At 34.8% G+C, this 144,179-nt stretch overlaps 1 protein-coding gene across 3 annotated transcripts; it reads right to left on the reverse strand.

Annotated features, from left to right (window-relative positions):
- Nucleotides 1-28,851: 28,851 nt before the first annotated feature.
- Nucleotides 28,852-89,517, reverse strand: LOC149533938 (ADP-ribosylation factor GTPase-activating protein AGD5-like). 3 transcript variants are annotated; one of them, XR_016358131.1, is made up of 12 exons: nt 89,333-89,517; nt 73,932-73,990; nt 73,050-73,140; nt 44,522-44,576; nt 44,326-44,416; nt 43,859-44,141; nt 30,542-30,746; nt 30,205-30,431; nt 29,827-30,114; nt 29,640-29,698; nt 29,143-29,480; nt 28,852-29,021 (listed from the first exon to the last, which is right to left on the reverse strand). XR_016358131.1 is itself a non-coding variant. In XM_089807654.1 (11 exons), the coding sequence occupies exons 1-11, from the start codon at nt 89,387-89,389 to the stop codon at nt 29,297-29,299; spliced, it is 1,596 nt and encodes a 531-aa protein (XP_089663780.1). In that variant the 5' UTR covers nt 89,390-89,517; the 3' UTR covers nt 28,852-29,296. The 3 variants fall into 3 exon arrangements, 2 of the variants coding, with proteins under 2 accessions (XP_089663780.1, XP_089663779.1); XM_089807654.1 differs by having other exon boundaries at nt 28,852-29,480; nt 30,542-30,743; XM_089807653.1 differs by having other exon boundaries at nt 28,852-29,480.
- Between the last annotated feature and the right edge of the window lie 54,662 nt (nt 89,518-144,179).

Raw genomic sequence — 144,179 nt, forward strand, 5'->3', positions numbered from 1 at the left:
GATTATTGAGAACTCATCTTTCAATATTTTGTTCTCACATAGCTTTTCATATGCATTATAAATTTCTAGATCTCCTATGGCTCCAATTTTGCAGTTATAACATCTATGAACATCTTGGATCATGACAACTTTATCAGAAATAATAGATAATGCACCTACAGGATCATTCTTGTATGCAACTTCTGAAATGGGCTTGAACTCTAGCTGCTTGACTTCATTAGTAACCAACTGTATTTCATGACTCTCCTTGCCCTTAGTCTTTCTAGACCCAGATGCCATTGTTTGCCAAACTAGGGTTTACAGTTTAAACAAGTTTATAAACACTGCGTAGCTCGGCACACAAGTAAAATACCTCAAATCAATGAAACTCATGTTGAATCGCTGTGGAAATCCTTGCAAATGGATTCTAAGCTACCCTTGATCTTCTGCGCTCTTCTCATCTTTGCTTCACGTTTGAATGGTGAGAAAAGATCAAAAATTGACCTATGTACCCTTCAAAACAGAGCAATTAATGCTTAGTGTGCTGACAACTATCTACTCAGCACCTGAAGGATTTCAACATGACTCAGCACCCATTGTGTTTCACTTCACTCAACTCCCATTGATATTTCACAGCTCAGCATCAACTATCAACTCGGTCACTATTAGTAACTCAGCACCTGAAGACAACTTCGGCAGATTTTGCAAGACTCTCAATTTTGACTTAGCATCTTTTCTTATGCTGATTTCTTCTTTGCAGTTCTTCTATGTCTTGGAACTGATGTATGATATAACTTAGTATATCAATCCCACACACCCATTCTTGCTTAATTAGATGAAGTGTGATCACTTGACCCATTAGGTGAAGTGACCTCTGCACTTGATGTGCTACACTCATCTTTCTTCTTCCATGTCTTATTCATCTTACTTTTGATGTGTTCAACATCTATCTTTGCCTTTCCATTGTTGAACTCAAAACTTGGTGCCTTTGACCTTGTTGGGCAATTCCTGCTGATATGACCAGTTTTCAAGCAACTGAAACATGTGGTTTGACTCAACCATCTTTTATAGTTCCCCTTGAAATGTGTTCTTATGCAATTTTGGGGTATATGTCCATATTCTTGACAATAGTAACAATTGTACCTAGTGTTATAATCCCAATGATAATGACTTTCATTCCCTTTTTTTTTGCTGGCTGATTTGATGTCCACATAGGCTTTGATCTGCATTCAAATGCCCTATGTGCATATTTCTTGCAATTATGACGATGTCCATCAAATCTTTGTGTCCTTGTGACATTGGATCTGCAATCTTGTGTCATATGTCCTTGCATTTTGCACTTGTGACAGTAACTCTTGCTTTTATGTGTGTTTGGTTGATTGATTCTCCTACTCCTACAAACATTAGCAGTATGTCCCTTCTTATTACAGTAATGACAAGTGGGTTTTGAATCCTTACCTTTGTCACTTCTTTGTTTAGCACTCTTTGATGATTCTCCAACATCAATGCTATTTATCCAAGTCCTAATGTATCATGGGTTGATCTTGGGGATTTCAGAAATTGCTCAAAATACTTGATGGCTTCATTGGGTTTGTTGAAGCTCTCTGAAATTTCCTTTTCTCTTCTCAAGTCATTCTGCAATTGTTCATTATGCATCTTCAGTGTAGAGATCTCAATGTCTTTCACATTGAGTTCATGATGAATGTTCATCATTTGGGCAAGTGTATCCATCTACATGTTTGAGATCCTTGTTAATTTAGTACTCTTTTCTTCCAGTCTGTTTGCAAGATTTCTTTTGTCATCTTCCATCATGACTTTGTCTTCAACTGCTCTTTTCTTTTGTTCAGTGATTTCACATAACATTATGGCCTATGATTCATGTTCCATCTTGAGAGATCTTATCTCATCTGCTTGAACTTTGTTTTTCTCCATCAGTTCTGCGATTGTTGCATCAAACTCTTTAGTATCTCCATTCGCAAATATATTTGTGGTATCAATCTCCTTGTAGTTTATCTCATTTTCAGCTATGGCTAAATCCTTTCTTCTTTTCAAGGATTTTCTCAGTTCCTCCCTTGCTTCCTCTACTTTGTGTAGAGCCAGTTGCACATCAATCACTTGATTGTCAATAATCTTCCCAAGTTTGAAGACTTCCATCTTTAGATCTTTTTCTTCAAGTTGTTAGACTTCTTCTTGTGATAACCTTGATGCTCTGATACCAATTGTTGGAATATTCAAATATGGAAAGAATACTTATGAGAGGGGAGGTGAATCAGAAGTATCACACTTTAACCAATTAAACTTTTATCTGAAAGTAAATTGCATGCATGTAAACGCATCAAATAAACATGAAACCAATACATGCATCAACAACACATAACACTGGAATTTGGTAACCCAGAAACCCTCCAAAAATAAGAAAGTAAAATTGGGGTGGGGATGATACCCACAAAATCACTGCAGCAATATTGTTCAACCACTTCTGATGGTCTGCCCTGTTAAAGGCTTTACACTGTGTCAATAGTGACCTGGTTAAAGGATTTACAAACACTTTACATGAAGTGTCACCCTATTAAAGGATTTAATCACCTTTTGATAAGGATCTACAAATAGCTGTTAAGCCAACCTATCTACATAGGGTTTCCTTTCTAATACAATGGTAAGAGAGTATTAGGTATTATAAACCTGATAGTTTGCAATCCTTGATTGTTGAATGCAGGCACTTGTTCTGGCTCTCTCTCTGATTTTGATCCTCTGAGATCTAATTTTTGTTCGTCTCCTTTGCTTTTTTCTGATCAACTAAATATCGAATTGCTGCTCTTACCCTCTATGTCTCCTTTTACTGAATTCCACTATGTTTTCCCCTTTAACACAGTTCTCCTTCTCTCATCCTTGCTAAAGTGAGACTTTTGTCTTCCTTAAAAAAGACTTCGAAGACTTAGGGTTAGGTATGGATCTACGATCCGCATTGAATCTCAATTTCCCGCTCAATACTTTCCTTTTGCTGATTGGTTGCATGCCTTTCCAATTTTCCAATTGGCTGGATGCAGATTGCATAGGAAATGTAAAAGATTTGTTCTTATCTCTAAATCTTTCGAGATTTACCTTGTGTCAGCTACAAAAATGGTTTACATGTTGTTTCCTGGATAGCTTGGCACCTAAACAAAACTATATCACTTAGCACTTGATCATTCTGGATTGCTCGGTACTTGATGAAACTGGATTCCTCGGCATATGACTGTGACTCAACTCCTACTCTTTGCTCGGCATGTATAGTAAAAAAATGGTTAAGTGTATTCACACTCAGCTATCAAAATTATTCTTTAAACCAACAAACCCACACTATGGTTAATCACTAAGTGGAGGTGAGGTGAAGCAACTCATGGTAACCACTTGCAATTTTCGCACAAAGGCAAAAATAGACTTTTTGAGTGACCTCAAAAGTCAACAAAAGGGGTTTAGGGGTTGAAAAAGACCCCCAACCCATACCCATACCCCTTGGGTATAATTATTTCATGTTTAAAAGCCTTAGGAATAGGTTTAGAACCAAACAAAAGCTAGGAAATAATTAGGACCAACTAACAACTCTAACAAAGCAGATTAAGCACTAAATTGCATTAAGGATGACTAACCTCAATTAAGAACCAAATTAGAAAAAAGACACTAACTTAATCTGACTTAGGTCCAAAGGTTACACAGCTAACCCTAACTGGCACGTTGAAGAACATAAACAATTCACGAGTGTCAAGCGAAACTAAAAGAACACAGTTACGAACATTAACATTTACTGATCATAGAAAGATACATACATACATCTCACAATTAAAATACTTGAATTACGAACAACAAGGTTTTCAAAATTAGCACATAGAGATCAGTTCTATTCCTCCATCGATTTTCTCGGCTAAAATATCTGCACACTCATTGCACACATCAATAGTCCCGTAAAATCACATGTACATATATATACGTATCAAAAATTCACATAAATTGAAACATACATCAATTAGGGTTTCTTTCATCCTACTTATATCCTTAATCATAAAGATTCCAAAAATCAATGTGTTAATCCTACATTTTACTTAATTCATCAACATACATATACCTAAAACCTTAAATGACGAACATCAAATATCTGGAAGTAGCATCACACAGCATGAAATAATATAATATGTTCTAAGCATCAAATAATGTCTTGACATCTCGAGTCGTAAGTATCAAAATAATAGTGTAGCTATGAAGGGTCGGGGCAAGGCCTCACAAAGATAATGCTGGAAACCAAGTAAGCACTAGTAGAGAATCCTTTTTTTTTCAATATTTGTTGGTGTGTTTGCTAATAAGAATAAAATAAGGCTAGAGCTAAGAGGAAGGGATGCTATTTTTTGTGGGTTTCTGGCACATACTTGTAGAAGAATAATCTGTTGATAACAAAAATCATTGCTTGATGTGAATCTCTAATTACAAATCTATAACTCATTATTTAAAAAGAAGGGGGTTTACTACAACATATTCATTTTTCTTATGGATTTGTAACAATGCCCACTAAGATCTATGCATTTCATCTTTTTATCAATATTCCATTCCAGCTCCTAGCATTTTAATTTTCCTTTTGCAAGACACCACAATGGTATGGGCTCTGGGGCATGAGGGACAAACTCTCTTCAAATTTGGAGGGGAAACTCTATAAGATCTAAAATAAACCCCAAACTAAGCTAAACAATAAAATTACAGACATGATATATAGATTTGTTGAGTGTACATGATTTTTTGAGGGGTTTTGCATAAACAAAAATGATTATGTGCCTATTTTTTTGCCTTGGATAGATGCAAAAGACCATTAAAAAAAGTAGGGAGAAATGGGATCAGCCCTAAGGAGTTGACTAGGAAGCACTCAGAGGATAAAAACACACAAGCAGTGCCCACAAACAGAAGTTATATTACTGATGCAGTGTAACTGTGTATGTTATGCAATGCACAATATAATTAATGATCAGATTTAACTATGAAAAGAAAATTGTTTAAAATATAATTGTGAAGATGAGAGAGATTTTAGTCTATTATAGGCTAGTCCTGAACAGTAGGATGGCATAGACAAATCAGTGGGCAACCGAAAACTTAGTCTGTAACCTGCAAGAAAATTGAACGAAAATGTAGAAGATACAATGCTAAAACCACGTGCTCCGACGTCCACATTGGGCAAAAAAAAATGAAGTGTGGATGATGTTGAAGATAGAAACCAGTTATAGGAAAATGAAACCATTTTAAATCATGGATAGCGCATAGAACACGTCACAGACAGTCGTGGGTTGTTTTCTATCTTTGATTCTTTTTCCACCTATAAAATGGATCAATATTTGTTGCAGTGGACATTATATGGAACTTGTTTTTGAGACAGTAAAATCGGAAATGTAAATGTAGTGCTCTAGAATTATACTGGGAATCTATATATTGGAATCCAATAACTGGTTTCAAAATCCAAATAGAAACACAATTCGTCTACATATATGATTAGAACAGATAAACAACACCCATTTTTTTTAAGCAAGTGTTAATTTCTAGTCCAATAGATTATAGGTGCTACAAACAGATAGAAGGGAAATGAAATTAAATAAGGCAGTATACAAGCAAGGAAAATTTGACTAAAAATAATGTTTTCTTTAGATAGAAAAATATTAGACTACATGTTTTTTGTTTATGCCTGAATGTAGGATACAAACTTGTAGTCATGCAACATAATTCTACGTAAAGTATCTACAAGATCTTTGCACTAGAACTTGTTGATAGCAAAAGTATTAAACTACATATAATTGCAGGTCATTTAATGTATTGATCGTAATATTGTTGATGAAAGCCTTTCTATATATACCAAAATTTTAGGATAGAAGTCATTCCTATGGAAGTTATAGTTGGCAGCACATCTACAAGGTCTTTAGTGGATTAAATGTGACGATCTAGATTTAAGCCATCCAATGACAAAAAACCTAATTTGTAGTTTATGAGCCTTAATCGATTTGCAATAGAGCCAAAAATTGCTTTGTTAAGTGCAAAGGCTTGGAAGGGAAATAAATATTTGATAAAGCAAAAGGAAAATAAAGATGAATTAGTTTTATCTTACATTTCTAGTTTCTCCTATAATGGATATTATATTGTCATTCATTACAATGGAAAAAGTCCCCTGTATTTCAAATGTTTGCAGCAGATACACGACTATTGACATATTCTTTTTGTAGGACTAGAATGGTATGTTTGTAAGTTATGGCAACCTTTGTTCAAGCATTTTGCCAGCCATGGTACATTCAACAATTTTATTATCAGTTTCTATGGTGCATTGCAAGAAAGGTCCATAGGAAAAGTCTATGTTTTGGTCGCATGCAAGACATTGGCAATTTGTGGTGGATGAGGATGGTGCCAATGAAATCGGCTAGTTGCATTTTGCACACAGTAGCTGGTATGGTTGCAAATAAGCATTCTTTGGTTGAAGGGTAGTAGTGACCTAGGAGATTGAAGGAGATTTTGATATCAGTTTGAGATGTCTTTTGTCTAGAATATGATTCCAGTTTTATTTAAGAAGTGGTATGGTTTTGTTAGTTACCTGGATACTATAGGAGAGTATGTTCAATAGAGCATTGACTGTACTTTCATCATTGAGGTTGTCAACATATGTTGATGGTGTTGTTTTAATTTTATTTTTTCCTCTAGGCCCACTATGCACAACATTCTTCAGGAGCAGGATCTTTGTTGTGGTCGAATGTAGGATTCATTGGAGTGTTGTGTAAGCTTGAGAATGGAATTCAGGCACATTTACCTGCAATAAAAATAAATGAGTCAGTCAGCAGAGTAGGCAATTGTATAATGACTAAGAAAATTCAATGTTAAATATAGAAATGAAATGAGAATATTACAATAGATGTGCCTGATATAGATTCTCCATCTTTGACGTGGAGCTTGTACTTATTTGGTGTTTGTTTGTGAGCTACCACTATAACACCCAATATGCCAATTGAATAGTTGTTAGGCGACTGAATAAGTTGACATATTCTTGTGTCAAACATTAATTTTTGTTGCCTGCAAACTTGGTCAATTGTTTCAATGGATGTTTGTGCAATTAATTGGATGCAATAGTTTGTGTTGCCTCTTTTATACTATGTTTTTTTCTTGAGAGACAAATCTTTGATGCGGACACTTGCACCATGAAAAATCTTTGTCATAAATCTATCTATTAATTGGTTGGCTATGTTTGATATTATGGTCATGTAACCATCACTGTCGACAAGATCAGCATGCACTATAGGAGCCTTTGTTGGGCTTGTCATATTTTTTGCATAAGCAGGACCATAAGTGATAAGGATATCACCTTCAACAATAGTAGTTGATTGTGTTCTACAAAAATCTGCAATGGTGGATACATTTTTTTCTTCTGCGCCTAGTCTGCGAAGAGAAGACATTATTATTATAGAGTCTGGAATGACATGGAAATGAATTAAATAGTTTAATAACTATACAATCATTTATGCCTTTTTGCTAGGTCTCTATCATGAGAGCTATTGTTTTCTTCTGCAAGGTTTTCCTATTGAGGTGAGGATATGAACAAGGTTCTAAAAAATGTATTTAAAAAAGTCAGTAGAATAACTAAATTTGTATATAAATTAAATGGATGCATAAAAAGATATGGAATATTGCATTTATTATTGCAATACCTTTTTGTGAGACTTGAATTTTTCTTTTGTAGCCCATTCGTTTCAAGGCTGCTATCAGCTTCATGTTTGCTTATTTTGGATGGCTCCATCGAATATCTATTCATGAATAAAACTATGACATTGTTTGGATGCAACAACAATATGAAAGTGAGTTTGACAAAGGTCATGTGAATGAACCAAGTCAATATTCTTTTGCAACAAAAATGTAGAAAACTTATATGCATTTCTCTAAAGATATGGTTTGAGGGAGGCGTATAAAGAAAATCAAAAAGTTGTGTCAAATAGTGGTTTTACAATGCATAAGTAAAGAATGTAAGCTCTTCTATTGAGGTTATTTTCTAAGATGAAGACTTTTTAATTTACAAGTGGAGTTGTGAAGATACTGCAAAATGATCCATCCAATATGTTTCCAGAAGAATGAATTTTGTAGATTCTTGGTTAATATTATGTATCCAAAAATGGTCTAGTAAAGTACCTACAAATGTTGTTGCTTTGTCAACCATTAAGGAGAATTTGTGTTATTGCATGAGTTCTACAAGCATTTTTTTTTTTTTACTAAGATGTAACATGTCAACATTGAAGTCTCCAGTAATTATTACTTTTGAATTTGTTGGCAACGAGGTGAAGATAGTAGTAGATTCGATATGTCGATGATGGGTGCACCTGGTCTAATATAAACATTAGTAATTTGTATGGTATGATTGACATGTAATATATCAATGGTAGTTGACTCTAGAGAGTCTGTTGCAAAAGAATTTGTATTTAGTATTGTGGTTGCTTTCATACAACAAGTCAATATACCATGAATAGAAAATGAAGAATGGAAATTGTATATTTCATGTAGCAATGGGAGGTGTGCATCAGTCTTGTATCTTGTTTCTTGGAGGCATAGTACAGTTGCTTTGAGAAAATCATGGTCGTGAACAATTTCCTCTACATGCAATGGAAGGCTTTGAGTATTGAGTGAGCATATGATAAGCTAGAGCGTTGATAGGGAAGTGAAGCTATATTGAAGTTTCCATTCTACTTGATTCTGAAGTTGATTCATTTCCTTGTCTACTTTTTGGGAGACTTTGAAATTTTTATGTTGTAGTTTATGGATCAAATATAATGTCTCAATTATTCTTACGTGAGACAAAGTTGTGTAGGAGAGACCATTCTAGCATACTTTTGTAGGATTAAAAGCAAGTCCATCCATTGTAAGACATTGTTTCCTATGGATAGTTCTTGCAAATGCTAGTTGAATGGGGAATTGTTTTTGTGTGATAAATTTAGCAGGGGTTTTCATTTTTTGCTTATTTTCATAATTGGGGTTCAAGAAGGTGAAATAGAACTGGTGTAAAGGCTTTGCATTTTCCTACGTCGTGATGTGCCAATTGTAGTGTCATTGAATTGAATCCATAGAATGTCTTCATGATTTGTTGGATAAAGTTGGAAGACTCCATTAGTACCATTGACCAGTCCATCTTCTGTGTCAAGGTTCCCAGCTATTAGCTCGACTAGAATTCCTAGCTTTAGATAGATTATAGTAGGAAATGATGATTTTTGAGCTTGGCAATGGAAACTATCAACATGCAAGTCTATTTCATCAAGATCCTCAAATACATGGAGCTTACCAGGAAAGGAATCCAACATTCATTTATTATGGTTAGAAATAGGTGAGTTTCTATGAAACAAGTGATGGAATTTAGGGTTGTTAGGAGGTATCTTGTAACATGTTAAATTTAAGTAGCTAAGGTTTTCATCATTTTTTTGACCGGTTCTTGTATGGTTTAGAATTGAAATGAAGTGTTGGTTTATTTTTCGCATGACGGTGTTCAACTCAAAGCATAAGACGTTGTCAACCCAAAATGTGTATGGAATTTTTTCACTATTTATTTTTGGCTCTTCAAAAATCCAATTATCGCATACAAGTTGCGCTTGATATAAGTCACCACAAAATACGATGTTAAAATTGCCAAATGGTTTTGTTGGCGTATGCTTGATTTGGCAAAGTCTTTTGTAAATATAATATAGCATTCTTGAACCTATTAATGACACCTCGTCAATGAGTAAGACTTGTAGTTGGTCCAATTTCTTGCTTAAGTTAACAAGATTGTTTAAGTCCAATGGCAACATATTTGAAGAGTTACGTGGTAGCTGGAAAATAGAATATGCAGTTATGCCACCTGCATTGAATGCAGCTTTTCTTGTTGAAGTGACAATAATGCCTTTAGGCTTGTAGGGGTCACTTTCTAGTTGCCTTTCATAGATCTGAATTATTGCTTGAAAGAGCACTTTTGCTGTAAAGGTTTTGCCAGTGCCAGCACCTCTTGTCAAGAACAAGTAATGTGATTTGTCAAATGCAAGTCTCTTTTTCATGAGAACATCTTTCACTATTGATTGTTGCTCTTCGTTTAGCTTCCTTTGCAAGCTAAAGTATTCTTCATTTGGAAGAAGAAATGGGTGGGGAATTTTTGAGAATGGTGATCTAGTAGCATGCATGTTTTGTGAGGCTTTTATATGTTTCATGTTAGCCATAATGTTGTATTTCTCGATTTCATTTTAGAGTTCTTTCTGTACATGGTCAATGTCAAGGTCTTTTGTCGATTGGTTGGTTTCACTAGCTTTTGTTGCAACTTTGTCGATGTCACCCCATTTACTGTCTATTGGTGAAGTAAACATTTTTTCATTGTGAGCGATTTCTACTTTGTGTGTTTCAAATGCTACATTCCATGATTCATGCTCGATCAATAGCAAGGTTTCACTGTTTCTAAAAGGGACATAAAGCATGAGTTTTTGACAACAAAAATTTTCATAATCAATATGTGGATTATATCTTACATAATGTATGATGTGTGGTCTTGTTCTTTTGTTGGGCTTCGATGGGTTGTTTGGGTAAAAAGTTGTATATTCTGCAAGTGACATTTGGTCAAAGAGTTTTGGTCTCTGTATATACTTATCTATTGTACATGCATAAATGATATTTTCAAAGTTTTCTTTCTCTTTTGCAATTAACTTAAGACTCTTTAGCATAACAATTCTATTTTCTGGTGGCAAGGTATTGATGAAGATGGTACTTATTGAGCTTCTTTGTAACGATAAAGACAGCGCAATATGAACTGCTTGATGGTTGGACATTTGTTGGTAATTTAGCAATGCATTCCCTAGTTTCTGTATGAAATGCACCTTGTCATTGTAAGCATAGGTGCATTGTTTTCATATTTGGTTGAATGCTCATGACAATGTTCTATCTTCTTTTTTTATGTATGAACCACAATATGATGCAGTAGCATATGCATCCAAGATAAATTGTGTGTCTATATTTGCATACCATAGGACGAGAACTTTTCTAGCAAAAGAATTTATCCATATATCAGTTGGTTTCCTTTTTAGCAATACAATTTTCTGGGACAACGATGCTTGCAACATGGCAATGTAATCAACTTCTTCAAGTTGAAATTCATTCAAGAAATTGTCAAATGTAACTTCATTTGTGTAATGTTTGGTCTCTAATTGTTTGTAGAAAATGTCAGCTCTATCTTTAATTGTAGGATCAGCATTTAACAAGGGCTCCAATATTGTTGTTTGTCTCATTTGAGGTAAGGGAAAGCTAAATCTACACCTAGATGCTTTTTGTTTTTTGCATGTTTGTGTGTAGTGGTGAGTTTGCATTTTGACAAGATATGGATCTAATAGTGTAGAGTCACATGAAATGTACTTGTCAATGAAGTCCTCTATGTTACTATTTTTGCAATGTCCAAAGATGGGTGCATCTTTGATCCATAGCATAGAGTGTACATGTTCATTACCTCGGTTCTGGAATTCAGTGACAAAGAAGTAATCAGATACTTTTCTAAATAAGGTATCATTTTTTAGCATCATCTTCCTAAATGCATTTACCCTATGATTGAAGTAGCAACTGCAAAGAACTAGGTCTTTCCTTATTTCAAAGTCCAATTCTTTATCCTCTAAATATTCATTTTGGCTTGATTGTTGTGTGTTACAAATATGTCGCAATGCATTGCATAGTGGCTGCCAAAAGTGCTCAGCACTTGTCAAGGTAACGAAAAAGGTAAGGGGACCAAGTTGTCGAATCATGGCAAAAATATTTTTCCTCATATTTCATAAATAATCAAGAGATGTATGAATACTCTTTAGAGATCTAAAACTTATTGGAGATTTTAATATGTTTTCTAGGTTTGCATGGTTTCGCACATCCTTTACATATAGTTTTTTACCTTTTGATTCAGCCTTCCTTATACAGACCCATGCTACTGATGATATTTGTTGGATAATTATTTTGATAGCCTTAAAAAAAAATATTTGTTATATGTGTTGAGAAGTTGTTTCTTTATGCATACGTTCCCACTTAACAATTTTTTGGTAAGTGAATTTTTTGGTGATTTCTTTTGCTTGTGGGAATTTGAAAAACAATGTTGGGAAGTTCATTTCCTCTAAGTAAGTATCTTGGAAAATGCCCCAAGAGGTTTGAAGACTTTTGCCAGGGAAATCTCTACAATAGGTGAACCAAGATCATTGATTGAATGTGATTCATTAAACCAATGTATAAGTGATTCAACTTCAAGTTCTTCATCTTAACCTACAGTGTCATAGGCATCTATTTCACCATCTATGTCATTATTTGTTTGTTGTTGCATCTTCTTCTTTGCGAAAAGAAGTTGCCAATCTTTATTGATCGAGATATTTTCCTTTCTATACAATGGTGTGTTAGACAAGATTGTTTTAGCATTCATGACATGAGCAGGTCTTGTGTTTCCTTGTGCATATACATTTTCATATTGCAACTTGCGTTTTAGTCTAACTGCAATAGTGTTTGTCTCATCAATGTCTCTAGGCAATGCATGTTGCACTTTATCAAAATCAATAGGAACATTGATAATTGTACCATTCAAGTTGTATTGTTCTCTTTTGTAACCCAATTACCTTATCTGTGTGAAAGCAATACGCAAGGAGACAAGCCTTTCTTCCAAGGTAGTCAAGGTTTGTACGACAGGGAATTGTTTGTTCCAAGTAATGTTCCATGGAGAAACATGATCAAGGATATTGTCATCTATAATGGCATCTACACAATGTTTGCAAATCAGATTGCCTATTGTAATTATCTGTGTGGCTGGTTGAAGAGAGAGCAAAGAGAAAGCATTGACAAATGCACTAGTGACTTTGTGGATGTGTTTGTTGAAGGATAACATTTTGCAAAGTACATATTTCGTAGGCCACACATGAGACACCAAATATGTGGCCTACGAAATATGTACTTTTCCTTAACAGGTGTAGATGTCCCTTCTTCTTGCGTGGTATTGCTAGTGTCGATTGACTAGTTGCTACCCATGTTTGTTGGCGGTTGTTCTCTACTGCGGATTGTTTCTTTCAAATGTTTAAGTGAACAATGAGTCTTTACAATGGTTCAAGGCATAGTTTTAATAATTGAAGTGCCTAAGCTTTTGACAAGAGGTGAACTTCTTTTCCTTGTTCTAGTTCCAATCTCTTTATCTTTGTACAAATTGTGCCCACCTCTTCTAATTTGATTCAATATTTGTTCCTTTGGTTGGAGTGGTTCATAATGGAAATGACTTATGCTATTCTTGAAAGAAATCAAGTCAATTCTTGTTCTTGGTTGAATACAATTGTAGTAGACATGAACTTTAGATAGCAGCTTTAGTTGCCATACGTTATAGCAATATTGAAGATGTATGAAAGCCATAGAAAGTATGATACACAGCCTTCCAAGTTGCTTTTCACATATTGTATTCCAACCTTGTTGGCTAGTTTGTGTGCTTGCAAGAGGAGTTTGCTATCTAACACGGGTAACTGCCTATCCATATGGAAGTAGCACAATGAAAATTTATTATTTGCTTTTAATGTATTGGCCAATGACTAAGCCATGAACAATCGCACGGAAATTGCATCAAACTGGTTGTCTACCAAATAGGCTATAGCTACAAACATGTTTTCACCATATGGAGAAATAAAGGCAACGGATTGTTCCAGACCAATGCAAGCCAATTCTTCTTTAGTTATGTCTGGAATATTTGGTGTCTAGGACAATAAAAGTGGCATTTGTTATTGCATAGTTTGAATTGTATTGTATGTACTTATTCTTTAGAAGATAGGTTTATAGTGCCCGGCCAACGGATTAACATCATGGAAAAGAATTGATATTGTAGGATGCAGTGCATCTTTTTTGAAATGGAGATATAGTTTTTTCCATGTCAATGACCAAATGCATATGGGTATGTCCAGCCAAAGAGACAACCAATGAAAACAAAACGTGTCACCCCAAAGGCCTAATTCACCTAGCGAGTTGATTTCAGTTGTTGAGAGGCAGATTCTTTGCAAGTATGTCACCTTTTCAGATACTTTATGCAAATCATACAGCAATGAAGGGTGAAGCTCATGTTGAAAAGAGGTTGAAGCTACATCACAACCATGGTGGAGCGAGTGCAACAAATCGTTGACAAGTTCATTTCTAAGTTTAGTAGATTTATACTAAGAATGAAGCAACACTTGTATTGTATCAAACAAACAATCACCAATGTTGAAGTTGAACGAGTTGATTCGAAAGCAGTGGACATCATTTAGAACATCGTCAATTGATATGTTACGAAATATGTTACTTGATTTGTATGTGTCTTGTATTATTGGATTTGGTAATGACTAGCCTGATGTAGTTGGTCCACCTAAAGTTGTGTCTTTCATTTGATGAATGAAATAGAGATGAAGTAGTAGCGAGGTCAAGCCAAATATCGGATATGATAATCCTCCTACGCCAGTGCCTGCAACATAGCAGGAAAAACATATTGTCAACTCTTACACTAGAAAAATAACATGCTTAGCTATCAATCAGAAATATTCATAAAGGTAATAGTCGATGCTAGCATAGATAGCTATGAAAGGAATACAAAAAAGTTCATTTAGCCATCATATAAAATTGACTATGATTATAGATATTCTATATGAACAAAGTATATGAAAATATGCTATGCATATGACTTGCATATGGAAAAGGTTGAAGAAAATGAGCAGAGATGTTTGGTTCCATGTGTACAACCTTACAAAGGGAAATATGAGTGGTGACATATCTAACTCCAACTTCTAAGACAGTAGGATGAGGAGTGCCTACTTTGAAATTTGTAGAAATTTTAATTTTTGAAAAAAAAATGAAATTAGTGGAAAGAATGCATAAAAAAATTTTATTTATATCTATATTGTACATGTACAAATTTCCATGGTGTGCAAGCATCAGATAAAGAAGGCTTATCGATATAGGGATAGTTGCATAGGCTTTGTACGAGCTGCTATTCTTGTCGGCCTACGTCGAAACAACGTAAGAAGATTTGAGAGGGAACACAATTATCTAGACAACCTTAGAAACGAAAAGATGAGTGGTCGCATGGCTAATCAAAACTTCTAAGAGAGTAGAATGAGTAGGACCTACTTTGAAAGGTGTACAAATGTTAATTTTGGACAAAGATTTCAAATGCAGTAAGAAGAATTACATTGAATAGTCATTTACAAATTATTGGTACTATTGTTGGTAGGTTCTAATCTAGGCTGAAGTTGGAGAAGTGGCCTATGTTTAACGCAAAACTCATTGTTAACATGATTGAGGAATTACTTCATTTGATGCTCTTGATGGGAGCTATTCGAGAGATTTGTTTTCAGATATCTCTACTTATTATTAGAACATTATCATGGTACATCCATCTGCTATTCTAGTGTTGACCTCATCTATATTCTACGATCCTGAAAGCAGAAAAGACTAACAAAGAAAAGGCCACAGAAGCTGTTGAGTGCAATTTTAATAGAAAATATGGTAGACATACAATTACTTGAGGGGAAAATGAGAAAGAGATGGTAGATATACTCAAATCCTAAGATGCTAAAAGAGGTTTGGAACCTTGCCAAAAACTTGCAAATTTTCAAACATATTTGATAAATAAATGAGTATACTAAAAAGTATTAAAATAGATGAATTTTATTTCAAATCTTGGATCTTATCCACAATCCATGAAATTCAGAAAAACATACCAACACCTATGTTAAAAATAAATTTTGAAGGAAAAAGATGGTTTCCACAAATGCCTATTCACAAAACATCTAACAAAAAAATATCACAACTAAAAGAAGAATGTTTTACATGTTGAGCATGATAAATAGAAGAAGAAAAAAGTAGCTTAAGAGGGAGAATAATTTTTTTAGAATACTTTTTTTCAATTGTATGATTTTTACATTCAAATTAGAAACTTACTAATCTTACAAGATGATGTTTACATTTGAGTTAGAAACTTATTAGCTAAATGGAGTTGAAAATAAAAAACATAGATATGAAATAAAATCTAAATATATGATTAGGAAATAAAAATAATAGGAAGGTCTTACAACTTTTCCGGTGAAATTTTATTTTTTAGGGAGCAAAACTCCCACAAATAGCCTATTGGCTAAATTATTAGAACAAGTAGTATTTATTTTTTCCATACACGAGTTTATCCACAAATGTATATTGATTTTTGAGTCAAGTATTTTGACGGCATGGGAAGCAATTTGCAACAACTCCTCATTTATACTACACATTCCCCTTGACACTCAAATTATTGTATGGCCTCTCACCTTCTTCGGAATAATGACATAATGTTAGAAATCAAAAGAGAAGTCAAAGATTATTGTTTGAAATCATTCTTTTAATTAAGTAGGTTGATGGAAGTCTTGTCATATCTGTGAATTCAAGGACGTGAACATCTAAACTATTGGAATGGATACATTTCTCTAAACTCAACAATATTACTAATGCAAGGAAGTGCACTTTTGATGAGCATTTAAACTATTGGAATGGATACATTTCTCTAAACTCAAAAGTATTACTAATGCAAGGCAGGGCACTTTTGATAGGCAACAGGGCAGTGTGGTGGAAGTTATGTGAGGTAAATTTTAATTTAGAAAGTGTCAGTAATCACAAGGATTGACTTGGTATGTTAATAAATGGTTTTGTAGTAGGGTGGGTTTAATTATTGAGAAAAATCATAGTTCAATGTGTTATAGTTGAAATAGTACTAGGATGGGTGACTTTTCGAGTGGTCAACTTGTGTGAGCATCACTTAAATGCAATGAGTGTTGAGTGCACCATTCAATTGGATGCATAAATTTCCCTACATGATTTTCCTCTATAACACCTAGCTTTGTACATAGCCATACACTTATTCCCTTTTAGATTTTAGATCTTTGTATCTCGTGTTAAGGTCCATACAAAAAGAGTTTGTTCATGTACTATGTTAAAATGAATTCCAACAACAATTGGAACAATAAAAACAACAAAAAGTAAAAAGACAAATTGAAATTTAGATTAATGTAAGGATATTTGAATTTCTATAAATTTAAAATATTATTTTTATTTATGTTTTTTTTTTAACATTACTCTTAAATATGTTACTAATAATTTATTTTGAATAAAATATCAAATAATTCTTTATATATCATAGTACTTTGTAAGAAGTAGGTTAGAATTATTTTTGACATTTATAAATCATTTCTAGTAAAATTAAAATATAACCATTTTAAATTCTTAGAATGAAAATAAAATATATTGATTCAATGTTATGTGTATTTCCTCCTTATTATAATCAATTAGATAAAAAGATATATAATGACTTTATTTATAAATTTACAACAGATATTGCTAGCAATATAGATAAATTTTATAAAAGTATGATTAATCACTTTACATTGCATGGGCAGATGAGAATAACTTACTCTCAATTTTCTAAATGGTGATGCCTAAATAAGAGGAGTCAGAAAGTTGAATAAGAGTGGGACTTTGTTCATTCATTAGAATGACCTTTGGGATTTTACAAATTGATTCTTCATATTTGATGGGGGAATGGGAGAAGAAGCATTGACAAACAAACCAAGCTAAGGGAGATGATTTTTCAATACAAAACCTTTGCAATGAACTATTTTGACCAGGAATTTGAACTCTTATTTAGTAGACATAGTGTACCACATATCCTTTATCGTTGACTTGGAGAGGGAAACATGTGATTCTAGCTGTGGGAAGCAGTTGCAAGGTTATGAATAAACATAGGAACAGCAAAGGCCTTTTCAATTTTGTGGAAGAAACACCTTATATTTTATGTAGAATTCATGTTTAACATGATTAAGGAATTACTACATTTCATGCTCTTTCATGGGAGGTATTCAAGAGATTTGATTTGAGAAATTGCTATTTATTGTTAGAACAGTGTCATGCTACATGCATCTGCAATTCTAGTGTTAACCTCATTTATATTTGACATTCTTGAAAGTGGAGAAGGCTAACAAAGAAATAGCCATAGAGCCCACTCAATGCAATTTTAATAGAAGACATAGTAGATATACGATTGCAATTTTAGTAGAAAAGATGGTAGATATATGATTGGTTAAGGAGCTTCTATCAGTAGTCACTCCAAGGGAAAATGAGAAAGAATAGACATCAATGAAATGTACATTGAAAAGGCCTATCAACTTCGCAACAACAACAAAACTCTTGAACACTGTAATGTAAATTTCAGTTTTCAGAAAACACCTGTAGGTTCATGTTCATCAACCCAACTAAAGACTATAATTGATATTGCTACCAAATATTAAGACTCTAAATTTCTTACCCAGACTAACATATATCATAATTTCAATAGTTAGAATATAAGGGAATACATGGTAAATATTGAAGGGGTAAAACGATTTCATGGTATTAAAGTTATTAACCTCTCTCTATCTGATATGTCAACATTCATATAACAATATTAAAACAGTATCCACATTTTGATATAAGGGAACAGGTGTCATGGAAGTCTATTTCGGATTAATAAACGAAATGTTGACGACCCCTTATACCTTTCCTTCTTAAATGGCATTATTTGAATCTCAATTGAAGGGTCAAATATTAGGATTGGATTAAAACTCCCTCTTATTTTTGGTCGTGGACTAAGTTTAGAACTACATCCTACAATCAGATCAAATTTATGTTAGTTCAAAGCATATCAAATATAATCATATTTCTTGAGTTATTTCATCTAAAAGGACATTTGCATGGATGTTGGCTAATATCTTATTTCTCCAGAGATCTTTTCTGTGTGAGACTTGAAATAGGTTGAAACCCAGCACATAAAATGAGCCTGGCTGCTAATTAGTAATTTCTAACTATCATGGAAACAGATTGCAGAGTTCAAGTGGTCAGCGTCTTGAATGCCATGAATCACAAGGTTGATATCTTTGTAATGTGTTGCTATATCTTTCTAGATCCTACTGTTGCAAGAACCATATTGAAATAAAATAATGGAGCTGATGTTTAAGGTGTGCCAAGGGTATTTTTTGAAGGGAGCAGTAACTAAAACATCACCTATAGAGATCATAGGAATTTGAGGATTTCCATGACTAGCCACAAGTGTAATGAGCTACAGATGTTTTCTGTGTTATACTTGTCACTGCTATATGAAATTATGGCTGAGATTTTAATGAAATATTTAAATTTAGATTATTACCATTAAATGATTTCACAAGCGAAAGGCAATGGACAGAAAGCATCCCAGACTCACAAAAAACCACATCCTTTGTAAGGAAACTTGGCAACAAAGAATATAACCATTTCCATATAACCCATAATAGATCTGAAATAAACACGGAATTAAAATTCACATGCAAGAGAATAGTTAACATACCCACAAAATTGTGACACAAGATATACCCTGGGAAACCCTCATTGAGGGAAAAACCCAGCCTCCAAAAGCATCCATCATCATGTATTATTCAGCAAAAATATCATTGCCATACAACCATGGAAGCCTTCATGTTCATAGCCACAACCGAGCAAACTATATGAACAAGCATGAATCCACACATCCCATGCCATGCTTTCAACCTTCACAAATGCTCCCTTGGCTAACCTGTCAAGCCTTGTCCCGCTCGACTCTTGCCTTTTGTCTTCTCCTTGTCACTCTTTCTCTCTCTCTATAACAACTACCCTTGTGGCTGCTTATATAGTAGCAAGTCCCACAAAACCACCAAGTGGTATTACATAAACCATGTGCTAAAATCATGTGCTACCTAACCCACTGACCCCCCATTTAATATTGGGCATTTAATTCTTTTCCCCAATATTAAATAATTACATAAAATATTATCACAATGTTACAATACAACTCATCAAAAATATTTCATGGGAATCTTTACATGTTGCACGCCCATCTAGGTACAACATTACATAATAAAATAAAATAATAAAATAACAATATTATGCAATGTGTGCAACACCCATTATCTCAACATCCTTTGTCCTAAAGCCGCCATAACCATCTTGACAGCATTTGAAATTGGCAATCACAAATATAAGGTAAGATATACAAGACCAAAATAATGTCAAACCAAACTCATACAAGATGGTTTAAAATTCAACTCACATAATAAACACCACCTCTAGTATCTCAATGAAATCTGTAATGTCTGTAATTAAAAAAGTAGAATGAATATATCCAAAATAAGGCAATCGAGGCCTACCTTTTCTGAATTTAGACTAGACAGACAGCTTACCTAAAATTCATAGCGTGAGTGCCAAATACCATTAAAACAAATTGCCAAGAAAAATGCTACCAATGCAAAACCCCTGGCTCTACCATTATAGGCGGTAGAGAATACACATCTACAAACCCAACAACTATAAACCAAATTTATGGCAAGACACGTGAAAAATTTTTACTATGTCATATAAATTCATATACCCTGTTCTTTCCATTTAAACAGAATTCATAATTTAGAATGAGAACAAACAGAATGGACAGAAAGCATCGTAGGCTCACAAAAACCAAACCCTTTGTCCTAAAGCTGCCATAACCATCTTGATAGCCTTTGAAATTGGCAATCACAAATATAAGATAAGATGTGTAAGACCAAAATAATGTCAAACCAAACCCATATGAGATGGTTTAAAATTGAACTCACATAAAAAACACCACCCTTAGTATCTCAATGAAAGTTGTAATGTCTGTAATTAAAAAAGTAGAATGAACATATCCAAAATAATGCAATGGAGCCCTAACTTTTATGACTTCAAACCAGATAGACAGCTTACCTAAAATTCATAGCACGAGTGCCAAATATGACTAAAACAAAATTGTGAGGAAAAATGTTACAAATGTCGAAGGCCTGGCTCTACCATTATATTTGGTACAAAATACACATCTAAGAACCCAACTATAAACCAAATTTATGGTAAAGACATTGGATAAATTTTAACTATACCCTATAAATTCATATACCCTATTCTTTCCATAGAAAACAAAATTCATAATCTACAATGAGAACAAACAGAACGTGGAAGACAAAAAAATCGAGACAAGCAAACAGCAGCTGCTGACGACCTCTTTTTTTCCTCTTTTTTCAGTTGACACTAACTCAGTAACTTCGATGAATTTTAAAATGGAATTCATGACTAAGAAGATGAAACCTACGGAAGCCACAGCGAAAGAAAAAGCCCATAAACCATATTGTGGGGATCGACGAATTACAGACAGCAAGATTGGGTCATGTATGCAACAACTCTGTCCTATAAATTCATATATTTTGTTCTTTCCATAAAAAGAGAATTACCTTGAAATCAATATCCCTAGACGGTGGCCCGTTCAAAAATCTTGATGCATTTCTTTTTTATTGTCCAACGCTCCCTCTGCCCTGGTACCAAAGTCTGCAAGTCGAGGGTTTCAACAAAACAAAAGACAACCCAATTATGCACAGGACAAGGAAATTTGCACCCAAAAAAAAAGCTAAAAAGGAAGGCAAGTTAGAAAATGTACACCAAACCAATGTCCTCGCTTCTGACTCCCACAAACATAGATGTCCCAGTTTCCAGAGAAGACAACAACAAAAGCTTCCAAACTCCACAGATCTCTAGCCTCTGCTCTCCAATGTTCAATGCCGACTTAAACTTATTCACACCGTTTTATTGTGACCCTTAAAAATGCATTTGCGTGCAGCTTTCATTGCAACATCCATTAATAACATTAATAAGAAGAATAAATGTCGTCGCTTGTAACTTGCCAACTAGCTCCCTCACAATGTCGTCGCTTGTGTCCCTTTCTTGATTTATCTCTCCCTTTTTTTCAATAATAAAACCATTGGAAAAATGACAACCGACAGATAAGAAAGCACGAAAAAATTATATAAAATAGAAATAAATGTCATTAAAATACTATAAACCATAGCATATCTTTATTTTCTCTATGGTTGGTCAAATCTGAGAGCACAATTAATAGTTTATATTTCACATGAAAACAATGCTCTACCTTTTAAAAAGAAGGGACTAATAATTGATGGAAAATTACCATGCGATCGCCAAATCAAGAATGTTAAATGGGAGCACTTGATCCATTAACAATGCATCCATGTGGTGCAGCACAAATGATATCATCACTTGACTAGATAGAGCTCCTCAAGCATACATATGCTATTGCCCATTTGCAGTTCCAACTTCAGATTCTTCAACTATGAAGATTCAAGACAGCCTGCAAAAATATCCTTCGACTAGGCCCCAAAGTTTGTCAAAATTAAAGGTCAACTTTTTTACTCTACACAAGTCACTACTACAAATGTAGTACCAAATCTCCTCAGCCCAATCATCTCTTCAAGTTCTATCATAAATGATTGAATGAATGAATGAATGAATGAAAGATTTTTAATGACGCCCACGAGGCTATATAAGGGACCCGCATAGAACTCCTAGTCAATTTGATGTGATTTATCCAGCCTGTCTCTTTTGTTGTGAATTTGCATAAGTAAAATGGCCCCCTTGAGGAGTCTTGGTCCTTCGAAAAGGTCTTTTATGTTGTTCACTTTTAACATTTCTTTGTGTTGGCTATGAATGTCTTTGTATGCCATACAATCCTTCAAATAGTACCACTCTATTTCCACCACACCCTCGTTGCAAAATCTACAAATTCTATCCTCCCACTCTTCCTTAGGGACCTTCCATCTATCAATTTCACATCTCAAACGGTGGGAACCAGATCTCAATTAAGCGATTAGGATTCTTGCCTTTCCTTTGATCTCTGCTCCTAAATATTCTCTGTCACCATTTTTGCATGTGGGATTAAATTCTTTGACATAATAGGCTTTTTTTCTACCTAACTGATTTGCCCACATGATAGATCTAAATTTTCTCGCCACCCACTTTTTTATTTCAGAATTGTTTTGCAAGCATTCTTGGTAGTCAATGTTCCACTTATTGAACCATTTATCATTTTGTTTCTTCCATGTCTTCTTCCGACAAGCTAGTTCTTCGTCAACCACCCTACTAGGCCAGCGATGTGCATCCATTTTACTCACCTTCTTTAGATAGCTCAGCAGTCTAACAATCGTTGAGGCCTCCACCGAGAACATGCTCGCCTCCGCTAAAATAATCTCATATGGGACTGTGGATTTGATTCTGAGATTAGTTGTAATGAAATATTTTTGAATTCTTTCAATTTGTCGTCACTTATGATTTGATACGCTGCTCCCCCATACCTCGTTGCCATATAAAATAAGTGGTATCACCAGTGACCCAAAGAGGGTTTTCTTAGTCTTCCAGTCTCATAACTCTGTTGTCCTACACCTATTTTGAAAAAGATAAGATGTCTTTCATCCCCCTTGTATCCTTTTTGATCTACATGTTTCCCAACTGAGCCGGTAATGAAAATCTATCCCCAAATACTTGTATTCTTCTACAATTTCTAGTGCTTTTTCATTAAATATGAAAGTGCTTTGTTGTTTTCTCTTCCTCAAGGAGAAGACCATGATCTTGGTCTTACAAGTGTTGACCTACATCCCTACCTCCGTGCAAAAGGTTTCTAAGTTCTTCAAATGTTCTCTCAGCCCTTGTGTTGTTTTAGCAACGAGAATGAGGTCATCAGCATATAAAAGCAATCTGATCACATAATTAGCCAACTGAATTCCCTCTCCATTGGCTTTGTTCAGCCACTCCTCTAACTTGTCAATATAGAGGCCAAACAAGGTAGGTGACAATGGGCATCCCTGTTTGACCCCTATGTACTGCCAAAGCATTCTAACATGCCCATTTTGGTTCTGATTTTCACTTTAACCTGTTCATAAAGTTTATAGATAGCAACTCTATATTCTGTTGGGACCTCTAATTCTTCCATCCTATTCCATAACTTATCCCTAGGGACAATGTCGAAAGCTTTCTTAAAGTCAACAAAGTAGCAAAAAGTCTCGTCCCCCTGTTTATCCCATGTTTTTTCTATGAGGAACCTTAGAGTAATACAGTGATCAATGGTGGAACGTTTTGGTCTTAAACCCACCTATCCCATAGCTAATTTCCCTTCTTTTTTCGCCCATCCACTAATTCTTTGCTCTACCATACTCCCGTACAGTTTTCTTAATAGTGGGTTTATCACGATGGTGTGGTAGTTGGAAGGGTTGTTGACATCCCCACTTTTATGGAGAGGAATAACAACACTGGTGGTCCACTCCGTGGAAAAGCAGCCTTGCATGACCATGTCAAAAATGCTCCCGATGTGTGGAGTCAACAAATTTGTCCCCCACTTTAGAAATTCAGTCTGCAGCCCATCAATATCTTGAGCTTTTCCACTTGCTAATCTCTTTATCCCTGGAGTAACATCTTCATTAGAAAAAAAGTTCATCCGAATTGGTGGTTGTGGGAAGTGAAACTCCTCTGGTCTCTCATAAAGAGTCTTTGCATACTCTAACCATTGAGAATCCATAATTTTATTTTCAACCTATTTCCTAGCTTGTTGTAACTTCCTCCAAAAAATCTTTAGGGTTGTGTTTTCCTAACATGATTAACTCCTTCCTTTGATTAATAAAATATTTTTCTTTTTTGAATTTGATCAACTGCTTGTACTCTCTTATGATTGTTTTGTTTTCATTTTTCACTTTACATTTCCTTTTTGCAGCCTTGCATTCTTCGTCATATCATGGATTAGCCGGGAAGGTGTTTGAGATGCTCTTCTTTATCCTTGTTCTCTTGCAACCCTTTAGTGCTTACTTAATTAGTAGGATTAGAAAATTGTTATTGATGTGACTTTTCTTATCACTGTTTTCCTTGATATGCATGATGTCATGATACATTTGGAGCTGTTGTTCAAGAGTTTTGCAAAATATCTTTTTATTATCGTTGTTCATAAGAATCTTTCCCTCCGTGTCCTTTTATGCTTGCATCTAGAACCTAATTGCTTTTCAATCTTTTGACCTTCATATTGTATTTAATACAGAGAGGCATATGCTCTGAATTTAGTTCTATGGGACATTGTTTAATTATGAAAACAACTACTTTGGTGATGATTGATTGCAAAGGTAGTCTACCACACTTTGTCCGTTATGCATTTTGCAAGTAAATTTCTTTGATTTAGGCCACATCTTCATACCATTACACACAACTAGCCTGTGGAGGCTACGTAGTCCTAAGAGTTCAACCCCAAAGTGAGACACACCACTTTTTTCAACTTGTGCAATCCGTTTGTTGATATTGTCATCATCTTCTTTTAGCCACAAGGGGTTACTGTCCTCTATTAGATCATTGCCCAGCTGAATAGCCTGATTACTCGTTGTCCTAGCATTAAAATCTCCTAGAAGGTTTGTGTTACCAATTTGATTAAAGGAAAGCACATCTTTTTTTAAAGCTGCAAATAGATCTTTGTTGTCTAGATGTCTCTTTTTGTAGAATTTAAAACTTTTTGGTGCAAAATAGCACGCTGCTAGCCATGTGATCTCCTCATCATCTTCAATCTTCAGCCATATAAATTGTTTATTTGGACCCTTTTTCTCCAATTTTATAATTTTGTTCCACGTATCTTTTATCAAGATAGTAATCTCTCCATGACTTTTACCTGTCTTTGTTTCTTCATTCCACACGGAGATTTTATTGTACCCTTCGAAATCTGGAATCCTACATCCATCATGTCCGTGTGTTTCTATGAGACAAATAATATCTTGTCCCTCTGCTATGGACCCCAACCCCAATCCTCTTCTCCATGGATGCTACAGAGACCAATCCCAAGCAAATGCTTGTGATGGCTTTTGGTTTATATATATGCAAGAATTGGGTGTATTGGATAATCAAATATGCAGATATCAGATCAAAAGATTGATCAAATATCTTCTGCTATTTAACCCACAAAGAATGCTTCTCTGACAGATATCTCCGTCAGTGAGTAATCTTCCCAGATGTTCATCCTTCTATTTTGCCATGTTGGTTTCGATGGAATCCCGATTCTCAACTTGAATCGCAACAAAATGAACAGTGCTCGTCTTCGTTTATACATGATCTCAACCAAGCATACACGCAGCTCCCAATTTGAACCACTGGGAGCATACAAGGAATCAACTCCCGAGATTTAGTAGACTGTCCTGGTGGAACAAGATGTCAATTGTAATATAATATGAAATCAGACACATCGATACCTAAAATGATCGCTAACTACTCTAAAACAAAATCGATAGAATGGTAGTACGAATGAAGGAATTAACAGCGTGATATGGTAGACCAAGGAGAATGTTGCACCTCCAATATCGCAAACCAATACTCCCAATTCCAACTGGAATTGCAGATACAAAACGAAATAGATTATTGATTGATGGTTGACCCCGTTGTCCTACTCTAAAAAGTGTTTAGAAGATTATAAATACATCTAATGAACCAAACCAAATCAACGTTACTTTGTTATTTAAACATTTTATTCCCCTTTTTAATAGTTTAATTAATTAATTTAAAAAGTCCTTCACAATATTAATATTAAATTTTAGAATCATTTTATTCATCGATTATTTTTTAATTAATTTGGGAACATCACATAAAGCCTCAAAATACTATTATTAAAATTCTCACATCCTGCTCCAAAAGGGTGGCCTCCAAAATTCAAATGTAAACCCTCCTTGAGCTCCGTTGACTTCTACCACTCAGGTTGCATATGTAAGTCTATAGCATTCTCCATGAAGCACAACTTTGCAGACCCCTAATAATAATAGATAAATTTTACACGTCCATCATGTACTCTCAAATTAATTTCATTATTACAAACAATATTTCTATGCTATTGGAAAGTAACATATAATGCAAGAGCCTATAACATAATGTTTGAGTTTACTCAAGCTTAACACATAATCATAAATACTCTTAGCAAATAATAATAATAATAAATACTCAAGGCTTGGGCTTATTACCTATTCAAATAGGTCACATCGCATTTTTGTCACTATGTTAACTTTGAAGATTGCATTCATAATCAACTATCTAAATTAGTGTTAGCCATTGAAATATGAACAAATAATCCCACCAACAATTGCTTCACATCTTTGCCTCATTATGTTTGGTGGTTTGATTCTTACAACTTAAAACTAATTTTCTGGATTAGACTACCGCACCAATTTCATTAACTTGAAAAGAAAAAGTATATAACTAATAGTCGAGTCAAAATGATGGTTGAGAGGAATCATCAACTCCGAACCAACTAGGGCTAACTCTAAACCAACTAGGGCTAACCCCAAAACCAAAACCATCAATTGGGCACAGCCCTAGTGAACTTTAAACCAAAAGAAAAACAAAAGGCCCAAGACTCGTGAAAGGAGGAAGCCCTTCCCCCACCAGAGCAGTCCCAGACGGCAACAGAGGATCAGATTTATCATTGAAATCTTCCCAACTGTCGACCTGAGAAGGTTCCAAATCTAGAGTGTCCAGCCATCTGTAGTATCATAGATTGAGGAGTTGCCCTCCCCACCACCATCTCTTGTATTCGTAAAGAGCATAACCCTAATAGCATGTCTACTTAGGACAAACCTCCCACAGTAGCATGTATGTAGCCTCTATGATATTGATTCAAATCTCTGTACTTTTCAATTACTTTGTCTACTTAGGTAAAGAGCATAACCCTAATAGCATGTCTACTTAGGAAAAACCTCCCACAGTAGCATATATGTAGCCTCTATGATATTGATTCAAATCTCTGTACTTTGTAATGGATCAGATTCATCATTGAAATCTCCCCAACTGTCGACCTGAGAAGGTTCCAAATCTAGAGTATCCAGCCATCTGTGGCATCATAGGTTGAAAAGTTGTCCTCCCCACCACCATCTCTTGTATTCGTAAAGAGCATAACCCTAATAGCATGTCTACTTAGGACAAACCTCCCACAGTAGCATGTATGTAGCCTCTATGGTATTGATTCAAATCTCTGTACTTTTCAATTACTTTGTTTCATACAACTCTCGTAAAACTTTTAAGGATTTTAAAGTCTAGAACTTGTGGCCTACACGCCTCCAATATTCTCAGTATGGCCCTATCGTTCAAGCCCTCAACAAACCAGGCATGCAATAACCCTCTGTGAAGCCATTCACAAAAGTCATATCCTGGACCATTTATCTGTCCTACGAACCCAGTGACAACTGTCACCCTATCTGCAATGATAGTTATTGAACAGAATACCAAACCATGTTGAGGTTATAGCTATAAAATACTAAAGCGAACTTACCTGAATTACAAACAAAACAACTCATGATTGAACAAGCTCATCACTATGTTCTCTTTTCTTCATACTTTAGTAAGGTTGCTACAATTTGGTGCTAATTGCAACTAGTCTCAATTATACAAGTACTGTAATTTTGAAACATCATTATGCTAATTATGCTAGTCTCCGGTTCTCAACATAAAGATACATATGGGACCTTGCAAACCTTCTCTTTGGAAGTTTGTTGGACCAACAAGATCAAGAACTATTAATCCAACAGCAAAATGGTAGAAGTATAACATCTTTGGCTTCACAATAAATTAGAAGATTAAATCACAAGAACATAAGATTAAGCAGATGCAACGACTTCAGTTTTATACCCAGTTCATGCTTCTAACTTTCAAGGCCATTAAACAAAACCCCTTGAATACTAATTTTGAAATTGTCAAAGCTCTACAAGATTTTCCTACAAGATAAGAGCACTAGGTAGCATAACCATAAAAGTGTAGATGAATAGATAATATACCATTTGCAAATATATCTGAAAAAGAATTTGAGTTTTGCCCCCCACTTTTCTGGCAGGCCTTGGAAACCAAGTAAAATACTACCAATAACTATTTGTCAAGCAATTAATTAATGGACTAATTAATTGCACGTAGCCTAATCAACTGAACATAAACAAAATAACATTTGTAACATAAACAAATATAACATTTTTAATTTTCTCACATTGCTCTTTGAACAAAACAGCACAGTGTGAGTAAGAAGCAAATACAATCAACAGAACTGGCATGTCACAAGCTTTAGCACTCTTTTCTGCTAAGACATAGCCCATGCTTGTCGTCAGAGATGGTAACTGGGCCTATGCCTGTTATGGGAAGAAAAGATCGCTATTATTATATAATTGAATTGCAGCTTATGAACTCAATGGATAGAATTGATACAAGGCCGACATTGAGCAGTATCTATCCTAAACAATAGACACTTACATAAACCCAATCATTGTAATTGAATAGAAATCCACCTCAACCGAATTACTTCTGCTGCCTGAAAAAAATCTTGGGCCTGATTTCTTGACTGTATCCACATCACAAGGAATATCATTCTTGATTCTTCAAGGATCGCTCAATAAAAGAAATCCAATTACTGTTTTGATAACACCCCAGCCACTAGAGAAGAAAAGTCGTAATTAGCTCCTGAGGAAGAATTCGAAGCCTCTGAGGAAACTGGGTTGGGTCTTCGATTTGCCTGCCCTGACAAGCTTGAAGCCAGGACATTAATGGAAGATTCAGGACTGTACATGCTGGGAATTCCCTCCTTATACAAGCTGTAAGAATGATAGATCTCTGTACGTTAATAACAAGAAGAAATTGTAGCAACAAGAGTTTACCCAAAACCGAGGTATCTTAATTGATAGCACAATTATATAAGCAAACAAGTCCAGGCAAATTCAAAGATGGGGATGAAATGAATCAAACAACTGTACCCTGAAGTTCCTGTAGAGACTTGAGGTGGCAACAAGCTTGATTGTACAAAGCCACCTGCCTGCAATGTAATATCTTAGATTTCAGGTTGCATCAATAAAGCCTTGAGCACTTGGAAATTTCAGAACTCGATTGTTAACCTGAATATAAGAAAATATTATTCAAGCAAGTGGAAGGCTATTTGTTTACCTGAGAAGATGCTTGGAGTCCATTCTGTGTTGCCAAACTATTTGCTATTCCAGGAACAGTCATTCCTGGAAATTGTGAATTGGTATCATTCCAAGCTTGCCCAGTGTTCACTCCTAAACTATTTACTGGTACTGTAGTATTATTATTCAGTAGCTGCTGATGTTGAGTCTGGAACAAAGATGCTTGATTACCAGGCGGTGCATTGGCAGCCATCAGCATGGACTGCTGCTGAACCAGATATGCTGCCATCTGTTGCTGCTGTAATGCATATGGCGAAGACATCGTTGACTGCATGGAAAGGAGAGCAACGAACTTTAAAGCTGTGTCATAGAAACAAGATGATGGTACACCAAAAATTAGCTCAAAGACAAAGATCACCTTTTCGAAAAGGCTCATGATATCTTTCTTCGCATCTGTTGGGAGCTGATGTTGTGACTGCGATTGAGTTTTTGGTTGTGGAAGAGTTTCAGACTGAGGCTGGGTCAGGCTATCATGTACAGGTTGAGATGGTTTGAACAGATCCTCCAATCCTTTCATGACATCATTCTTAGAACCAGAAGCTTTTGTTGCATCACATTTCTTTGTTGCATCTAGAACTTCTGCAGCTGCAAAGGTGGAGGTTCAAATGTATTATATAACATAATGGGCATTACTTTACTGCTTCAAAATCCATCAAGTACAACAAATATAAACAACTACAGAATCAAGTTCTTACACTGAAATGCAGCCCAGGAACTATCATCGTCAACTTGAGAAGGTGAATCATCAACACTTTGCGTAGGTTCTTGAATGGTCAGGAGATCAAAAAGGTCTGTAGCCAATTCAACCTTATGGGACAAAGTCACAGATGTGGACTGCACTGCTGGTGATAATTTCTTAGGAGGTGCAATGGCTGGTATAGCAGTACCTTTTGATGCCTCCTACAAGAACATGAAATCAACTGAAGGAAAGAAACAAATTTTACCAATAGAATTAAAATGAACAGGAAAGCTACCAAACACTGTAAACCAGCTTTGCACCGACCTGTGTAGCCAGGTACATAAGGACCAAAATGTATGTACATGTACCAGTTATGAGAATAGAAGTTTGTAATGTACCAATGACAATATTAAATTTGGGCATTTCTGGAGTATATCTCTAAAGATTGCACATAATAAACTTACAACTATTTTTCCTGAACAGAACGATGGGCTACTGGTGTAATAGAGATGCTTCTATACCAAAAGCAATATAGGTAACGGAACTTTCAAAAGGAAGATTAACATATAAAAAGGCATTATTGAAAGCTTGGAACATCAATTTTAGTACACCTCCATGATTTAGAAATCTATGTTGAAAATTCAAATGTGAAGTGCCTCCTAGACAACCAAATTACAAACATTCACAACATTAATCAAAAGTGAAATTACATGAACCATTAAGTCGGGGAAAATAAAAAGGATTCCTAAGGAGGTGGTAAAAGTAGCCACATGCATCACCTCAGTAAATTGAAAATAAACCTCTCTCTCTCTCTCTCTCTCTCTCTCTCTCTCTCTCTCTCTCTCTCTCTCTCTCTCTCTCTCTCTCTCTCTCTCTCTCTCTCTCTCAGCGAGGTAGCTCAATGTGAAGGTCTCCCAGGCCTTTCAAAATATGGTGCAGATTGCCTGGCCTCAGGTTTGGCAAGGCTTTCAAGAAAGTTAGCTTTGAAACTTCAGTTCAACTCCATGATATAGAAATCTCTGTTGAAGATTTAAACGTGAAGTGCCTCCTAGTCACAACATTAATCAAAAACCATGGATATGTACGACAAAGCCAGTGAAAATAAAAAAGATTTCTAAGGAGGTGGTGAAGATTTAAACGTGAAGTGCCTCCTAGTCACAACATTAATCAAAAACCATGTATATGTACGACAAAGCCAGTGAAAGTAAAAAAGATTTCTAAGGAGGTGGTCAAAGTATGCAAGTACGCATGGAACATGCATCACCTCAGTAAAATTAAACTCTCTCTCTCTCTCTCTCTCTCTCTCTCTCTCATGCCTGGTTTTGGATAGGAATCTAAGGCTGTTGAACTTGTTGAGTGACAGGTATTTGACTACCTGTAGTAGAGGATGAGGCAAGGGCTGTTTGTGATATGTTTTGGCTAGTTAGCAGAGGTCCACAAGTAGGAATAGGTGGGACAACTTGTGAGGATTGGTTTGGCCAGGACGCCAAGGCAGAGTTAGTCTTGATAAACTGAATTTTTCTTCTAGTTTCAGCAGCTTGGGCTTCATTCTCATCTTTCTCAAGTTCTTTAGCTAGATCCTCTTTCCCCTTTCTGGCCCTTTCTAAATCCAAGTCAAGCCTAGACATAGCAAGGTTTGCAGACTTACTAGGAAGAACTTGGGGCTCATTTATTTGTACCCCTACAGCCTTCTGCTTCCCCTTATCAGGGTGTTTTACAGTCAAGTCTACAACCTCAGGTTCAATAGGTCTATAGGGTTGGACTTGTAAGATAACAGGCCCCTCCTCTTTAAGAAGGCACTCTTGCTCTAGGACATTAGATTTTAAAACATCATCTCCAAAAACATCTGAGTGCAGCTTGGAAGATTTCTCTTCTAGTATTTTATTTTGCTCTTGCAAGGACGCCATCCTCCTAAGCAAGTTATCTCTCTCAATGAGTTTGTTCAAGGTAAATTGTTCCTTTTCTTTCTCCAAACGAATGCATTTGGCCTCTTCTTCTGCAACCCTTTTCCTAAGAACTTCTAGTTCTGAAAATAAATCTTCTGGGTCAGCAGAAGTGGCTTCTGAGTCAACTGGGTCATCTAGATCTATGAGATTTCTTTCCTCGTAAGGACCTTGTTTGGGATGAGTCCAGTATCGATATTACCCCTATATCCTCACCTAGGGCTCACTTCATTCATCATATCTGGTCTACAAAGAATGTTCCCTAAGGAAGATACATTTTTGTCACGATAAACTCTCTTTTCTTGAAATGTGGTGGTGAATGTTTCTCCCAATAGTATAGTAGTTTCAGATTCAGAACTCAAGGAAGATGACTCTTTTCTACCATAGGTTGGTATTGTGAATGGGTTGACACACTAGCCCTAGGCTTCCAAGTGGGATTAGGATCTACTTTCTTTTTATTTTGGTTCTTCCTACCTCCAGGAGGTAATTCAGTATATAAGGGTATTTCTGGGTTAGCCTTTGCAAACGCTTGGGTATTTTTCTTCTTATCAGCCATTGGTTAGAAAATTTTGAAAAATATTGCACTAGCTACAAAAACCTTTGACTTGAGTTGCTACCCTATAAAGGGAAAGTACTAAAAATGACCTTTCAGACTAAAAATATCACGGGAAACTTTCTGACAAAAACGGAGCCAACCAGAAAACTAGCAACACTGGGTAATACAACTTTACTCTGCAGACAGGGCACTGGATAAATAATAGTGAAGATTACAACTCATATAACAACACACTTTTTACAATTCCCCAACAAAGTCGCCATTTCGTTGGTGCTTTTGGACTACCAGGTTGCTCTAAACCCAATATCAGGATGCAAAAGATGAAAACAAGCCTAAGGACTAGCTAGGTCCCATAATCAGCAAGATTAATCTCAGCTCTGAACCAACTTCAACAGAGTACATTAGACTCTCTGCACTTTAGGCTCTAAAGGACCAAGGCAGTTGCACCTCAGGGATATGAATGTGACTAGCTATTTTGATTTTTTCTTCAGACACTTGCTCACTAATACTTCTTTAAAACCTATCCCTTACAGCAGATATTGGTCACAAATTCTTCTTAGATTTGCAATAAAATCTTTAATTACAATAGCTAGTTATAACCCAAAGGAAAACTATCACAAATAAGTGTTGACCAGCAACTTTGATTCTTCATTACACAAATGGAAAATTGATTTTTGATTGATATAGATATTTTGCAATCATATGAACCATCAACTTGCAACTGCAATTAATTGATCAGTGCCTTATCCATTGTTATATAGAGTCAAAACCAAAAACTTTAGACCTAATCAATTGACTTGCAATTAAATTTGTCAACAGTGAACTCCAAATCTCATTCTTATCATATCCTCCTCATATACCCAAGACCCTATCACTTACTGAAAGCAATTACTTAATTGAACCAAAAGCAATCAATAAGAAATATATAATTCATCTAAATTGCGTTAAACTGAAAGAACATTGTTCAATTCAATCCCAAGATCACAAATATACAAGGAGACAAAACTCAAATTTACGGATGTGCATAACTTTCTTTTTTTATTAATTTCCTTTAAAAATGAATACAATACCGATATAGACCTGAAATATAACTCAGAACTTGACAACTTGAGCATTCATATTCACTGTATCTTCAAGTTTACAAGACTGAATGCATTCATACAATAAACAAAACTGAATGGACTGTAAATGACCGAACTGAAATTTTTACAAAACTTCCAACCTCTACTCCACATCCTAGAAATCCTTATAAAGGATTGCAACAAGCTACAGATGGGAGGGGTACACATGTCAAAACCCCAATGGAAGAAAAAGGTGGTAAGACGTACAAAAAGTTATATAAAACATTCTTCAGCACTTGGTCCAAAAATAGGAAGTAGTTGAAAAGTCGGCAAGTGGCAATTTACTGTAGGAGCTTAAACTTTAATCTCTTTTGTCTTCTACTATCTTCTTACTTCCTCAAAAGTTTCTAATTTAATACACGTATCTCTAAGAGATTTATTTCCTTGATGGGCTGCTCAGTACATCTTATCCTAATCTCTCGCTGCCTTTAGCCAAATAATTCTTCAACTACTCCCTGCTGGCAGAGCCTTAATCTCTCCACCGCTTCCCATTCATAAATCTCCCTCTTGGTGAGCCACTCAGTAGATTTAACTTCTTCTAAGTCCTTTGTGACTTTAGTCCACCTGGCATCTATTATGGCTTTAGACTCCACTCAAAACTTATTTAAATCTATTTCAGCAATGAACAAGGAGTCAATTAAATTGTTGAATGGGATATCACTGTTGTCTTCAAAAATTGCTGCAATAGTCTCTTGAGTTAATATCGCATTAAATGAATCAGACCACTCCTGCCAATCCCTCAACTTGTTCTTTGTGTCCATAATCAGTGGAATACACGGCTCAGTTCCCTGAGATAAAACTTTCATTTTCTCTTGCATTATTTGTAATTTTCCAGTAAAGAAGCCAATTAATTCCTTTACCATTTCTAGGCCTTCCTTTACTGTAATGATCTTATCAGGCAAATCTGGCTTTTTAGCCATCAGCATAATAAGCCTCTCCAAGAATTGAATATATGGCCCCCAAATATTGAATGTGGGTGGCAGCCATGAAAGTGCTTTATTGCATAGTTGCTCAGCACCTTGTAAAGAAACATAGAGTGTATGGGCCTGTTGACATATGTTCTTTAGAGTTTCAACCCTATGGCCAATCATACCTCTAAGGACAATTGTCCTCACCTCATCACCTTGTTGTGTTGGTGGAGCATCAATGCTCATCCTTCTAGGCTCTATACCCTCTGCCCCCAGCTCATCTATCTATGTAGTTACCTCTACTATGACCTTGGATGGTTGTTCCTAAATTCCCTGTTCCTTGCTTTGTTCTACAGTGGCCTTTTGCTCTATATTTGATAGTTGCTCTCTGAAAGATGCAACTTCAGCTTCCAACCCTTGGACCTTAGCCTCAAGCTCCTCAATTTTATCTTTGTAAACATGGCTCTTCCTGAGCTCATCCTCATATTGCTTCCTGACATCAATGTAGTCATGGAAGGATTTGGCTAACCTTGCTTCAATTTCCTCCACTTTGGCCTCATTCATAGATGAAGAGTGTTTTACAGCCTTGGAGATCATTGTACCTGAGGTACCTTGTAATGTCCATACTATCATGTTGCCCGATCTGTGCTCTACACATCCATTAGTTTGGGCTTGTTTGTTGGAGGAGCCATGCTCCATACTGCTAGAGACTTGGTGTCAATGTTAAAACCATATCCTCTCTGCAATCCACCAACACCATATGCCTCATATGAGATGGCATTCTCTTGTCTTCTGATTTGGTCAAGCATAAATGCTTGTTCCAAATCCCAATCAGGCACTAACAACATCCCACTCCTCTACACTGGATCCCTTGCCTCCTCAAGAGTCATGACTTCACTTTCTGGATCATAGGCATGCAATTTTTGGACCAATTCTTGCTTCTGCTCATCTTACTCACCTGGTTTCATCTTTAACACCTGTTCACTCTGTTTGATCTTATACAAGAAGCTCTTGAACTCAACTGATTTGATGAACTCATCATCTTCTATATGTTGTTGAGCTTGGATGATCCTGTAATCCAACCTTGTTGCTGCTAGCTCCAAGTGAATTAGTGTGTTCTGAGCTCTAATGACTCTATCTTGGACATAACTTTGTCTTGAGTCAGAAAAGTACTGACTTTTACCAGGCAAGATCTGCAATGTTCTCTGTTTAACCTTTTCAGGGATGTGGACAACCTTTTGCCTCTTATTTCCTTTGGTGACCCATATGGTGCCTCAAAGGGCTCATCTTCTTCCATTTCTAAGATCACATCAAGGTCAGGGCTATCAGGATTCACCCTCTCTTCCTCCCCAAGTGGTTCAACTGGCATCTATGCTATAATTTCTGCATGGTCAACCACCATCTTTCTTATCCTTTGTGGGTAGGGGATATCTAGGTAAAATCCTTTGAAATTGGTATCTAATCTCTTCAATTTCCTTTCTACCCTCAGCACATCATCAAACTTTGACAATTTATCAGCTGCCTCCCCTTCAACAACAATATTGGGAATGAGGTCTTCATGGGGCAACTCTTTGGTACTAGGCAGCACATAGTTTTTGATTTCCTTGAGGGTGTTCCTCACCCAATTATCAGGATCATATATCCTATAAGGGCCAGTTGACAGATTGTAGCGGTGGAGGAATGAATGAATTTGGTTGAGGGATTATTTTCCAATTGAAAAGTCCTCCACCTTAAAACACCTACATAGGAATGTACCTCTATGTACCTCAGATCCTAGGTACTCCATGTTTACCATAAACAATTGCCACATGAATTCAATGATGGCTACTCTAGGGGGAATGAATTTTGACAATATATGTGGGAATTCGGGACAACCATAAACCCTCATCAAGGAAAAAGTTGGAAATAGGAAAACATCTCCCCAATTATGATCTAATCTTTTGTTCTCAACCAGCAGGGCTGGTCTTAAAAGACTCTTCAAAACCTCAGGTGCCCTAAAGTAACTCGGGTCTAACATTTTCTTTATGATAGTGCTGAAATTATTGAAAAAAGATACAAAATCAAAGTAATTGTAGGAGCTATCCCATACCCGTGTCCACAGTTGAACTAGCAAATCTCCAGTGGCATCAGAAGTATGATCAATGAAATCTGGGCTTATGTACCCCACATTCTTGTACAGGATCCAATGCATCAGCAATGAGTAATGATGGAATTTGAACTTTTCCATTTCTCCATTCTAGGCCAGTCCAATGTTCTCCTTTATCCTCTCCAGAATATACTCAACATAGTCATATTCCCCACCATGGTATGAGTGTTGCACATCTCTGGCAATGATGAATTCTACTCCATATACCACATCAGTTCCATCTTTACCAACTACCTTGTGGACACCATACACAGTTTTCACAAAATTATTCTTGAACTTGTCCAAAGGCATCACCTTTTCCACCTTCTTGGGGTAATCACCCACCTGCTTTAGGTCCGTGGGAATATGTTGTAGCATTGACTTCTCTCTATAGGCTTTGGTGTTTCTGTCAAATTTTCCTTGTAGGTCAACCAGGTCTACTAGTTCAACATGGCACCATCCAATCCAAATGCTTCAATAAAAGAGGTGTGGTTCAATGTGCACACAATGGTTCCATCTCTCCTATGGAAAGATTTAGTGGCCAGATTATATGATTTGATTAGGGGCCTTACCAAATCAACGTCCACAAAGACCTCTGGAAAGATTAACTTTGCCAAGTTCTTCTTTCATGGATTGCAAACAAATATCGTCTCTGCTCTGTTGTGATAGAAATATCTGAAAAGCTCATAACCAATGACTCCAACGACATGTAGCATCTCTACAAAATATATAGGGGTCCTTGAACTCATGGTCATCTGCAGAAATGGCATTTGAGGATTCCAAGAATAACTTAATCCATTCTTCCACAAACCTATTAGGTTTCTTCTGTTTGGTTTTTCCTCCCTTTGAAGCTGAAGTTTCTACAACTTCCATGTCTGAAGCTTGAATTTCTTCTACTTCCCTGTCAAACATCTTGTGAATAGACTGGAAACACTAAAAAAACTTCTACAAATAGCTCTGAAAATAATAGTCTACTAACACTAAAAACTTTGCAACTCCTTTGAAATCTCTAATCTAGATTACTGGATTATGGAATGTTTTATGCTGAGTATACTTTCATCAACCTTCTTTATGCATTGATATTCTGCATGCTTGAGCCTTAAATTCAATGTTGTCTGTCATCTCAAATGGAGCATCCACATAACTATTCCAGCTCAAGAACTTTTGTACTTTACTCAAATTTCATTGGCCAAGGTTTCTTGTCGTTATTCCAGCTCAGAAAGTAAAGTTCACTTTTTCATGTCAAACTAGGGTTTACGATCTTATGATACATTGAAGGAGTCCTTTGTATCATCTTAGGCAGGGAACTTTGGCTCTACGATCTTACAATCGTTTGAAATCAAAACCTTTATCGTGTTATCGTAAATTTTGAAAATGGCCTTTACAATCTCACAACACATCAGTTACTATGACATCGGAGCTTACCTTTAAGTCTCTTACGATCTCACAAGACACGGTTTAAACACATTGGCATAGCATCTTATCTTGCTTTCCTTTGCCTCACAATCTTACAATCACAGTTTAGCGCACCATTTCGTAACTTCGGCAGTTGTCCTTCAAACCCTTACAATGTTACAAGCACAACATTGTCATAACATCATGTCCTCATTTTTTCTTCATTACGACCTCTCGACAACAATCGGTAAACTGACTTCATAGCATCGGAGGTTATCTTTAGCAGCTATCATTAACCTACAACCACACAACAACAATTATGCTTTCTTCATCGTAGCCTCGGAAGCTTTAATTTTTATCTTTATGATCTCATGATCCCACACTGCTTCGTAGCTTCGTAAAGCTTTAGACTTGCCCTTGAGATCTTATGATCTACTACTTGTTGTAGCATCGGAAGATATGACTTGCCACATGTCTTAAAAACTCATGCAAATGCGCCTGGCCCCACCTTGCTTTATCATCTGATCTTTACAATCTTACAATCATCTCTTTAACATGCCATCGAACACCTCAAAATTTGCTTCCATGATCCTATGATCATGACCTTTTCATATCTTCGGAAGTCTTCATGAAGACCTTCACAATGTCTCGATCACCCATTTGTCGAAAGATCGAAACTTGGCAAATTACCTTTGCAAGTTTATGTCCTTGCGATCTTATGATCACTACTTCATTGCATGGTCAAGAGCCTCCATTCTGCTTTTACAATTCCACGATCACCTGTTTGTCGCAACATTGTACACCTTGGTTTTCAAACCTTTTCCATCATATACTTAAGATGACATGACACAAGGGGAAATCGTAAGATCAGAGACCTCATTTTGAATACTTGCGATGCTACGACCATAACATATCTTAAGATCAAGAGACTCAAACTTTACCCCTACGATCCTCCGCTAATCCTTATATTGTAACATCGGGAGAGCGATATTTGAAGCTCACAACTAGACACCCAACCCTTGATCGTAAGATCGTAACATATGATTTGAATGACATACAATCTTGCGCTAAGAATGAAACCTAGGGTAAGGGTAAAATGATTGCGGATTTAATGAAATTATTCATGACAATGGTGAAGACACATCCTTAGGATATCATATTATTCCACTAGGGCAAGGTTTTCAACATTGAGCTAGGGCAAAAATAAACCAGGTTAGGGTTGCATTCTGGAAATTGATAACAATAAAGCACAAACCCTAACAATGCAACATAATTCAAAGTATTTTCATAATAAATCTTCAAAAAATTTGGCATAGCAAAAATAAGGGCTATCAATTCTTTAATGATACAGGTATGCCATTTGCAAAAATGTGTGATTTTCAAACTTTTTGCGAATGCTCATTTCCTATACAATCACCAGTACCCATCAACTAGTAACTCGGTTACAAACATGCATGTCGTCCAATTCTTAATCCATTTTTATTAATACAACATTTCATACTATAAGTTAAGGCAATAAATGTATAGACATATTTCATATACATAAAAGTTGAAGCATATAAAATATTGCACTTAAACACAAAAGTCTCGTGAAACCCAATGCCCAAACTGTAAGCACTGGGAAGGGTTCAAATCGTTGTTTTGCAATATAAAAAGAATTCAGATTACTGACAGTTGGAATCCCAGAACCACACAAGAAGGAACAGAACTGCAACTCTTGAAAATGAATTGCCACCACTTTAGACCTTGTAACGGATGGATTGCATCATTGAGGTTTTATGGAACAAAAACAAGGTTACACCAGTACGGGGGTACTTCGGGATCTGGGACATGGGGAAAATGGGCCTCATTTTCGGGATGGTGGGGGGACGGCCAGGGGATGGTAGCAAGGGGAGGACGGGCCAGAGAGGGGTGTTGTGTAGTATACATATAGAACTTGAAATGCTAGTCATGAAATGATCTTTCAATAGTTCACTAGAACATACGAAATTAAAATACTTAAACATAGCAAAATTGCAACATAAATTAGAACCATTGACATTCAACATAGTAATGTATTACATACCCAATAGTAACATTCAAAAATCAAAATTCAAATATAAATTCAAGTAAACATCCCAGCGGTAGCATGGTTGCGGAATGGTGGAGGTGGGGGTGCTTGGGTACTCAAGTACCCAGTGTAGGGATGTCTTGGGCATGAGTACTTCAAGGTTTGGGAGGGGGGTGCGAGTCTCCGGGTTACACTGAATAAAAGTCACCCTATGCAATTAAAAATTCTATATTGTTATCAACACACAACAATTTTAAGCTGCCAATTCTATTATCAACCATATGTGCCACTACAACTAAAGATGATCATCTCTCCGAGAAAAGCCACAAGTTCTCAAGATAATATTATATGCAAATTTAACAGATATTTTATCATAGGTTTGATGTATTTATCAACTTGAAGCTCATTTAAGATCTCTGGGTGAGATAGCACCAAGTCTAACTCAAAGATTTTCATCCTCTAATCCTCTGGTGAAAAAGGATTTCATCCTCTAATTCTCAAACTAGAGGGATTTTGTCTTCAAACTAATTGAACCAAAATCCCATGCTCCAACAAGAAGTAGAAATCAGAAATGGAATGGTTGATCAATATGCTTCATCCTATCTTGGCCTCTTTTAAATAGACCTTATCTCCAAAGGATCAAAAGACATAATGATTGATATTTGAGAGGAATCACATAAAATAAACTTTAAGAGACCTTATTTTATATTGTAATTTTACTTAAGGCTCTCTTTATTATAATTTTAATTATATTTCCTTAGTACAAAATTCTCACCAGAAAATTTGTGAAAAAAGCATGCTCCATAAAGGTGTGTGATTTTGAAGGCCTTAATTTGCCCTTGGTTGGGGGTGGGGGGGAGTGTGGAATCCACCCCTTAATCTGTCCTTGTATTCGAATAAGGAACACACAAGGTGTACTGTCCCTGGACCCCGCTAGAGATTCTACCAATACAACTCCAACCACCATTGTGTCCCCCATCTTGAGACTCCATGGAACATAGCTAAAAGATGTAGTTGACAAACAGCTCAAACTTGTTCCCAATAGAAAAAAGAAAACAGTTGCATCTTGAGGAAAAGAAGATCTTTTGTTGAAGAAATCAACTAAATCATGCAGTTTTGGGGTTTTCTATGTTGAGCAATTATATGATATAGCCCACTTGACACAATCCCTGTATATTCAAAAATATCATTTCATCAAAGCTTCAGTATAGATGCAATATCATCTCAGATAAGGCTTCCAACATTCCAAATAATTTATCTTACACATGAGGTATAAGACAGATCCGCATAGAAACTCCATGCCTCCTTTCCATAGAAAGGAAATCCTATTTCAACAAAATATGCACTTAACTCAAATGCATCATCCAGTTCATGTACCTTGATCATTAGGTTTTTGTAGCAAGAAATGATATTATATAACTCAACACATATTTCCATCATATCGCTATGCAGAACCAAAAGAGAGATTTGATCAAGCATGCCCCTAGCATTTCCTGTATAATCTTTTAATTGTAAGGAAGTGTCTAAGACGTCAAATCCTAGTTCCAAATTACCATAGAATATGGTTGTTAAATGCAATGGTCAGAGGATGTGAAAATATAAACATTAAACTGATGTTCTATGTACAAGGAGAAACAGAATAAAAATGCACTGTTTTTCATAGACCTTAACTCAACTCCCAATACCCATTACAATTTCAGGGAATTGTTTGAGAGTGGGATTTAAAACCTAAAATTCACTTGGTTTGTTTTAGCATCTCCCGGAATACTCTCTCTCCTAGACAGCCATGGTAAAGACAGACAGAATGCCACCAAAAATATCAAGGAAATTTAAGAGAATGAATTTCATTAAGTCTACAGATTCAAGGTCAAAGTTCAAATTTATTTTATTCTATTTGAGCAACCTTGCAAAACAAAAAACGAAAAAAAGCACTTTCCATGTGTATCCATTCCATGAAATTGAATAGTGCATTTGCAGTTTCATAAGGCAACAGATTTTTAAAAATACACAATTAAGCAGATTAAAATTAAACTGCTGCTTGTAGATCATGTAAGTTGCTGGCAACAAATTTCCAAAATTATGATTTTCAATTAAATTTTTATTTTACTTTATTTTTATTTGGGCAACCTTACAAAACCAAAAAATCAGGGAAGCATTTTCCATATCTATCTAGTCCATGCAATTTAAAAGTGCACATGCAGTTTCATAAGGCAACCTTATTTAAATAGACATGTTTAACCAGTTTAAAGTTAAACTACTGCTTGCAGATAATGTAAGTTTCTGACAACTAATTTCCAATATTATGGTTTTCAATTGATATTACTCAAAAGAAAACTTCGGATTATTTTAATTGTGCTATAGTTAAACAGTTTCAAATTATAGCTTACTACTGTCCACAATTATGTTCGATTGACTTACTTGAAAAAAAGTACATCTTACTTTAGTCATACTATAGTTAAACTGCATGAAATTGTTTGACTATCATTTAATATATATGGTTGAATAAATTCAACATCCACAATACTAAGAGTACATAAATCCCAATGTCAATTTCGGTCTACAAATAAAATGCACTTTAAATAGTAAGGGTTGGCAGAGGAAAATATATTATGACTATAGGCAAATGATAATGTCATTTTTACATCACAACAAAATGCAAGTCCTGCACATATCATACCCTCCTTGTGGGAAAAAGGCTCATTTTTCCCACTTCATTTTAACATTATATTTATTTATATTTTCTAAATTGAAATTTTTATACCTAATTGATTTTAACCTCATAATAATAATGGATAAAATAAAATCAACTTTTATAAAGAATATATACACCATACACGTGGTTTCCATGCAAAGAAAGTTTGCATATGAGAAGATGAATAGATAAGCAACTTTTTTATTTTTTGTATATCCAACATAGATTAGCATAGACAGAGATAAACAGATGGATGAATAGATGGATATGTTATCTGGCAAGCATTCAGATGTGTATGAAACAGCCAATTAATTGACTGGAGAGCCAAGTCTTGGGGGTCCTTCGTTGACAAAGGAATTGACATATACATATGCGCACAAGCAAACAGAGTACTGCAACCATTTCAGTGGGAATGGTGATCATTAGTTACCAGAGGACAAAGGATATAAAATGCTTTTTTAAATTTTTATGAGATAAAAAATTAAAATGCCCTTGAAATAGTAGGGTGAATATAATGGAATATGTACATTAGAAAAAACTTACTTGATGCAATTTTTTTGCATCTTGCAATGCAGAGCTTTCATGCTTTTGTGCCTGATTTTGCGCAGCTTCATTGTCTGTATGAGAAGGCCCTGTATCGTTCCCTAGTTGATGTTCAACTCTTTGTGAAGTCTCCTGGATTAGTTTTCTGTTCCAGCTATGGTCATTGCCTCTATGATCCTTTCCACCATTTACAGTCCACTGCTTATCTGCAGAGATATGTTTCTCATCTACTATCCTTGGAGGTGATCTGGAGTTACGTGGAACCCATCTCCTCTCCTCATACCTAAAGCATATAAAATGAAGATAGTAAAATTAGATAAAATCCACAATATTAATAAGAAATTATATTATTTTATGAATTACAACAAGAAACACTTTTTATAGAAATGAATGAATGGCATTACAAATTTCTCCAAGAGAGTTAACTGAAATCAGAAAGAACAGTGATGCTCTTCATTGACACATACTTAGCACGAATAAAATTTTCAAGTCCAACACGATCATAATTTGGGGGCAGTTCTGCTTCCCAAAAACTATTTGCCTTTGCATTGCCCATGCCTGCAATCAAATGTAGTTTATCATGACTTTTGTATATCTATATTAAATTATTATTGACGAAACACTGAATTGTATAAGAATTTGAAGTTATGTACAAAGATTTACTTTGAATAAAGGCAACTTGCTCTGGAAGCCATGTATCTAGTGTAGCAGATCGTACCTGAATGAAGATTATTGTCAATTATCAAGATACATTAAGCATGATTCACCAAAAAGCCTTAGCAGAAAATACTCAGAAAGGGTCAGATCAAATTATATGAGACAAAAGATTGATTTTAAAAAAGAAAAATCATTCAGTTTTAGATAAGACCTCTGATTTCTTGAAGAAATATATTTCCACAAAAACAATTGACTGCAAATCCACTCTTGCACAGTATTTACCTTACCATGTTGCAGTTCATTTGAAACTTTTGAGAAGAACATTCTTTAGAAAACAGATGAGGTTCCCCCCAAATTATAAACAATCATAACGTAAACAGAAGAATCCCATTAAGCTATTGTAATGATGTTTATGACAAGTTCTACGAAAGCAAGCAAGAAATTTTCTGAGTACACTCCAAATGGTTAATCATCACAGAAACCTTGAAGAAAAGCACATTGGAGAAATAATTATTAATTTATTATCCTTACACTGTGGAAATACATAAAGTCAAGGGAAACCCAAGTACTCTCACAACAATAAGATTAGGCTGTTCTAAAATAATTTCTAGCTTGCAAAATTAGGACTGAAAATAGAAATTTATTATCCTTGCACTATGGATATACATAAAGTCAAGGGAAAAACTTGTACTCTCACAACAATAGATTATGTTTTTCTAAAATAGTTTAAAGCTTGCAAAATTAGGACTGAAAATAGAAATAAACAAGTGACCTTTGTCATTTCTCACTGGAAACTACTTTGAAGATAAATGAATAGATTAATATCACCGTATCACAAAACCACAACATTGCAAGAGCATAATGGAAGAATCCATGCATACAAGGAGCAGATCCAAACAATATGAACAAAATGAGAGCAAAATACTGCAAGTGCATATTAGGCTGAAATTCAAACCACTACAAGATGACCTTCAAAAAGTTTTACAAGAAGACCAGAAATCACAATATGATATAAAACATTTGACTGCTAGCTCCTATCTGATATAAATAACTAATAAGTTATTGTGATTCTGTGATCCCAATAAAACAGACTACCAATGTACTTATTATATCTGAGAACTAAAAGAAAAGTCAAAGGTTCTGTGTGCCAGAAGCCAGCCACTCTATATCATAATATATTCAATGGGTTGGGGCCATGCCATGCCTCCCACAACCTGCAAAGAAGAATTGTCTTATATAGTTGCATCTCCTCTTGGCAAATTTTTTCATTTAATGAGAGATTATATGATCATCCTAGTCCTCGTCCCATATCTCCTAGTGCAGATAATGCTTCCAGTTCCAATTACAGAGAGTACCCGATGTTATCACCCACTCTTACAAGATTCACTGCAACAATGTGTACGAAACATGATATTTGGGTGCTGAATTCTTATCCTTATTTTGCTAATTTACAGACTGTGTAGTCTAAAAAATACACAATCATTCGCCACAAATGTCATTCACTTCTATAACAGTCAACCTGACATTTCAATTGCTTCCATGCCATAGCTAAATTCTCTTTGAGACTCCAGATAACATCATATTGATGTTGAATAAGCTCTTCCACTGCTTGAACCCTAGATTGAACTTCCACTCATGATAGCCTTTGCTCCAAGAAGTACAAGAAACTATCGTGATCCATCTTTACATTTAAGTGTCACTCGTACTAGTGAAAACATGACTTAATGTAGAACCACAAACTTCTCCTTCCCATAGATTGGCTTTGAGTATATTCTTGCCCTTTAGTTGGCATCTTCTGAAAGCCATAGGTCTTCCCTCTTGAATCTGAACTGAACAAATGCCACGGCTGGAAGCATTACATTTAACAGTAAAAATTGAGTAGTACACATAGATTGTTTGAGTTGCTCAATAGTTCTAGTTGATTCTTCATTCAGATTAATTGCACCCTTCTTCGACAGGACTCTAAGAGGAAGTGCAATCCATCCATAGTTCTAGACAAATCAACGGTAATATGTCATAAGACCTGAGAAAATTATATTCAGTTCTTGAGATTCTTAGGAATCTGCAAGTCAAGCATTGCCTTGATTTTATTGCAATACAAATTTACACCTCCATATGAGAGACTGAGACTATCTGACCAAGGTATTCTCCTTTTTATATTCCAAACACAATTGGAAACCTTGACATAAATTTTGTGCTGCTTCAAAACTTTGTGAAATTTTCATTCTATGGCTTGTCATTACTGAGAATGTCATCAAAAAAACAACTTATCAAAAAGTAGCTTGACTACAGATTCATCAAACTTTAAAATATAGGACCATTTGTGAGATCAAATGACATCACCAGAATTCATTAAGATACTCATGTTTGGAAAGCAGTTTTTGGAAGCTCCACTTCGATTCTAATTTAGTGATAACCATATCTAAGATCTAAATTGGTATAATCACCACCCTATCAAACTTATTATACAAACATTAATAACAGGAGTAGAAAACTTATCTTTGATAAGGATAATACCATTGAGCCCTTAATATTCTGGACACAGATGCTAGTGTCATTCTTCCCTAAGCCATCATAAACAAGAGAAGTGTTTGCACTTTGACTGCGTCAAATGACATCTGCCAAAGACACTTCCCAGACCATGCTTTTGATCTTAGTTTTTAGTGCATAAAAGTGCCAAAACTTACACATCAATTTTGGGAATAAACACAAACACACACACACATATATGATAATTTATATAAGCAGCACACATGCTCTTCCAGCATACAATAATAATAAGTTAGAAGCATGATACTCATAAATCCCTAGTTCCCAACAAAATTATAAATAAAATACCTCATATATCATATTCATAATTTGCAAGAGTCTCAAATGTCATTAAACAATAAATATTCAAATTACAAGCCATATTTTATATTTAATATTCATATTCATCTACATTATGATCAAAGGCATCAAGGTCAGCATTTGGTCCAACTTCATTTAAACCATACCCCATGCCACTCGCAGTAACTATGTGTCATGTTCAAATGCTGCCTATTGTTCACCATTAGAGATTTGGGCAAGTTGTGCAACTGTGGCATCTAAATCAGTGTGCTTGGATAAGTTGTGCAATGTGTACAAGGAGCAAGGATCTGGCTAGAGAATGGTGTGATTTGTACATGGCAGAGTTCCTGAGCTCACCCAAACTTGGCAAGTACCAGGCCAAATGACCCTCGGCAAGTCCCAAGGGCCTGGACTCAGACTTGGCCAAGTCTAGGGCTGAACTCATGTGACTTGCAAGTTTGCACGTGACCTAACTGGTCCTGATGACATGACTTCACCAGTGATGCGAATTTTATTTGCTACAAAAGCATAAAATCACAAAGTTTAATTATTTTTTTGTTCTATCTTTGCAACCCTATAAGGAACCTCATTTCATTCTATTGGCAAGAAAAGAGGAGAAGAGTGAGTTGAGAAATAAAAAGAGTCACAGAAGTGCAACCAACAAGCATGAAGAGCTAAAAATCTTCAACAAATCAAATTGGGACAGTGTAATAGTTTCAGTTGGAGCATCAGTCCATACCAGCAATTGCAAAGAGCTCTCATCTCATTTCAAGTTTGTTGTAAGAGGCAAGAGGGAAATGTTATAGATTTTTTGGGATTTTGTATTTTCCAAACAACAACCTTCATTGTTTTTCTGAACTTTCCAATTGTTGAAGTTGAATCTTTTCCTTTCAAATTCAAATTTTAAACTTCAATGAAAGAACAATCAGCAAAACCTACATTATTGAGAAGTTTATAAAAATGTGTTTACAATTCTTTTCTTGAAACAATGTAGGGTTTGTTGATTGTTCTTTCATTGAACTTTGACATTTGACTTCAAATATAAAAGGAAAAGAATCAAGACTCAAAAATTCAAAAAACTTTAAAAACCCTATTTTTTTGGGACAAACTACTCTTCTGTATTAGTCTATAAAACACAATGCATTACTGTTAATTTTTTTGTAATAGTCTTCTTGCAGCAGCCTTGAGGTTTTGAAAAGTAAAAACATTATTCCCCAATATCTATTCCTCCTCCACCTAAACCTATGGCTAAGAAACCAGGTCAAAAGGTCAAGTTAAATATAAATATTGTAAATAAATTAATCACCCTAGCATCAATAGATTTCAATACCATATTATCGGGATACATGGCCATTGAGCCATGTAAATTAGCACCTCTTGAGGTTGTTTGTGCATTTTACATTTGAACAATTAATGGAAACGAAGAAGCAAAGAGAGGAGTTGGCAAATATTGGTTCTATTACATCCCAAAATTTTGACCTATTTAAAATTATTATATCTGTTGAGTTGATTAGATAAAAACTATTGTTTTTCCTATTCATGTGAAAAGGGTGGTTATATAACCGGTGTTTCATAGAAATTGGTTGTCATCAATTACTATGTATAACCGTTTAATGATGATGGTAGTTAACTGTTACTTGTCATATGTTGATGATGCTAGTTAACAGTTGCTTGGTTTCGAAATGATGGTTATTAAGTTATTAACAAATTTCTTTACTATTACCTATGTTATATATTGATATGGATTTATTATGAGAACTTGTTATTATTGTGGAAAATGTTAAATGGTGGTTGCAGGCGCAGACGAAGGGGAGAAGCATTGCTTAACGGGATCTACAGAATTGGGCACTGCCTTAGTCCATATGTCCAATCGACAGGTATAGCTTCTAACTATCTTGGTAAGGACCTAGCGACTACATAACAGGGTACATTCATTGGACACACATGAGCTATTGGACAATCAATAATTAAATATTTTAACATAATCAAAATGCGTACCTTTAATGGTTTATGTTGACATTCTCATCACTTCAAAATTATGTGTGTGTGCACGCATGTAAGTATGGTGCCACCATAGTATTAAATTATACAAGCTCATCTCTATTAATATATGTATACATAAATATAAATATACCTTGAAAGGATATGAATATAAAATAATCTCCCAAATATACACTTATTTAGATGTGTATCCTAATAGGCATAACCTTGGACAAAATGATAATATGATGTCACCATTCGAAATAATATATATGTGTGTGTGTGTGTGCGTGCAAATATATATTTATATGGAAGTCTTTGAATTCTTTTCTCATAATTATAAGTCTCTATAAGGGACGAGAAGTACACTTGGCCATCTTCTTTTAAAATCGGTGAACCCAGAAGCTGGTAATCTTTCTTTTATAACTACTACCAAGATCCGCGGCTTCCTTCAAGCCTCTATATTATTTCCATATGTCTTCATGCTCAAATACAAGTCTGTGAGCTAACACCTGAATTCTGTAGTTTTATTTCCGTTCTCTCTTCCCTTCTTCTTTTCTTATTTCTGCAACCAACATTGAAGATGAATTTGAGTTACTGATATTGTCATTGAATGGTCTTCAATTCTGAGCTCCGCATTTGAAAACTCAAATTTCGAGAGCCGGCCATTCGGAGTTGAGCAAAGTTCCACATCTTTCATTCATCACATTATGTGATCAGTTTTCCCAATCTTATTTGGTATATGTTTTGCATTCGATAGTACAGATGCAAGGATAGTTTCAATGATATCTAAATAGCGATGCTTGGCTGTGATATCGAATAGCACATTTCATCAAGCTATCTCACCATGTTAAGTCTGAACCAAATACACATGTCATGCTAAGATTTCCTCTTTGTTTCAGCTGGTCTTTCAGATCCAAGTTTTAATCCTCTTAAGTTTGCTTAAGTCAAGTTCTCAAGTCTTAAGGGTTGTATTGTGCCAGTACTGAATATATATTATTGTTTTTCCATCAGCTGAGTTTCAGCAAACAAGTTGATATTCTCTAAGACTAGACACCCAGGACTCACCCGACTGGTTGGCCAAGTTAGAGGATGAAGAGGTGGAAGAAGGTTCTACAAGAACAAGAAAATAGAATCAGAATTGATATGATAATTTTATTACTTTAAACGAACCATTTAATAGCTCATGCATGTCCATTTAACTTACCCTGTTGTCAAGTCAAGCGGTGGTGATCAAGTATTAGAACCCATCCAAAAACCTTGGCCAAGGTTGTTAAAGGCATGCCTGCCTTGTATAGATCACATGATGTCGGTGGTGCCAATTATTCAGACATGTTCGTCTATAACTGAGCGGACATTCTAAAAACCGATATTACTTAGATGGTTGGACTCTTAGTCACAAGTTTCGCCAAATTTTCGGCTTCAAATTCAAAATTTGGCTAACTTATAAAAAATGGAAAAAAATTGCCAAGTTCATTATAAAATTTGTACAAAGCCATTTTTTGATTTTAGGGCAAAACCATATTCTAAAACATGCCCTTCGTCTACGTATCTGAAGCTCCATTTGGGCAAAAAAAATCACTAGCAAAAAGATTGCGTCTGAATGTCATAGTATCATTGGAGGATCATGTTTGAAGCTCATGCCAAATCGCCTTACTCTACCTCAGCCGCCCGTCGGCTCCATCCTATCATTTGCTTGATATGTTTGTGTCCTGCATTCACTTCGCTAATTCGAGCCGACGGTTTGATAACATTTTTATTTTTTATTTTTAGAGGTTTTAAAGTTTAATAAGATAATAATGTTAAACTGTATTATTATTATTATGCGCTAACATTTTTATATTTTTCTTGAGGTTTTAATTTTTAAAAAGATAATAAGATAAAATATTTTTTTTATTATTATGTTTATTATTTCTTTATCAATATCTGTATGTACATTTATAATGTGTGTATATTTTATGTATATTTATTTATTCACTATTAGTAAAATAATAATATTTTATATTTACTATCAATAAAATAATAATATTTTTTATGTTTTTAAAAATGGCGAATACAGTGAATTCCTCGAAGGAATTCTCATTCAAACGAATTCACAGGAATAAATTTGCCCCTCTCCACCAGGCAAATTGGCATCAGATAAAGGATATCGACCTATTGCAAACAAGGAACCAGTTTGAAGCCCTCTTTTCTAACCAGCAAAATCACCGACCCTGCAAAACCAAAACAAACAACTTTGAAATCCTAATCCACCTACATGTGGAACAAAATGTAGTCATTCAAGAGAATCAGCATAGCAAAATCGAGGATGGATGGCAGATCGTTCAAAATAAGAAAAGGCGAAAATGGCGATCATCACCACAAAGCAAAAAAGATGACATAACACTAAGATTGCGGATTCAAAGAGATTTCTTTACCAGAACAAAATACTCAATTTTGGAAGACCAAATCCCTAGCTCGGGGAAGATCATCCACAAAAAGTAACTGGATCGGCCTAAAACAATTTCAGAACCCAACAATATACCTCTAGGCCCTCCACCGACTAGTATTCGGGCACGAACCGGAGTATATGACTCTCAAGCATTTAGCTTCAAAAATAACATAGGGAACGAAGCATTCCCTCCAACAAAGGGGGCATACAGCCCCCCACATCGGAAGAAAAGTCAAGAAGCAATTAATCTAAGCAAGGGAAGAAGCCCTAATCTAGGGCATTCAACCAAAATCAAGAACAGCAGCACTATAATCATCAGCAATGCTCACAGCGAAGCTAGATGGATGGAATGCATTGAGAAGGGCATTTATGCGCACTGGAACAAGCCAACATAATTCAAAAGTAAGCTGGAACGCAATCTAGCCAAGAAATGGGGCAAAAATGTAAGTAATATAACCCCCTATGCTGACAAAAATTGGTTTATACAATGCTTGAACACATAAACTAAACATGAAATTTTAAGTTTATCAAACTATTTCTATAAGGGGCATCACATTAATTTCATAGTATGGCAACCAAACTTCAACAAAAATCATAATAAAAATAAACAATCAATCAAATGGATGGAATGTACAGATATACCATTGGAGTTAATGGAGAATAATATCATTAAGAGAATAGGCGAATCTCTAGGATCCCTCATAGGAATCGACGCTAGAAAAATTAAAATCAAGTCTTGGTGAAAACCTATGCTCCACGGGGACGCGTCCCCTAGGTTTTTACCCTCATACCCATACCGGGTACGAAATGGGAACATGGGTACCGATTCTGGCCGTACCCTATGATGTCCCGAGTGGGGTGAAAAGGGGACGGTTCCCAAAACTCCAAAAAAAAAAAAAAGTGCCGAAATGGGGGTATAGAATCTCATACCGAGGACTCTGTTCCCATCCCTCACCCATACCCTATGGCCAACGCCGTCCCCTATTTCCCAGCAAGTTACGGCTGACTTAAAAGTCAAAAAAAAATATGTTTTTCTATTCCGCTCGGGGCCCACATGGATGTTAGAAGTTTCTAAACTAGGGGAACCCTAATATGTCTTGTTAAATAGTCAAATTTGGAGTTCATTGTTCATTTGGAGTTGTTTGCAAGTTGGGAAGAAGGAGAGGAAGAGGAAAACAGCAACAACAAAAGAGGAGTGTGCTTTGGAGGTGCAAGAGGAGATTTTGCCTTCATTTCTACTTCATTCCAGGTATGTTTTTTATTTTCTTTATGTTTGATTCAAACTTCATTGTTGTTTGTTGTCATTTTTCAATTTTTTCAATGACATAGAGAGGGCATGTTGAATGGAACATTGAAATGTTTTTTTTTCCATAACTTGCAGCAGTATAAAACATTGTAAATTCCGAAGGCAAAAACATGAGCAGCAGTGAGAGTGAGGGAAGCAATGATAGCATGGATGTTGCCATGCAAGAAACTCAAGTGTCACATTTACAAAGACCAAGAAAAAGACCTAGGGCAGCCAGTGATGAGCCTAATGTAGATGTCCCTATGGAAGATGCAATGCCTAATCCATTTGAGTGCCCTTCCAAAGCTCTAAAACAATATGCCAAAGGCTCATTCAACCCTAAGAAACCTCTCCTACAATTTGCCACAAAAGTAGACAAGCATAAGCAAAAAAATTGGGGGGGTAGTAGGGAATGGGAGTGTCATATATGTAAGAAGCATTATTTTGGGAGCTACACAAGAGTGTATTGCCATCTTTTATGGATAGGTGGGCAAGGGGTGAAAGGTTGCAAAAAAATTACAGATGAAGAAAAACTCGAGGCCAATAGGTCGTATGTGGAGGGGGAGTTATTGAAATCCAGGGGTCTTACGAGTAGCACACCCACACCCTCATTGACTCCCACTAGCACTACTAGTAAAGGGAAGGGAAAGGCCAAGACTAAGAGAGATACGAATGTGGCTGATTTATTTAACATACAAGCAAAAGAGAGAGTTGAAGAGTCCATTGGCAGATTTCTTGTTGCTCATGGCATACCATACCATATTTCTCGTTCCTCATTCTATAAACAAATGTGCCAAGATATTTATGCTGCTGGTCCCTCATTTGTACCACCAGGAGAGACTAAATTACGCACCACTATCCTTGATAAAGAGTACTCAAAAGTAAACATTTTGATGGAGGATATGAGACAAACATGGATAAGTGATGGATGTTCTATCATCATGGATGGTTGGACCGATATCAAACATCGCCCACTCATCAATCTTATTGTCACTAGTACAGCAGGGGCCTATTCTCTTAGAGCCATTGATTCTTTGGGAAAAAAGAAGGATGCATCCTTCCAATTTCAAATTTTGAAGGATGATATAGAAGAGGTAAGGGCTTCAAATGTTGTGCAAGTAGTCACTGATTCAACCTGGGTGTGTGTATCAGCTAGATTGATAGTAGAGAGCACCTATAGACACATTTTTTGGACCCCATGTTGTGTGCATGCATTGAATAACACCTTGAAGGACTTTGGGAAAATTGATTGAATAAAGACTATGGTGTCCGAGGCTAGAGACGTGCAAATGTTTATTTGCAATCATCACACATCTCTTGCATTATTTAGGACATTTTCCAAAAAAGAATTCCTCATGCCTGTGGAGACTCGATATGCTAGCTACTTCATTTTGTTGGAGAGGATGCTTGAGGTCCAAGAGGCCTTACAATCCATGGTGCTCAATGCAGAGTGGAATAGATGGCATGAATCAAGCACCCCAGATGGAAGACTTGTCAAACAAAGAATCCTGGATGAGAATTGGTGGACCACAATGAGGTAAGAAACTTAAATAATTGACATCATAATTATTATTGCTGATTTAATAAAAACATTTCTGATTTAAGAACTTGCTGATTTTTTTAACATATGATGTTTCTCACTTGCAATTTTGTTTCATTTGCAGATACATTTGCTCCTTCATTGACCCTATTGTGCAGGTCATTAGATATGTTGATACTGACTCTCCTAGCCTTGGAGAGATTTATGAGACCTTTGATAGCATGCTTGAGCAGATCAAGCAAGCTGTTAAAGATAAGGAACCTACTTTGGAGTTCTATGAGGAGCACCTTAAGCCCATTGTAATAAAAAGGTGGAACACTATGAACACCCCACTTCATATGGCAGCCTATGCAATCAATCCAAAATGGTATACACCAAGGCCTGGGAAAGTGCCTCCATCTAGTGATGAGGAGGTGAGTTTAATTTATGTTAAAGAATTCTAATTTTCTAATACGTTTTTAAAAAATTTATTTTATTTGTAAAGTTTATAAACTCTAAGTTCTCACTTCTTAATTTTTGTTTGTTCAATATAGGTGAAGGAGGGCTTCTTCAAGGCCCTTTCAAAAATGTATAGTACAGAGGATGCTGCAAAAATTCGAGGGCAATGGCTTGACTTTGCTAGTCTTCGTGATCCAACATTTGGCAGACCAAAGGCGAGGACTGATAGAGCTACATTAGCTCAAAAGGACCCAATTGGATGGTGGACATGGCATGGTAGAGACGCACCTAAGCTAAAAGGCCTTGCCATCCGTCTTCTCTCACAAGTTGCGAGTTCCTCTGCTACAGAGAGGAATTGGTCTACATATAGCTTCATTCAATCGGTCAAGAGGAACAACCTTACCTCTAGACGATTGGAGAAGCTTGTGGTTGTTCATAGTGTATTGCGACTACAGGAGCGACAAAGTCGTGAGTATCGACAGACTCCAGCACTACGTTGGGATGTTAATCCTGAGGATGCATAGCAAATTGATGAGGATAACACACCCCCAAGGCTGCTTGGTGTTCCATTGGATGAGGAATTCAGAGGAAGAGATTGATGATGATCTTGATTTAGATAGAGATTTAGATTCCTAGAGGACAGCCATATATTTGGCTTTTCGCTTTGCAGATACTCAGATACATTATTGCTTTTGATTATTATGGAGTTGGACATCTCATTTACACTTCTAGTATTTACTTTCATTATGTCATTTTGATTTCATACATGATGATGATAGATTGATACTTGGAGCCTTTGGGCATTTTTGCTAATTGTATGCGATATTCAAAGATATCATATTATTATATCATCATATCATATTCTCATTTTGATTTTAATCTTGATAGTTTTCGATTTCCATGCATTCCATGGTGAATTGTTTATCAATGTTATCATTGTTATGATATGCATATTTGAAATATATCTCTAAAGAAGTCTAATTCTCCATATATAAAAAATTTAAAATCTCCTATATTTTATAGCCGTCCCCTGAGGTCCCGTCCCCTAAATTTTGGCTTCAACCCATACTCGTACCAGAAACATGTTCTCGTCCCCGAAAACGTCCCCGTCCCAAAAACTCCGTGGAGCATAGGTGAAAACAGATCTAAGCTATGAAGTAAGCAGGAAAATCATAATCAACAAATTGATCTACAATTTAACTTTTAGAGAATATTCAGGAGAAATAGGAAAAATTAAGGATCCAAACTTCATCAATATGCATATCAAGAACAGCTTAAAAGATATTCTAAAGAGAAGGAAAGGAACAGACAAGGAAAAGGGGAAAATCATGGCAAAAAAATCAATAGAAAAGGATAACAGAGACAGCCAAAAAGTTTCAGAAAATATTAAAAATCAAAATATGGAAAATACAGAGATAGTAGAGGAGCATCAACAGGGGAACTCAAAAGGAGAAGGCAAGGAGGAAAATGAATGGATGACAAACACAAACTACCAGCACTCGCTAGACAAATTCAAAAAATGCAAGGACTGCCATATGGAAAAAGAGATAATAGAAGAAATGGAACTCAACATCAAAAAAATGAATATGCTATCACATGAGATCCTATTACTACAGAACAATCTAATAGATCAAAGCATAGTAGCAAAAGCCATCCATACAGAGCACAAAGGCAAAAGGATGTTAATACCAGAAACAGAGGAGACATCAAAAAGTAATAATAGCCAGCCCAAATGTGTAGAAGAAGGATCATCAGAAGCCCAAGTTGAAAAACTAGGTATTAAACAAATGGAACAAGAGAACTATAAAGAAAAGGAATCAGAACAAGATAGAAATCAAAAAGAAGCCAATAAATTGGTGACATCAAAACAAGAACTAAGTATTCCACCGGCAGATTCAGCTCAATGCAGCAATATTACTATCAAGCAAAAAGCAAAAATGAAGAGTTACAAATTTTGGCAGACTCCTAACAATGGTAAGGACATGTTTGACCCAATCAAAGAAGGAAAAGAATCAAAAGTAGAAGCAAGGAAAACAACCCCAGATACAAAGCAAATAAATTTGCAAAATGAAGAGCAAGCAATATGGAATGACTTAGGAGTTTTAGGGGACAGCCCTAGCAAAGGAAAAGATATCAAAGACTTAAGATTAGAAGAAAAAGAGCAAAACTCAGAAGCAGAAGACTATCAAATAAATAAAATGCTACTCAAAGAAATACTAACAGAAGACACACAGGCAAGAGAAGACTCAGATATAGCTGAAAAAGTGTTAAAAGAACAAAACTTGGAAAAGATAGGTCTATCAATAAATCAAAAAGGACTAAGGACTCCTAATCGCAGAAAACCCAAGCAGAAGCGAGGAAGAAAATCACTAAAAGAATTGAGAGAGGTTGCAGGACAGGTAAAGGATCAAACTAAGATCTCCGAAATTCTACAAGGTGGGAAGGGGAAAAGCCTTCCCAAGGATCAATGAAAATCACTACTTGGAATGCTAGGGGCCTAAATGTCCCTAGCAAGAAACGCTTAATAAAGCATAATCTCACACTATTTGACTCAGATATTATATTAATTCAAGAAACTAAATTAAACAAAGAAGAAGGCATAAAATTAAGTCAAAAACAGGGGAAAATGGAAATCAGAGTTTAAACAATCACAGGGTGCCTCAGGTGGACTTGGAATCATATGGAATACTCAAAAAGTCAATATAGAAGATATATCTACCCACACCAACTGGATGGGAAGCAAAGTCATTAGCACAAAATCAAACATACAGACGATTGTAATAAATGTCTACAGGCCTACTCAATCAATAGAGAAATTAGCAGTTTGGAATGAAATCAATTCATTCATTAATACAAAACCAAATGAGGTCATCATCATCATAGAAGGAGACTTTAATGTCATATTAAATAAAGAGGAAAAGTATGGTGGGATAAGTTCAATAACCAGAGCTATGGAAGATTTCAAAGAATGGATTGGGAAGAACACCCTAATAGACATCCCTACAAAAAATGGCTTATATACTTGGAACAATAGAAGGAAAGGCCTTTGTTGTATTGCAGAAAGACAAGACAAATTCTTCCTAAAAGGAGAGCTAAGCAACCTGGATAAAGAGATCAATGTAGAAATACTACCAATGGCAGGTTCGGATCACTTCCCCGTAAAAATGGAAATCAAAGAGCAGATCAAACCAAGCAGGAACCCATTTAAATATGAAAAGGTGTGGTTTATGGGCAAAACATTCATGGAACAAATAAAAGGATGGTGGCAAGAAGAACATTTCCAAGGTTCAAAAATGTTTTGTTTTATTTCAAACTTAAAAAGAATAAAAGAAAAGATTCTAAAATGGAACAAAACACAATTTAAAAACATCTTTAAAGAAAAACTAGATATTGAAGAAAAATTAGATAAATTAAATAAAGAAATTATCATAAAAGGAATGAATAATGAAACTTATCTATTAGAAAAAGAATACCTCCTCAAACAAGAAGAGATATACTGGAAGCAAAAATCTAGAGAGAAGTGGCTGTCAAAAGGAGATCACAATACGAAATTCTTCCATAACAGCACACTACACAATAGGTCACGTAATAATATTAAAAAAATAAAAAAATCTGCAAGGTGAGCAAACAGAAAACCCAGAAAAACTACCAGAAATCTTCATTGACTAGTTTAAAGAAATCCTCAATAATTACAACACCTCAAATAGAATAGAAGAAGAGGAAATGCTTAAATCTATTCCTAAGCTGATTACAGAAGAAGATAATAGAATCTTAAATAAGCCCTTCTCTCTCCAAGAAGTCAAAGAGGCTCTTTTCAATATTAACCCAGACAAATCCCCCGGACCTGACAGATTCCAAGCATTCTTCTTCCAAAAATGTTGGGACATCCTAGGTGAAGACTTATGGAAAGCTTTGGAAGCTTCTAGGAATGGAGGATCCCTCTTATCAGAAGTCAATCATACCTTCCTAGCGCTTATCCCCAAAAAAAGCATAAGTGAAGAACTAGGAGACTTCAGACCCATTGCTCTATGTAATACTATTTATAAAGTATTCTCAAAAGTTTTAACCAACCGTCTTAAAAGATTTCTACCTAAACTCATATCTAAAGAACAGGCAAGGTTTGGTCTAGGGAGATCCATCTTTGATGGTATCTCTATCATCCAAGAAACAATCCATTCGGCAAACAAAAACAACGAACCATTCATGCTATTAAAACTAGACATCCAAAAAGCTTATGATAAAGTGGATTGGAGATTTCTTTGCAAAACTCTCGACACTTTTGGGTTCTCAAAACAATGGATAAACATCATCTTTCAATATATGTCCACCCCAAAAATTTCCCTTCTCATCTATGGTACTTTGGAAGGCTTCTTCAATATATCAAGGGGGATCCGACAAAGAGACCTTATTTCCCCGTTTCTCTTTATCATTATGGCAGAATCTTTTGGAAGAGCAATCAAATCTACGCAACTCCACAACAAAATTAAAGAAGTAAAGTAACCAATAATGTGGAAAACACGACGCATCAACAGTTTGTTGACGACACAATCTTAGCAAGAATCAACTCCATGAATGAGGCTGAACACATGCAAAATATTCTAGAAACATATACTAAAGCCTTGGGTCAAACATTAATGTAGAAAAATCAAAAATCTTCTTCTTAAATACACCTACGGAAAGAGAAGATCACATATGCAACAAATTAGGATTTAAAAAGAGCACCTTACCATTTAAATATCTAGGAACATTCCTAAACAAAGGTAGCAACACCAATCAAGGATGGGATCACATCCTAAGAAAAATTGATAACCAAACTGAGATGCGGAAAGGAAGATGGCTGACCAAGGCTGAGAGCACAACAAAAATTAAAGCCATTTTATCAGCTATACCCACATATCAGCTCTCATGCTCACAAATACCTAAGAACATAAACCAAAAAATTGAAAAGAAATTAGGAGATTTCTTTTGGAATGGATTAGAGGATAAAAAGAAGGCAGCATTAATCAGCTAGGACAAAATATGCAAACCTAAAGAAGTAGGGGGTCTAGGAATCAAAAATCTAGAATGGAAAAATGAAGCGTGAGGAACTAAACAAGTTTGGAGAATGTATCAAGAACGAGACAGAAAATGGGCCAGAATCCTATATAACAAATACCTCAATCCATCAGACAGTGCCTCTTTATTCAGAACTAGAAAGCCCCCGAAGGGCTCTATAGCTTGGAACTTCTTAGTAAATTGCCAGCATCTGATAACCAAATATCTAACATGGGACATTGGAAGAGGTGAAGAAGCAATGTTCTAGGAAGATTCATGGAATGGGTACCCTCCTATAGATCTCTCAGAAGTTACCCTAGAAGCTAAAACTCACCTAAAGTCAATTTGGGGTGCAAAAGTGAAAGACTATATACAAATAATTTACTGAGTCAGAAACGTGCTGGAAATGGAAATCTCTTGCTAACTATGGGCTAAACCAGGCAGATCAAGAGATCTTAGAAAACATCCTTAAAAATCGTCCAATTTCAGTTAAAAACAGAGAGGATAGATTGATCTGGGCAGCCTCAAAGGATGGGATTTATAAAGTCAAAGAAGGGTATAGACTTATCACTAATTCTCAGAGATGGGAAGTAAGCACCCTCCCAATCAACCTATGTTGGGACTCAGCTAGGCTTCCTAAAGTAGGCATATTTCTATGGGCGGCCATCCAAAAGAGAATCCTAACAACGGATAGAATCCAAAAAATGGGAATCAAAGGACCCTCAAGATGTACTCTCTGTAAAGAAAGTGCAGAAACCGCAGAACATCTTCTATACCTTTGTAAATATACACAGAAATGTTGGAGGTGGCTCAAAAACAAACTCAACTGGACAGCCCCCCTAGCAAGTAATTGGCAAGATCAATTAATTGGTTGGCCAAAAGACCCAACCAATAAAGTATATAGAAAACATTGGAATATCATCCCAACTATCTTAAACTGGGAAATTTGGAAAGAAAGAAATAGACGTAATTTTCAAAATCAAGAACTTAACTCTCAAGCTATCTGCACAAAAATTGAAGACACAATTACGGAAGTTATGAATAGTGACTTAAGCAAAAGACCGAGAGAAGGATCATTCACAGAATGGGATGCCAAGATTAAAAAACTATGTCCTCACCTTATTAATCCTCCCCTCACAGATAAGAGGAAAAATAATATAGCCAGGAAAGAATGTAAATGGGCCCCCCGCTGAGTGGATAGAAAAAACTGAACTTCGATGGAGCCTTTAGAGGCAACCCAGGCAAGGCAGGAATAGGATGTATAATTAGGGGAAAAAAAGGAAACTAGCTAGCAAAAAGGGCAAAGCCGCTAGACATAATGACTAATAACATGGCAGAACTAGAAGTTGTAGAAGAAGGTCTAAAAATCTGTATTAACCTTAGCATTAAAAAGATCATAATCAAAGAAGACTCATAGATAATATTAAACGCTCTTAGGCAAGGGGGAACGCCAAACTGGATCATAAACTCCAAACTAGAAGCAACACTACAACTATTAGAAAAATTTGAAGAAGTAAGATTCTCGCATATCTACAGAGAAGGTAACATTGAAGCAGATAGCCTAGCAAACAAAGGTACAGATGGAGAAAATCAGTTATTATTTAATCAAAGCGAGCTAGGATAATTTTATTATATTCCCTTTTAATTTTCACCCCCAACTATCCTACGTATTCATGATTTTCCTAACTATCATTAAATCGGGCCTCGTACCAAAATTTGATGCATATCTTTCTCACGTGCCTTTAGTATCCACTTAATTATGAGATCAAGTGATGTAATCAAACCCTTGTGGGTGATGGTGTCATCATTTCAGGTTCTAGACTCTTCCCCCTTAGTCTATATTTAACAGTTTTCTGATCTGAAGTTCACATCTTGCGATCTCGGGTTTGTCATATAGCCTCCCTATGGATACTAACATTTGTTTGTATCATGCTCACGAAAACCGTACCATGGCTTTCTGCAGTCCTGTAAAACAAGAAAGATGGAATAAGATTTTTAGGCCGATAGATGACATGAGCCGTATTGCAGTCAATAGAGCATTGGGAGAGGGGGTATTTAATTACGATTATTCGTGGAGAACTAATAGCGATATCCTGGGGCAATGAGTAGGCTGCCTTGCCAAGGCGAAGGTTGAGAAATGGGATATTGTTAGGCTTAGCTACGATTTGTTCGACCCATGCTGACTACTAGGGCTAGAGATAGTTGTAGCCAACATTGATGAAAAGCTGAGAATCCCCTTGCCCGAAGCTTATATGGAACATGAATTGGGAAGCCCTGAGCTAGCAAGTAGCCCTAGGCGTCCATGTTTGGTCATCAGAGACAATATTCTCATTTTTAGAGAGTGGCCGAGGATGGAAGCAAGCATTCATTTCTTGCTAAGATGGAGAGGAATTATAGAAGATCCCGATAGAGATTGGCTTTTGAATTACTTGCGGGCCTTTGACGCATACATCCATCCGGATGCGGACCTCTCGAACTTGGAAGCAGTGGAATTTTGCCTCCCAAATTATGATAAATCCAGCAGAGGAAGGACTACCTACAAATTTCTGCCGGGTTCGAAGGCCAAAAACCTCCATGAAGCTTCAGAAGTTATTATGGCTTTCAAAAAACAGAATTAATAATAATAGTACAAGTACTAGGTCAATTTTGATGAATAATTCAGACCCAGTTTCGTATTGGGTATAGATTCTCTGTATTTTGATTAAGTTTACTTAATTTAGCCTGGCTGCTTTTTTCCCCTTTAGCAATAGTATAAAGTACATTATATGTATGTTGTATGGCTGCATTTTATAAGCAGTCCTTTAGCCGTTAGCATAAACACTTTCTCTGTTGTATATTTTATCAACTTCAGTTGTAAATGTCGCTATATGGAATACATTATACTCTTCCTTCCTTGTTAACACATTTCTTTATCATTTGTGGGTTGGCTTTGGTGGCCTCTGTGCATTCAACCTGCAATTCCTTTCCTGGTATTTCCTTTTGGGTTTGTCCTTGTTTCACGCGTATCCCTCATTCCACTTTCAAAGCAATATTTGGCACTTTCAGGCTTTTTAATATCTATTCTTTAGAACTTGAATTTAGATCGAAATAAGGACATCATAATTATTAAATTTACACTTAGATCTATCATTCGTTATTTCTCCTAAAGTTTCTAACACCCCTCATTTTTACATTTCATACTATTTAAATTTAACTCGTTAGAATATGATAACTAGAGTGATTTGTTTCCTCTTTTTCGACCGTTCTTAATACTGAGTATCATTTTTTGCACCCTTCGGGTTTTGTCTAGCCCTCCATGGATTAATGTGAAGGTTTTGATTTTACTCTAACTTTTAACTCTATCTGGTGGTTAGTTTGTGATGTCTTGTAGTAATCAGGGTGATAATTAATCCAAGACTGCATTCCTCATAAAGATCAAAGTTAAAAAGCATAACAACTCGCAAAGTATCATGTAATTTTTTGATTAATTTCTACTGGGGTATGCACCTTTTATTTATGTATAAGAATAGGACTACGGTCCCAAGCTAGACTGGAGGTTTTCTTGCTTCGTTCTTTCCTACCAGTGCCCGTCAAAACGGAGAAACTCTTGTAATTATTTTAATTTTATTAATATAATAGAAAGTTTCAGCCGTTTACCGATCAAAAAAAAATATTGTATGTTTTTTATGATTATTATTTATTTATTATTATAATACCTTTTTATTATTTTATTTTTTTATTATTATAATACCTTTTTATCATTTTTAATTCTGTAATATTTAAAGTTTTATTTTATTAGAAAAGGTTAAATAGAAAGATTGCTATTCTTTTATTTTAATTTTCTTTATTAGCAACAAAAAGTAAAAAAAATATTATACTCAATAATTGCCTCTACAAAGTTGCACACCCTCCCATAGTGAGGAATTAGGGTCATATATTTATATTTTTTAAGATTATATAAGGCAAATTTATTGTCGAATTCTTTTGCCTTGTCGAACTTTTTCTGAACTTCATAATTGTCAAACTCGAACCTTGTGACTTAGGTTGGACTAATAGTGCCCCAAGCCTAGCCCTGGGGTAGGGAGGGTCTTTCTTATCAAAAGATAGCGTGGGGATCGATATGGTCTACGGTTGGGAGGTTGAGCCTAAGCTAATGCTTCTCCTCTTATCCGAAAGTCGAGGCTTGCACAACCATTTCAAGACTCTCCAATTATAATTTGTATGTTCCTTCTCCATCCTTTGCTATGCATTTACTTTCTCTTGTGAATATCAAATATCATAGAATTAAAAATAATGATTTAAGTTCCTTTCTGTAAATATGATAGAAAACAGTTATTCCAGTTGGTAGTTATTTCAGTTGAATGTTAAATTTAGTTAATTTCCCATGATTGATAATTAAGTTGATGTATTACTTTCACACCTACGTTAATTTAGATTCTAGTTCTACTCTTCTTAGTTAAGAAAATTTGTTTGCTACAAGTTCCCACTTGGCCACATCCATAAGTTGTGTTGTAGAGTTCTTCCATGTCTTAGTTTCATCCCACTACTTCTACTAGTACTAGCGTGTCTACTTCCTCTCCTTCTAGTGGCCCTGGTAAAGCTTTGATCCTAGAGTTTAGAAATCTAGTTGTATTTATATTTTGTCACACACTACTCCTAGTTTGAGAGCATGCCTTGGAGTAAGGAGGTCCATGATGCAGCAAAAGAAGTAGTTTGCAAGTTCTGTACTTTCGCAACGTTCCATTTGTTGCAACTAGGCAATTCTTTTTATTTGAATGTTTTAAATTTAAAATTTATAGTTTATTTTGTCTAATGAGTTTTTATAATTCTATTACACATTATTATCTTATTTAATCTATTTGCAACATGTCTCCTTATTGGCAAGGCATGATAGATGTGATAACCATTTGCGTGGTGGGGTTTAAAGCCCCTACTTATGATGAGTTAAGGGGTCCATTTTTGTTAGAAATAGTTGATGATTTAAAAGTTTAATTACACAACCAACAATTTTTTTGGAGCAAAAAGGGTTACACCATCATGCCAAAAGGTTGGACCAACAAGAGGAATAGGAAACTCCTAAATTTTCTTGTTTTTGCAAAGGTGATTGATCATTCTACTTCCCTAAATGAATTGAATAATTTGCATTCAATTTAGTGAATAATATTTGAATTTTCTAATTTAGGATTTATTGATTTATCATTAATTTTGATTTATTGTCAAGGTCCACCATGTTCCTTGAGTCCATTGGTTTTTCCTCACATATCAAAAGTGTCACACTTAAGTGAGGCTATTAGGGAAATCATAGATCAAGTGGAGGAAGAAAATGTAGTTCAAGTGGTGATGGAAAATGCAACAAGTTAAGTTTTTGTAAGTAAACTTTTGATGGAAGCATTTTTTGGTCTCCATGTATGACCTAGTATTGAAGGATTTTGGCAAGCTTGAAGGGATCAAGATTGTGCTGATAAGGCCAAAAACATTTGCACGTTTATCTACAATCATGCATTGGTCCTCAACATAATAAGGCATATACCAATCAGAAGGAGTTGGCTTGTCTTGGAATCACAACATTTGCCTCAAATTGTATCACTCTCAAACCCTTGATGTAGTCAAAGGCAGTTTTGGGGTCCATATTTGATGGTGAGTAGACTTCCTCAACCTATGCTACAACCATTGTAGGGATTGATGTGGAAGATTCCATTTTTTATGAGCCATGTTTTTGGACCTTGTTGGTGTAATTAAATATTCACTAATTACACTTTACTTAAGCTTACTTAAGCAAATGCATTGCATAGTACTTTCCATATGAAACACCTAGGAGTTTGCACCTATTTTTGAACATGGTGCAAGAGAAGTTCCAATTTAGATAGTGATAGTTGTTATCACATTCCATTTTAGGTGTGAGATCCACCTTTAGCACTTGTATCACATTATCATTCTCCATATATTACACATACGTTATTGCACATTGGACGATGATCCACCTTTGGTGAACATGTGATTCCGCATTATGTGGGTGATAACTTATCTACTCCTAATCATCAACTCTTATCACCTTGCCTATATAAGCAGACAAGTCTACATTGTAAATAATTCCGGTTGAATCAATCTATCCATGAATTATGGCAATGGAATCTAGTCAAAGTATTATCATTCTTGCATCTTAAAGCAATTGTCTTCTCAATCTCTTCTAGAAGTTATCTTGGTCTTTCATTTGATCCTAGAGATCGTGCAAGTAAATTTTTAATAAATTCTACATTATGTTTCAATTTTAATTACATTTATATTCTTTTTGTTTGTGATTTTCTTTATTTCACACTTACTATTAATATTTCACCATATTTTATGGTCACTAAGCCCCTCATAGTTCTCCTACAAGATGTTGATGGGGAAAAGCCTGCTATGGGCTACATTTATGAGGGCATAGATAGGGACAAGCAAGCCATTAGATTTGTATATGAAGGAGATGAGAGTAAGTATCGTCCCATTTAGATGATATTTGATAGGAGATGACACCTCCAGCCTCACAAGCCAATCCATGCAACAACTTATTACCTCAATTTGGCATACAATTTCTATTCTAATTTCAAGGTGGATGACGAGGTTCTTACTGGACTCTATCCAATGTTAGAGTGGATCTACTAGCACTATGGATATCGTAACTACACTTCGCAAGATAGAGACATGTGATAAGGAAATATTCACTAGTCAAATGTGCAAAGTCACTCAAATATAATTGCAGCCAAGAAAAAATATGCGTTAAATGGATTTTTTGATTTTATAATGTATTCTTGAAGTTGAAAATGAGACTGTTTTCTTTTTCTTTTTCTTATCTCAAATAGATGGTGGCTAATGTTTGGTGCTAAAACATAAAACCTTCAAAGAATTGACATCCACGTATTGAGCCAGCCATGCAATGCTTCAGGTTGTGAGTGCAATTGGAACATGTTTGAGCACATTTGTTTAAAAAGGAGTTGTAGATTGTCTGTGGAGAGGTTGAATGATCTAGTATTTGTTCATTACAACCTTCATCATAGAATGAGATAGATTTTGGATAGTTACTCCCCACCGATCACACTAGAGGAGGCTGACCCAAAATCTAAGTGGATCACTAAGCCTATGAATCCCATCTTTATTTACAAGGACCTTGAGTGGATTGACCATGTGGATAGAGAGGTTGACGCTATCACCATGGCGGAGGAGGTTGAAGCACATTCAAACACAAGCACAAGTACAGTCAATGTTGATCAGAGTGCCATCTCACAAGCACAAATAGTGGTGATTCATTCATCTAGGACCTATCGTAGACACCTTTGTGAGAGGGGTGCAGACTCCTCTAAGGTTGAGGCTAAGGCTGAGCGATATATGTTTGGAATATTTGATGTCATGGATTCCATATTTCATGAGTTTTATAAACATTTGACAATATTTATAATTTTATATATCTAAGTTTGCTTATTTCTTCAGCTAAAGTTTGTGTTTATACTATATGATTGATGTATACTTGTGTATGTGATCAAATTAGCTTCTAGTTCTATTTATTGATATTATGATGTCCTTAACATTCACTCAACGAAGGGTGCATGTAAATCCTTTAAAATCTCTAAATTTATTTAGTTGTTTCACTTTGTTGAGCCCTCTATCCCCAGTTGGTTCAGCCTTGCCGAGTTTGAATCTAGGAACTTTAGTAAATAAGTATTATCAAGTGTGGCCCAAGCATCTAGGTTCCTCCCACAAGAAGTTGGGTTGAACCAAATGGCAAACTATAGACCAGCATTGGACTCGAACAGAAATAGAATCTCAGCCTCAAACAAGGGAACCCTGTAACTTAGCCTGAGACAATTAATCCCAAACAATTTTAATTTGCCTCTATAATCCTAGCTTTTTGACAAATCAATATTCCCCTTTTTTGTTGAAGAATCTTCATAGAAATCTTATTTTGGGAAAAAGATAGTGTCAATTTGGTGTACATGTACTTCATAAATCATATTCTCCTTTGAAGAAGCCTTCTTTGTTGTACCAAACATTGCCTTGCACCTAATGGGACCTACCATGATTAATCGGGTGATAAGAGTAGGGTTCTTGGCATCTTGTACACCTATGCTAGACTCACCAAGACATGTCACTAAGACATGCCCAATAAAATATATAATGCACAAAAATGCCAAAAATGGCCTAAAATGGGGTTGATGTATTTCGAAAAATAAATAAGGAAATTTCAATAATAAAATTATTATTTTTTGAAAAAAATAGCTCTGATATAATACTATGGTAAAATAATGAATGTGTTATTAAACAAAGATCATAAATGATCTATATATACAAGTATAAACAAGAATGTTTCTATAGCAAACAAAGAGAGAGAAATAGAATCTATGGCAAACAAAGAGAGAAATAGGAACATTCTAAAGAGAGAAACATAAAGAGAAAGTTTCCATATTGAATAGAAAGAGAATATGGAAATATAGAAGAAGAATGAACGTTAGAAATTGAAATAAATTTACAAAAGAGAGACAAAAAAACGAGAGATTTAATTCTAATAGCATCAACACATAAAGCAATGATTTAACTCTAATAGCATCAACACATAAAGCAATCATGTATATATAATTGAGGGACTCTTCATAACAAAACCAAAGGTCTCTTCATATTTCTAAATGCATGACCCTTCACATGACACATGTCACTTCATATAATATTATAGCAAATATTATCATGAATATCTTCTCTAGCTCTAAACACAATCCATAGATATTACCTCAATTTCAATATATATAGCAAAACCAGAGATAAAAATATCTATCACAGCTACAATCTTCATCACTCCCTCTTACCACAAGAGAGATCTTTAGTATAGTAGGCACACAGTCGCCTATGTGTGTTCAAAAATTTGTTTGCAAGAAATCTGGAACCCAACTAGGGTTTCTCAGCAACCGTTCTCTCTGTCAATCACATTTTGCTACTAGCAAATCCACAAGGTTTTTTGCAATCGTTTTTATTGGATGTACATCATTCTTCTGAAAATCACAACTTGATTATGTGCTTCTTTTTCTTTAAATCGTGGTCATTTTGCTTCATTCTAACTCATGTTTTTCTGGTCACATGTTTTTTCAACCTGCAACCATAGATTTTTAAAGCCTTCTTTCTGTGATTTCTAGAGTAGTCAGTCTGCATTTTTTAGATCCTTTTTTTTTGTACTCACGATGTATAAAAAACGTGTTTCTCTGTGATTTTCAACTTGTTTTTTGGTCGATCTTTGTTGCTTTCATGCCATCTACAGTTTCTAAAAACCCTTTGTCTCTGATCTGCACCTAGACACTCAGCTTGAACCATTCTTTTACAGAAACCTACAATTTTTTGAAGCTTTTTCAAAAACAGGTAGGCTTTTGGAAGAAACCCTTAAATTCTTTGTTGTATAGAAAAAATAATTGCAGATTCCTTGCAGTTTATTCATAAGCTCAACTGGATCAATCTCAATTTTTTTTGGGTACATCATTTTCTGTGCCTCAATTTTTGGGTTTGTCGATTCAAAATCTAACATCAAATTCCTTTTAGATCTCTTTTGAGCTCTCTTCAAGGTGTCTTTAATATTTTTTGGGGTTTGCTTCAAAAAACATGTAATGGCATCTCTCACTAATCTTCTACTAGAAAGCAATGAAGGATTCAACAGAAAGAACTACAATACCTAGAAGTAGAGAATGGTGATGATCTTGGAGTATTGTTGCCTTGAGCTGATTGTTCTAGGTATTGAGACTCATCCTACCATAGTTGATGCTACTCAAGAGAAGTTTGATAAGCGTAACCGTGAAGTTGGTATGCTCATTAAGCTTTCAATTAATGATGATCAGTTACCTCAAGTGTCGTCTAGCAGGACAACTGCAGAGATCTAGACCACATTGAAGGATCTCCACGAGACCTCAGACCAAAGCAGAGCTTTCTTTCTAAAGAATCAGCTATTCTCTACTATTATGGATGAACACATGTCCTTACAGGAACATCTTCTGAAGATTAAGGACATCAAAGATCGGGGATGACCCCGCAGTGTGACAGTTAAGTCACGAGCCTCAGTAGCAAGAGGTCTTTGGTTTGATTCCTAGTGGTTTGCCCATTTCAAGTGTTATCTGCGGGTGTTGATGCCCAACTTTATCTGTGGGTGTTGATACCCGTGTTTCCTTCCGTCGACAGTTGGTGTGCAGTTTCAGTGCACTTCGTCAGGTGTATCCACTTTCCACCGTTTGAGCCGCTTCTTCGGGTCTTCTCTGTTCCGCACACTTTCGTGCCTTGCTAAGGTGGAGTACTGGTCATTAGCGTTGGGAGATGTAAGGAGGTGGTAGTTAATTACCTTGGAGGGATAAGGAGGAAGATGCTATGGAGTGATAAGGCATCGTTGACTGACTACAATAAATTTATCGGTATGATATGATGTGTTGTGCGGTTTATATAATAGAATGTGGTGTTAATGTCTATTCATTGGATTATAGAAATGTAATGTTCTACCAAGGGGATGGGGTCAATGTAATGTTCTACCAAGGGGATGGGGTCCCCTAGATGTGACCCCAACGTTTCAATAAATAATAATGTTACCAATCAAAAAAAAGGACATCAAAGATCAGCTTGAGGCCATTGATCATACAATGAAGGAAGAGGATATGGTAGTCATTACTCTAAAAAATCTACCACAATCCTATGAGCACTTGTTTGAGATGCTCAGTATTACTGCAACTAATGTTGACCTCAAATTTTCAAAATTGTGCACCAAACTTTTGCAGCATGATCGTTGGAAACAACAGTTTTGTAGAAGCTCTCCTTCATCCTCCTCTAAACAAGCAGCATTTACAGCCCAATCCTTTCACAAGGATAAAGGCTCATCTCAATCATTTGCTCAGTCTCAGGATAGCTCCAAGAATAAGCAAATTCAGTGCAACTATTGCCACAAATTTGGTCATGTGATCCAAAATTGCAAGACTCGCATTGCTTCTGAACAACAAAAGCAAGTAGGGTCTCAGCCACAAGCCCATATTGCAGAACATACAGAGCTCACTGATCAGCCTGAGGTTCATTGATCGGCATGAGTTTGCTTTTTACATCTTTTGAGGATTCACTTGCAAACTTTTGTTTTGAAGTTAGATTGACCATTAAGGAAGGATATTAGAATTAGATTTGACAAGTATGAGGCAATCATCATAATCCAATCTAATCCGGCTAAGCATCAGAATCACGGCCAAGCGGTGCTCCCAAGAGTTCCATCTGTGGGCTTGGGTGGGGGGCTACTAGAGAGTGGCCAGATTGAGCATTCTGCAAGATTACCCGAGGATCGCAAGACTAAGAATTCTGGCCCAATGACTTTGCACACTCATCATTCCAAGAGGGCCTCAGTTTTAAGAAAAAGTGAGACCCAATCTGCTTGATTTATTAAATGTATTCTTTTGTTATGATATTATATTAGGTTTATTAATATTTACTAATGTATAATTAAACACTATATTATATTTGTTTTTAATTACTATTATAATTTATTTGTTTATATTATGATACTTTCCAACAAGGGTATCAAGCAGAGAGAAATAAATAGAATATGTAAAGTATGTTCAAAATACAGTTAGTCTGCATAGTATAATATTTATTTTTATTTTTTTTAATTCTTTTATTGACAAACCCAAAACGAACCCAAACCCAGTCCAAAAAAAATTGAGCGAATGTTGAACCAAATGTCGAATCCACATCCGAACCAAAATCCGAACCGGCAACTTAGCCAATAAATCTTTGAAAATATATAAAACTCAGCAATGTAACATTATTATCACACCAACAAGGATTTTACAAGATCAGAACAATCAATATTAGTTCAGAAGCCAAGTACAAATTATACAAACTATCACAGTCAATATCAAACCAGATTTGACAAAAATGAATAAATGAATATTTAGGTTAGTATAGTCCAAAAATGACGAGTTCTTGGATTAGCAAGTCTAGTATCTGAGTACAAGCAGAGGGAATGTTCGCCAAAAGTACATTGATAAAAATAAAACTTTACACTGCAGCCTCAGAATAATAGAGTGAATTGGATGGTTTTCTGCTGTAACTGTGCCCCTACAATCTGCAAACTCTAGAAAATTTCTGAACTGCAACTCGAATGATATTAATTCCTAATCGCTAAACTACCTGCTGAAACTCCTGAATTTTATCCAATTTCAGAGTTAAAAACACCTACTGAAATCTGAAAGAATTTGTGCCCAATTTCACTAGAGATGTTCAGAGGTTGTCATTCTTGAAACTCTCATGATCAGTTTTCATACGCTGGATTGAATGAACAAAGGTTGAAAATGAGGGTTGAAAATAGGGAAAAAAATCTAAATGTGTTGACATCCACTTCTTTCAATAGTTTTCTGTATCCTTAGGACAGTAGCTGCTAACCCTATCGGTTCTCCTCATTACCCTCTTTACTTATTCCTATAAAATGATAAAGTTTATTGTCAGTGAGGCCAGCCAATTTTTGGCTCAACATTTTAATATTATATCAATAAACCAGGCAGTTATCTTTCTTTCAGATTTTCAGGTTTTTCTATTCTTTGGCTACATAATAACATTAAATGAAATTAATATTTCTTTGCCATCTCATCCGGAAGGCGAACATGACAAAAGCTGAACAAAACTATGCTAGTAATCTTGAGAGGCTCATTTGTTCTACAATCTTTCAACATTAGTCATACAAAGAGATTATTTTTTAAAATTAAGGGCATTCCATAGCCAGCTTACCCCAAATTCATCTATGCAAACTAACCAATGGGTCAGGTTGTTTGCAAGATGATATAAAATGATAAATGTGATCAAACATCAACAATTGTAAAGTGCTCACTACAACAGGACTGTGTTATGAATTTCATTTATGGAAAAAAAATTCAAAAACAATGAGATGTGGGAAGGCAAAAGGGCAAATATATAAAAAAGGAAGTTTGGAAATTTAGATAATGAAGAACTAAAGAAGATTAAATGAGGAATTATGACACTCAAAAATTCAAACCTTAGATATATGCACCCCAAGGCTTCGATGTATTCCTGAGCATTGAATGCATACAAAGATCCCCAAGTTCACACTTGCCCACCGTGGTCCCCTGCATTATTAACTAAATATAAATTTTCCTCTAAAAAAACAAATTAAGTTATCAGTAAACATGTTTTACAGAATCTGAGCTTACATTCAAAATTTCTGAAACGTGTAAAACCTGTTTCTAACAGTACACGGCTTGATCATACACAGAATCTATGCAATTGAACAAAGACAAGATCCCATGCTATTTGATTCAGTCTGCAATGTGTATCACTCAAATAACAGACAGAATATAATCCTCAAAATTTAAAATCAAGTTCACTTCAATGAGTGTAAAAATATAAAACTTGTGTGTTGCTGAGTTGTGCTCCATCTCATTCTAAATCATAAAAGATTTCAAAATCAAATTTAGCATGGGGCTCAAATCAACCCTCAGAGGAAAGATCAACTAGGAAACCGAAAAAATGAAGAACATCCTCTTGTATATAAGCACTAGGAAACCGAAAAAATGAAGAACATTCTCTTGTATATAAGCACTATCCAGCTACTAGGATTGCATAGATTCCTGTTCATGCATAGTTTCAAATTTCAAAATTCTCTTCACCTAGCTTGTTGCTAATCTAGCAAATATCCAAACACAAGCTATGTGAACATCTTTAAACATCCAAACAATTTTTTCCTAGACAGAGTGAAATAAGTAAATTTGGCCCAAATGGCATACAACATATACATTTAAGAAAATAAAAATGCATGGAAAAAATGTGTACATTTTTTTTATTTGTAGACATTGAGAATGAATATCATATATATGGCACTAAAAGAAAAATAGTATCTTCATATTTATCGAACAAATACCTGCTTTTGCAATCTGCGCATTCTCTGTTTTCAGGTAGCTTTAAAAGTCCTTCGAGTATCTGCAGCATGCCAATAATAATGAATGTGAACTCCACAGAAGCTCAATCAGATAGAATAACTAACCACTGTCTTTACAACAAGTTATCAAGACTAACCAAAGTTAAGACTAAAAGAAATCTCTCATTCATGTCTTTTCATTACATTCAAAGGAAATGTTGATGAATTTACCATTTTACTTCAGAAAAATTCGAAATCTAGAAAAGCATTAAATTTTCAGTCAGTAGTTATCATGATTAATTCTTCCACAGAAGTTAGCTACTCAGCTGAATTTTAAAATAAGTTCCCAGGAACTGCCCTTTTTTCTAGGAAAAGTTCTGTATTTAAACTTAAGTAAAATTAGTAATACAAAAAGACAGTCAATAAAAAATAATAATGCAAAAAAGGGTTGATAGCCTGTGCACAAGCTTCACCCTATAGCATCTTTAACCCATTGTTTTTTCAAAATAAAAAGATTATATTGAGCCCTGATTTTCATAAATATATCTGTTTATATAACCTAAATTGAAAAAACCTAGAAGACATGTGACCACCCTCCACCATAAGCAACTTGTATATTTTGGGCAGCTCCCGACACCATCACAACAGACAAACTTAATAAAAAGATACACAGGTCAGGAAGACAAAAGACTATGCTGGACAGCAACATGCAGACTATCAAACCTTCTTCTTTTTTGCCCAAATGGCCATGTCCCAAGCTGTGGTTATTCTGCAGATGTTGTTCCACTGCAAACAAATTAACTCTTTATGTCATTGTAGTTTCCTTCCATCTGCTCCACTTCTCACATCAATAGGCATCCAGCCCTGTTTCAATCCTTTAGTTGTATTTCCCAGTATGTTTACCATTCCAAAATGGATTCCTTTAGCTATTTTTTACTTTGAGCTTGTGATGCACAGAGCTCAAAAACTTACACCTGTTTTGTAAATCCAAATTTAAATCCTGACCACCAGTTAGGCTTTCCAAGCTGCCACTACAGATCACCAACCCAAAAATGTGCTATCGCAACAGCCAAATCCAGAATGAATGCTCAGTGCAGACCCACCAACCCAAGGAATCATTTGACCACATATGAGAAAAGAGGGGCCAACTGCCAGATCAAAAATATCCCAATTGCATCATTCTTGTATACCCAATAGGAACAGTTTGCCCTACCCATATGGGTGTTGGCTGAAATTACCCAGAACACCTTGTATATTATTATCCTCCTCTCCCCCACACAATCTGGTATGTACTTTTAAGTTTTACATCATCCTGCATCTACTTGGAAGTGTCAAAGTTCCAAAGGTTATGTGTGTTCTATACCTACTCTACATACTTAGTTACCCATACTAGTCACTCCCCTCATATTCCTTAAATCTACCTTGCCCCACATTCAAAATTCAACATTTCTGTCTAAATCACAGTCTGTGACTCTGGACACTGTAAAAAGATTGTCTTTCTATTTTTAGTTTTTATATGCCTTTCTTGCCAGACAATGTACTTCTCTCTATCCACAACATGATTGTTGATTGAAAACAATGTGTGGACTTAAACATGTATCACTGTTGACCATGAGATACATCACTCTGTTAAAACTCACATTGTCAATATCAACCTCAACAAAATCATTATTGGAACCTCGGACCTTGCCAAGAAATTGTGCAGCGTCCAAATATTTGATTTCTGAATAACTTAACAGTTCTGATTACTTACAGTAAAAATGCTTTAAATTATAGTATCCTGAAGTGAAGAAGCAGGCTTGAAGCTCTAAGATGAGAGGGTCACGTATTGTTATAATTATTCATATGTCAAATAGTCAATTACAAGAATGGATGTGTCATTGGATTAGAATCACTGTTTGTTGAATGTATAAACAGCTTTTACACATTTGTGAATATACAGCATACTTTACTAAGAGATGGTTTGCTTTAACCAAGACGCATTTTATGTGACAGTTAAACTGAGGCTCACAATGAATTTAATCCTCCCGATTGATAATAAATAAATAAAATTTAAAAATTGGAATTCCCTGCTGTATTTTTTTGTCTAAGATTCTGACTTCATGAATTTTAGTGCTTTTGTGATTTTTTGTTAATATTATTAATTTTGTTGCATAGTCATAATTTTCTCAATCTTTGTCATATGTAAGATAAAAGAATTACAACATACTATTCCTTGCACATTTTAATTTTATCTTTTCCTTTATAACACTTTTGTTTAAATTATTTAAAAATCTCTATTTCTTTTCAATATTTTATGTTATTATTTTTTTTAATTTCTTGTTATTTAAAATTTATAGGGGAAATAGTTTAGTTTATCTTTTCCTTTCTGTGTATACATGGGTGTTAAACTAAAGGTAATGAGACGAGAAACACTGAATGACTTACCATCCAAAACTATTGAAAAGACAATACTTGGAGTTCTAAAATGTAATGGGATGTGAAAATCTTCAAATATAAAATGAAAAATATATGTGTGTGTGTCATAATATAAGAATAGAGATAATGAGATAGAGGAACACTGGATTACTTACTGTCCAAATCATAGATGGAAGACTATGAAAAACTCACCAAGACATTTTGTCAAATTTAGTGACGAAGATTCGGCTGTGTAAAAAAAATTGCCCAGACTCAAAAAATATATATATATATATATATATTTTGTGTGTATGTGTGTGTGTTGGGGGGGTGGTATAGCTTCCACACCCCCTCTATAATTGGGTTCTTGTCACATCTAATACCTTGTGCAACTTGCACTGCTACCCCTCAAACCTGTTGGGGCCTCCACTCCATAACACGAACTAGTTATTGGGATCTCTATTAATATAATAAATTTGAATACAATGAGAATTGAGAACTTAGACAGCTAATTTTTCCACTTGAGGATGTAATTTTGTACTCAATTTGTATTCAAACCAATCAAATTTGATAGAAACCACTTTTGTACTCATAATGGACTCATTGGATACATCTTATCATTAAAAGCAATTTTTTAGTTTCCATTTATTTGCCAAGTTTTTGCCAATCTTTGGAAAGTCTTGAGTTTTCCAACTATGGTCCAAATGATGACCCAACTTTAGTACTCTTTTTCTCTATGCTGAAAAGACAAGACTCGGAGCTTTAAAATGCAATGGGGTGTGAAAATATTGGAATGTGTATTTAGATGTTAGCGTTAATATGAGATTGGATTATAATTACCAGTTGAACCATGGTTAAATAACACTTACAGTCGTGAATATAAAATTACTTTATCGAGCAATGGTTTATTTCAAGGCCAAATCAAGCTACTAAAAGAGCACGGCCAAGACTTGCCAAGTATGCAATCCGTGTTCTTAAGGTGGTTATGGCTAATACTTGTCAAATATATGGCCCTTTGAATGATATTAGTACGTACGAATAAATAAATAATTTACCAGAGAATCTTATGTTACTGTTTTTATCTGTGTTGAGCTCCACGATGATCCTAAAATTTCAGACATGGTATGACAGCTTCCCCAGTCACAAATGGAAGGTAAAGATTTGGCATCTGAAAATTCTGAGGTGCACCTTGTAATGTTATGCCATGAGAACCTACAGAATCACAAACAAAAAATAAAAGACTTGGGATCTGAAAATTCTAAATGAGGCACGTCTTGTAGTGTCCTTATACACAATTGTTCATGAAGCATTGTAAGCTTACACATATTTCAAGTAAATTCTCAAACCATGGACTAACCACTTCCTCTCATGTCTCAATCAAATGAGAGACACCGCTGATATTGTTTAATTGCATTGAGTAATATTACCGTCAATTGTGCTGAGTCTGATATAAAAAATGTCATTCGTATGCAGCTGCAATTTAATCAATTTCTTAATGAATGTATGTTGGGTCAGATACATTGCAAGCAATGCAGCTGTTAGCAGCTTTACACTAGAGACCATAACACATTTTTTTTAATGGGTCCATTTGCAGATATTGTAGATGTAGCGTTTAGACATGTAAGCCATGGTTGAAATGTGTTAATGTTATAATTTTGTCAGATAAATTATATTATATACATGTGAGATATATAAATAATATATCGCAAATATTATATATGAAATAATTAACTTATGTTAAGAGTGTGTGTGTGTGTGTGTGTGTGTTGTTATATTACTATTATAATATACTGAGGGTATATTTTACTTGTGTTATAACTATAACTAATGTAAGTTAATATATCAAAGAGACATGTCTCTCCATGCCTCTTTGATCTCATATATATTCACTCGTATAGTAACTTGGAAAACACGTAAAAATATCCACAAGTGCTATTACAGGTTACAGAAAAGTTTAATCGATCGTATTTCACTAACATGGTATCAGAGCAGTTGACAATCTTGAAAAATATATTGACTTAATCTATGAGTTGTATAATTCTGAAATTATTAAGGTTTGAGAATGAAATATTATTCCTGTGCATCTATTATTTTTCTTTAAAATATTATTTCACTACTAATGTTATATGTGAGGGAAGCTAAGTTCGATCAGTAAATTCATTGAAGAATCGGTGCATTTGAAGCCTTATTGCTTTCAAATTTGTATTGAGTTGCAATCTAAGCATCTACAGATTGTAAAATCAAAAGGGTGAGTCTTTATTGTGAAACGATGTTGATGCTCAGGCAGAAGTTAACTGTCTAGCACCGCTTCAATATTACAGATGCCTTGTCTCATCACTGCAATGTATAGCAACTGGAGTACTGATTTATATTAACATGCATTATAGTATCCGGACAATATCCTGATGCAGCAGGCATTGAAGAAGCACAAGATGAAGTAATTGGGCTTCTGTGAATCGAAGTTAATCCTTCAAGAACAGTTATGGTTATCTGCGACACCGGCGGCATTGGAAATACAACTCTTGCTAATGCTGTGTATAGTAAGCTTGACCTTATCTCCTATAAATTTTGCAGGCTCAATATGGAGGAAAGTTGTTCGCAGAATCATCTCAAGGCACTGCATGAGCAAATTCTGCTTGATTTGTTAAACATAGGAAATACCTTGAGAAACTATGTGGAGGGTCAAATAACATTGAAAGAATAATTTAAAAGAGTTGCTCAGCTTGTATTTATGTTTATCAATAATGCATTGAAAGGAGATGATCAGAGCCAGGTTGCAATTCTAAGAGATTAATTTTTATGCAAATGCACGTTGATAAGGGTTAACAATGAATATGAGAAGCATTATGAAACTCTGCGGTCTCTCTTTGTTGATGATGCAGAAAATAAATCTCCACAGCCATCCAAATGGTAGAAGTAAATGTTTAAATATATGATAATTTTCGGGCCTTTAGCCAAAGCAGTTCCTTGAGTAGCTTTATGGGAGACAAGGAGTTGAAGAAAAGACTTTCAACCTGCATGGATAATCAAAGTGGAAATTTGGCTAGAGGTGATGGATTCTCATTAATGCCACGAACTGGCCCGTCAATGCAGGAACTGACATGGAAGAGAACATAGGGATTGTCATGGGTAACGAAGCAAATCGTTATCGCCACCATGGGAAGAACAGTTGAACTCAACGAGGATGTGGAGTATGTTCTTAACAACAAGTTTCATGTGAGGATGGGTACGAAATGAGTCATTCCAAATAATTGTGGAGTGAAAAGAACAATAAGGAGAGAACTTCCAAATCCACCTGCCATACAGTCCAGATCTCGTTGTCTGTACAAGTGGTATTAAATGGCATACTTTATGCTATTAGGTCACACCCCTATGGGTCACGCCTGTTATTTCATTCAGCCTTATTCCCCTCATGTGGGCTGTTCGACTATGATATATGTCAAAGCAAGCCATCAAAAGATATATATATTTTCTGAAGGCATTCATCACTTAATCCATCCCAGTCAGCGTACAACCTGGTAAAAAAAAAAAAAAATCGAAATACATGAGGCACGATGTTATATAGTGAAAAAGCTATCTAATATCCATCTATAAGATTGTTTAATCATTTCACTGTGACCACCTAATTCTGACATAAATTACTTAGTCATCTTGGAGATATAATCTACAAATTCCTCTACCCAGCAATAGGAAATATTTTGGCTTTTAAACAAGTGGACATCAATACAAGTTAATGTTTGGCAGCATCGTGGATTTAACGTGATGCTGATGGGTCAAGCCGCAAATCCTATTTGTGCCTTATAAGTACATCATGGCTAATTGATTTTGGAATCAGTAACTCTGATAAAGTAGGAATTGATAAAGTCAATTAAAGACAAAGGTGTAAAGTCAATATATACAATAACTCACTCGAGTTATAACTTCTTTAATCCGTAGCTTCTACTATGGAAATATAAAGACACTTCCATCAACCTTGAAGAATTATCATGTACCAACAATGTATTGCATGAACAGTATCTTGATTTGAGTATGGAGACATTGATTGGTTGACATAGCCAATCCGGTTAATTATTATTGCTCCATAAATTGTTGCAACCATTATAACAGTGTTCATCTTATCCCGGTGATTTAAAGAGTCTACTAAGTGTAAGGCATGGGTTGTACCAATATGATTTGGTGATCTATTAAGACTAACTAAGGATCTCTGCATGGATTATTGGATTTCGGGAGATTTATGACTATTGCATGATCCGTGAAAATCATTACTTCAATCTGCTTGTAAGGTTGTCGGACCTTCATTGGAGCAGCTTAAGTGTGCCATATTTAATGTGATACAAAATTGTTTGATGATATTGTGGGGGAGAAATAATAAACAATATTGCATTCCCACTTGAACCATCCTTAGTGAGGAGCTGATTCAAAAGAGGAAACGTCTCTCAAACAATCTAAGAAGACATTTTCAGCTATGGACCTTCATTTTAGCAAACTCGTATCAAGGATGCATAGATATGTATTTATTATCCTTCAGTATTACACTTATCTACTCATTGTTCTCTCTTATTTGTACTTCTATATGTGCTATAAAGTCATTTGTATATTTGCCTTAATATTTTCCTTTGTCTTTGAGGATGTCCTTGCAGGAAAAAAGAATGGAACATTAAGCATGCTACCAAATATTGTGCAAACAAAATCTTATGATAGTAGCTCCAAAGAAGTTGTGATTTAGGATTCACGAATCATCTAATGATTAGGGTGGATAATGTGAGGATCTTGAAGCGAATATCCTTGATGATTATGATTATGAGAGGGAGTTTGACAGTTCATTAGAGGCAACCTTGGAAAAAGGGAGGGAGCAGAAAATAAAAAAATGCTTCAATCAAACTTTTGATGATCTTGGTTCAGAAGGAGTAGACCTTGTTGATGGATTCAACACTAGTCAGAAACTATAACAGCTAAAGGACTATGATTCATGGGATAAAGTCTCATGTATGTAGGTTGGAAGGCCTTATGCTATCAGGATACCCATTGAACTAGGGAAGCATGACATAACTTTCTACCAAGAGGTTAGAAGGATGATAACAAATTCAGAGGAAGTCTAAAACTTCATCGGAGAGAACCTTGTGCTAAGAGGTCAGAAAAGTTGATATCAAACTAAGAGGGAGCTTTGACACTTTATTAGTAACCTTGACAAGAAGATGAAAAGTATTCGTGGAGACTTCATGCGAACTTTTGATATCATACATCTACAAGTCTGTCCCCTATGTACATCATGAAGAAGTGACAACTTCTAAATGATTATCACTTGTATTAGGAGAAGTTATTGAAGGTGACGACCTTACAATAACTTGTATCATGATATACATTTTGTGTAAATGTTGAAATAAATCATGAAAGGCTTTATCTTATAAATCAACAACTAGGTGTTAGATGTCATTAATTTGACTATCTACAAGTTGTTTGTATAGATATATTTTAGGTACTAGGTGAATATCTTGCCTTGATATTCTGATAGGCCATTACCGCATTGAGTACTTGGTGAATATCATTTAGTTGATGTTCCGATAGGCCATTACTCAAAGTACTTGGTGAATATCATTTGATTGACGTTCTGATAGGCCAATGCTCATGTTACCTAATATGATATCTAATAGTAATTGATGAATATCATGTATTGATATTCTGATAGGTCAATACTTATATAATATCATATTCTAGAAATCTCCTGATCAAAGATTTCCTATATGTATTATTCTTGAAATATTACCTATGGTGTAATATCTATGTGTTTTATCCTTCTTCATTAAGAGGGAGTGTTAATGTTATAATTTTGTCGGATAAATTATATTATATATATGAGATATATAAATAATATATGGAAAATATTATATATGAAATAATTAACTAATGTTAAGAGTGTGTGTGTGTGTGTGTGTGTATCTTGTTATATTACTATTATACTAAGGGCATATTTTACTTGTGTTATAACTATAACTAATGTAGGTTAATATATCAAAGAGACATGTCTCTTCATGCGTCTTTGATCTCATATATATTCACTCGTATAGTAACTTGGAAAACACAAAAATATCCACAGGTGCTATTACAAGTTACAGATAGTTTAATTGATCCTATTTCACTAACAAAATGATATCAAATTCTAGAAACTGGAAAATGACATAATTGATGAAGCCATGGTTGAAATGACATCAAATTCTAGAAACTGGAAAATAAACCATCATAGAGATTTTATGAATGTATGAATATTAAATTACAAAATGGATTGTTTTCTGGGATGATCAGATTCCTATGAAAGCTCTAAGACTCTCCAAACATGTAGCCCTGATGAATCATACACTTTCGTATTTTAAATATATGCATGTTTTTATCTGTTGTTTTGTGACTGACTCTCTAAAAAATAACAGTCAAGGCTCTCCCAAGGATGAAACCAAAGGAATCAACACATGAAATTTAGCCACATTTTAATTATTTGCTCCATTACCTATGCAAATTTGGCCATGTCTCTTCTCTACTATCAACAAAACGAGACTATGTCTCTTCCCTATTACTGATACAGCCTCCAGCTCCCATATTACCCTGGCTTCCCTTCAAAGCCTCATCAAAATTTCAACATGTACCATCCAGCTTCTCAATCCTGATAGCAATATCATAATACTCATAAACTTAAATCCCTGGTGATGCATAATCTGTCTATAAAAACATGTTAATAACTTACTGTTGATGCCGGGAATTTAAGGCGGCTTTGTTACTCTACCAAATACTTTATATCTGACTCTTGCATGATACTTCTAGCCATTAAGGCCAAACTGATGAATGCTTAAACAAAACCTCATTCTTACCATGAGATCATTTCTGATCCTTAATCACAAAACTCGAAAAAAATTAATAATTATGATAAAAAACACTTACTTTCTTCTTTCTTCAGTGCAATGTGATATTTCATAGTGTATTTTGTTATGAATTTACATTTGCCTCCAACATGGTCAACATTAACATCCCCAAATTCTTACATTATTCACTGACTATATATTTTAATAATCAGCAGAGGAAAGCAAACTGTCTGTCTTAAGTAATTGAGTTCCATACTTTCCTCCAAATTCCCTCTTTGATCAGACCTTTTGCTTTATAAAGCATTGCTTTGTGTCCTTCCTCAACTGATTAGATATTGTTTCTAATATCAGATCCCAAGTGAGTTCATCATCACATTCATCCATGAGATTGATATGATGTTGAGGATTTTAACAAGAATTCTCCTTTTATCCTCCTCAGTTTCTAAGTTACCCCAGTATGCATGTCAAACCAACCTTATAAGCTGTTTGCTGCAGATATGTTCCACCTTATCCAAAGGTTTATCCCTTGTATTCCTCACCAAGTTTCAAAGCATAAGCTCACATAGAAACATTGAAGACTTGAAAGCTATTCCAAGAACCTTCAAAGATCAGCTAATTGCACCTTACTGGTTTTCTAATTAAGATGATGTATTCCTTCTAGTATTTCAAACTTCCATGTCAGGATCCCAAGCAGAACACCCATTGACTTTGACCATGTAATAAGAATTCTGATTCCCACAACACTTGGACCTTGCTAATTTGCCCTACAAACCATCAGTAACATAGCCATCATTCAAAATAGATTTTCTACCAAGTATTTATTTGAGTATGAGAAGTCCTAAACACCTCTTCATATCCATAAGCCTCTTGCTTCTCTTACCCATTGCACACCAAAATATCATTATGACCTTCTCTACCAGGACACTAGAATGCAACAATGGAAGATGGAAATACAAAAAATATATGCCCATGATCAGCAGAGGGTCGTCACTGCCAGTGCCAACCACCTAAATCCCAGCCTTTAGATCATTTACAAACTTGTCCCAGTTTCTTTCTACAAAATGTTTGAATTCTTTTTCTTTCTTATAAACTACAACATAAGCTCAAACTTGACAAATGCATCTATTAAAATTTCAAGAGATAAATTTCAAAAATCAAACCACGTGATAAACTGGAAAACCATTCATACTTACTACACATATTAACTACCAAAATAATCAAAGAAGCGTATGAAAGTATTAATGATATTAATATAGCATATTAATAGATGAAGCATTCACAACTTCAAAACTGCATTTCTCATTAGTGATGAGTTCCCTTTTGTTGTGATTCAACAAGACAAATCCACACCAAAAATATGTTAAGATTTCAAACTTAGACTTCCCTTGAAACAAATCAAAAAGAGTAGTGCTTTTAATCTAATGTGCATTTACATGATTTTCAGTTGCACTATTAAAGGTTGTAACTCTTAAATACTCAACATGTTTTCCTTGGGCACACGGAAATTGTTTATACTTAAGCGTGCAGATACTAAGAGTACAAAAGAGTGTCCAAATTTATAACTACTGGTGCCCTTCAAATGGACTTAATCTATCAAATGAATTGTAGTGACTTCCCTTCTTCAAACGACAACTAAATTGCTGAACGTATCTTACCACATTGAGGCATAAAATTAATCAATTTTATTTTTCATTCAATGGACAAGTTCATAGCTGCTATCCCTTCAAGACCCAGCAAAGCATGTCTATGTTATCTAGTATTTATATATTTAACTCTTACTCTTCTTCAGCAGCAGCAGAAGAGCAACAAACAAGACTAGACACTCTGAGCAATTCTTTTGCTGGACTTCAATTTGTGATAGCAGGTCTTTAAAATCATTTTGTGTCCTCTAAAACCTTTTCATCGTGTAAAATAATATGTTATGCATCTCAATGAGTATCTTCTATTGTTCATAGAGCTTAGTCATATGTTAAATGGCTAGCTGCATCATTTGCTTCTCCACATAGATTTTTCTAACCATCGGGCCCTTCTTATTGAGAACATGAATTGTCCAACTTATGAGATTTTTAACAGAGAAAATGATAGGGTGGGAAAATTGATTTTTATAAGTTTTAGCATCACTCATCTTCCCATCTTTCTGTTTTTTATTTGCAACATTGTGATCTCAGTTGAAATGTACAGTCTCTTTGATTCGTAAAAAATTGGGGATTGATGTATCAATGTAGCCATTGCAATTCAATGATCTCTTAATTACAAAGCACTTTAACTTAGATCAGATGAGAAAATCAATTTCAGAATTACAATTCTGTGTTTGTAACCACACTCAATAGTTCCAAGATCAATTCTTTAAGAGTGACAACAAGATTCAAGCATCTACATTTGAGCATATAAATGGTGCCTCCCTTCTCAATTATTTTAAAATTTAGTTAGAGCTTTCTGTTCTCATTAGAAAAGCTATGAATAAACTTAAGCACCAATTATTTGATATTGATTTTGATAACATAGGAATTAATGGTGTGCTTTGTCTTCTAGCTGCAAGTAGCATTGAATTCCAATCTTTTTAGTTTCTTGAAAATCAACGGGAAGATTCAATCTCGCTGCTAGGATAATGTTCATCAAAAGACAATTGATGCCTCCTCAATGGTCAATGTGAAGTTTTACCGTCTTTTCTTTCTTCTTCTCTTTTTGATTTTAACAAAAAGCAGATTTATCCATTTTATGAGTTAACATTAATATCCCAACCAGATTTAAAGAATCGACTCTACTCATTTTTATAGAGTCATTCTATAAGAATTTATTTTTAATTCTATATTGCTATACTATTGGATAGGGATAAAGTTCAAGATCAATTGTAGTCTTATTGAATTAAGAAATCATACATAATGAACCCTGATGGTAACATGCCAACTCATTTTTGTTATCCATAACAATTTGCCGCTTGTGCAGACCGATATAATCTTACTGTCTTACATTAAATTGGGTGCAGCTAAACTATTGAAAGAAATGTGGACAAACAAATACCATTTCCATTGGAATAAACAAGTGACAAATATAGTTTATTAACTATTTGATCAAATAGAAATATATAACGGATGCACATCTGATCAAATAGATATAAATATTTTAATATTTCTTAAAATTCAACCAGTTGGAAAAAACATTTTTTATCAGATTCTTGACCAAATAAAAAGATGTATTTCAGAATGATCAACTATGGAAGTATTTGGCTGAAGCCTATTCATAATTCCATAAAGTATACGTAATAATGTATTTATATGAAGACAATTCACAAGACCATCACATTGTTTGAGAATAAACTTTTAATCTTAAGCATTTGTGACTCTCTAATTCTACTATTGGATAGGGGCTCAAGTTCAAGATCATGTGCAATCTCATTGAGTTAAAAAATTATCAGTGTAACACAGGCACTTGCACCCCCCTCCCAAACCTCAAAGTACCCATCCCCGAGATGTCCCTACATCTGGTATTTGAGTACCCAAGTACCCCCACCTCCGCCAATCTGCAACCATGCCGCCGCTGGAATGGGTACTTGAATTTTGATTTTTGAATGTTACTATTGGGTATGTAATATGTTACTATGATGAATGTTCAATGGTTCTAGTTCATGATACAATTTTTCTATGTTCAAGTATTCTAATTTGGTATGTTCTACAGAAACATCCTTTCATAACTAGAATTTCAAGTTCTATATGCATACTATACAACACCCCCCCTGCCCCATCCTCCCCTTGCCACCGTCCCTTGGCTACCGTCCCTTCGCTGTCCCCCACCATCCCAAAAAATAAGGCCAATTTTTCCTGCATCCTGGAAACTTGTCCCGGCATCCCACCGTCCCGACATAGCCCAGTACTGGTGTTACACTGAAAATTTTATATAGAAAACCTTAATGTCATCATGCTGTCAAATTTGTCATTTCATAACAGTCTGCAGCTTGTAATGGCCAATACAATCGTCTTACATTACATTGTAATGCAGTTACCACTGTTGAAAGATATGTAGACAAACAAAGATCATTTCCATTGGAATAAACAAGTAAATATATAGTTTATTAACTATCTGATCAGATAAAAAAATATGTATATAATGTTTACTGACTATTTGATCAAATATTTATTAAAATTCAATCAGTTGAAAAATATTTTTGACAGATACTTGATCATATCAAAAAATATAGTTTATTATTAAATTAAGGAGGTATTCGGATGGAAACTATTCATAATACCACAATTAACAATAGTTATTACAAGAAGACGAATCACAATACCATCCTTTACTTTTCTTCAATTTATTCTTATTCTAGGAACTAAGTTACTGATGCATCTGGAAATAGGAAGATGCGGGTGCGGATGCATTCTAATGCTCGGAGGCGCTAGGATGTGTCGTGGATGCTGCCAGGAATCTTTCTTCCCTCATAAGGATGTGCGCGGGATGCTTGGGAGAGTATCCAGAGAGAATCCGTTGAGCATCCAGGAGCAAACCGTGAGCATCCAGCCATTTTGAGTGCCCAGCCACTAAAGTGACTTATTAAAACATGTGTTTAATAGTTTTTTTTATTATATTTTTTCTCCTATTTGCCTCACAACCCTAAAACAGCCCTAAAAGAGGCCATTCATTGCCATTCATTCTTCTATTACTGTTATTTCAATTTGATTATGCTAATTGCAACAGGATGGTTCATTTTTGTATATTTCTTGTATTTCTTTGCGTACATAAATTATAGTATGAACGCACCCAAATATATATGGATGCACATAATTGGTTTAGTTTTAAATATATATATTTATGTATGGACGCACCCAAACGCATCCAAAATCCCCCCAAAAAAAATCCACGCATCAGCACCCCGCACCCGCATCAGCATCAGAACCAGCATCAGTAACTTAGTCTAGGAATAATATGCCATCGTCTGATTTACTTATTTAGTGAAAAGCAAACCTGCAGTTTAATAATTCATATAAGATCACTTGTTTTTAAACTCCTTTCATAAGAAATGTCTATATAACTTTACATATTTAATTAATGCTACAAGATAAGTTATATCACATGTGACTAATTGAGAACAGGGCATCCTTCGAGTATGTAACTGAATATCAGCTCCACAATCTCTGCAACCAAATAACATCACTTTTCAAAAAAAGAATAATGACTCAAGATGTGTTTATCTGTGTTGTTCTCCAATTCTTATCTTTATAACGGGATTTTGATGCACATCCACACAACTTTATTCCCCAGACTGTAGGGAACCCGTCCTTAGATATGTTTCCCTTTCAAGAACCACAAATTTTGATTTGCAACCTAAGATTAAAATTAAATTAAAAATATGAAACTACTGGTAACTATTCCACACTCCATGTCCCGGAAAAGATAGGCAGATTAGCTTAGTGATAGAGGACGCAACATAAAATGGGATGTCCAAAGTTGATTACTATCTAGTCCATGCAAAAATAAAAATTTACTAGGCTAGTCAAGAATGACGTTGATGTCCTTATAAGAATGGGCAGCGTTAGGATTCTTGTAAGCGTGCATCCACTTTTTAGCAAATTTCCAAGTTACTAAACTTGGATAGTTGGAATGTAAATTTAACTCAAGTTCTCCTAACCCGATGAATTAAATATGAATGCCCGAGCTATTTTAATTACAAATGATTCAATAGTTTTATCTAAAGGTAAATATCCTATGCGATCCTTGCTCCAGGACGATGTAATGCGCAATTTAGACCTTCTCCAGCTAAACGATCTGTCAGCCGCTTTTGCCACAATAAGTTAACTCAAAAGAAATAATCGACAGAGCTATCAGATGCTTAAGAAACAAACTGTTATCTGCGAAACAGGCCCTTTGAAACCCTACCTTCCCAATTCCCCACATGAACCAAAAAGACACCCCAATAAAAGATACAATTCCTGCCAGGGTCACGAAAACCGTCATCCAACACAGATCCAAGTCCGAAAATCCCCAATCACAGCAAAATACCATGTAAACTTACAATCTGCCTATGGAAAAGAACTCCAATTATATGCAAACAGATCGGCAAATCCCTTGAACCCAATGCATTAAATTCGTAAAGAGAAAACGATATCAACCCTCACTTTTCCAAACATAGTAAATTTTATTTTTTTTTAAGAATCTAAGAAGTGTTACCTTTCTGTGTTTTTCATGGAGCTCCTTAGTCACCGATGCCTTATCGTTCAACGCCATTTCCGCAGCAATTGGTGCAGAATATTTACAAATTGAGAGGGTTCTAAGATTACGGAGAGAACATAATTAATACCAGGACTATAAACGAAGGCTCTATTTCGCTTCACACAAAATACAAGGGCGCTCGTGAGGAAGTACGTCCGGTGGAATGACAATATCTGTTTCACCACATTGACTTTTCAGAGAAGCAAAATGGAAAGCAATCATGGTAGTTAGTCTTTCCTCAATGGAGGGACCCGCTCTCTATGGGATTCCCAAGCGTTCTATTAGCTCAAGCCAAGATCTTGTGCTCTTGTAGGCAGGGGTCTTCCAACTCACAAGACAAAAAGAAAAAATGTTTTAGAGGAGTGGATTTTTTTAAAATTAGAAAATAATCATCCAAAGAGAATATTTGCACAATAGAAAGGTAATTAAATGTTTTTTTTAGTTTTTTTTTTTATTATTAATTGTTCGTCCTTTCTATAAGGCAGAGACTATAGTTTTCAATCATCTACTTTGTATTAGTCTATGCTTTGAAAATTGTGAAATTGATAGAAAAAATTCTTTATACTAAAGTTGTTAGATTAGTTTTTATTAAAATGAATTTTTGAAATTAAATTTCTCATTTTCTATTGGTGTTGGTCATTTTTCCAAGCAATATTTTGTATTTTCTCACTCAGAAAATTAGCTTGAAAAAAATTGTTGAAAAGTTGTTGAGAATGTCATTCTTCTATTACGTGTATGTTGCATAATTGTCATGACTCATTATTCTCGACATGTTTTTATTAGAACTTAGTATGTTATTTGACCTTTTGACTAAGACTATGTTTGACTATGTAGGACTCGTGTCGAATACCTTAAAACTTTTATTGTTGATATTATTGGATAGCTAATTTAATTTAATAATCATTAGAATGGTCGCAATATGTTGAGCTATGAGATTTCGACATGATGGTTAAAATTGTAATTTCATTTATATGTTTATATCTGACAATGTACGTTGAATGTTTTAAATTTTGAATTTAAGATATTATTATTATTATGATAATGACATTACTGACGCATTGGGTGATGTCAAGTTTGAGAGTGTGCAGGTATTGAAGGCGGAAGGGTGGTTGAGGTAGAGGAGTTTAGCTCCTTGGCAAGGTTGGTCTGGAATTTTTATGGGGCAGTCACACACACACTTAAAGTATTTTATTTCGAATAAGTTATATGCTTGGCTTTTACATCTAGTTTAATTATATGGATTTGAACATGCATATAGAGTGGTAATGAATTCATAATTTGTTTAGTAATTTTGAAATATTATAATTTAGATTTAAAATAAGTACTATGCTCTTAAATTATTTTCCTTAGAAATTACAATCGTGAAATTTAATGGAAATGATTAGTTGAGAAATTTTTTACGATTAAATAGTAACAAAGTGCATAATCCGGACTGAATTTAACACTCCAAATTGGTGGAGATGAATTCCCAATTTCATATTTTCCATAACGTTAATCGGGATGGAAGGAGGGCATTACAATTATAATAATAATATAAAAGAACTTGCTATTTTTTTTTGGAGAGGGGGGAGAAAAACGCGTTGAAAAAAAAAATAAGGAAAGACTCCATTTAGGAAAATCCACAAGCATGCAAGGGGAGCGATTTTGCTGATAAAAAGGAGAGAACACGATTTGATTTGGGGGGAAGAGACACGTTTTTGGAGAAGGAAGGGTGGACGTTTTTGGAGGAGAGGAAATAAAACTTGCTAAAAAAAAGAGAAGGATTGAATTCTTTCAAATAAAAATCTGCAAGCTGAATGAACGCATGCTAAGGAGGAAGGAATTTGTTGTTAAAAAGAATAGAGTCAATGGAAAAATAGAGAGGAGGAGGTAGTAGCTGTAGTGATAAATTGAATTTGAAGAGCAACTCCAGAGGCCCTATGTGTCCCTCAAACCATCCAGGTTCAAATCAGCATTTACTCATTTATTATGGTTTTACATTGCTATAAGTGCATAGATATTATATTTCACCTATGAGTTTTCATTAGTAAGAATAGATTTGAATGGCATGAGATTTGATGTTCTTCCATGTGAAAAGATGAAAACAATAAATAAATAAGTCAAACAATTTCTAATATTGCCAATAGCTCCTGTCAAAATTATTTGATGTAGATTTGTTTTAGTATTCTTCTTCTTCTCCTACCTGTACGTTTCCTTAGCCAAACTGGGTATGGTTTCTCCACACTTGCGGCTTTGTATATTTTTTTTATTTTTTATTTATTTATTTATTTATTTTAAATAATTTAATTCATTCCTATTATTTTGGTTAATAAACATAGGGACTGGGTATAAGAAAATTGTTTTCCAAACTATTAATGAAATGAAACAACCAAAAATTTGTATTGGAAACATTCAAGTCGTATGATTATTGTTTAAATGAATAAGCTTTTATAATTTGATGAGTGGTAAATCAACTTTTGAAAAACAAAAATTTAGACTTAGAACCTTTTACATTTCAGATTAGGACATTAAAAAAAAAAATTCTATTAACTAATAAAGACATTGGCTGATTTTCGAATGGAATGCCTGATTAAAAGGATTTAATTTCTTATGCATTATTGAAACAACGGCTTAACTGCACCGAATAGACTTAGAAAACTTATGTGTCAGGACAGGGGAGTGTGGTTTTGATTTGAGGATAATGGTATTAGCTTGAAACAAGTAAATAATTAAATTTTTTGGATACCATTTTTAACAAATGAAAATAGTGAAAGTATTTATAAATAACCTCTTTACCACCGAAACATAGAAATTTATATGTATTCATATTGGAAACATAAATTCCATTAGTAGTATTATAAGGATAATCTAAACAAAAGTGTACATTTAAGCGTAACTATTTAAAATAAAAATTTTAAAAAAAAATTATTATTATTAAATGAATTAAGGGGAGTATCAATTTAGATGTCATTAAAAGATTTTAGTATTAACATATTTGTATAGTAAAATTTAGTAGACCCTTGTAAAGATGTTAATAAATTTAGAATTGTTATGATTTAACTTGATCATGCACTATTGAGGAAATTTAATTATGTATATTCTAAAGTGATGTGAATAGTAAGAATGGATGCTGAATGTGGGATCGAAGAGGAGGGTAATTTATGGGAAATGTATTGTTTTTCCTTAGAAATCTACTTGCCATTTTTTTACATTTTACTAGTTCATGATGCTTGGCCAAGCTCGGTAAACTTTTATGCATATGATTGAAATGCATTTGGTTATTTTTACATTGTTTTCCCTCTTCCACATCCTTGTGTATGTTTCTACTAGACATATGTGTAAGTAGATTAGACACAAAGGCTACACCAAATCTTTATGATCCAATTGTGTCGAGTTGCTAGCCTTCTCGTGCCAAGGTCGAGTAGTTCTTAACTGGAGAACCTCGGGGAGCTAACCACTCCATGGTTGGGTGGTAAAAATGCCAGGACCACTCTTCCGTCTCATGATAGTGGATGGACATTGTTCTGATGGCTCGAAGATGAGATTACATGCAGATGAACACTAAGGTTCGATGGCATGTTAATTTTATATGATTATGTTATATATTTTTTATATCATATGATGTACTGATGATACATCCATGTTCGACGTGTAGGTTGACATAGTTTTGACAAAAGATGTCATGATCATATGACTCATTTCTAGCATTTATACTTTGTTTTGTATATGGTATCGATATGTGGTTGGCTTTGCATTATCAAGTGTATTTAGAGAAATTGGTGATATGTAATAATGATTGTGATTCTAATTATTCTTGACTATTTGTCGATATGTATAGATTTCCATCTAGAAATGGACAATGAATTAAATCTTTATGTGAATTAAATCGACATTTTACTTTTCAAATTCTATATTTTTTTGCATATTGTTCCGCATCTTGAGGTTGTTTGCTTATGTGGCAATTGTTGTGGATTAAGGATTTTACATGTGGTATTAGAGCTATGTTAAACATTAGGACCTAAGGTCTTGCTGATGCTAATGTTGCGTAGTTTACTCTTAGAACGGGAGTAATCTATCATCATGTATTCTCAAAGAGGCAATAGGGATGGAGGCATCAATGGTCCTCAGGATGAGCCTAGAAACCAAAGGCTTGACTAGATTTTGGCACTCCTCACTCAACAGGGATAGCACATGAATGACATGGAAAATGCCATAAGAGGATGACAAGCTGAGGAGGATGAGCACAGAGAAACTTTGCGTCAGTAGGAAGAAGCACAAAAGAAGAGAGAGTAGGACCAATTGCTTGAGGCTCAGAGGAAATAGGAGGAAGATCGAAGGATTGAAGAGCAACATAAGGAAGAAGTCGATCGAAGAATGGTTGGATTAGTTCATGATAGGGTCTAAATCACAGAAGATCTCAACAAGGACCTCAAAAAGGTCACACCTCCTACCTTTAATGGTAAGACTACAGGTGAAGAGGCAGAAGCTTGGATAGCCACCATGGAAAAGTATTTTCATATTTATAATTTCACTAGGAAATCCAAAGCAGTATGAGCTACTTTTCAGTTGGTTGGTGAAGCAGCAACATGGTGGGAAAATGTCATGGCTGAGAAGAAGTTACAGCACGAAGAGATATCATGGGAAGACTTCCTGCAGCAATTCCCTAAGCGATGGCTGCTTCAATTTCTTTATGACAAGAAGGCATCAAAGTTCTACAAGTTGATCCAGGGAGTCATGTCAGTCACACAATATCATGAACGATTTTTCCATCTAGTTAAATATGTTCCTTAGTACCAAAATGATGACTTGTTTAGGACTTGCAAGTTTGTCATGGGGCTATGCCCAAAAATCTATAATGAGGTGGAAATGCATGAGCTAGAGTCTATGGACTATGCACCGAGAAAGGCACTAAAAAAGGAACAATGATTGAAAGATACAACTCCAGTAAAAGCCTTCAATAACTGATCTTTCAAGAGAAAATTTCAAGATGATAGCAAGCAACAAGGTGGTCGACAGCAGATGTATAACATGAAAAGGAAAGGACAAGAAAATTCTCAAAAGGGCAATAACAGGAATTTTCAAGGTTAGAACAAGGGTAGAGGAAGTAACAACAATGGGAATAACAATGGTGGCAATAACAGGAACTGGAACAGGAATGATAAATCAACAACTCAAACAGGACCTTGTGATAGTTGTTTTGTATGTGGAGGAAATCACTATGCAACTAGATGCCCTCAGAGGAGTGCACCTAGGAATGGACCAAAGGTTCAACACCAAATTCATGCAGTTGTGGACCATAGGTAGGCAAAGTTTCAAGCAGCTCCTTTGTAGTTAACTATTAAGCTTTACGGTTATGAAGTTTCCATTTTGATTGATACTGGTGCTATAGAGTCTTTTGTAGATCCTAGTGTAGTAGCTAAACTTCCAATTAGAATTGGTTACATGGAAAACCCCTGGTTAGCTGAGTATGGAAATCGGATAGAGCATAGAGTAGAGCAATGTCTATCCTGTAGTGGGTTAGAACTTTCAACTTTTCACAGGCAAGTAAATTTATATGTAGCTCCACTTGGGTCATACGATGTCATACTTGGTATAAATTGGCTTACTGAGCATAAGGCAATAGTGAATTGCAAAAATAAGCTAGTTGAATGCCTAGATGACTTTGGAAATCTAGTAATAGTGAATGGGATTAAGAGGCTGATAGTGCTTAGGCATATTTCAGCTATGTAGTTGAAGAAGGCTAAGTGGAAGGGTTGTAAGCTTTTTGTTGCACATGTGAAAGATCTTGAAGATTCTATACCTTCCGTAGATGATTATCCAATTTTGTAGGAGTTTCGGGATGCCTTTCCTGAAGATTTACTCAAGTTACCACCTAAGAGAGAGTTTGATTTCTCCATTGAGATTAAGTCAGGAGTTGAGCCACAATCTAAGGCACCTTATAGGATGACCACCACTGAGATGTACGAACTCAAGGTTCAGTTGCAAGAGTTGTTCGACAAAGGGTTTACACATCCAAGCATGTCACCATGGGGAGCATCAGTGATTTTTGTAAAGAAAAAGGATGGAACCTTGCACCTATGCATTGATTACAAGATGTTAAACAAGGTTACCATAAAGAATAGATATCCACTTCCACAGATAGATGAGCTTTTTGATTAGATGAAGGGAGCTAAGGTACTTTCAAAGATAGATCTACGATCTTGGTATCATCAACTACGGATTAAGGATTTTACAATAATTGTAATGGTTGTACATGTTGGATAAGTATGTTTTTTTCTTCCAATGGCATTATGCATGTTGGACAAGTGTTTTTTCTCTTGTTTTGTATGGTTCAATGGCAACTAAGATTTTCCAACTTAAGACAAAGGTCATGGATAAATCCCATGGTGAGACAATTGAGTGGCTTTTGTAGTGAGAAGAGCTCTCAATTATTGTAGAAACATGGATTCATACTATTTTGATGAATTTCTCCACTCTGCTTGTATTCTCCTCCTCTCAGTAAAATCATTTTTGCACAATTAAACTAGCCAAATATTAGATTTTGTTGCTGAAGAGTAGGTGTGTGTATGTTGTGGATAAATTCTTTTATTTTAAATGGAAGGTGGGGAATGAATAAGTTATTGTCTCTATAGATGAAGATTGAAGAGCTTTCAAGTGTGCTCTGAAAAGCTTTGGTACAGACTAGTTTTGTGATAATGGCCGCGTCATTCATGGCTACTTCTCCACTGATTTGTTTCTATACTTCATTGGTTTTAACATGTAAGTGTATTTAATTAGAAATCGTAATTTGACACTCAGTTTATTGTATGCTCTTTTTGGGTACATATTAGTAGCTCAATTCTAGAAGAAATACAACAATGAAATGCAACTTGTTTCTAGGTGCATATTAGCAGCACAATTCTAGAAGAAATATAATAATGAAGTGCAACCTTTGTGATGATATGGACTTCTAAGTCTATATATTGCAATGTAGAATTTTTTTAATACATTTTCAGCTTTGGTAAATTAAGACTTACCCACCTAGTTGCTTTCATTTTATTCAATCTCAATGTTTCTCCTAGATTTATTTTGTAAATTGTGATCTTTATGGAGCTAGCTATGATGGTGCAATATTGTAGAAGAGGATATTATAAGAATGTAGCAGAGTGTCAATGAAATTTGTGACTGGCTTCACCATTAAAATAAATGATAAATACTCTAACATTGTGCTAATTATTTCTGGTTCTATTAAAAGATTGAGAAGTTTTGGTGGGATCAAAGAATACACAACCATGACCCAAAAGATAAAAGGAAAAAGAAATTTGTGAAAAAATATGTTGGCATTAATGGAGAAAAGATAGACAAATCCTGAACTTATGTTCCACAATAAAAGAAGAGTGAGAAAAATATAGGCTTCATCATGAAATTGTATATTAATTGCATGTTTTCACTCATTGTAAACATCATCTAGTCAGTTTTGTCTTATGTGAGGCTACTCATTACTGAATTTGAGAAACTTAGAATTGCCCCTTATGCTCTTTGATGATAATACTATCAAAAACTCAACTTATTTTTAATAACATATGTTATTTATGGTAGTCATTCTCCATGGTTATGAATATTTTGAATTTGTAAATGATGTAAAAGTGAAAGTTAAACATTCGCTTTATTTCTTTATTCATTTTTTTGTCTTCTTCTTACTTGCTAATATGATGATAGATCATGAAGTTTTTTTTTTTTTTTAATATTAGATAAGTCTACATAATTGAATTTAAAAATGATAAACATTTCTAATTTTTTAAATTATAAATTTAATCTTATAAACTACATTTCTGGATAAATTATAGAATTTTATTTTATAAATTACAACTTTGATTAAACTAATGGTTCATTCACCTCCATAGATCAATTCAAGCTAATAGGTTATGATCTAATTGAAGAAGTTAAAGAATAGTATAAGTTCTTGGTAGCTAGATTATTATCTAATTGAAGAAGTTAAAGAATAGTATATTGTATATTGTTCGCTTTTCCTCTTAACCCCTATTCTTCATGTTCTCTCTCTACATTTTTTTCCTCACTGTAATCTTATTTTCACACCTTTGGACTATATAATTTTTAGTCTTATCATGCTCTTATTTGACCATCTACGATATGTAACTATTTTGTAAAGATTTGATATGGTGGGCCCATAAAAATGTTGTACGAATTTCTTTCAGGCGCGCGCATGTGTATCATTTTGAATAGATGTACTAGTTTATTTGAATGTTGTAATTTTCTTACTTTCAAAAAAATTCACCAAAGCTCTCAACAATAAAGTCAAAGATTACCAAATTTTGATTTACAATTGCACTTGCATTTTCTTGAAAGTTTTGAATATTTTACAAGATTTTAGAAGGAATCAATTTAATGGGCATTCTATAATTATTGAAGTTATTGTGACGAAATTTTACAAGAAATCCTTTTAATGGATATTCTATAATCATTGTACTTATTGTGACCGCATTTCTTATACACTTTAAGTACCCCATTTGAAGATTCGTCCATATTTTCCTTATCGGTCTATGTCAAGAGTAGCATATAAATATTTCTAAAATGCCAATTGTAGCATATAAATATTGCTAAAATGCCAAGTACAAACATGGTAGAACTAATATTGCTAATTGTTGATATATTCTCGAGCCTTAATGTTTCTAAAATGCTAAGTACAAACATGATAGAACTGATATTGCTAATTGCTGACATATTCATGAGCCTTTGTATTTGATTGTTTGACAATGATTACTAGATTACACTATTTTAATTATCTTTTTTAAAATATGAATTCAAAAGATATAAAATACTTTCATACTTCACAAGATTTACATCATCTTTTTTAAATTATAAATTTAAAAGACTATAAAACAATTTCATACTGCCACTTTTTCATTAGAAGGCAGGACTATAGCTCTACAGAGCTCTTGTTATTATTATTAATTGATTATTGTAATTATTGTAGGCAATATATTCTTATTTAATTAATTAATTGGTAGAAATGACTATTTTTAATAGTTTAAATATTTTTGAAGTTTAGTTAATTTCATATATTTTAAGAATTATTTTTCTCTAGACAAAAGCCTACAACACAACTGTAACGTGCGGGCCTCTCATGTGGGAGGTCTTGGGTTTGAATCTACTATCGCTTAACATATCATAATAATTAATTCAAACAAATAATAATAATCAATCTAGGCTTCAATCGTTTACCAATAATAATAAAAAGAATTATTTTTCTCTATTTTGATTGGTTAATCTAATTTCATGTTATAACACCCCTTTTCTTGGAGGGCTAGCTCATACTTCATTTTCTTCCCCAAGAGTAAAGATATATTATGTTGATTAATTAATTGGGTTTTGCATTAAAATAAATTATTTGAATTATGAAATACTTACTTTCCACTATTTTCTTCAAAATCATGAAACATTACCATTTAAATTTTTATTTATTTATTTATTCAACATTTCTTTTAATTTTAATAAAAATTGATTCTCACATTATAATGTTTAATTTTTAGAATAAAAAATAATAATTAGATCCTATATATTATATTTTCTCTAGTATTTTCCTTTAAATAATACATTGTTAGTTTTACAAAGACATCAAATATATTCATTTCACAAGCTCCCATAAACCAACATATAAAGCTAAGTTATATTATATTATTTTACAATAGAATTTTATAATAGTACAAAATTATTGATATATAATAATTTTATCATGCATCTATGTTTTTATATTTCATTTAATATATTAGTTACTTATTATAATATTCTATTTTTATAATTATAATGTACTGCAATAGTAATTACACACCACTATGTGGCACTTGTTAGCAATTAGTAATTGTATATTTTTGTGCTTATAACGATGAGCTGGTAGATGGTTAATAATAAAATTACTTTTAAATATAGTTTAATATAAATTAATTAAATTAAAATTTTAGTAAAAGATAATTTCAAAATATATTTCAAATAAATTAAAAATATTTATTTATATCTAATTGATCATATATGAATAAAATGATAAAGCTAAGTTGGTGCGAAGGTGAGTCATGAGGTGTAGTTTTAGGCTAATGATCATGGTGGTACACATCAACTCTAGTTTGAGTCACACATTTACTCATGAATGGTTTATGTGGGGTTAAGCTCGCCCCCTCTTCTCCCCCAAATTTAATACAATGGGATAAACCACAAGAAGGATGGTGGAAATGCAATTTTGATGGTGCCTCGAAAGGGAATTTGGGACCATCAAGAGCAGGATTTGTAATCAGAGATGCAAGTGTGAATCTACAAGCACTAGGTGACAAAAGATTTCAAGATAGCACTAACAATGTTGTAGAAATTGAAGTAGCTCTTTTGGTTGTCAAAGCTTAAGAAGCTAGGAGTTATGCATGTGGAAGGGGACTCTCTCATTATTATCAATGTCATTATAAAGGGAGACATTGATGCATGGCTCTTACAAAACTACATCCACAATATAAAATTTGAATTGGCCACCTTGGGGGACTTTAGAATCACACACATTGAAAGGGGTGTAAACTTGGAAGAAGACATAATGTCAAATTGTGCTCTAACTCTCAACATGTCTGAAATAGTTATGGAAGATTTTACTAATGTCAGGTGGAATGATTGAAATTTGCTTATCATTTATTGTTTTCACTTGATTAAGACACAAATCTACATTCTCATTAAATAAGCATGCATTTGGGGATTGTGTAAAATGTGGCATTCCCAAGCCGCATTAGTTGAATGTGACAAGCATTAATTAAAAGTCATCATTCACCACCCTTGGTTAAGTTCTTTGAGCTTACTTTTTTAAGCTCACATGCTTCTTAAATTGCAGAACATTAATAGGGGTAGATTATTAGGTGACAAGAAATGAAGACCCCATTCACTCTCCATTATCGCAAGAAACAAAATCATTTTCATGGACATGGTAAGAGGATAAGAGTGGACAAGATATTCAGGATCATTCATCCTAGACTTAAGGATGTGGTTGAGTTGCTCCTAGGGGAAATATTTTATTAGATGGAGAACTGCAACCATACAAACAAAGAATCTACTCAATGATCCTAACTTGGGTGTTGCAATTGGCAGAAAAGGACATAATCATATTCATGATGCACCTATTGATTCTGATGGAAGCCTTGATTGGACTGGAGAATATTTTAGCAACTTTGATTCCTGGTTGGGAAATTAACTTGGGGGAAAGGGGTATGGACATTGAGAAAATTCATGGCACAAAATACACTCATTTTGTATGGTAGTTTGTGGAGAGTTAGAGGCACAAGTGTTTCAAAGAAGTTAGGAAGGTTTGATATGTTGGTCTCAGATTGGTTTTGAGCATTGAGTGTCAACACACTTAAGAAATTTCTAAGTTGATGTCGAGTATAATATGGATGTTGAGCCACAGTATGTGCTAAGCCATAAATTCAACAGGTGTCGAGTACAACAGATGCCAAACAGATAGACAATGACGAGCAAGTTTCAAGTGTCGAGTGATAATTGATGCCGAGCTAGTATATGTACCGAGTAGAGTATAGGAGTCGAGCAAGACAAAATTCCTATGGATGCTGAGCAAGATAGAATTCCTATGTGTGTCAAGCATTAGTAATCAGTAAGTGTCGAGTAATACAAAATCATCATAAGAGTTTGTGCCCTTGCAAACTCAAATGTAAACCATTTTTGAGCCGACTCAAGATGAATTTGAAGGATCTAAAAGATAAGATTGAATCTTTTTGATTCCCTATGAAATCAATATGCAACCAATCAGAAAAATGGAAAGAATTGAGCGGTAAAGATGGATGAATCTCAATCATAGATTCATACCTAACCCTAAGTATGGTATAGGAATGCAAGGAGAGAATGCTAGCAAAGTTTAAAGGGGTATAAAGAATTAGAAGAAGGACAACATTGCAGAATCAAGTTATCAGAACACAATATCAACACTTCGAACATAGTCATATCAGATCAAGAAGGATCATATCAGATTGGATAGAACAAGGATCTGAAATCAACAATCGAGGATTGTAAGTTATCAGGTCAACACATTCTACTATACTTTCTAGCCATTGTATTAGGAGAATGAAAATCCTATGATGATAGGTTGGTTTAACAACCATATTGTAAATCCTTTAACAAGGTGACATTCCAAGTGAGTGTTTGTAAATCCTTTAGATAGGTCACATTTAATAGTGTGTTAGAGCCTTTAATAGGGCAGGTCTTTCACAAGGCAGACCATTGACAATGGTCAAACTTTGTAACCTTAACCAGTTACATATTATTGCAATGATAAGTTATGGGTGTCATCCCCACCCCAGTTTTACCTTCTCATTTTGGAGGGTTTCTGGGTGATCAAATCTTATGTTATCTATTTTCATGCATGCCTTTACTTTCATGTAAATTAGATGTGTTACATGCATGTGATTGATTTCAGTTAAAAAAATTTATAGCTTAAAATATTGGTACTTTTGATTCACCCCCCCTCTCAGAAGTATTCTTCCCACTTGTAAATTTCAACATGATATGCCCTGAAGCTTTTGGTTATACAACACATCATTGATTAAGACATGTCCCAAATGAAAGCTAGGGTTGGATGGACATATGCAAGTGAAGCCCATAAGGAGAGGTAGAGAGCTCAAGAGGTGGCTAACAAAGGAGATAATGACTAGTCGGAAGCTAGAATTAACTCAATGGTCCAAGAAATGATTGATGGCTTTATTCCAAGGGCCTTATGGTTATGCAAGGTTATGTTGTTTCTTCTCCTTCCTTTAGCTTGGGATGCCTTTTGGTGGGGTTTTGGGTTAGGTGTTGTTGTTTAACTAATTTATTCTCCTTTACAAAAAATGATCTTTTTTTCTTGAATGCAATGGTGGTTTTGTGGTCTTTTTTGGGCTTGTTCGGTGGGTTCCATTTCAAATAATTTTTTTAGAATTGATTAGTCATAAAGTCAGTAGTGGAGTAGGGACCCAAAGATGAAAGTTTGAAGTTAATGAACCCCTCTCTATTTTAACTTTTTGGTAATTGGCGATTGGATTTGGGGTGTTGGCTTGGTTGTAAATGGGTTTTTGGGGTGGTCTGGTTTACTTTGGAATGGAAAGAGTGGTCTAGTTATTTTTGGAGACTACTTTACATACCAGTGTTCTTTACTACCAATTTCATCTAAAATTGTGAAGGGGATCTGTTTTCTCATAGAGGACTAGTTAGAAGCAAGTCAAGTACCCTTCCTTTTTGAAATTGTGAAATCTTACTTTAGACATCATCTAGGAAAGTTAGAAATTGGTATAAATCACAAGTAAATACCTATTTGTTTAGTCTTTTAGTAGTTACCATGGAGGGTTGTTAGTATACTTAATGTGGGAGTTTTATGTTTTTTGTGCTCATTGGTTTGGATGGTATTTCACACTCAAATCTCATTCCTCATCCTAGCCTTGAATTCTTCAAACATATGTTCCATCCTTCTAGGTGGCATACTAAATCACAACAAGGTGGAATTAACTGCATCAACAATGGTCTATCCACCAACACGAATCAATAGGTATATAATAGGATACCAACACAACTTTGAACAAGTCCTCTATAATTGCAAGTCAAAACCACAATATTCCACATCACAACCAAGAAGTTTAAGTCTTGACAAGTCCACCAAACTTAACCATGATCAAATTAACCTTTGCTCTAATAAGTCCAACCATATCAAACCATGCTTTGATACCATCTGATGGAGTACAATGCAGGTGTGTCCCCAAAGGAGATGACCAAGCCCCAAATAGTAACAACACAATAGAAGTATAACAAGATAGAATTGAAAACAACTCACTTTATTAACAAAAGATCTTCAATTACACAATTGGGTACTAATTGATAAGACAACACACATACAATATGTCAAGTTGTAAGGCCTTCCCAATTATGAACAATACATTTCATATCATAGATTGAAACTCACTACCTTTGAGCTATCATCTTTTCTGTACCCTCTTGTTACTACCAATGCCCCATTCTAAGACTCAATGACATTACATATAGCCATCAGGGTATAGAGGTCAACTTTGTGTTCATAGTCTCCAATAAAGAAAATGTATTATACAGTATAGGGCTGACCCTCAATAAATTAATGACCAAATACATAATATAGTATAAAACCTTATGTGGTCACAAGTTAACCACTTGTCTATGTCCAAGAGCACATAAACTAACTCTTAAATATAGAACCTTGCTGAATTAAATATCAAGCATCGAATGAAGAACAATGTATGAAATAAACACCTGAGAAGATGAATCATAACTTCCACTAGTTATAATATTAAATTGTGTGCACTTAGGATAATGATCCATGACAGGTCCACACTATGAAGCCAAGCTCATGGAAACTAGAAAAAGAAAACAAGTGTTTGTCAAATCAAACTGGCAAACAAATAACTAGAAATCAAAAAACAAGAAAATATGTTTTGGAGATGCAAGATTGCCAACATCCCAAGGATGCTACTGCATCAAGAGTATGAAGATAAAAAAGGATGTAAACGAGAAAAACATCCTTGATTTATCTTCATACTTTTTTTAATGTTAGACCCCCTACTATTGATTTTGACAAGGATGTTAGCTATATGATATTCTATCTTTCTTGTCAAAATTAATAGTAGGAATCCCAACATGGAAAAGAGTATGAAGAGAAATAAAGGATGTAAGCAAGAAAAATATCCTTAATTTATCTTTGTACTCTTTTCCATTTTGGACCCCCTAATGTTGATTTTGATAAGGAAGCTAGCCAAATGATATTCTAGCTTCCTTGTCCAAATTAATAGTAGGAAGACCAACATGGAAAAGAGTATGAAGATAAATAAAGGACATAAGCGAGAAAAATATCCCTAATTTATCTTCATACTTTGGACCCCCTATTATTGATTCTAGCAAGGAAGTTAGTCACCTAGTTATTATTTTCTTCCTCAAATAATTGGTGTATGTTGTCAACATGTGCATTCCATTATAATGTCATTCCATCCTCAATTATAGAAAAGAGTGTGAAGATGAATGAAGGATGATTTTTTTTTCATCTCTAGGTTGTTTGGGCTTCATTAGAATAGTGTCACAATTACATTAGTAACTAGGTTTTTCCTATTTCTTTTGACAATGAAATAGTTAACAAAATCATTTGATTATTAATAAAAAACAATAACTTTAAAAAAACACAAAACTATAAATATGAAATATATAAAATAGTTATATGTATAGCTTTAATTAACTCATTTATATAGTAATGAAAAAATAATATAATAATTAAAATATTAGATAATAATATAATAATTAATAAAATATATTAATAAAATAATTATAACTTTGATGGTCCCTCAAGAGGCAACCCTAAGGTCTCAAGTGTGAGTATTTTCCTTAGGGATTTAGGAGGTAGACTTATTGCAACTAAAGCAACCCCATTGACAATGGGACAAACAATAGTGTAGAATCCCTTGCCTTGCTTGTGGTCTTATAATGGCTCAAAGTTTGGTGTTGCACATCTCTATGTTGAGGATGATTGCTTGTTGATAATTGAAGCCACAAAAGCTCTCATATGTCTTCTTTTTGTACTTATATTTACTTTGCATAGTGTGTTGGGTGTGTTACTATGTGGGTGTCATTCAAATTTAGAGCCATATTTTTCTATAGCCTTGCATTATGCAAGCTTGGGATTGTATTACATGGACATTTTGTACATTGGTTTTGGGTTGGGTTAATAATATTACTTTTAGGAGACTATGTTATTCAAAGTTTCATTAGGTTGTACAAGAGCCTATTTTGTATAAATCAAACCTCTATATTTCCTATTTTACTTAAATATATATAATTATATACATTAGGATTTTGGCATGTTTTTAAATAATTACAATACATTAATTTTATATTTATATAATGAAATAATTAATACTTGTTGATATATATTGATTAATAATAATATACATTATTAATCATTAATATTATAAGAATTATTATTATTTATTTTTCATTTATTTATTTATTTTATTATTTTAATAGATAAACAACCTAAGCTTCAATACATCATAAAATGCATAGATACATCTAGATAATCATCTTTTAGTCCCAAGTTACATTAATACATCTTCCTTCTAGGTTGTTCCTCGTCCTTCCCTTCTTTTGCTTCTGATCGAGATCTGTATATTATCTAAGCACTAGATCTTGCACTTTTGTTAAGGATAAGGCTCTAAAAAGTTATGAAACATTAATACAAAAATTATTTTTATTTATCAAGGTTATTTTTAAAAAAAATTTGATAAATGGATAATAACATAATTTCTATTAATAATTAAAATATAAATTTTACAACTCCATTCATACACCCATTAGTAGGAAAGAACGGTATAAAGAAAACCTCCAATTTTTCCTAGGACTTAAAATTTTAGATTGTAATGCATCTTGCTTCACATGGACAGGTTAACCTCAATGAAGACAAGGGTCTTCATTTACAAATATGAACAATTAACCCCTATAAATTATTTTCTATATTTGATCCCTTTTGGCCAACTTATTTTGTGGCTTGCTTTACATTTGCATGATCATATGTCCTAATTACATTTTCAATGTTACATTATAATATATCTAAGATCCATTGGGATCATTTACATTACATATCTCAATATTGTAATATTGTTGAGCCTATATCCATGCATTGTGTAGAAGAAACAAACTTCACTCCTTCTGTATCTTCAAATAAATCAATCATTTATTTATCATGTTTGTATTTCTTCCTTATATCTTGCATACAATGTTATTATTGAAACTAATCTATAGACTTACTCTTTCCTCCATCAACATTTTGGTAGCACTACTTCAAGTACTAATTTTTATATCATATAATAGTAGAAAGCATATGCACTCACCAAGATTGATTAAATAAAGTGTTATAATATTTGTAGATAATTGCCAATGTTATCCACATTCTAGATAATAGAATAATACTCTATTGGAGGCTTACTAAGATCAAATGAAAGATAAACAATATAAATTTAAAAGAGGCCAATTTAGACTATCTTGGTCACATAATGAACATGAGTCAAATTTACTTGCATAATGGTTAGAAATATTGCAAAATAAGAAATCATAAGAGCTAGACAGCTTGAAATGATCATGTGATCTCAAAGTCATCATTCGAAAGGAGGAAACAAAAGGAAACATATCTTACTTTGTTTCCATGGTTACAAGATACTTCTTCATTGTATGTGTGTGTGTATACATATACACACACATATATATACACACATGTACATATACACACACACATGTGTGTGTGTATAGACACAAAAAAAAAAGTTTATTTTTGTTTAAACATTTAATAATAGCACTCCAATGTAAAAGTTTAAACTTTGATCCCAAGAACAATACCATCACAATTGATGTAGTACAAGGTAGGAGAATCCCCAAAGGAGATGTCCTAGCCCCCAAAAAATAACCCCACAATGGAAGAATAATAAGAACTTGGATATTTAGATCAAATTCAACACATATTATCAAAATAGAATAATCATATTTACATCCAACATGCCTAGTTGTAAGGCCTTCTAGGTTACAACCAAATACATCAACAATTACAATAACAGTTCTACAAGACCTTGCAAGATCCAAAATCTAGCTAGCTTGGACTCACAATTGGTAGAAATACCAAGAAGAATCTAAAATTGTTCTCGCAAGCCACCAAGCAACCTTCTTATTTCCCAATCCCACACTTAGCTACTAGCTCTACTAAACTTTGCTCCTCTCAGCTATTATGTGCTGAATTGAATGACTCTAAAAATCCCAAGGCCATCTACTTATACTAAACCAAGCTAAAGGTCAACCTAGTAAGTTACATTAACTAAAAATTCACATTAAATACGCACTCAAGCCACAAGTCGACTTGACAAACTAAATTAAATAAATACTTAGGAAAGGCCCCAAGTCTACAATGCATAACTATCTCATATTACAACATAAAAGTATATGCCCTTAGGCATAGGTCCACATGTCATCCAACTATCCAAATCCAAGAGTGCATAAGGCAACTTTCATGGATAAAATCTTGTAGAAACAATCTCCAAGGTTTGTCTAAGAAATTAGAAATCAGGAACATACTACCAACAACCACCAAAATGGATCTAACTCCAACATGATTACTCCAAAATTTGTGCACACTTAGGATAAAGTTCCCCAATGTACCTCGAACACATCCCTAATTATGTGAACCATAAGTCTACAAATCCAAGCCCGATGCTCCTACATACAATATTTCTGACTACCCCAGGATGCTCCTACATTAGGCACCCCAAGTGTGAAGAAAAGATTTTCTTAGTACTTGGAAGAACATCTTTTGAGATTCAAAACATAAATCCTAAACCGATTCTTCACATACATCCTTCCTTGGTGTATCATAGGTATGTTTCCCATAGTAATCTCTAACCCTTTTAGAATCCTCGAACTCAACTTGGCTACCAAAACTCAAGCTCCTCTTACCAAGTTATGCATTCTACAAAGGAATCACTAAAAACTTCATGCCACCCTTCTCAATAGTAAACACATTCTTGACACAATCATGTGGTGCCCTACAATCATATTACCAAGGTATACCAAGTAATATGTGACAACTACTCATATCCACAATATCACACAAAACTTGATCAACATATTGTCCAATCTAAAAAATCAACAAGACATTGCTCCCTTACTTCCAAAGCATGCTCATCTTGTAACCAACTGATCCTATAAGGACAAGGATGTCTCATTCTCTTCAAACCAAGTTTCTAAACCATCTCCTTAGCAAAAAGGTTATCAATACTACCACCATCCATAATTAGATTCTAGCATTTACCTCTGGACTTACAATGAGTCTTGATTAGTTTCCTCCTTTCAAAATGTTCCATGACCTTCTTACCAAGAAACACTTGTCGAATTAGTAAATTATCCTCCACCTCATGCTCATTCATTGAGTCCACATTCTCATTTACAATAGAAACTCTTTTATCACTAGCATTGGGACATTCAAAATCTCTATGTTCTTCTTCACCACACTTGAAACAAGTACCTTTAAATGTACCTCTACTTGTTCTTCTCTTCTTCTCAATAGGTTTTGGTTCATCCTCAAAAATTTGTTTGTTCTTCACCAAGTGATCATGCTTCTCCTTCCGTCAAGAATTACCTTGATGTCTTCTCTTCAACTTATCTTCTTCCCTTAGAGCATACTAATAAGCATCCTCAACCAAATCAATCTTCAACATGTCAATCTCATCCCGAACATTGAATATCAAGCCATTAATATATCTAGCCACCTTTTCCTTAGAAATTTTTCTATCTCCAGACTAAATTGTTAACTTATATGACTCCTTGGTGTAATCCTCACACAATCATGTCCTTCTATTTTAGATTCTGCAACTTCTTAAACAAATCAAGTTCATAATTAGTACGAATGAACTTAGCCTTCAATTTTGTAACCATAAATCTCCACCTAGTGATCTTCATTTCACCTTCCTCTTTGCTATCTTTTTGCAATTATTTCCACCATAAAGTAGCATGTCCTTTCAACTTAGTTTGTTCCAACCTTACTCTAAGTAGATCTCCAATATCCTCTAACTCAAAGTAGTCTTCCATCTAACCAATGCAATCAATCATGTCTTTAGGATTCAAAGTGCATGAGAAATTAGAATCAATCTTATGCTTCAATTTTAACTAAGCTCTAGATCTATCCAAATGACCAATTCTTCCTTCCATGAGTCTCTCCATCCAATTAGTTTTGTCTTCACGACTAGATCCAACAGCCTCAAAGTCTTCAACAGCTTCCTCATAACCATCTTCAATATCTACATTCCTAGGTTCACCATCTATGGCTCTCATAATCTTAGTGACCATATCATTCTTCATCAACTCCATCTCATATATGAAATCTACTTTAACCTTCTTTGAAATCTTAGTCTCCATAGCATCACATAGATCTAAAATCACCATAGAGTCCAATATTATTGGAGGCATCTTCCAAGATCTTCACAAACCCAAAGCAACAAATCTACAAGATCAAATAGTTCTAATGCCACTTGATGCAATATACAACAGGAGAATCCTCAAATGAGATGTCCTAGCCCCCAACAAATAACCACATTGTGGAAAAATAACAAGAACTCAAAGATTCAAATAAAATTCAACCCATATGCTCATAATAGAATAATCAAATTTACATTCAACATGCCCGGCTATGTGACCTTCCAAGTTAAGGCCAAATACAACAACAATTCTGCAAGACCTCACAACATCCAAACTCTAGCTATCCTAGACCCACAATCTAGTAGAAACCCTAAGAAGAATCTAAATGTGTGCTTGTAAGCCACCAAGCAACCTTCTTGTTTCCCAAGCCCACACTTAGCTACTAGCTCTACTAAAATTTTCTCCTCTTAGCTAATTCATGTTGAACTAAATGACTCTAGACATCCCAAGACCCTCTACTTATACTAAAACAAGCCACAAGTCAGCCTAATAGACAAAATTAAATAAATACTTAGGATAGGCCCCAAGTTTACAATGCATAACAACTCATATGACAAAATAAAAGTATGTTCCCTTAGACATAGATCTATGTGTCATCCAACTATCCAAATCCAAAAGTGCATAAGCCAACTCCCATAGATTGAAGCTTGCAGAAACAATCTCCAAGGCCTATCCAGAAAATCAAGAACACACCACCAAAATGGCTCTAACTCCAACACAATTACTCCAAAATTTATGCACACTTAGAACAAGGCTCCCTAATGTGCCTCGAACACATCCCCAACTACACAAGTCATAAGTCCACAAATACAATCTTGATGCTCCTATATATAGGATTGCTGAATACGCCAAGATGCTCTTGCATCAACAATATAAGCACCAAAACATGTCAATACCAATTATTAAAAAAAATATTATTTGCAAAGCTAAGAGCATTGACTTTCATGAAAAGGACATTGTCACTAACACTATTGTAGGTGCTTAGAATTGATATTTAATTATAGAAAGTTTTAAAAATATGATATCATGACATACACAACATCTCCTAATCCCAACATGTCCCCATTAACAAGCATTCTAGGTATTCCAAAGAAGATAGTATAGAGCATCTGAACACTGCACAACCTCGTTTTAAATCCTCATAAACTCCACTTTTGACCCATGATACAAATGACTTTAACGTTCCACACACACACACACATTGTTGGAAATCTGATTGAAAAGCTCATTGTCAAAGATCAAAAAGGGAGATTGTTGGAAAGAAGGAAGACTGTTGTTTTCAATCATTGTTTTGTCATTGATGTCAAACCTGGTATTTGTAGGGATGATATTTTCTTATAAGATCCAAGTACTATCACTTAGTTGATTGATGAAGAGGATTTGATCAACAAGATGTAACAAGAGAACCTAAGAGAAAGGTTGAGTTATGATGTTGTAATGAAGTGCAAGGATTAGTTAAGATAATGGTTAAATGATGCATTGATGACATACTCAAGGTTACAAAGGTTGGTCACACTTAGAAACATTGGAGGAAGAAGTTGTAACAAGATAGAATGCAAAGCTTAAACTATGATCATTAGTGGGTTCCGAGCAAGTTAGTTGAAGCTGAGTGATCTTCATATGCCGAGTGAAGATTAGGTGCTGAGCATCAAAAAATTCTTAGTTGGTGCCAAGTGATCTTCAAGTACTGAGCATCAAGAAAAACACAGTTGATGTCGAGTAACATAGTATTTGCCGAGCACCAGTATTTCAATAGTGCCGAGCTATTGCATTATTTCAAATGACGAAGATTCACCAAAATTTGAGTCGACAAAGTGGTTACATTGAATTTTGTGAATGAGTTGGAAGATAAGGACGATGATTTGGTGGCACAGAATCCTATGTAAACCATTTTTGAGTGAATTCTAAAGGATTATTCAAGAAATTTCTAGAGGAAACATAAGATAGGTTAGATGCAATGAATCCTACCTAATCCATACCAATTTAAATTAAAGAATGGAAGAATCGAGCAAGAAAAGGTACTCCAAGACTTCTATTTAAGAAGTTATAGACCAAGAAGCAAAGTGTTGTTGATACTGTTGCTGCCGAAGAGCCAAATCTACGAAGTAGTTAGAAGGGTGTCAAAGGGGGAGACATCTAGGAGAAGGAAGAGCACAAAGGCTCTACTTCTATGAGTGGTCATGAAGAGATGATTGCACTGGTACATTGAGTATGGAGACTCAAGATGACTAAGCTTGAAAGGAGGGCAAGCTGTCAAGAGTTGCAGAGATTAAAGGCCAGGAAAGGGTATGAGCTAAGAAGTGATATTCAAGATCTGCAATATAAGTTGTATGTTGTAGTTAGGTCAAGATTTTCTAATACTCTCTAGCAATTGTATTAGATATGGAAATCCTATGGACTTAGGTTGGTTTAATAGCCATTTGTAAATCCTTTAACATGGTGGCATTCCAAGTGAATGTTCTAAATTCCTCTAACCTGGCCCACTTCTAACAGGGTGGTTAAATCCTCTAACAAGGTCACATTTAACAGTGTGTTGTAAGCCTTGAACAAGGTAAGCCTTTCATAGGCCATCACTTCAGAAGAGTGAGAATTGAGTCGCACGTTACTGGTGGTTTTTCCCAAATTGGATTTCCACATAAATCACTATGTTATGTGTTGATTTTTATGTGTTATGCTTGCACATTGATTTACAGTAACTTGTTGATTAGTAAAGTTAAAGCTTGGATGAATGAATGGTTGAATGGGCTCACCACATTTTGTAAAAAGTTTGAATAGGACATTTGGAATTTGAATAATTGATTCACCCCTCCCCCCCAGTTATTCTAAAGCAATTCTAAAAATTGGTATTAGAGCCATCTGCTGATTTAGTTTCAAGGTACTAGAAGTAGGGAAGATCAAGATGTCCAAGAGAGAAGTTCCCAAGCTCAACAAAGACAACTTTGTTGCATGGCAAAGTCTAATGAAATTGTACCTTGGATCAATAGGTGACTATGCACAAACCTCAATTGGAACAGAACATGTAAATCCAGTAGGACCTCTTACTGTAGATGATTTAAACAAAAAGAAGGAGCACAATCAAGCAATGTTGGAGATTGCCTCTGCACTTAACTATGCAGAATATGATGACATCAAAGACTATGACACTGCATTCAAAATGTGGAAAACCTTATCAAAAATCTATGGAGGAGATCAAAATGTCCAGAGAGCAAAAAGAGAAAGCCTAAGAGGAAAGTTTGATGACATGAAGATGGAGGAAGGTGAAAATGTTGCCCAATATGATGCAAGAATGAAAGAAGTGGTAAGTGTAATAAGAAGTCTAGGTGGACAATTGGAAGAAGAAACAACCATCAACAAATACTTAAGAACTCTGCTTCCTATCTATGCTATTAGAGTTTTAGCCATCCAAGAGCTGAGGTGTGTACAAGGAAACACACTAACCTTTGAAGGAATAATGGGAAGACTTACTACATTTGAGCTATCCAATTTTGACAACTACAAACTTGAGAACCTTGAATCTGCTTTCAAGACCAAGATGGCAATAAAAGACACTGAGGAGGAGACATCAAGCGAAAAGAGAAGAAAAGGAAAACATGCATCCAGTGATAGCAACACAGATGAGGAAGATATGGAACAGTTAGAAGCACTACTGGCTAGGAGATTCTACAAAGGCAAAGGAAAATTCAAAGGTAAGTTCCCTATCATATGTTTCAATTGTAATGAAGTAGGTCATATTGCTACAAGATGTCCACAGAAGAAGAACTACAAAGAAGGAAACACATATAGGAACAAGAGAGAAGATGACAACAAAGATTACAAGGAGAAAGGCAAGAGATGCTACATTGTTGAAGAAGACTTTGATGAGAATGATGATGAAGTAGTCCATGCAGCCATGAAGGATGAATTAAACAAAGATGAAGATGAAGCAGCAACATTGGTTACTTGTGTGAACAAGAATAACAAGTGAATTATAGACAATGGATGCTCACATCACATGATAGGAGATAAAAGTAAGTTCATTACCTTTACTCAATATGATGGAAATAGTGTTAGATTTGGTAATGATGCTCCATGTCAAATCAAAGGAAAAGGCTCTATTAAGCTCACAAAGAAAATTGCATGTGATAATGCATATTATGTTGAAGGATTGAACTACAACTTGTTGAGTGTATCATAGTTAGGCAATGTAGGTTGCAAAGTTGAATTTGGAAACAAAACTGCCAAGATCTATGACACTGATGGAAAGCTGATAGGAAAAGGTGAACAAAATAGGAGTAATTTGTTTTACCTAAACATGGAAATTCAACGTGTCTTGTTGTTAGACTTGATGATGTGCGGTTGTGGCATAAAAGGCTGTGTCATGTTAATTTTGATAATCTAATTAGCATCAGCAAGAAATTTTTTTTTAGAGGATTGCCCAAGTTGAAGAAACCTGAAAAAACAATTTGCAAACAATGTCAACTAAGGAAGATGACTAAGTCTAGTTTCAAAAGTAAAACATACACTTCCAAGGAAGTACTAGAGTTAGTCCATACAGACTTATGTGGCCCAATAGAAGTGCAAAGCTACCTAGGAGACAGATATATAATGCTATTTGTAGCTGACTATTCTAGGATGATGACTGCTATGTTTTTAAAGCAAAAATCTGATGCATTTTAAATGTTCAAGTGGTATTTGGCCAAAGTTGAGAAGGAAACAAGAAAGAACTTGAAATGCTTAAGGTTAGATAGAGGAGGTGAGTTTACATCAAGAGAGTTTGAAATATTCTGCAATGACAAACGCATCAAAAGGCAAACATCAGCACCAAGAACTCCACCACAGAATGGTATTGCTGAAAGGAGGAATAGGTTAGTGATTTATTGTGCTAGAACCTTGATGATGGAGAAAAATGTTGCACTAAACTACCAGAGAGAAGCTGTAAGTACTGTGGTCTACACACTGAATAGAGTTTAAGTCAAGAAAGGTACAAATGCAACACCTTTTGAATTGTGGTATGGTCACTAACCCAATGTTAAATATTTCAAAGTATTTGGTTGTAAATGTTATATTCTAAAAGATGCTAGAAATGGCAAGTTTGATGCAAAAAGTGATGAAGGTGTATTTCTTGGATATTCCACTAGAAGTAAGGCATATAAGTGTTTGAACACTAACACTAACAAGATTGTGGAGAGTGCAAATGTAAATTTTGATGAGCATGCAAAAGTTCAGATTGATGAGTCAAAGCCAACAGAGGATTATAGATCCTTTGTATACTTCTATGAAGGAATGACAGTTGAAGACAATGCTACAAATCAAGTTGGGAATCAGCAACAAATTTCAGTATCTACCGAGTCTTAGCCTATTAATGCCAAGCTACATTTAGAAGCTGAGCTGTAGAATGCAGAAAATGCACATTCTAACTCTAAAAATAGTATGCAAGAAAGGAATGATGAAATGCTTGATGAAGAAGAACGAGATGACTCTAAAGCCGAAGGATCAAACATGAAAAGAAGGACTGAACCAAGATTAGCCAAGTATGTGAGAAGACATCACTCTACTGATCAAATCATTGGTGACAAGGATGCTAGCCCAATGAGAAGGAATAGGCTCAGAAGTGAATCATGTCTGTTAAGCAAGGTTGAACCTAAAACAGTGAAATATGCACTACAAGATGATGACTGGTATAAAGCCATGGAAGAAGAAATAGATCAGATTGAGAAGAACAAAACATGGTCTCTAGTTCCAAGACCAGCTGATAAGAATGTGATTGGTACCAAATGGGTGTTTAGAAACAAACTTGATGAGAATGGTGAAATAATAAGAAACAAAGCCAGACTAGTTTGCAAAGGCTATGCACAAGAAGCAGGATTGGATTATGGAGAGACATTTAATGCTGTTGCAAGAATGGAAGGAGTAAGAACATGACTTGCATATGCTGCATATAAAGGTTTCAAAGTGTACCAAATAGATGTGAAGCCTACTTTTCTGAATGGCATATTGGAAGAGGAAGTTTACATAGAACAACCAGAGGGATTTGTTGATGAGAAGAATAAGGACATGGTCTGCAAATTGCACAAAGCACTTTATGGATTGAAGCAAGCACCTAGAGCATGGTATGAGAGATTGCACAAATATCTTGTGAAGATAGGATTTGGGAGAGTAGATGACAACAACAACTTATACATCAAAACTAAAGAAGGTAAATACATTTTGATATCATAAATCTTTTTTGATGATATAATATTTGGAGGAAAAGATGTTCTTTGCAAAGATTTTGCTAATTAAATGAAGCATGAATTTGAGATGTCAATGTTTGGAGAAATCAAATTCTTTGTTGGATTACAAGTTCATTAGTTGAAACATGTTATATTTGTGACCCAATCCAAATACATCAAGGAAGTACTCAAAACATTTGGGTTAGAAGACTCAAAACTAGTCAGCACACCAATGGCAATAGGCCATAAACTATCTAAGAATGATGAATATGTTGAAGTAAATTAGACATTATATAGGTCAATGATTGGAAAGCTGTAATATGTTGTACATCGTAGACCAAAGATTGGATTAGTTGTTGGAATAGTAGCAAGATTTTTTACAAATCCAAGAGAAAATCACTTAATGGTAGTGAAGAGAATACTGAGATACCTGAAAGGAACTGATGACTTTGGTTTGTATTACAAGAGGAGTGAGAAATTTGAATTGAGAGCCTACACTGATGCAAATTGGGGAAGTAACATTGATGATAGAAAAAGCACCAGTGGAGGAGCACTTTTCTTAAGAAAGAGGTTTATTACATGGACCAGCAAAAAGAAAAGCTGCACCTTATAGTCCACTGCTGAAGCTGAATATGTGGCAACAGCCATAAACTGCACCAATATTGTATTGATCAAACATTTGTTGCAAGGTATGAAGAAAGAAGTAACTGAGCTTGTGATACTTTATTGTGATAACACAAGTGCTATCAATATATCAAAGAATCCAATAATGCCTTCTAAAACTAAGCATATTGCAATCAAGTATCACTATGTAAGAGAGTTGGTGGAAGACAAACAAGTGAAGATGGAATATGTTAGCTCAAAGGAATAGATTGTTGATATCTTCAAAAAAGTACTACCTAAAGATGCTTTTGAGTATCTTAGAGGTAAGTTAGGGGTGATATCCCTAGCCATGGCTACCTAAAACAAAGGCAAGAATGCCCTATATCAAATGAGCTAAATGTAGAGGATTTTACACATTGATGCAGAGGTTGTTTACTTTGGAATTTGTGCCTAAAGTATTTGATGTGTTGAAGTCCCAAATCAATCACAAGCAAGGTGACAGAGGGAGAAATTGAATGAACTTGTAAGAGCTACACTTGCATATTAAGATGCTAATACGTCTTTGGCATTGTTGTCAAAGAGGGAGAAATAACAAAAAATTGATCAACAACAAAAAGAATCAATAGGAGAAGTTGTGAGATATTAATCAAATGAAGATAGAGGGAGATGTTGATCAGAACAGTAGAAGATGAGCAATACAAAGGGAGAAAGACAAAGAACAAGGTGGTAGTAGCAAAGAGGGAGAAACTAAAATGAAGCAATCAGAACAGTAGAAGGAAATGTGATGATACAATTACTTTTTGGCATTTGACTTACTGTTCTAACCTAGCTAGCATTCAGTTGAATAGTTTAGTCTAATGGTTGATCAGTTTTGGTTTGCCATCAATGCCAAAGAGGGAGATTGTTGGAAATTTGATTGAAAAGCTCATTGTTGAAGATCAAAGAGAGATATTGTTGGAAAGAAGGAAGACTGTTGTTTTCAATCATTGTTTTGTCATTGATGTCAAACTTGCTATTTGTAGGGATGATATTTTCTTATAAGATCCAAGTACTATCACTTAGTTGATTGATGAAGAGGATTTGATCAACAAGAGAACCTAAGGGAAAGGTTGAGTTATGATGTTGTAATAAAGTGCAAGGATCAATTGAGACAATGGTTAAATGATGTATTGATGATATACTCAAGGATACAAAGGTTGGTCACACTTAGAAACATTGGAGGAAGAAGTTGTAACAAGGTAGAATGCAAAGCTTAAACTAAGATCATTAGTGGGTGTCGAGAAAGTTAGTTGAAGCCAAGTGATCTTCATATGTCGGTGCCGAGCATCAAAAAATTCTTAGTTGGTGCCCAGTGATCTTCAGGTGTCAAGCATCAAGAAAAACACAATTGATGTTGAGTAACATGGTATGTGTCGAGCACTAGTATTTCAATAGTGCCAAGCTGCTGCATTATTTCAAATGACAAAGATTTGCCAAAATCTGAGCCAACAAAGTGGTTACATTGAATTTTGTGAACGAGTTGGAAGATAAGGATGATGAGTTGGTGGCACAAAATCCTATTTAAATCATTTTTGAGTGAATTTTAAAGGATTATTCAAGAAGTTTCTAGAGGAAACATAATATGGGTTAGATGCAATGAATCCTACCTAATCCATACCAATTGAAATTAAAGAATGGAAGAATCGAGCAGGAAAAGGTACTCCAAGACTTCTATTTAAAAGTCATAGACCAAGGAGAAAAGTCAATATACTATGGCCAATAGGAAACTAAAAGAACTTGTACACATAATCATGTTTTAATTTGGAAGCATCCATGTTTCTCCTTAGTTTTCTTGTTTTAAAACCTACAAGTTCATACTAAATACAATTGCTAGCAAGAAGGTCTACATCATAAATTCACCATTCTTGAGAAGGACTCGTTGTATCAAGAATTATATACCATATACACATACTATAGTTAGAAACATATTGACAATTACTAAATACAATGAATTAATGTAAGAGTTTGCATTAACAATTAAGTGCACTATGCATCCATGGATTCAAAATATTTAATCTCATACTTTATATTCAATTGGATTTGGGAAGCAAGAAATCATATGGGTCATGTTATCAAGCCAAAACACCCAATCCACTTGTAGGTTAATCCTTCTACTCAAGACAAGTCAAAATTATAGATTATTAAGATCATTTCAATGAGATTTTAATGTCTTGCAAGTTACTGGCCCAAGAATAGTATCTCAAAATTTGGAATATTTTAGATAACATTGGGGAACCATAAATAGGCTCCACTCTATTTCACAATTTAGACTCAAGAGCATGTCTACTACAGAATGGAGGAACAACACAAAATTTGAACACAAACAACAATATTTAAGAATGACTATATTTCAAACACTTGGGTATGCAAAAGTGATTCAAGGTACCGGTTGTATCCCCTAGTTTATTTTAAGGAAAAATATACAATTTAAACTATGAATCCATACATTTAGTCCACATAGATATTTGTTTCTTTTTTGACATGATGACAACATTCCAACAAAAGTTCATGCAGATTGGAATCTATCAAGAGTTTGCCAATTTAATAATGCACTTCATGAGAATATTTTCACATAATGATTGCAGAGTCTTCTAACAAAGAAACAAACAAGGATTACTGACATGGATTAGAGAAGGGAGAGATTTTTATGAATGAAAACCTAGTGCCAACTATTGATTTGCTTTCTTCCCCATATTAAAGCTTGTATCCTTAGCTTCTTCCAGTCTCCTACTGCCGACCTCTCCAGTTCTATGTACGTTGATTTTTGTTTAAGGTGTATGACGATATAACTCTTGAAAATGTAACGAACACAATTTCCCATACAAACTTCCTCCTCTTTTTAAGTACACTATTTGCATCTTCTTACCCAATATTTCATAGTATTTCCAAAAGCTTTATCCATAACATGAAATTTTAATATCTACAATGCATAGTGTTTGAGCATATATGTGGTTTGATTTTTCTAACCATTTACAGGGGTTTTCTAACATTGATAATTCATATTTTTCACTCATTTTAATTCCCTAATACATAACTCAACATCAACTTTATCATCTATAAATATATTCTATTTTTTTTATCATTAAAGGTTCACCATTCAGAGATTTAGGGTAGAAATAAAATGCAACTTAGTTTTAAATCAACATTTAAAGCATAAATGGTGTATGGACTGCCTGATTATTTGATCATTCCCTTTCGAGGAGCTAACCTTCTCTACCTCGACCACACCCTCATCTCGACGTCCCTACAACCACTAAAAAACTCACAACAACGAATGAGCCATTGTTTTCATAATATTACATAAGCATAATTAATAAGTTACTTAAACTATCATGTTTGCATAATGAGATAACATCGTTAACATCATGATTTCATATAACATCAAAAAATTTACATCTGTGGATTTAATTAAACATCTAAACCATTTTAATTAATGCATCATGTAATTTCAATCAACACCCAATTAGGATAATTAGCTTTGGTTATCTCCATAATCAATATTCATAATAAAGTTGACCGAGTCAAAAGTCGACAAGGTCACCACATAACTAGGGAAACTAAGTCTATCAAAATGTGATACATGACAGGACGCTTCTTGTATTTCCATCGAGACCTTTCCCTTCACCTGTTTTGATTTTTCTATCAATGAAGCTCTAATTATCATTGAAGGAATTACCTAATATTTCTCCAAATCCCCATAGCTGAAATCATCCTCCACTTTGTAACCCTTGGCTCTCATATAGTCTCTCATCCATGTTGCATCGACTAAGTTGACAATGTGGAACCAATGCAAAAGATAACCAATGTTTATTTTCACCATTGACATATGATTATCAAATACCTCCTTGGGGCTCCTAATAATTCCTTCCAGGTTAGTCATAGCCCCAATTTGATTCGCTATGTAGGCTTTTGGGTATGGGATTTCTATGTTCTTGTATACACTATAAATATCCTTCTCCAAATCCTATCAAATATTTGTACCAAAGGAAAAAATTACTAAGGCTACCATATCTTGTTTATGGATTCAAATCAAAAGAAGAGTTGTAAAAAAAATACTGCAAGTTTATACTTAGTGTGGAAACAAAATTGGTTATTAAAGAAATCCTCCCATATAATATTTTCAATGTCCTTCTTGGACATGTCATCAAGGTGTTTGAGGAGTCTATCACATCTTTCTAATTTAACTTCCCCTCTAAATGCAATCCGTTGAGTATCCTCTATGTGAAAGAGACATAGGTTGGTCTCCATTTTGCATATGACAATATTGGAGAAAATGATGGGAATGAGGGACATGTTAGGACATGGATAATATATATGTGTTTAGTCCAAGCTTCTCCAAAACCTTCTAGGAAAAGCTATCTTTTGAGGTGATGGGATCATGATGAGCCTAGAGTGCTACATAATGAAAGGGAAAACAATCATTAAAAGACCACCAAGTTTGAGTTTTTGAAAAACATAGATGAGCGGGGACACCCTAAAGATTAATAATATTTAGAAGAGTATCTTAACCCAAAGTTTATAACTCTAAGTTTTAATGTTAGGATAAATACAAATTCAAAATAGATTATAATATAAGTTATCAATCAATAATTTAAACATGAATTTTAAGCATGGAAAGGATAATTAGAGGGATGGGGTATTTTTTCTACTAACCTCTTCAACAAATTTGTTAGCTATTACGTCTTCTATCTTGTTACCTTCTTTGAGCATGTGTTTAAAAGTAAATTTGGAGAAGGAGGTTAATAACTTGAGGGCTAGTGATGGTAAGGAGTTAAGTTTCTAATTGGTCATATTGCCTTTCCTTAAGGCATTGATGATAATTTTTTAGTTTCCTACAATCTAAAGCTTATTAATTCTTATCTCCTTACCAATCTTAAGACCCTCAATGGGAGATAAAAATTTGGCCATGTTATTAGTTGTGTGGCCTAATGGTTTAGATAGGTTTTCTATCTCTTTACCCTACCATTATGGATACCACATCCTAAACCTATTTTTTTTGGGTTACTTTTGGAGGCTCCATCAAAGTTTAGTTTAAACCAACCCATGTTGGGAGGCTTCCAAGTTCACTCTTACCTTTTTGTTTTTTTGTCACAATTTGTCAAAGTTAACAAAACTAAGGATTTTTAGTCTTGACCACCTTAAACACATTTTTTCATCCCATTATGTCATAGAGGATTTAATTTTGGGGAAAATTTTAGATTTTTTTTGAGTTATCTCTACAATAATTGCATGAATCTTGTTGATAATTTATTCCCAAATAAATTTCTTTTCTTTGTATATGTGTTTATTCCTTTCCTTCCATAGTTCTTAGATCATTATTAAAAGGATAATTGTCCAAAGTAGGTTGTAGATAAGTATATTCTTATGAGTATTTGTTTAATCAATGCTAGCATTGATTTGAATATTCACAATTAACAAGGATACAGTTTGTAAACTCTTCATCTTTCTTAGAAAGAGGGCATCTGCTAAGACCCTCATAACCCATTTGGGTGAATCTTTCAATAGTGGGAATTTTCCTTTGTAGAGAAATCCATGAAAAATGACTAGCTTTGGAGATACAATTTTTATCCCAACACATATTAAATACTAGTTTTGGATCTAAGTCATTGTTTGATTATCATCATATACCCATATTTCATGTAGTAGTCCCTCTTTTTTTGGCCATCCCAAACTAGCTTAACCTTATATTTGTTGAAAACATAATTTCTTTGCTCAAGGATTTATCTTAATTTTTGCCTCTCTTGATGTAAGATGTTCATAATTTTTAGGTCTTTCCATTTCCATCCCAGAGTCAAATCATTATTAAGGACTTCAAAGTAGTGCTTAACATATATTCCCTATTGTGATTCCTAATTCCCTTGGAAGTCTCAAATTTTCTATTTTATTAATCACTTTAACCTTCCCATGAATCCTTCAAGAAAAGAGCATTCTTCCTATTTCATGTATTCCATGTTATCTTCTTTATTATGATGTTTCTATAGTCCATCATAAAATTCTGAATTCAAGACCCCTTGAGGGCTGGCAATACATAAAAGGTTCATTGGATTTTGGCTTCTTAGGTATTTAGTTATGAGGATTTTGATGCATTTTAAATTTGGATTCTTATACATTCTCCATGACTATTTGGATCCTAGTGCTTTCCTTTATTCTTTTATATTTTTAGACCCAAGCCTCCTTTCTTGGATTGACAAATTATTTCCCATGCAATCAAAGCCATTATTTCCTTCTCTTTGAAGCCTTTCCAAAAGAAGGTCTGTAAGGTTTTATTGGTATCCCACCTTATCTCTATAGGGATTTGGATGCAGGATAATTGATATGTGGAGATAATAGCTAGACTTCATTTCAACATTATTGCCTTATTGATCAAGGATATCCGTTTTCCTTTCCATGAGCTAGTTCTTTGTTTGAGTTTGGATATTTAATCATTCCATATTTTGGTTGATCTATTCCCTTTCTCTAAGGAGAGGCCTAGGTATTTTATAGAGAATTGCCCCTTTTTAAGTTTTTAATATTATGCATATATCATCTTCCATTCTAGAATTAGTGTTAGAAAATAATATCTCTAATTTAGAAGTATTAATGTCCTATCCAAATGATCTAGTGTAGTTGTCTAATAAGGTTTTGGAGTTTTATGCCTCCCTTATGTTACATACAACATATAACATACTTTCATCCATAAAATGTTGATGGGTAGTAGGGCTTGTGTCAATAGTGACCTTTACTTCTTACAAGAGGCCATTTTCTCCAGAACTAGAGACGGTTCTACCCATTGGTTCAATGATAATAATAAAGAGGAAAGGTGATAATTTAAGCTTTGGTAGTGTTGTAGATAGTTTTTTGTTTATATTGAGTATATTGGTCAAGTTCCTTAGAGCTTTTTAAAAGAAGATACATTAGATGAACCTACTAATAATAATTGTGATGAATATGATACCATTGATCTTGATAATGATTTGTCTCACATTCTTTTAAAATAACTTTCAGTTACATCTATTCTTGAGCATAGTGATTTTGAAGGGGGTCTTTGTTTAGAATTAGCTATTGTTCTGGTTGTGTTGGATGTTGCTCTGATACCTATCCATTAAACAGTGATTGAAAGAAAGATTAGGATTATCTCTAGAACGAAGTTTAATCCTCCAGAGTCTAGATAGAACACCTTAATACTAGTCCATAAGAGAGATAATAACACCTATCATGAGTCATAGGATTATCCCCAGAATGAGGTTTAACCCTTAGGAGTCCAGACAAAATGCCCAAATACCTATCCATCGAGCTATGATAAGGATTGCTATAAGTTTGATCAGTTGATCGATAAATATAGATAAATAGAATATGATGCCAGATAGAGGAAACAAAGATGCCCCTCATGATGAGATGCCCTTAGTGATGAGAACATTAAGTTTAGATCAAATTGAAGCAAGATTTGATTGATTCAATGATGTAATCATCCAACCCCCTCATTAACAAAATCAAAAGATGACACATCAGAACAATGATGCAAAGTAGTAGATTTGAAGCTACTAATGTAATCAGAGGTTCAAAAGAATTTAGGATAGATTAGAGGAGCATGTATAAAATTTTGAGTTGATTCATAGTGATTTAGAGGTTTGTTGGACCAAGTTTGACTAAGGTTGACCAACATTGACTTTTGATGAAAAAGTTTGATAATTTTGAGAAAATGTTGAGTTGATGTTGTTTTGAGATTCGTATTGTATTAGAAAGATAGACTATACAAGCATTTGATTGCATCGGTCCCAAAATTTTAAAGTGCAATTTTGAGCTATTCGGAAGTGTCAGATCTCAATGTCGACCTCGAAAATAAGTTCAGAGCGGTCCAATTAGCCAAGGGGTGATTTTCATGCCAATCAAAGCACTTTCAAAATAGGTCAAAACCTATATAAGGCCCCAAAAGTCATTTTCAAATCATTTGATCATTTGTCTTTTCTGGAGGAGTTATGAAGACAAAATGGTGGTCTGTGTGCGTTCTCATTGATTTGAGCAATTTAGATGTCATAGCCGGTCGATGGACTATAGATCACCTATATGTCATCAATAAAACTCCTTGTAATTCCATGTTTTACGGATTTTGGTCAAGATTTTTGTCTTTTAGGTCATTATAGTTTGTTAAGCGTCGAGTCCTTGCATGAGGATTCATTTTCTCATGTAGTTTTGTAGGATAGCTCGCATGAAGAAGTGCAATGATAGCACAATCTTGCATAGATACTGGGGAAACATATGATGTAGGGGCATCTGAAATTTCTAAATATTGAAGCATTTTTATGGAAAGTTGGAGGTTCTCAGTCATCTCTATGGTGTTTCTCAATTGGAGGCTTGACCGAATGGGCTTGGTGGATAAGCTTGGTGCTCAGTCAAAGAAGAAGGGTGGTTACTTCGTCATTATTTGCATGGTGTTGGTGGAGGTGCTCAATTGTTGAAGGTACTTAGTTGTTATGGTTCTTAGTCACTAAAAGAGCTCAGCAGTTATGTTTCTCAACATGTGTTGGTTGCTCAGCAATGCTTGGGAGTTTGTTGACACTCGACCGTGTGTTGGTACTGATTGGAGTTCTTGGTGTATTTAATGCATGTAGCTTGTGATGGTTACGTGGATCAATCTTGGAGTCTGTGTGGACCTACTTGGGCCTTGGTTGTCTCTCCTATGTGCATTTGATTTGTGTTGTAAGCCTTCTAGGCATAATGGCATTTAATATCTGTTGGAGGTTGACTTGTGGCTCAACATGTATTTAATGTAAGGGTTTATTTAATTTGTAGCTTACTAGGCCGACTTGTGTCTTAGTTGGGTATAAGTAAGGGGTCTTGTGGAGTTTTTAGGCAATGATCATCTGACATGGAGAAGGGGATGAAGTGGAGGAGTGGACTTTGAGAAGGGCTAGTAGTTGAGGCTTGGTAAACCAGGAGATTGCTTGGTGGGCTTGTGAACACAAGTTAAGATTTCGTTGGAGGTTTCTACCAAAGTGTGGATCTGGACTAGCTAGTGTTTGGATTGGATCTTAAGGATGTTGCATAACTATTATTGTAATTGCTATTGTATTTGGCCCTAACCTGGAAGGCCTTACAATTGGGCACATTGCATGTAAACAATTAATTTATGAATAAAGAGTTGTGATTGGTATCAGATTGTGCATTGTTGTTGTGTTTCCAATGTGTGGTTATTTGTTGGGGGCTAGGACATCTCATCTAGGGATTCTCTTATCTTGCACTACACCAGGTGGTATCAAAGCACAATTGTTCTTGAGTGTGTAGACCGATTGTTAGAGTTGAGGTAGTTTGCACCAAGATCTTGGGTTGAGAGAAGTTGATCTAAGAAGATCTCAATCTGGTGGTGGATTATTGTTTTTGGAGTCCTAGATCTCTTGGTTGTGAGGTGGTAGCTTGTGGTTCTGACTTACAATTGCAGAGGACTTGCAGATGGATCGATGGATGCGAAGATGGAAGGTTGATCTTGTTAATAGAGAGTTTGTGTGATGTGTATTGTAGATTTGTGTTCCTAGACTTGTGATTTGTTCATGGTTGTTCATGTGAGGTGGTAGGTTGTGATCCGACTTGCAAATAATTCAAGGTTGTCACAAGATGTGTGGGAATGATTTTTTGTAGAGGTTTTGCAAAGATCTTGGAAGATGGCTCTAAGAGGATTGGACCCTAGGATGGTTTCAAATCTTCATGATGTGGTGGAGAAGAGGCTTTCTGAGGTATCTGCTCAATTTGAAGCTAGTTTGGTAGATCAAGCTAAGGAGGCATCTAGTTAGTTTCAAGCTAGTTTGGTTGATCGAGTTAAGGATAGGATGAGGAAGCCATTCCATAGATGTTTTTGGATTTTGAGTCTACCAATTTGGAAGAGAGTTGTCTAGCTAGTTAGAAGACTTGTTTGAGAGAGAAGAGGGCATAAAAAGGTCAAGGTGGAGGTTGGTTTTGTTGATTAGTTTGTGGAGTCTGATGTAGAACCTATAGAGAAACTTGAGGTTGATGTTGAGGATATTCCTAACCTTGTTGATGTTGGGATGGGGATTGGTTTTCATGATCATCCAGTTGGGTCTAACATGGAGACTGTAGAGAACTTGGTTATGGATGATCAAGTTGTTGTTGGTGATGAGCTATGTGTTGCAGAGCATCTTGTTGTGAGCAATAAGATTGACGATGTTGAGAGTTTGATATATGTTATTGAGGGGTTACATATTGTTGCTGATGTGGAGTTTGTTGTTGATGGTGTGGATTCACTAGTTTCTGATTTACTAATGAAGCATTATGTTCAATTTGTTCCTAGGAGTGAGCATGTTGATTGGATGGTTGAGATTCTAGTGTTTGACAAAATGATGTAGATGTGGATGATTTGCAATATGGTTTTCTTCTCCCTATTGGAGTGGAAGCCTTTGGTGAAGATGAAGGTGGTTGTGAATTTTTCATTGGCCATCAAAGTGTGGGACACACTTTTCTTTATACCCCGGGAGTCTAATGCAGGGGCATGTGAGGTTTTTGAAGATTTAGAATTTTTATGGAAATTTGGAGGTGCTCAGTCATCTTTATGGTGTTTCTTAGTTGGAGGCTTCACCAAATGGGCTTGGTGGATAAGCTTGGTGCTTGGTCATTATTGGTTATAGTGTTGGCCGAGGTGCTTAGTTGCTAAAGGTACTTAGTCATTATGGTGCTTAATCACTGAAGGAGCTCAATAATTGTGTTGCTCAACATGTGTTGGTTGCGTAGCAATGCTTGGGAGTTTATTGACACTTGAAAATGTGTTGATGCCAACTGGAGTTCTTGGTGCATTTAATGCATGTAGCATGTGATTGTGACATGGATGGATCTTTCGATCTTGGAGTTTATGTGGACCTATTTGGGTCTTGGTTATCTCTCCTATATGCATTTGGTTTGTGTTCTAAGCTTTCTAGGTATTTTGGCATTTAATATCTGTTGGAGGTTGACTTGTGGCTCAACATGTATTTAATGTAAGGGTTTATTTAATTTGTAGCTTACTAGGTCAACTTGTGGCTTAGTTGGGTATAAGTAAGTGGTCTTATGGAGTCTTTAGGCAATGATCATACAACATGGAGAAGAGGATAAAGTGGAGGAGTGGACTTTGAGAAGGGCTAGTAGTTGAGGTTTGGCAAACTAGGAGATTGCTTTGTGGGCTTGCGAGCACAAGTTAAAATTTCCTTGAAGGTTTCTACCAGAGTGTGGAATGAGACTAGCTAGTTTTTGTATTAGATCTTGAGGAATCTTGTGGAACTGTTATTGTAATTTTTTTAATATTTGGCCCTAACCTGAAAGGCCTTACAATCGGGCACATTTCATGTAAACAGTTGATTTATGAATAAAGAGTTGTGATTTGCTATCAGATCTTGCATTGTTGTTGTATTTTCACTATGTGGTTATTTGTTGGGGGCTAGGACATCTCTTCTGAGGATTCTCTAGCCTTGCACTGCATCAACCTCATGTGAGACATACCCATGTCTCGCGCAAGGAACCTTATGATAGGCTTATTTTTCACATGTGCATAGGGAATACTCACACGAAGTTGGTTACTCACACAACTTGTAGGCTTTTCTTGCATAGTAAATTTCTTGTCTGGCGCAAGATTGTGAAATTGTGTGTGAGCTTTTGGTCACTATCGAGTTAGTTTGTGAGTCAAATTGCATGTTTTTTTCATTCTAGCTTTGTCACAAGTCATCATAGCATGTTTATAGGTAGTTGTTAGCAACATTTTGGAGTGTTGTTTGATCATGGACTAATTGTGTAATGTTGTTTGACTGTTTACAGATTGACTTCCTAGATATTGGGTTTCGTTCACATTATCCAACCATTGGAGAGTTGGTTCAACAATTGGATGTTGTAGAGTTAACACATATTGACACATTGGGTCTCACTCATTTTTGTGATATCCCCGACATTCGGGTGAATCACAAATTATTGATAATAGTAGTGGAGCATTTCCATTCAAAGATTAACATTTTCCACCTACCACTCATGGAGATGACGATCACAATAGTGAACATCTACAGGATTCTACAGATCCCATTCCATGGTCCTCGTATTGAGTATGATACACACCCAAGGCCTGGTACCTTGGCATTGAGAGCTATATTTCAAGATGGCATCATCATGGGTAGGGCCTTCTCCTAGGAGGAGCTTATACAATAGTGTGGTCATACACATAGGCTGATAGTGGTACTGGGAGCATTCCTTTGTTGTTATTCGATGCTTGATAGAGGTCAGCATGGATTAGAATGTGTGTGAGTGCCAAAAATGTGAGGGTTAAATATGAGCGTTCGAATTAACTACACACTTCAACATGATCATTTTTTTTAGCTACATCCAGGAATGAATGTGAGATTATTCATCCTAAATTTCTATGTTAGGATTAACCTCAGACAAAAATAACAATTACGTGCAAATATAAACAATATCAAGAAAAATAAATTACACAGAAAAGAACACAAGACACCAAGATTTAACGTGGTTCACCCAAACCCTAGGTTACATCCAACAAATAGCAAGTCCAATATTATTATGATCCAGTGATGACAACTTGATCACAATCTATAATCCCTTACAGCTCATATCACCGCAAGAAGCAATTTTTGCATCACACGCTATGAAAATCCCTAACCCTAAGCACTTTTATACAAGTATTTTTTTGGCTTTAGGGTTATAATTAATTATTACATGTCAGCCCAAAATCTTGATTAAATAAGGCCCATTTTATTATTATTATGAAGTATGTACAATACTTCCCTGATCAATCACCACAAACTAACAGTCTACAAAAGGTAATCTGTTACCTTCTATCTAGATGGGGTTTTACTATGCACTCTCAAAATCAAGAGTTTAATAACTAGATCAACAAGAATGAAGGATTTAATCTAGATGAATGCAAGATTAAGCTAAGATGTATGAAATTAATTCAAGAACAAGATAAGTAAAAATATCTATATGGATGCATTGTAATCTATTTGAAAAAGCATATTAAAGTAGTAGAGTTTTGAATGCAAAATGCTTGAGTGCTCAACCCAATAGCAATTCGATACTCATTAGTTGCACCACCCAAAATGAGAGGTCGAGGATTTATTTTATAGAATCTCTGAACTAATCAATGGTGAAGATCAAACCAGATGAATGGTTCATATTAGAGGAGATTTGAGTGAAAATAGGAAGTTTCCATTATTTAAGGAGTTGAATGAGATGAATTAGGAAGGAATGTTGATTTATTCAATCAAATATGACCTCATAATCAAATATTCTAATTAATTGAATAATTAAACAATTAGGATGAGGGTATTTATTTAAATCAAATATATTTAATTCCATTTTCATGTGTATTAGCTAAAGGGGGTGAATTTAATTTAATTAAAGTACTAGGACTTTGTAATTAAATTAATTTGATTAGAAGATTAATTTACCCAATTTAAGTTGATGTTTAGGAATTAAATAAAGTATGTGATTAATGCAGATTAGAGGTTTTCTGCATTTGACACTTATGTCAAATAAAGACAATTAAAATCAGAAATGCCTAGTACAATGAGACTTAATTGATCAAAGAATTGATGTTGTATGATTGAAGCACCGAAATCAGTTCAGAATGCTAATGTGCCAATTTTGGGGTATTACAAGTGGGAGTATATGTAGTTATATTGTATTTCACTACCATCAACTGCATATTTGAGTTGGTGGAACACTTTTTTCCATATATTGTAATACAAATTGGTGATTGTTAATTGTGAGAGGTATTTTTGTAGCATGTGATGTATTTTTTTTGTGTATCCCTCTTTCTGCAACAATCTCAACCATAAACTTTTGGCATGGTTTTATGGGGTAAGATTCTAGCTTTTCATTTGAACATTTTTTTGACAAACTATTAACACAATTCTTTGATTTTTTTTGAGAACTTTAGATGCATAATTTTGCAATGTATTTGAGGATAAGAAGCCAAGAGGTGACAAGTTTGCAATCTATATTATCGCTCCATATGGAGAACATATTTGGGTTGTTGATATTCAACATATCATCATTTCTAGATGGTGTGTAGGATTTTTTTTATTGTTTAATCACACAATAATTATAATTATTGGCATTCTTTCTAGGGAGCTTTATATCTACATCTTACATGCCCCTCTTCCCTATGTAGGCACATCCTTTGAGTACACTTAGTGTGCCTTTGTACATTATCAACCAACTCTTCACAATCAAAGTATGAATTGGTAGAATATATTTTAGATGTGTTTAGTAGACATGGATCATCTATTAGAGTTCTTTGTATCATATTTCCTATTTCAAATTTAGAGTGAGGGTTTGTATTTGTGAAAGAATACTTTGATAAATAATTAAAGGTAATAAAATCTATTGTAATTATATTAATTAAATATATAATAATCTAAATCTAAATACTTTCTCTTAATTCTTACTTGTGTAAAAATATTTGAATATAAATTATTGATAAAATTTAAAGTCAATTATATTGACATTATACATTGTGAAAACATACTCTTTATCTATTTTATCTACTTGTATTGTAGATTTTAATGATTTTAATTTTGTTTATTGACAAACTAAAATTTTGTTGAAAATAAGGTTTGAATATCCAAGAATATGAACCAAAGTATTTATAACAAACACATGTAATCAAATATTTGAATCCAAAATGAAAATCATATTATGATTTCTTTCTAAACTTTTGGACAAATATTTTATAAAAATAAACCAAACTAAACACAAGCACAACGAAACTAGTACTTTAATTTGCTTTGCAATTTATAAGCTAGTATTGGAGATTCCATGAACAAATATATACTAAAAGTAAACTATATGCTAAGCAATACAAGAAAGACTAAAAATCAAATAGTGAAATATGATATATTATTTTACCTTAACCTAGCAATGATTACTTCTATGTTGTAAAGCTCTACTTGAAGACGATAAGTAGTCTCCATCTAACATCTATTACTACTTAAAATCTCAATTATAAAAATATTAATTACACAAGCTACTCTTAAGAAGTATAATAAAAAATAAAATTATAAATGCACACCAAAAGTAAAATTATGAAAAATAAATCATGTATAATAAATCTTATAAATACATTTTCATAAAAAAAAAAATACATATATAGTATATTTGGTATAAAAAAAATCACTAATTTAAATATCTACTCTTATATTGTATTTGACAAATAAAACAATTGAAATTTATGGTTTAATTATCTTCTCTTTTGAAAAATGATTGAAGAAATAATTTTAAAAAATATATAATTCTTGTACAAAATTTTGATAGATTAGTTGGTTCATGAAGAAACAAAGATTTAGGAAGATCAGCTAAATGCAATGAGTGCTATGAAACATAGATCAATGTGTTTGAGTCAAATATATAGTTTACATTTCAATGTCTCCCTACATGCCTTTCGAGTTAAAAAAAATGAATGTCTAATATAAGGACTAACTAACTTAGAAAGGAGGACATATTTGACTGTCAAGCCATGGGAGTTTAGAGAGAATGTTCTTTGTAGTAAATCTTCTTTTGTGATAATTGTAATATACTGTATTCGTTGTATTCTTTAAAGAGATATGAAGGATAGAGGTACATGGGGGAGCCAATGTATGCTCACATTGCAAGTTAGGCTTCCTCCTACTTCCTCTAAGATATTCTCATAATATTTTGGAGGTTAGGTACAGCTTAATGGCTTCAACTACTTTCATAAAGAAGGAAGATAAGATATAAAAATGAAAAAGATATATCACATTCAATCAAGCCCTACTACCTTGTGGCAATCAATCTTGAAAGTTTTGATCCGATAGCTCGCCTATAATCCAATCCCTAAAATTCTATGGGTGGGCCCCTAGTCTTTGGTACCAAATTGAATCCACATCATGAATCCCTTTTGCGCAAGTCAGAATAGAACCCTTTTAGTTACCTCGTTCATAGAAGCACATCTGGTGACTACATTGGCAAGTGCTACTTAACTTGTGGTCCTTATATATGACTAGATCTCAACATGCCTCTAGATCTGGGCAAGGTTATGCTTCCACAATTACTACCCCAATCCCTTGGGTCTGGAACTTATAGCTATGAATAAGAGATGAAAAATGGAAAAGAATCAAGCATTAGTTTACCTAAAAATTTGTGATTTTTGTATTTGTGACCGAGGTTACCAGAGTCCAAGATTTTTTTCAATACAATCTCTATATAGTTGACTACAAGATGGAACTTGGGATTTATAGAAAAAGACTATAAAAAGTTATATCAAAACATATAGTGATTACACCATCAAATCTCTAGAAGAAAAATGATTAAAACAATAATAATTTTATTTTTCCCAGAAGTGATCCCAATATAATGAAGTTGACTACATCCATCTTCTTTTCTTGCATCTTGAGACACAATGGAATCAAGATCCGTTACATGGAAGAAACACCAAGACATGTTACATGGTGTCCAACATGCAAAATAGTTTACTCATGTCCAACATGCAAAATGATCTTCCAAAAATGTGACATTATTTAACTCACTTTTTGACATGGAGAAAAATAAATATTTCAATTCTTAAACATCATTGATAAGTCATATTCATGGATGTGTACCACTATGTTAGATCAAATCAATGTGGTACATGAGGAAATTACACTACAATCGATAAATATTTCTACTTGTACAGATGAGGTGGATTGAAGGAATCACAAATGTTGTAACCTACACATAGGAAGACATTAATGTTTTCATTATAACCACAATGCTTTGTGAATTTTATGTAAAAAGTATGCTTCCTTGAATCTTTTGCTATCATGCATGGAAAATGATTATCTTATTTTATTGGGTTGAGATTGATTTGTGTTTTTGGTCAATTTTAGGTTCAATGTTACAAGTGCAACAGTAATAAGTGAGCTATTTACAATTGTGTGCACTATCTCCTATCTCTTGTTGATCTATCAAGCACTTATTTTTTGGCAACCATTGATATGGAAACAGGGCATCTATTAGGGCTAGGGCATTCAAGCATTCAGAGGGAAATCATGTACGACTATAGATGTTCAAATTTGAATGAGCATATTAAGCTTCATTCTTGTTAGGAAGAGACTTATGATCCACATTAGGTAGACAAGTTTTCCAATACTAAAATTGAGTTACATGGGAGAGGGAGGGAGCTTCCTTGGTTGCAAAAACAATTATTCATACTTGAAGATTGAGAATCCTATGGGCCATTTGCAAGTGGAAATTTCTAATAATCATTTCCAAAGATTGTAATACAACAATAGAAGCTTGGAGGTCAAAGTTGAATCTATGGGAAATATGATGTAGAGGAACATGGCCTGCTATTATAGAGGGTTGCTACAAAGGACATAGCCACCAATCATATTAATAAATATGACGTCAAATTGGAATCATTTTCATCTGAAGATGACATGGAAGGAGGGTTGTATCTCTATGGCTCTAACCCTAACTACAATGCCTCTAAGATTGTTACCATGCAATAGGACAACAACGATGCATCTTTTCACACAGATGATATGTCATGACTTCAGATTGGGAGGATTTGGGTAGTAGCAATGCCACTAAGGAAGAATTTCCCCTTTCATCTACCATTGTTTAGGGTAAATAGTTATGTGAGTGATAGAGAGAACAATCTCCAAATTCAAAAAGGGTAAAGATAAATCTTGTCCCCATAAATGGTGATAGATTTAGCTTAAAAAACTATTTCAAATCATTCCTTCGACACCCAAATATATAATAGAATTACAAACTCTTGAAATTGAAAGCTATAACATTTATGATGATAGATTGAGCTAAGAGAAAATCTATTTGAAATCATTCAACCTGCCTTCTACCTTCAAAGACCCTTAGAATTGAATATAATTTTGACAATGGGAGAACTTCTAATAAAAACTTCTTGAAATCTATCATATTTTCCAAACCTTTTATCGATAGTCTAAAATCATTTACCAGTAGTAATTTGATGGCGTGAGTAAAATTGTAGTTGCAAGAAACCTCATAGGGAAAGTCTATTAGCTAATAATGGTTCAAATGGGTCAATAGGCGTTATGGGGTACCCTATGATTCATTTTGACCTATTTGATTGCATAATGTATCTCTTAAAGGGTCATTGGAGCCCTTAGTAGTCATATAATATTTCAAATGGATCAAAAGGGGTCACAGGGTACCCTATGACCCCTTTTGATCCATTAGATCACATAATGTATCTGAAAGGGTTCTAGGACCCATTAGCACATATAATATGATCGAATCGGTCAAAAGGGGTCATATGATCCTTTTTGACTTGTTTGATTGCATAATGTATCTTATGGGGTCTAAGGACCCCTTAGCGCACATAATGTGATAACAAAAGGTTGAAAGAAGTCATAAGATCCCCTACGACCCATTCAATTGCAGAATGTGTATCTTAAGGGGCACAAGGACCCCTTAGCACACATATAAAGGTTTAAATGTGTCAAAAGGGGTCTTAGAGTACTTTATCACCCCTTTTGATCCATTTGATCATATAATGTTTGTTTTAAGGGGTCTAAGGACCCCTTAGCACATATATAATGATTCAAACGGGTCAAAAGGGGTCATAGGATACCTTATGACCCCTGTTAACTCATTTTCACACATAATGTATGTCCAAAAGGGTTTAAGGACCCCTTAACACACATATAGATGTTAAAAATGGGTCAAATGGTCATGGGGTACTCTATGACCCTTTTTGACCCATTTAATTGCATAATGTGTGCTTTGAGGGGTCAAAGGAGCCCTTAATAAACATAAAATGGTTCAAATGGGTCAAAAGTGATCATAGGCCTATGAACCCTTTTGACTCATTTGATCATATAAAGATCAATCTTGTCCCCATAAATGATGATAGATTTAGCTAAAAAAACTATTTCAAATCATTCCACTGACACCCAAAAATATAACAAAATTACAAACCCTTGAAATTGAATGCGATAACATTCATGATGATAGATTGAGTTAAAAGAAAATCTATTTTACCTTCAAAGACCCTTAGAATTGAATATAATTTTGACAATGGGAGAACTTCTAATCAAATCTTCTTGAAATCTATCATATTTTCCAAACCTTTTATCAGCAGTCTAAAATCATTTACCGACAATAATTTGATGGCATGAGTCAAATTCTAGTTGCAAGAAACCTCATAAGGAAAGCCTATTGGCTAATAATGGTTCAAATGGGTCAATAGGGGTTATAGGGTACCCTATGACTCATTTTGACCCATTTGATTGCATAATGTGTGTCTTAAAGGGTCATTAGAGCCCTTAGTAGTTATATAATATTTCAAATGGGTCAAAAGGGGTCACAAGGTACCCTATGACCCTTTTTGACCCATTGGATCACATAATGTGTCTGAAAGGGTTCTAAGACCCATTAGCACATATAATATGATTGAATGGGTCAAAGGGGGTCATATGATCCCTTTTGACTTGTTTTCACATAATGTACCTTATGGGGTCTAAGGACCCCTTAACACACATAATGTGATAACAAAAGGTCAAAAGAAGTCATAAGATCCCCTACGACCTATTCAAATGTAGAATGTGTATCGTAAGGGGCACAAGGACCCCTTAGCACACATATAATGGTTTAAATATGTCAAAAGAGGTCTTTGGGTACTTTATCACTTCTTTTGATCCATTTGATCATATAATGTTTGTCTTAAGGGGTCTAAGGACCCCTTAACACATATATAATGGTTCAAACGGGTCAAAAAGGGTCATAGGATACCTTATGACCCCTGTTAACTCATTTTCACACATAATGTATGCCCAAAACAGTTTAAGGACCCCTTAACACACATATAGATGTTAAAAATGGGTCAAATGGTCATGGGGTACTCTATGACCCTTTTTGACCCATTTAATTGCATAATGTGTGCTTTGAGGGGTCAGAGGGGCCCTTAAATAACATATAATGGTTCAAATGGGTCAAAAGTGATCATAGGCCTATGACCCCTTTTGACTCATTTGATCATATAATATATGTCTCTAGAGAGAGCGAGAGAGAGCTCAAATTGGCATGAGTGTACCCTATATTGTATATTTTAGTGTATAATATATATTTTATGTATAAATAAATGTTATATTTTATGTATATAATCCTAGTGCTCAAATTGACATGAGTATGCTCTATTTGAAAGGGTTTTCTAGTCTTTATTTATTGTCACATAGGGAGTGTGCACTATAGTGTGTACCCATTATAGAGTGTGTGCACTATTGAAACCACTATTTTTTTTAGCACACTAGTAAGCACACTTTTTAATGATTCACCAAGCCCAAGGCTTGGATTTTCCTTGGAGATCCAACCTAAAGTCTTGGTGGTCTCAAAGAAGTCTAAGATGTGTTTTCCAACAAGCATACCAAAAAATAGATAACTTTTCTTCTGTGCTCTTCATTAGATTTCTGCGTGATTGAATATCAATAAAATTAGGTTATATGATATTGTAGATCTTTGTGTTAGCTATATAAATGTATACTTTATTTTGAATTTAGACCATTTTAAGCCTTTTAATTATAATTTCTTTTAAATGTACATTCATTTTTCTAAAAAATGAACATGTAGTATTTGTGGGTTAGATTTTGGCTCATTTGTTGGATTTTGTGACAAGTTGATTTTTTAGAAACTAGACTCAATTCTACACACTTTTTTTTTTGGATTAATTTTTTATGATTTCTAGGGGGTGCACACTGATATTTCATATTTTGATGATGTGTCCACTTATAGAATTTAGCGCGCGCACACACACACACATTACATTAAAAAATCACCCAAAAAAAAGGGATAAACTAAATGGTGTTAGGTAACTTTAAACCAAAATGATTAAATTTTTTTTAAAAAATGTTAGTATTTTAGAGGGACCATACTTGACACTATTTTATGCACTTACTTAAAAAATAGTACCACTTTGTATGGCCCCTTTTTTGAGGGCCTTAAAATCAACCATTTAAAAAAATAGTAGTTTAGAAACTAGATTTAGAGAACTACAACTTTTTTTTTTTTTAATCATATCTTAGAAGTGAGAGTAACTATCATCAAATTCTCGGTGGTCCATTCCAGTCTCACATTGAAGAGCTTATGAGTAAAGTGGGTGAGCAGTGTGCGAAGATGGTGGGCGAGAGATGCAAAAAGGAGCTGATGGGGAACTTTGAGAAATGGAGAAGCAGGCCGAGATGAGGGTGGGGTAACCAAGTATCTCATGAAGCTGCATGGTTTTGATCAAGAGGTGACCAACAGTATGGTGGGGTCTTGGAAAGATGACAAGGTTAAGGTGAATGGAATCAACTTCCAGATAATGGAGGAGGTGATCGTGGCTATCACCGAGATCCCTATCGAGGGTTTTAAATTCTTCAGGGATAAGAAGCTCTCAGCCAATGCGGTTAGGGATTTTGTGGAGAGTGAGAAGGAATTGAAGGCGTTGAAAAAAATTGACACCTACTATGTCCCTGACTCCATGAAGAAGCGGTGGAGGTATGTTCTGAAAGCTATTATTGAGTATATCACTTTAGACCCAAGGTTTGATAGAACCCAAACCCACCACTTTGTTATTTTAAATCATTTTTGAAAGAAAGCCAAAATTTCTTTCCCTTTTTATCTGTTAACTTCTATGAGTAAGGCGATGGACAGCTTCAAAAAGAAGCCCATTGCAAACCTAGCTCTGCATAAGGGGCTGCTACTACTTATCCATGAGCACTTCAAAGCTCAGACTATTACCAATGCCCCCCCTCAGACAGAGATTGTGGAGTCTGGAAGCTCCAATTACTCCTATGACTCGGATGATATTCAGAGCCTCAATTCTAAGAAAGGCGGGATCTCCTCTTCAGGGAAAGCTGTGACTTACCATGTTAAAAAATCTCCCTCCCCCATAACCCCAAGCAGAAAAAGCCCTAGGGATCTCAGGCAGAAGCAAGCTGAGAAGGCTGAGGAGGGAAGTAGCAATGAAGAGGAGGGTCCAGATTCTAAGGAGGTGGTGAAGGAGACACAGGAGCAAACAAAGGAGGATAGTGGAAGGAAGAAGAGCAAGAGGGAGAGTCTGGAGGATGTGCGCTCTCAATATGAGGAGGCATCTGTGCTGCCCCTTTCTCCTGTCCATCTCCACCCTGAGCAGAAAGAGGAGAAAGTCGGGTATGCAGAAGAGGAAGTGCAGACCAATGACAGGAGGAAAGCATGGATCAAATTCAATGTCAAGATCGCCAAAATGAGAATCTTTAGGGAGGCCATGAATCCCCAAATCCTCGTGGATAATCAAGAAGAGTAGCTGCTGGAAGAATTAATTGATGCGACGATTGTGGCTATTTTGGACAGAGCCAAGGAGAAAGGGATGAACCTTTTAAATAATGCTCACAACAGCATGATTGATAATTTTAGATCAATCAAATGGCTTTTCCACTAGCTTGAGGAGGTTAAAGACTAGGTGAAACACATTGAGGCAACAAGGAAAGGAATGGATGCCAACAGGAGGACGAATTCAGTTGATAGGCTCACTCTCGTGGAATAGAGGATACACAATCTAGAAAACTACAATCACAACCTTGCGAATCATATGTTTTCCTTGTTAAGCTCCATCAACAACAACATCATCTCTCTCATGGGCTAGATCAAAGACAGAGAAATGCACGATGATGAGGATGGAAATGATAGGGACGAGGCCAGAATGGAGGACAACCCTGCAAAGGACAACTCCACTCCTACTTAGGACCAGGGGAATCAAAGGGCACAACAGATGGAAATGGAGGAGAATCAACAGGCCTTTGAGGCTACTCAGGTGATGCATGATCTGGAGTGAAAGAACGAGGAATAACTCTTGCTTGTTCTTTTGTTTATTGGTGTCTTTTGGCTTTTTGTTCTGGCTTTTGGCCGTGGCTTTGATTGTTTCCTTTTCCTGGTCTTTTCTCAGTACTCTTTCTTTTGGATGGGCTTAATGCTTATTATCAGCTTTTGAACTTATACTTTTTTGGCTGGGCTGTCACGCTTATTATCAGCCTTCTTATGTACTAACTTTCGGGTTTTAGGTTCCCTGTAAAACCTGTTTATCTAATAAAAAACTATCATTAAATTCTCATCAAAGGTCAAAAGGTTGATTTTAAAAAAAAAGAAAAAAAGTGGCATCTTATACCACCCCCCTTTTGGAACCACAAATTTGTATACTTATGCTATGATTTGCTTCCCTCTTACTATGCTTGATTATGCTTGTTTAGATTTCTTTAAATGATCCTTGGTTCTTTATTGGTGCAAGGTGATAAAGAATTTGAAATGTTGTATTGTCCTTATATTTGTATCTCACTTCTTCTATATGTTTTTATATGTTGTATTGTACATGTGTTAATGTTCATAATTGTATCCTTGTGTTTGTCCACTTGGATTTGTGACATGGTAGTGCACCAATTCTTTTTGGTCTCCATGACATTAGTCCAAAAAGACCCTTGTTTGTAATTCTTATGTGTCTTTCTTCCATTGTGTTTTAGTTCTACTTAATTTGGGTAATGATTAAATTTAATTTGCAATAATATACATATATTATCTCATGATCATACTAACCACAAAGTTAGTAGATCCTCTTTGTGTTCTCTATATGTTATGTGATTATTTCCCTTGATTTGTCTTCTCTTTTGGGCATTTCATAGTTGAAATATCTTTAAGAAGATGTACGTATACAAAGTCATTACTCATGTTAAAGTGTTAGGAATGATTTTAACATGGGGACATATGCTCTACTCACTTTTTACACAGACACACAATTACTTTGTAGCTTATACATACACTTGTGAATCCCTTTATGAATTATGCACAATCCTAAATAATGGATTCTCCATGCACACCTTTGATTTGTTTGAGGAAGTAAGCATCCTTGAGAATGTATCTCTCTTTCTTTTGCACTTTGAATATGCTAAATCCCATACACTAATAATGCATTAAAAAACATATGTTAAATCCCATACACGGTGATGCAATGAGAATCTGAGGGTACCTATTATTTTGTTAGATCTCCCCCTAACAATGTGCTTGCCTCACTATTCTATTGAATTAATTTCTTTATATTGACATCCTTGGTTGTTTTTTTAATTTCTCCCCTATCTTCTCTCTCATATCTTTGTTTTGAATATTCATCTTCCCCTTATTATGCATTTATCTTGTATCTATTTCTCCTATTTTTATCTATCCTCATTCTTCTCTCTTAAATTATCACTTTCTCTTTCTCTACTCTATTCATTTTTCCCTTACTCTATTCATTTCATTTTCTCTCTTTCACTATTATCCCCCTTTTTATTTTTTTCTCTCCCTTCCTATTATATTCATTTCCCCCCTTTTTGTCATCAATGAAAAAGGGTTCTACAATTTGTCAAATACATTTTTGTATTGAACTTGTGTGGTGGAAAGATAGGTATCCTAGATTCCCTTCAAGTTAGTAAGAGTAATGGTCCCACTCTTTATGTCTCCCTAGAGTACTTCAAGTTCACTCAATGTTTGGATTGGTACTCTAGCAACTATTGCATCTACATCTAAGATATGTGTTTGAATGATGCCTATAATTGGGCATAGCCTACACTGTGCTTCCATTAGTGTAATTTCTCACTTATGTTATTCCCCTTTGATCTAATTTATGATGTGTAGTATCCCTTAATTCTTGGATAGATAGTCAACTATGGAATCAGTGACTATATTGTAGCTAGCTTTTAGTGATTATGGATCATGTTGAGCTTGTTGTAATTTCTATTCCAAGTCTGATAAGAGTGTAGTTGGATCAAATTTTTTTTGCATGATCAACACTGAGGCTTACAATATTTCTATTATTTTGGCTTTAGCCTTATATAGAGTGGCCTTCTTTGGTTCTACCAATATTTTTAATTTATCTATCATCTTGGCTTCCAATTTCTTCTCTACTAGCTCTTTAATGTTGCCTTGATTTTCCTTGATATTATCAACCAAATTACTAAGTTGGTTGATGAGATTCATAATGGGATCGTATGTGGTATCTGAAGAATTTTTTTCAATTATGTTTCTAGTGATTACTAGTGTGTTTTCTCTATGTTGCTTCTTAAGTTGTCCTTGGATCTTCAACTGTTGCATGTACTCATTGATTTCATCTAGATCCATATCTTTGATAATTGAATTCTTCTCACCAATGATGGCATCTAGTTTCTCCTTCTCTTCTATTATACCAACACCCTTATCAAAAAATTCTCCCTTGCCTTCTAAGCTTGAGATGACAAAGAGGATGATGAAGATTTCATCATATATATGACTGGCCTTCTCTTTTTCCTAGAGTACTCACCACCTATCATTCTAGACACACTTGGTTCTATCTTTTGACATGTTTATCCATGTATCCTACTCTCAAAAAATCTCAATCTTAAGGATGTTTTCCTTAATTCCATACCTCTATCATATTCTTGTTGCACTTCCTCTTCTTATTTTTGTTCGACTTCTTTCTCCAACTCCGAAGACTTTTATTTTGGAGATTCTTCATCTAGTACGTATACTAGTTCAGGTGATTTCTCTTTTTCACATTTCTCCTTTTCCAGTGATGAGTAAAGAGTGATGGTGGATTCCCTAATGGTCTCATCAATTTGTTGTTGAGTCATTCCCTTAGGCAACTCAACTCTTTCAGCCATAGTTTGTGCGTCAATATGTGAAATTGATGGGGCGTCTACTAGTTGTCTAACATTTCCATCTTTAGGTATAGGAGCCTTCTTCTCCATTTGAGGTTTATTTGAATCTTCTTGAGTCACATTTAGTTCTTCCTACCTTTCTTCTTGTTTTTTTTCTTCCTCCCTTTGAGGACTCAGTGTTTCATGTCTTCTTTCTATAGTTCCTCTACTCTTCTCTACCTTGTGCTTTATTCTACCTCCACTTGTTTTTGTTTGACTATCTCTTTTCCTCTTAAAACTAGATGGTTCCTTGGTGTCTCCTTGGGTCTTTTTAGCTTTCACTTATGCATCTAATTCTTGTATTATTTCTTTCCAATATTGGTTGATGCTTTCCTCAGATTGATTTTTTACAACTAGTTATGATGTTTATCACATCTTTTGTGTTGTTGAACTTTCCTATGTATACTTCTATACACAATTTCTTTTGAGACTCAGATAATTTCACTCTCATCTTGATTAGAGAGTCTTGTACCATTTTCTCATAATATTTTATACTTGTGCTCCATTTTTCATTTATTATTTTTCTCAATTCCTTGGATATCAAAAATTTGATGTCATATGATTTCCTCTCAATTCCTCTCATGCTTGTTAATACAAACTTTATGGATTTAGTCTTATTTTCCTTGGAAAATATTCAAAATCTATTCTTAAAAATTAAAGAATTGTACCTTTTAACAATTATATTTATCATTTATTTATATTTCTTCAATAGGGACCATTTTATATTTCTTTATACCCTTCTTTGATGTCCTTAATGTTTATGCTTCTACCTCCTCAATTTCTTGTATGATCACAATTCTTCCACCTCCATCATCTTATGACTCTATCTCTTGGGTCTCTAGCTGAGTCGATAGTGACTCTTCTTCCTATTGAACTAGATTCTTGAGTGGGGGACTTGTAGCTAGATTTTCTTCCATTCCTTCATTTCTCAACATGTTGAGCGATGCCATTTTGAATAGTTTTGGAACTTGACTCCTAGTTACCCTCCATGGGCTTGGTTGTTGGGATTTCTTCTTCTCAATGAGTAGTCTTCTCCTTATCTCTACAAAAGTACCAAACCTTGGTAGGATTGATCTTTCTTCTAATGCTACTAGTTGTTCTATGTAAGACATTGCCTCTTTCTCTTTCACCCGGTAGCCAAATGGTGTCAACTAGTGAGTTCTTGGTTGAACTACACATGTAATGCTCTTGTTTGTGCTTGCAAGAAAAAAAACTTGATCTTTGAAACTTTCAACTAGAATAGTTGGTATCCTTTCTCTCTAATTCATTTCCTTTTTGAAACCTTTGAAGTACTCCCATATCATGGCATTCCCTCTACCTTCTAATTTCTTGTAGAGATCACATATTTGTACCGTGACTAGTTGGTCTTCACTCAATTTATGGAGTGGGGGTCCTGGGAGTTCTCATCTAAGATAGAAAAACATGCATATAAATAAACATCCAAACCATAGGGTTTTATCCTTTTGATCATTCACAACATTTACTAGGTTATCCATTATTTTCTTGTCATTAGTCAATTTAAGACTTGTTGTGAATGGCTTGAACTGCTCTGTATTTTATATTGCTAAGGATATGATTTTCCCTACTCATTTGGCATATCTTGTACTCCAACACCATAACCACAAACCTTATCTTTGGATCTAGGATCTCATTTACTATGCAACCCATTTCATCCTAGGTTGGCTTCCTTCTAGTGATTGTAGCCACTTCCCATGCCGCTATGACATTCATCAATAGGTCAATGCTAGACATATTGAAACTAGTTACCCTTTCTATTAGGGTCTTTGTAATTATGTATGCTTTTTCCAATCATATATACTTCTCTCAAATTATCCTTAGAAAAATTTTACCCATTCTGTGTGGAGGAAATTGAGTGTGTCTATGCGTTGTGCTCAGTATGGAACTTTCTAAGTATTTTTGTTCATCTTTTAATACTCCTCCATAGTATAATAATCTATACAACTCTCATATCTCCTTAGGTCCTAGGTCTTGAATCTTTACCTCTAGGTACACACATATTCTATAAGTAAGACATCATCATGGAGTGATCACAATCATATTCCATCTTCCACACCTTTCTCCTTTCTTAAGATGGTCTCATACTCTAGACAATCACTTTGTTAGTTATCAATTAGATTGACCTTGTTGATTTCTTCTACCATTGTTTTTGCTTATTTCTTGATTAACCCTTCTGTAGGATTGTGAAGGATTCTTCTTTCAGAAAATACTTTTGCAAGTTAACCTTTGAGTTGTTAGGATTTTACAGTATGGAAGCTTGAGTGTTTTCTATAATGCAAAGTATCAAATGATTTT

This window comes from Cupressus sempervirens, chromosome 10 (genome assembly GCF_028749045.1).
Source record: "Cupressus sempervirens isolate cs-2001-9-10 chromosome 10, ASM2874904v1, whole genome shotgun sequence".
In the NCBI taxonomy this organism is placed as follows: Eukaryota; Viridiplantae; Streptophyta; class Pinopsida; order Cupressales; family Cupressaceae; genus Cupressus; species Cupressus sempervirens.

Bases quoted from the DNA above. Each gene is read 5' to 3' on its own strand.
- LOC149533938 (XM_089807653.1), bottom strand. From the start codon at position 89,389: ATGGCGTTGAACGATAAGGCATCGGTGACTAAGGAGCTCCATGAAAAA. The intron at 73,991-89,332 runs GTAACACTTCTT...GGCATGCTGCAG, and splicing joins TCCATGAAAAACACAGAAAG to ATACTCGAAGGACTTTTAAA. The intron at 29,699-29,826 runs GTAAACAAATAG...ATTACATTGCAG, and splicing joins GACTCCAAGCATCTTCTCAG to GCAGGTGGCTTTGTACAATC.